The 131,372-nt window shown below is 48.7% G+C and overlaps 3 protein-coding genes, 1 long non-coding RNA gene, 1 other non-coding gene and 2 pseudogenes across 10 annotated transcripts; 5 read left to right on the forward strand and 2 right to left on the reverse strand.

The window, feature by feature from the left end:
* Window positions 1–7,741: 7,741 nt before the first annotated feature.
* Window positions 7,742–21,982, forward strand: EIF3D (eukaryotic translation initiation factor 3 subunit D). 2 transcript variants are annotated; one of them, XM_055574178.1, is made up of 15 exons: window positions 7,742–7,905; window positions 10,219–10,351; window positions 10,623–10,668; window positions 11,819–11,955; window positions 13,210–13,295; window positions 13,857–13,929; window positions 14,736–14,845; window positions 15,590–15,722; window positions 16,125–16,272; window positions 16,899–17,029; window positions 18,179–18,264; window positions 18,357–18,486; window positions 20,702–20,844; window positions 21,107–21,390; window positions 21,831–21,982. In XM_055574178.1, the coding sequence occupies exons 2-15, from the start codon at window positions 10,229–10,231 to the stop codon at window positions 21,842–21,844; spliced, it is 1,644 nt and encodes a 547-aa protein (XP_055430153.1). In that variant the 5' UTR covers window positions 7,742–7,905; window positions 10,219–10,228; the 3' UTR covers window positions 21,845–21,982. The 2 variants fall into 2 exon arrangements, with proteins under 2 accessions (XP_055430153.1, XP_055430145.1); XM_055574170.1 differs by having other exon boundaries at window positions 7,744–7,905; window positions 14,733–14,845.
* A 6,123-nt stretch (window positions 21,983–28,105) lies between these two features.
* On the forward strand, window positions 28,106–42,096 carry FOXRED2 (FAD dependent oxidoreductase domain containing 2). 3 transcript variants are annotated; one of them, XM_055574190.1, is made up of 9 exons: window positions 28,106–28,165; window positions 28,797–29,345; window positions 31,277–31,528; window positions 31,650–31,916; window positions 32,250–32,416; window positions 35,709–35,874; window positions 37,252–37,493; window positions 38,594–38,764; window positions 41,837–42,096. In XM_055574190.1, exons 2-9 carry the CDS (start codon window positions 28,798–28,800, stop codon window positions 42,094–42,096), a joined length of 2,073 nt encoding a protein of 690 aa, XP_055430165.1. In that variant the 5' UTR covers window positions 28,106–28,165; window position 28,797. The 3 variants fall into 3 exon arrangements, with proteins under 3 accessions (XP_055430165.1, XP_055430182.1, XP_055430174.1); XM_055574207.1 differs by lacking the exon at window positions 41,837–42,096 and adding an exon at window positions 39,783–39,915; XM_055574199.1 differs by lacking the exon at window positions 28,106–28,165 and adding an exon at window positions 28,199–28,301.
* On the reverse strand, window positions 31,946–52,768 carry LOC129647087 (uncharacterized). 3 transcript variants are annotated; one of them, XR_008712268.1, is made up of 6 exons: window positions 52,733–52,768; window positions 51,194–52,481; window positions 37,987–50,788; window positions 37,700–37,742; window positions 37,229–37,415; window positions 31,946–33,562 (listed from the first exon to the last, which is right to left on the reverse strand). It is a non-coding gene; the product is annotated as an uncharacterized LOC129647087 (long non-coding RNA). The 3 variants fall into 3 exon arrangements; XR_008712269.1 differs by lacking the exon at window positions 52,733–52,768 and having other exon boundaries at window positions 31,948–33,562; window positions 51,205–52,717; XR_008712266.1 differs by lacking the exon at window positions 52,733–52,768 and having other exon boundaries at window positions 31,948–33,562; window positions 51,194–52,717.
* Window positions 52,769–52,911: 143 nt separating this feature from the next.
* Window positions 52,912–63,348, forward strand: TXN2 (thioredoxin 2). Its single transcript, XM_055574217.1, has 4 exons — window positions 52,912–53,065; window positions 53,880–54,142; window positions 56,118–56,241; window positions 62,522–63,348. The coding sequence occupies exons 2-4, from the start codon at window positions 53,880–53,882 to the stop codon at window positions 62,633–62,635; spliced, it is 501 nt and encodes a 166-aa protein (XP_055430192.1). The 5' UTR covers window positions 52,912–53,065; the 3' UTR covers window positions 62,636–63,348.
* A 5,438-nt stretch (window positions 63,349–68,786) lies between these two features.
* LOC129642528 (U6 spliceosomal RNA) lies at window positions 68,787–68,890 on the forward strand. The gene has a single exon (XR_008709795.1). It is a non-coding gene; the product is annotated as a U6 spliceosomal RNA (small nuclear RNA).
* Window positions 68,891–76,502: 7,612 nt separating this feature from the next.
* LOC129642802 (serine palmitoyltransferase small subunit A-like) lies at window positions 76,503–76,724 on the forward strand (annotated as a pseudogene).
* Window positions 76,725–102,819: 26,095 nt separating this feature from the next.
* Window positions 102,820–103,362, reverse strand: LOC129642931 (60S ribosomal protein L17-like; annotated as a pseudogene).
* Window positions 103,363–131,372: the final 28,010 nt, after the last annotated feature.

The following is a 131,372-nucleotide window of genomic DNA, read 5'->3' on the forward strand; positions in this document are numbered from 1 at the left end:
GCACACCCCTACAGGATGATAAAAATGCTGCAATTTCACAGAATCTGCCTTGGGTACCACTTCCCCCATCCTCAGTCTTTCACATCTGTAAATTGGGGGTAGTGCTTTCTGTATCTCTGAGACAAAAAAGAATGGTACAAGTTCATAGTTCCTGACCTGAAACATCTGGTGCTCAATGTGCTTGCTAACAGAATTCTGTGGACTTCAGAAAGGTTTATATGGTGAGACTACCATATGTTACACAATATGCCCAGCAAGTTCTGGGGCAGAATCCCATAAACCCTTCATAAACTCATTATTCCTATACAGCAAAATGTATACATATTCATACTAAGTGGGATATGAATGACTATAAATAACTTCATGTCCAGGGACTTCCCTGGTGGTCCAGTGGTTAAAACCTCACCTTCCAATGCAGGGGATGTGGGTTTAATCCTTGGTCCAGGAGCTGAGATCCCATATGCCTGGAGGCCAAAAAACCAAAACATAAAAAACAGAAACAATATTGCAACAGATTCAATAAAAGACTTTTTAAATGGTCCACATCAAAAACAAAAACTCTTTAAAAAGTAAATAACAACATAGCCAATTCGTATCAGGTTTGCCATCAGATGCTGTCCTCAACTTCATGAGAAAGCTTGTGGTTTTCAGAGCTTATCTGGACCTTGGAACTGTATGAGATGCCAGCCTGGTTTCAGGCAATCCTGGGTGCATTCCAATTGCACCTTTACCAGCTGGCTGACCTTGGGCAAGACATTCCTCTTGACTATATTTCTGTTTTCCCATCTGTAAAATGGGATGGTAATTCCTGTGTTGGTTCCTAGAAGGCACACAAGGTTGCTGCACTGGAATGGGGCTGGCCACACTGGCAGGTCCCCAAAGGAGGCCTTGGTGAGCCCATCACAGTTCAGGGTAAGTGTGCTCACAAAGTAGGGCTGATGCATAAACAGATGATCTGTCTATTTAATAGAAAGCACAAGAAATACAGCCGCCGGCAGGACCCGGTGCTTTTGTTGGCCTGACCAGCACTTACTTTCCTGCAGTAAAAGCTCTGTGAGGATTTACGATCATGATGGGAGAGAGTCAGAACAAGAGACAGCGTTTTTCTGAAGAAGCATCTATCAGCAGAGGCAGCTTGACTGGGCATTCTGGCCCAGGAAATGGGGGTGACACTTTAGCCCCCTGGACAGCACCAGCTCTGGCTCCTAGACCCTCCCCCTTCTACATCTCCGTTCCCTGTGATCAGTTTCCCATGATAAACTATGGCCACATTCCAGGCCTCCCCTCAGCCAGATTTGCTCAGACACTGTCTGGAATTTGATGTGTCCCCAACTCATCAGCCACATGTTTGCAGACAACCAACTAGTGACTCTTAGAAAAGGTCAGCTGACATCTGTGGCAGATTTTCTGCTCCCATGATGATCACAATAGCATCTCCACATGCTCTTCTAGAATCTTGGGCCTTGACTCTGGACAGGCTTGGGACTCACTGGGAACCAAGGGAGGGATGGAACTGGTGCTACGTAACTTCTGAGGCTTCAGAAGTTACTTACGTAACTTAGGGGCTTCCCTAGTAGCTCAGAGGGTAAAGCATCTGCCTACAATGCAGAAGACCTGGGTTCAATCCCTGGGTCAGAAAGGATCATCTGGAGAAGGAAATGGTAACCCACTCCGGTATTCTTGCCTGGAGAATTTCTCCTCCTGAGGATCCGGAGGGCTACAGTCCATGGGGTTGCAGAACCGGACACGACTGAGCAACTAACACACACACACACATGCACACACAACTTCTGAGGCTGGATCGTAGAAGGCCACGCAGCTCCCAGCTTATCAGTCAGAATGCGTGCTCTCTCAGTCTTAAGCCCCCTGTGACTAGTCTGACTGGCCTGAAGCCACCATGTTCTGAGGAAACCCAAACTCTCCATGTGAACTCACCACACAGAGAGACCCTGAGACTAAATGAAGAGAAAGAAAAGGAGAATTGTCTAGCCAGCTCCCTGCACCTCTAACCACCTGTCTGAGACACCCAAGGCCAGAACCACCCAGCCAAGCCCTTCCTCAACTCCTGACCCACACAAGCCAACAGAGAATATAAAAGGATTGTTGCCATAAACCACCAAATTTTGGATAGATGTGTTCCACAGCAACAGGTAACCAGAACAGAGGCCAATTTTATTTTCCTTTCCCCTACGGTGACCCTACCTTCTAATTTGCAAGAAACAGTTCCAGTTTACGGCTTTTGTCTGGCATAAGTATTGATAACAACCCCTTTCTCTCCCCAAAGGGCCCTAAGTTAGATGGTAAATGATATGGTCACCCACATTTGGCCAAGTCCTCAGAGTATACTACAGAGGCTCCTTTCCCCCAATAAACATACAACCCCAATGAAAGCAGGGCATCTACTCCACAAACACAGCTTTAAGACAAGTCCAGGGTTTCCCCTCCTTTCCACCATATTGCTGTCTCTATTCCCTTCCCATGGAGAAATCCTGGAACTGCTGCTGATATCCAGGACAGGAAGTGTCTGAATCAATCAGAGAAACCAGAGGCAAGAGACATGGGAGGAAGGAGAAAAAGAAAACCCAAACCTCAGGGAAGGCTTTCTGCACCATCCTGTAAAGGATGGAAGGATTTTCTTTTAATCAATTTTTTAACTGAAGGAAATTGCTTTACAGAATTTTGTTGGTTTCTGCCAAACATCAACATGAATCAGCTGGAAATGTACATATGTCCACTCCCTCTTGAACCTCCCTCCCAGGATGGGCGTTCTTAAGGACACAAAATTGTTCTCAAATCTTGGGGCAGTCATTTGCTCACGGAGCCAAACACCCAGTTGCCCAGAGCCTGTTTCTCCCCACCTGCATGAATGTCTCAAAGAACACTTAGAAAGCATAAGAGATGATTGTTTTAAACACTAGCACATTGCCTGGCATATAATAAGTACTCAATAAATGCTAGTTCCTTTTTTAAAACATTGGAGGTTCCTATTAGACAAGGCATTTGTCTCATCTGAAAGGGACAGGACAGAACAGCACAAAAGGCCAAGGAGAAAAGAGTAATAATGGTGCCTCCTGCTTCTAGACATGACATCAGGGTATGAATATGGAGAGGCCAGCAGGCCTACTATGGATCTTCACTTTTTAGTTTAGAAAATACTTTTGCAGTCACTCACTCATCTAGAAGAGACGTTCTTTGAAGAATCTTACAATGGATCGTTATAAATACAGGGTCCTGCTGCAAAGTGGTGGCTCTTACAATGCAAGCTGAATAAATGATCTCATACTAATTTTGATCTTTTTATACACTGATTAGTCAACAAATGCTTACTGGTCACCTGCTGTATGTCAGACACTGTTCTAGCAACTGAGAACACAGGCCCTTCCCTCACCCCCTCGGGTGCTCCACACATGAGTTCATATTGACCCACAGCTGGCCTGGTCCCAGCATCCTTGTTTCTGCTCAAGAGTTATCTCCCCAGTGAGATCATCTCTGATCATCACTTCTAAAACAGCTGCATCTTCCTCTGTCCCTCCTCACCTCTTCCTCTGCTTCATTTCTTCAGAATTCTCATCATGTGCTGAAATATTTTTGCTTCCTTGTCTAAGCTCTGTCTCTGCTTCTAGAGTGTCAGCTCTGGGAAGCAGAGGCTTTGCTGTCCTACCTAGAACAGTGACTGGTGATCCATATTTGGGGAATTGTTGAATGAGTGGATAGGGGTTTTGTGAAAATTAAATGAGAAAATGAATTCAGCACATTACCCCGGGCACATAAATAAGGATTCAATTAATGTCAGTGTACTGAATATCAATAGTAAGTTGTAATATGTGCTACACTATAAGGGGAGATCTAACTTTTGCTGGATTGCTTGGATCATGTCTTTTGTTTTCCTCTTCTTCTTTATTTTTTTTCCTGTGGGCCCACAGGCCATCTGCTGCAATCTCGCTTTTGTGTCAGAGTTTAATCATCTTTTCCATTTTGGCCGTGATGTCCCTGCCCACCCCAGATGGAGAAGAATTTGGGAGTCTTGTCTTATTCTCAATACTGGGTCCCTGGGCTTAGGTGGGAGATCCTATCTAAATTCCTCCCCCAATGGACACCTTTGCTGCCTCTTTCTGCCTACCCAACTCTTGAGTCTCCACAGGCAGTAGGGATGACCCTCCTTTACATTAAATCAGGTCATGACCTCCCTCCTTCCCTCCCCATTTTAAAATCCCTCAGTAGCTTACTTTTATCCTGAGGATAAAATCCCATACTCTGTTCTGTGGCCTGCACATTTCTAAATGGAAACTTCCTTTTTCTGGGTCACACCCAGGCTTCTTCCTGCTTGAGACCTTGCTGCCTGCTGTTCTCTGGTGCCGGGAATACATCTCCCCTACATCTTCACTGCCTGTGTCCACAACCAACCACCCCTCTGAGTAGCCTTGCCCTGTCCTCATTCACTCTCTTGCTTGCCACGTGCCTGGTACTATTCCAAGCACTTAAATTAACTCATTTAATTCTTTCCACAGCCCCGTGGCATTAAAAAAAAAAAAGCATGATTGGGGCTCCCTGGTGGGCCAGTGGTTAAGACTCAGCACTTTCACTGCTGGGGCCCAGGTTTGATCCCTGGTCAAGGAACTATCCTGCAAGTAATGCAGCATGATTTAAAAAAAAAAAAAAAAAAAAAAAAACACAGCATGTGAGCTAGAGCAGCTACTGCTGCTGCTGCTGCTAAGTCACATCAGTCGTGTCCAACTCTGTGCAACCCCATAAACAGCAGCCCACCAGGCTCCCCCATCCCTGGGATTCTCCAAGCAAGAACACTGGAGTGGGTTGCCATTTCCTTCTCCAATGCATGGAAGTGAAAAGTGAAAGTGAAGTCGCTCAGTTGTGTCCGACTCTTAGTGACCCCATGGACTATAGCCTACCAGGCTCCTCCATCCAAGGGATTTTCCAGGCAAGAGTACTGGAGTGGGTCGCCAGTGCCTTCTCCAGAGCTAGAGAAGAGTGAATATAAAATGGCAGGATATAAAGATGATAGAAAGCTAGGACCAGATAGGTCATAGGAAGACTTTCATATTTTATTCCAAGTATACAATGGGAAGCTACTAGAAGGTTGTGAATAGATTGCTTTGATCACCACACAAAGAAAGAACCCTAGAGGAACACAAGTGGATGCTGGGGGCCCAAGCATGAGGCTGGAGATGGTGAGGGCAAGTGGTGGCATTTACCATGGTTCATTTTTTGTTTTGTTCCTGGCCATGCTGTGAGGTTGCAGGATCTTAGTTCTCTGACCAGGGATCAAACCCACGCCCCCTGCAATGGAAGTGCAGAGTCCTAACCACAGGGCTACCAGCAGATTCCCTCAAAATGTATTCTAAAAGAATAAAGAGGACTTGCTGAAGGAATGAATGTGGTGGGGAAAGGAACTACCAATGATGGCTACAAGGCTTTTCAATAAGCATCATCCACTGGGTACCGTGAACAAAAATTAGGGAAACTGGAAGATGAGTGGATTAGAAGAGAATTTATAGAAACAGATGCTGCTGTTAACATTTTCATTTTATACATGAATAAGGTTTCAAAGAGATCAATTAACAACCCTGAGTTTGTCCAACTGGTAAGTGGAATTCCTATTTTCACATACATATATTTTACCCTCACAGCACCTCCTTTTCTCATCTTCAATTTACAAATAAGGAAACTGAGGCCCAGAGATGTGAAGGCTACACTGCTAAAGTGGCAGAGCCAAGAATAAATATCAGCTCTAACAGCAAGTATATTTTCCAATAAAGGAGACAGGCCAGGAGACTGATAAGGAAGCCTAGGAGACCAGGTAGTAAAGAATCTTGAGGTTTGAACAAAAATTGCGTGCTCAGATTCTTTCAAATGTTTTGAAATTCCCCAATACATGAACCGTGAACTTCCAGATGTTCAAGCTGGTTTTAGAAAAGGCAGAGGAACCAGAGATCAAATTGCCAACATTCGCTGGATCATAGAAAAAGCAAGAGTTCCAGAAAAATATATATTTCTGCTTTATTGACTATGCCAAAGCCTTTGACTGTGTGGATCATAATAAACTATGGAAAATTCTGAAAGAGATGGGAATACCAGACCACCTGACCTGCCTCTTGAGAAACCTATATGCAGGTCAGAAGCAACAGTTAGGACTGGACATGGAACAACAGACTGGTTCCAAATAGGAAAAGGAGTACGTCAAGGCTGTATATTGTCACCCTGCTTATTTAACTTCTATGCAGAGTACATGATGAGAAACGCTGGGCTGGAAGAAGCACAAACTGGAATCAAGATTGCTGGGAGAAATATCAATAACCTCAGATATGCAGATGACACCACCCTTATGGCAGAAAGTGAAGAGGAACTCAAAAGCCTCTTGATGAAAGTGAAAGTGGAGAGTGAAAAAGTTGGCTTAAAGCTCAACATTCAGAAAACGAAGATCATGGCATGTGATCCCATCACTTCACGGGAAATAGATGGGGAAACTGTGGAAACAGTGTCAGACTTTATTTGGGGGGGGGGGGGCTCCAAAATCACTGCAGATGGTGACTGCGGCCATGAAATTAAAAGACGCTTACTCCTTGGAAGTACAGTTATGACCAACCTAGATGGCATATTCAAAAGCAGAAACATTACTTTGCCAACAAAGGTCCGTCTAGTCAAGGCTATGGTTTTTCCAGTGGTCATGTATGGATGGGAGAGTTGGACTCTGAAGAAAGCTGAGCGCCAAAGAATTGATGCTTGTGAACTGTGGTGTTGGAGAAGACTCTTGAGAGTCCCTCGGACTGCAAGGAGATCCAACCAGTCCATTCTAAAGGAGATCAGTCCCGGGTGTTCTTTGGAAGGAATGATGCTAAAGCTGAAACTCCAGTACTTTGGCCACCTCATGCGAAGAGTTGACTCATTGGAAAAGACTCTGATGCTGGGAGGGATTATGGGCAGGAGGAGAAGGGGACGACAGAGGATGAGATGGCTGGATGGCATCACCGACTAGATGGACATGAGTTTGAGTGAACTCTGGGAGTTGGTGATGGACAGGGAGGCCTGGCGTGCTGCAGGACAAACTCCGTAGGCTGAGTTTCCAAAAAGACAGCACCGTTGCCATCGTAGGAAGGTGGTTCCTGAGTAGCCAGTTCAGAATCACAACCAATTAAAATGCAGGTTTCTGGGCTCCAGCTAAGCCACGCTGGTATAACAGTCTATGGAAGCGGACCCGGAATCTTCATTTTTCAAATTAGCACTCCAGGAATCTTTGTCAAACAAGAAAGTCTGAGAACTGTGGAGCTATAGTTTGAACATTGGCAGCGACCCCCAAAACTAGTAGTCTGATCTACTCAGGTGACTTTGCACCTCCTGGTCTGTTTCCGAAACCGCTGAAGGCTCAGTGAGTAGCCACAAAAACCTGCCTGAAAGACTCGAACTCCCCCTAACGGTGAAACTCGAACCACACGATCTTTTAAAGAAGGCAGGAACCGCGGGTCATTGTGGGATACAGAGTGGCCAGAGCGGCCCGCAAGGCATTGTGGGACATCAGCCCGTCTCCGCTTCCAACTCCAACTACAAGGCCGCCACGTTTCAAGAAACTTGAAACTCTCGGAGTGTCGCCGGATGCCCCATGACGTAACTGTAAACATCCTCCGGTGTCTATCAGCCTCGAAGGCTAAATAAGAACACCGCGAAAAGAACAGTGACGAACTTCCGGATATGCCTTCGCTTTACGACTCCTGCGTTCCGCCGTCGAACCGGAAGGAAGCCAAGAAGCAGTTTACGACACCATCTGTCGTGTTTACGGTACCGGCCGCTGCGCGCGCATCTTTCTTCCTTTCCCGGTTCCCCGGAGTTCAGGAGGTGGCGCGGTATCCGGCCTAGACTATCTCTCACCATCGGGGCCGGTTACGGCCGTTACAGGTAAGCAGCGTATTCCGTACGCTTCCGCGGACCTCCAGAGCAGAGTTGGGCTGCGCCTGGCCTTCGGGGGGCCTACCGGAAGAGACTTCCGTACGCCCCCTCCTGCCTCCCTGTTCCTGCGCTGGGCGGGGCAGGAATCCGCCTGACCCAGTGCGGGGCAGAACCTGTGGTTGAGGTCTCTTTCCCTGGAGTCCGCTTAGCGGCCACCGACGGTCTGTTCTGATGTGAACGTGCCATTAACCCCGCTGAGTCTCAGGGTCTTTTAAAGTGCCTCACTGTTCCCTGAGCTTCTAGAGAGGGCTATTGGGTGTGCCAAACTGAGCGATGTTCGGCCCTGCTCTGAGGAGTTCAGTCTAAATGTTTCTTTTCCTTGCTTATGAAATGGAAGGCTAGGATGTAGTTGGTTGATCTTTGATTTGACACTAACCCCCCAGGAATTGGCAAACGATCTGCAGTGGCTGCGAGAACGTGCCCTGTACATGGCCTGCCAGCCACACGGCTCTCCCTATGACTGTCCTGTTGGCGCCGCCTCATCCTATATCTGTAGCCAGTACAGCTGTCACTCCGCTTCAACTGAAAGATTTAGTTTCCCCTATTGGTTACATTGTGCTCTGCCTACTTTTTATTTTACGCGTTGAAACCCTTCCACCCCTTTTAAAGTGTGTTTGGAGATATCTTATTGTGTTATTGATATGATCTGAAACCCAGGATCTTTTCAGGCTGCTGTCCAGCTGTAAAATAATGGGAAGAGTGTTACACTTAAGACAGAGGACCCTAGAAACCAAGTCTATCTTGAAATGATGAGATCAGCTGCTTGATTTGGCTGAACTGTAGTTTTATATCTGAAATGGGGGCCTAGGGGCTTAGTCAGATGTGTTGCATCTGACACGTTGTAGGACCCTGGTAATATATAAGGGTGTACTGTTTGGAGACCACCACACCCTCCCTCAGTCTGCTTCCTGTACTGTAATTGAAGTTCAGGTGGGAGGATGGGGCTTCCAGGTTCATGCCCTTTTGGATCACACAAGTGTCACCTCTAGGAACTCTCCCCATCATGGGAAAATGAAGAGAGTTTCATAAATTTAGTATCCTTTGCTCTTTGCTCCCCAGACTCTGGAAATATTTGTGTGGTGAATTTTACCCTGGGAACTCAGCTTCTGGGCATTTTCAGGGGATTAGAATGGATGATAAATGCATGAGTTTTGGATAGGAATTGTTTGGCAGATACCTGTCTGGAGCCTCTGGTTTTTACTCTTCCTGAGAGGAGTACTGGCGTTACACAAAGTGTGGACTCAAGCCTGTTTCCCAGGGTTCAGATTTTCATCCATTAGTGTTGTGACTTTGGGCGATTTCTTGATATCTCTGTGCCTCAGTTTTCTTACCTGGAAAGTGGGGCTAATACTGGCCCTAACTCAGGAGGAGATTGTTTAGAGGAGTTAACGAATTAATATGTGGAAAGCACTAACAACATGCCTGGTACTCATAATGTTTATGAACATTGGCTGTGTTCGGCCACTTTCATGACATAAGGCTTCTGGTGGCCTCCTCAACCTTCTGCCGGACTTTCTGCCTGACTCTTATGCCCTGCATAAGAATTTGCACTGACAACGGAAAATTGAAAGAACAACAAAGGGAGGTTGCATTTCAGGATATATTCATGGACCCTTGTTTTTTCTCGGAACTGTGTGTAAATATTTGTATTTACACAGACTGAGTAGTAAGTGTCTGGCGTTTTACAATGGAACTATTTCCACATATGTTAACTAACATATATGGTTTTCACAGTGATCCTCTGAGGGGAATAAAACAAGGATCTTATTTTTCAGGTAAAGAGACTGAGGTTTAGGGGAATTAAATATCGTATGTCTGGTGAAGGTGTGAATGAGAACTGGAACTTGGTTATTAAACTCAAAAAAAAGTTAATTACATTTCATCAAATTTGTAAGACATCACTGAATTCAAGAAGCACAGTTTCTTCATGTAACACTAAGAAAGAAAAGTTGCCAGATACGACATGACACCTCATCAATTAGAAGGTGCAGGTTCATTTCAGAAATAGTACAGTGGGAAAAAAAAACAGTGAGATATGATACATAAATCTGGTTAGCAGTCGTCTGAGTTTTAAGTATTCACAGTATTATTTACAGGAATATGTTAAGTGGAGAGCAGCTCAACAGTTGAGGCTTCTGTTTTGTGTTTTGCTTTTTTACCTTTATCATTCATGTATTAGCTTACCTCAAATGGAAGACTTTTTTTTTTTTTTTTTTTTGAGACTTTTCTTCATGGAGTTACTTTGTTATTTGTATTTTTAAGGTTTTAAAAGATGGCAAAGTTCATGACGCCTGTGATCCAGGACAACCCCTCAGGCTGGGGTCCCTGTGCAGTTCCGGAGCAGTTTCGGGATATGCCCTACCAGCCGTTCAGCAAAGGAGATCGGCTCGGAAAGGTGCTTGCCTGTCAGCGGGGTCTGAATCTCTTAAAGCTGCAGCTAATGCTCCAAGTTCATTTTAATTTTATTCTCTCAAAAGGATAATGGTTATAAGCTCTGGCTACTTCCAGTAGTCATAGGAGAGCTGGGCTCTTACAAAGCTATCCTGAGCCAGTCTTTCTAACACTTTGTGACACCGTGTCCTCACTTGGGAGGAGGGGGTTTCTGGGTCAACAGAAACTTGCCTGGTTGACGTGTGCTCTCTGCCTTGCCTTGTTGTGCTCACTAGGTTGCAGACTGGACGGGGGCCACATACCAAGACAAGAGATATACGAGTAAGTGTTCTCCTCCTGCCTGCCTGCCTGCCCAAGTCAGGCCCTCGGTGGATTGTTAGCGTTTCTAGTAACCTCCACCTGAAAGCATTCTAGGATGGGAACGAAATGGTGATAATTCATAATTTTTAGGGGCCTATTATGGACTGTGGAAACAATGCATTTTTTGTGAATAGCCTCAAAAGTTAGACTGTTCAGCGTATTATAGTAGGTTTTTCCCCCTACTTTGGGGAGCCATGGCCCCTTTTACAAATCTGGTGAACACATTCCCATTTTGTATTTCATTACTTGGGATTTACTGAGCCTGTAAGGCCAGTCAGTGGATCCCAGTTTTAAAACTCCTGGTTTTAGGATCCTAATAGAAGTTAGTTTTTTCCTCTGTACTAGTCAAGAGAGCTAGGAATGGCTCTCTGGAATACTGAGTTAAAGACGATCTGAAGTCTGAGGTCAGCCAGAAAGCCAGTCCCAGCCCATTAGCCACGTCTTCCTTGGGCGCCAGCTGGTGACAGTGATGACGTGTATAACCGCCTGCTTGCCTCTCCTGAGAGAGTAAACTGCAACTCCTGTTCTTACAGAAGAAGGCAGAGTGCAAAATGGGCTTGTCTTGAGTTCCTCAGACTCTGTCTTGACTTAGAAAGTTCTTTGGATCAGAGCTTTTAAAACTTGAATGTGCATATTAGTCTGCTGGCTGCTGCTACAGCTAAATCGCTTCAGTCGTGTCTGACTCCGTGCGACCCCACAGACAGCAGCCCACCAGGCTCTGCCATCCCTGGGATTCTCCAGGCAAGAACACTGGAGTGGGTTGCCATTTCCTTCTCCAATGCATGAAAGTGAAAAGTGAAAGTGAAGTCGTTCAGTTGTGTCCGACTCTTAGCGACCCCATGGACTGCAACCTTCCAGGCTCCTCCGTCCATGGAATTTTCCAGGCAAGAGTACTGGAGTGGGTTGCCATTGCCTTCTCCATAATCTGCTGGGAATCTTATTAAAATGATGGTTCTTAGTGGATCTAGAGTGGAGCTGTGAGTCTGTACATCTGAAATGCTGCCAGCCGATGGGGTGGCTCCTGAGACCACACTGTAAATATCAGGCTTTAGACTACTACGTACTTATAAAGTTTGTGGGTAGTGTTACATGCTGTCACCTTTGCCTGCAGATAAGTACTCCTCTCAGTTTGGAGGTGGAAGTCAGTATGCTTACTTCCATGAGGAGGATGAAACTAGTTTCCAGCTGGTGGACACAGCGCGCACACAGAAGACTGCCTACCAGCGGAATCGAATGCGATTTGCACAGGTAAGTCAAGAGCCAGCAGTATGACCATCTTGGGGCTGTCACCTGGTGCTAAAAATGGTACCATGTGAGTACTGATGAGGGGAAAGCATGTTACTGTGGGTATCCTAATGAATCCCATAATATATTAATGGGCTTCCCAGGTCTCCCAGTAGTAAAGAATTCACCTGCCAAGCAGGAGATGCAAGAAACACAGGTTCAATCCCTGGGTCAGGAAGATCCCCTGGAGTGGGAAATGGAAGCCGCTCTAGTATCATAGGAGCCTGGCAGGCGGCGGTCCATAGGTTCACAAGGAGGTAGATAGGACTCAGCACAGCAAGCAGCTGCAGTGAATCCAAGTAGCTCTTTAGTGACAAATTGTGCTAAAGTAAATGGATACCATGGCCAGGAATGCCTTTAAACAGTTCAGCTGTCTGTTGACCAGTAGCTAGGACATCTGTGCTAAGGATGGCTGTTTGTGCTGGATAACCATGTGCGTCAGTGTCTGTTGCCTCGAATAATTGCTGTGTCCAGGATTTACTGAGTAGATGATCCAGTTGGGCTGCATCTTCTCACATAAAGAGGCAAACTCAGCAACTCTAATAAGAGCCAGTGAACCTGCCTCAGTAAAAGCATGGATATGAGTCTAAGCTAATTCAAGGTACAAACATTTTTATTGTGCTTCAGTACAAAAAACCAGATAACTGCTTTTTTTTTTTTTTAACAAAGTGAAGGTTTGTGACAGCCCTGCATCGAGCAAGTCTTTCAGTTCTATTTTTTCAACAGCATTTGCTCACTTCATGTCTCTGTCATAACAATATTTCAGACTTTTTTATTATTATCATATTTGTTGTGGTGATCAGTGGTGTTACTAATCGCTGAAGGTGGTTAACATTTTTAGCAATAAAGTTTCTTTCTAATGAAGATATATACATTGTTTAAGACATAACAGTGTTGCACATTAGTAGACTACAGTATAGTGTATAGTATTTGTAGCATAAATTATAGGCACTGGGAAAGCAAAACATTTGTGTGACCTGCCTAATTACAATACTCACTCTATTGTGGTGGTCTGGGACCAGACCCAAAGTATCTGGGAGGTAGGCCTGTGCTTACTCAACCTAAAAACCCCAGGTGTTGATCCTGTAAAAGCACAGAGTGAAATGTGCAGCTGGGCTGCTGCATCCTAAACTCACTCTAACAGCATCCCATTAGGCACCACCAATTATCAGCTGAATGTCCCAAGATTTTAACATGATGTTTTTTCCTGATTCCTAGCGAAATCTCCGCAGAGACAAAGATCGACGGAACATGTTGCAATTCAACCTGCAGACCCTGCCTAAGAGCGCCAAGCAGAAGGAGAGGTGAGCTGCCCATCCTGTTGGAACAAGTTATTTTTCCAGGACTGACCACACTGCTGTCAGGAAGCCAGAGCAGAATAGTCATCTTCTTCCCCAGTATTACGAAAAACCAAAAAGCCTCCCCAAAGCCAGTTAAGCCACTATTTCAGCCCTGGTGTTGTCTTCCAAGAACTGGTCATGGCAGAGACCATGGACAGGAAACTGCTTGCACTGGACGTGAGCACTGACTGACACGGAAACAAAGGCAGACAGGAAGTGACCCCGGAGCTTCACCTAGACAGAAGTCTTCTGTGGTGCAGCTCCCGGGGCCCATTCACACCGGGTCCTGTGAGTCCCTGGAGCTGTGTAGGACAGTAGCCTGCCCGAGCTGAGGCTGCCAGAGGACAGCCTCTAGAGATGGAGTGGTATATACTGGTCATATACTGGTATACACTGGCATATTGGGGGCAATATGCCTCTCCTAGCATGTCTAGTGTGCACTGTTTTCGTCTTGGTTTTTGTTTTTTCTTAAGCCTCTACTTTCCTTAAAAATCTGTACTGAAAGCAGTTTTCCTGTCTTTCCAGAGAACGCATACGACTGCAGAAAAAATTCCAGAAACAATTTGGAGTGAGGCAGAAATGGGACCAAAAATCACAGGTAGTATATCTGTATCAGAATTCTGTCCAGGAATTTGATTTTTTTGGTTGGTTTTATAACAGCATTATTAAGGTTTTTACTTCTCATACTATACAATTCACCCATTTAAGATGAACTCAGTGGTTCATAGTTTATGCACGGAGTCCTGCAGCCATTACTGTGGTCTGTGTCAGAATGTTTTCATCACTACAAAAAGCCCTGTTCCAGTCAGCTGTTTTCCCTGTTTTCCCTGGCCCTAGACCGCCCCTTCTCTGTGTTCTGTCTCTGGATTAATCTCTCCTGGACACTTCATATAAATGGAACCAGAGCAGAATGATCTTTTGTGACTGGCTCCTTTCACCAAGCATCATGTTTGCAAGGTTCATCCATGTGGTAGCCTATGTCAGCACTGCATCCCTCTTTATTGCCATGTTCCATTACATGGATAGACCACGTTTTGTCTGTCTGTTCACCATTGATAGACATCAGGGTTGTTTTTACTTGAGGGTATCGTGCATGGTGCCACCATGGACATTCCTCTAAAAGTGTTTATGTGGACGTTGTGCAAGTAGAAGACGTGTGTAAGCCAGAGTAAAGGTGCAGTTGTGGGAGTTACATTTGCTGGACTCGGTGCTTGCTGTAGCAGCAAGAATAACCAGGTAATGACATGGAGAAATGCAGAGGAGCTGTTAGAAAACAGCCAGCCTGTCGTATGAATGTTCTGGATATATTTATCGAATACAAGCCCTTCATTCTGTTACCTGCCTTTTGCTTACGTTTCGCGCTGGCTGTCATTTTCCCCCTCCAACGGTTTTTCCTGACAGAAGCCCCGAGACTCTTCGGTGGAAGTCCGCAGTGACTGGGAGGTGAAGGAGGAGATGGACTTCCCTCAGCTGATGAAGATGCGGTACTTGGAAGTGTCAGAGCCCCAGGACATGTAGGTGGCATCTTTTCCTACCCTCCATCATGCTCTTAATGTGTGTGAATCAGCTGGTGATGACTGTTGGCCTGAGCCCTAACATTTCCAAAGACATTGCCTAAGATTAGCGGACGAGCTTAAAAAAAAAAAATTAATGCCTGTGGCAGGAAAAGCAGAAAGAAGTTTACTAAAGCTAAAACTTCAGTTCTCTTTCAACTTCCTGGCATTGTGAGCAAAAGAAAAATTAAATTATAGGATTCTTGTTGGGAGAAAGCAGAAAGAAATTTCCTATTATTAAAACTCTAGGGTTCTTTCAGCTTCCTGAAATCCTGAGCAAAAGAAAAGGTTGGGTTCTTTAGCTTTTTGGGCAGAAAGAGGAAGATTGCAGTTCTTCAAGAGAAGTGACGCTTTTCCTGATGTTTCAAAGAGCTCCTCATCTCAGAAGGCCAGTGGGTGGACATAACTTAGCGGGAGCTGGAGCATCAGCCAGGAGGCAGCCTCCTGCTGAGGGCTCTGTCACTGCTCCTCTCCCTGTCTCTAAAGTGGGGTGGGGAGTGGGGTCCTGAGCCAGATCAGTTGTGGTCACTGTTGGGTGGAGCCACTTGGGCAGGCCCTGCATGAGCTCTAAGAGTCCAGTCAGAGACTGTTTTCATCTCTCGTGTTAGACTTTTGGATAAGACTTTGGATTCCATGGTGTAACAGAGAAGAAGTAGGTAGTCTTGCTCCCCTTGACTTAGCGTGTGTTGCGTGCTGTCCCCTCAGCGAGTGCTGTGGGGCCCTGGAATACTACGACAAGGCCTTTGACCGCATCACCACGCGGAGCGAGAAGCCGCTTCGGAGCATCAAGCGTATCTTCCACACTGTCACCACCACGGACGACCCCGTCATCCGGAAGGTGGGCACCCCTGCCCCATGCCCACCTGTGGGGAGCACTGCAATACCACCGCTGAGGCCTCAGAGAGAGCAGAGATGTGGCGAGGGGGTGGGGGGGGTGTATGAACCGACCAGGCCTCAGATGCCCCTGTAGATAAGACTCATGTGAATCAATGTAGGATTAGGTGAAAATGAAGGCACTCTGCTGACCGGACCGTAAGTGTCGGGGTCTAACAGGTGGTCAGGAAACTGCAGTTCCTTGGACCCAGGATACAAGCTTGCTGGCTGGCTTGCTGCAGCCTGGCTCAGACAAGCAGAGGTGTAGATATGGGTGTGAGGGCTCTTTGCAGACAAGTCCTTCACCTCCAGTGAATGGGCAGGTGAGCCCCAAAGTAGCCCCATCTCTCTGCTGTCCTCCTTGCAGCTGGCGAAGACTCAGGGCAATGTGTTTGCCACCGACGCCATTCTGGCCACGCTGATGAGCTGCACCCGCTCTGTGTATTCCTGGGACATCGTCGTCCAGAGGGTCGGATCCAAGCTCTTCTTTGACAAGAGGGACAACTCTGACTTTGGTAAGAAGCCTGTCTAGGAACAACACAGAGGCTCTGAATGTCCTTGTTGGTCCAAAGCCATTCCCAGGTACAGAGAACGGGTAGAAGGTGTTCTGTCTCCCCACGAACACCAACAGCCATGTCAGAATCCCCCCTCGGCCTCCTCAGAGATAGAGGAAGGGGCTGTCACTGCAGTACCCCGTCAGGGCAGCAGCCTTCTGAGTCCTCGCGGCACCCCAACACCATGTTGCCACCCATTTGAGTAGCATCTTCCTGACCTCTGTCATCTGTCCATACCCCCTTTAGTATGTACTTGACCTTTTTCTTTGGACTGATGCCTTTTTTACTTCAGCATATTTATGAAGGAAAAAATGTACATGTACCATACACATGTGTATGTACACACACACGTTGAATGAAAACCAGGTCACTCAAAAATAGATGTGGTTGTGACAGAATGTAATGTTAGTATCTCAGGTTATCCAGAAACCCGCCCCACCCAGCCCCACTCAGGAGACCCAGGTTAGCAGATGGCGGTCCTTTGGAGGAAGGGCCTGTGTCGTTTGAATCACCACATCTCCCTAAGGGGCCCTACACCTCTTTGGTGACTGTTTCATGGGTGGGTGACCATGCTGCCAATTTTGCAGACCTTCTGACAGTGAGTGAGACAGCCAACGAACCCCCTCAAGATGAAGGTAACTCCTTCAACTCACCCCGCAACCTGGCCATGGAAGCAACCTACATCAACCACAACTTCTCCCAGCAGTGCTTGAGGATGGTAAGGTCCTGGGAGCACTCAGTTCATCGACCCCAGTTGCTGTCTACTGAGCATGTACTGGGTCATCAGCTCTGGGTTGTGGGATTAGACAGGACAGACGGGGGTCCCTGCTTGTCACGGAGGAAATCTCAGTTTGAGGTTAGAGGTCAGAAGGCCTGACTTTGAGCCCTAGATTCACCACTTTTAGCTTTGTGGTGCCAGTCATGTTTCTTCTCTGAAATTGTTTAGTTGCTAAGTTATGTCTGACTCTTTAAGACTACATGGACTATAGCCTACCAGGCTCATCTGTCCTTGGGATTTCCCAGGCAAGAATACTGGAGTGGGTTGCCATTTCCTTCTCCCAGGGATCTTCCCGACCCAGGGATGGAACCCACATCTCCTGCACTACAGACAGATTCTTTACCCCCTAGCCACCAGGGAATCCCCTCTGTAAAATTAGAACACTTGAATAATATTTGTCTCATATAGATACATTGTAAAGATTCCTTGAAATATATGACCAAGACACCCTTGTGCACAGATACAGCTGCATTTCTTAGGAGCTGGAGATACAGCAACCAGCCAGCCTAAGTGCCTGCCCTTAGAAAACTTCATTATAATGGAGGGGGAAAGATCTTCCCTGTAGCTCAGATGGTAGAGAATCTGCCTGCAATGCAGGAGACCTGGGTTGGATCCCTGGGTCGGAAGATCCTCTGGAGAAGGGAACAACAATCCACTCCAATATTCTTGCCTGAAGAGTCCCATGGATAGAAGAGCTTAACAGGCTGCAGTTCGTGAGGTCGCAAAGAGTCGGACACGACTGAGCGACTACCACACAATGGAGGAGGAAAGATGGTAAGCTCAGGATATGTACATGTTGTGACAAATGACTGTGTGTACCTTGGAGGAAGACATAACAGGAGGGGGCACTGTTGCTAGTTATATAAGAGACTAGAAGCTCGTGTTTCACAAACGTGAGCATAGGGTGAACTCGAGCTGTTACCTCTGTTGTGACCCACAGGGTGCTTGCTTGGGCTCGGAAGTGTGCCCAGAGCCCCCTCGAGCTCTAGGGACCCAGGCGGGGCTGTGACAAAGGAGAGGTGCCGGGTATGGCTGATTGCCTTGGCAATGGGTTGGCGCTGTCTCATGACACCTGTGTCATTTTTACAGGGGAAGGAAAGATACAACTTCCCCAACCCCAACCCATTTGTGGAGGACGACATGGATAAGAACGAGATCGCCTCTGTGGCGTACCGGTACGTCTCCTCCCTAGTGCCCCCGCCCTGTGTGGGTGGTGCATCTGGACCCAGGGCCTCAGGTGACCAGAGGCGCTCCTTCTTCCTTGCAGTTACCGCCGGTGGAAGCTCGGGGACGACATCGACCTCATCGTCCGCTGTGAGCACGATGGCGTCATGACTGGAGCCAACGGGGAGGTGTCCTTCATCAACATCAAGACCCTCAACGAGTGGGACTCCAGGGTGAGGCACGCAGGGCACCATGTCCCGGGCTGGCGCCTGCAGCCTGTGTCTCTCTTCCCCTTGCCTTGCTTACAGAGGTTTTCTGTCTTCTGAATTTTCCCCCTACTTAGTTCCGCTTTGAGGAAGAGATCGTGTGTGCGGGTGATTACCTTTCCTTGGTGTTTTCTGTCTCTGTCCATTCCGGCTTCCCGTTGGCTTCTGCCCTCTGCAAGTGTGATTTCAGTCTCTCCTTATGAGCTGGGCTGGCAGCTCTCCTTTTTGACCTGTTATTTCACTTACGGCAGCCCCTACCTGGTTTTTAACCTTTTGGCACCCTTTTTTCAACTTTGTCTCTTACTGAACTCAGATTATCCCAGGTTTGGCTTTTCAGGAGGGGCATCTTGAAAGAAATATGCATCCTTCGTTTTTCCTTCTCTTTCCGTTCTCCCAGGCTGGTATGCCAGGATGGGGCTGTCATTCTTTCTGAAAGTACCTGGCCTACTCACCTGAATTTAAAATGTGTGGCCATGCTCCTGGTCACTGGTGTGTAGAATAAAAGAGCCTTGGTAGAAGGACAGCAAGGCCAGGCCTGTGTTAACGAGGGTCCAGTGAAATGGAAGTCAGGGGCCATTGTGCTCTGCCTGCATTAGAGCCGAGGGATTAGCATTCCGGGCACCAGGTTTCACTCCTCAGGTGTTCTTTAGCTTCTGTCACCTGCTGAGAGCACCCTAGAAGGTTTGCTGCGAACTCAGCTCTGAACCAGTGGCCTTCTCTTAGCCTTTGACCACAGCCCCCCAGGAACATCGTCCTGTGTGACAGCGCCCTCTGCTGCTGCCATAATCTGGTCCTGCACGCTTCTCAGCTGCCTTCACATTTCCTTTGCTGTTTCCCTCCTTTTTAACCCCCCAGTGGCGCCTTCTCTTAGGGTCAGTCCCTTATGCAACTCTTTTGCCACAGTCACTTCTTTATACCGTGTGCAGTCCACTCAGATGGTCTCCCTATCTTAAGGGACCTTGATGCCATCTGCAGAATCTTTAGACACGAGGTAGCATGGAGAAGGCAATGGCACCCCACTCCAGTACTCTGGCCTGGAAAATCCCATGGACAGAGGAGCCTGGTGGACTGCAGTCCATGAGATCGCTAAGAGTCAGACACGACTGAGCGACTTCACTTTTACTTTTCACTTTCCTGCATTGGAGAAGGAAATGGCAACCCACTCCAGTGTTCTTGCCTGGAGAATCCCAGGGATGGGGGAGCCTGGTGGGCTGCCCTCTATGGGGTCGCACAGAGTCAGACACGACTGAAGCGACTTAGCAGCAGCAGCAGCAGCATGATCCTGGGTAGTTATGCTCAGGGTTCCCCCAGACTCTGGGATAGCAGATGCAGCAAGAGCAGGGTCATCAGGGACCATCTTAGATTTAAGCCTAACCCCAAGCCTCATCCTTGAACTCCAGAAATGATTCCTGAAATCTCTTCTGACTCCTGGTGCATCATTGTTGTTTTTGTTTTGGAATTTTTTGGTGGTTGGTTTTTTCTAAAATACTTTGTCATTCCAGTGTCTTCATTTGTCATTCCCTCTGGCTTGACTGTCCATCAGTGTCATTTCTCCTGCTCTCTTAGGCTCAGAGCCTCAAACATCTCCTCCTCCTCTGCACCCTTGAATTCTGCTGTCAGGCTCAGGCTGTCTACTTGCCCAGCCCTGGGTTTCACTGACATCACCCTAGTTCAGGACCCTACTCATAATGCCTGTTATTTTGCATTTGTCTCTTAACTGACCTCCCTAACTCCCTCTCCATCAGGTCAGACCTACCTGACCTCCCCTCCCTCTACGGGCTTCCACACTGAACCAGTCCGTCTCTTCCCTGTCCCTCTCAGATCCCCCTAACTCCAGCTTCTGCCACTATTCTCCACGGGTGAGCTATCACACTCCCTTGTGAAACTCTTCCTCTCCACACCACATGTGATAAACACTTGTATGGCACTTGTTTCTAACATGTGTGCGTATGTGTCCTGGTCTGGTTGAGACCTTGTAAAGAGAGGAGTTACGGTTTGTTAAGCACCAGCTGTGTGGCAGGCTGTGCAAGAGAGGGACGGATGATGTCTTCCTTCTGCTCTACCTGTGGGCTTTCCCCTCCCTGGTTAAGCCCACTAGGGACCTTCTTCTCTACCAGAGGGGCCAGTAGTCCACAGGCAGCATGGTGCCTTGGCACCTGTAACCGGGGCCCTCCTCCCACAGCACTGTAACGGCGTTGACTGGCGACAGAAGCTTGATTCTCAGCGAGGGGCTGTCATTGCCACCGAGCTGAAAAACAACAGCTACAAGTTGGCCCGCTGGACCTGCTGTGCTTTACTGGCCGGATCCGAGTACCTCAAGCTTGGGTGAGATTCCTGCCCAGGAGCCGGGAGCTCATCTTCGGAAAGGAGGGGTCTTCGGGTTAGGAGAACAAGGCTGCCCTTTTCTCCCTTTTCTTGGGACAAGCACGAGGCTGCCATTTAACTGATAACTCAACCCCAGGTACAGCTGTGCCTCTGTGCCAGCGGTCCCCACCCTAACACTGCCACCCGACACACCCCAGTTTCGTGTCCCATGCCACGTGGTCTGTGCCGGCGTGCCCCACCCTAACACTCCTCCCCCTGGTAGTTATGTGTCCCGGTACCACGTGAAAGACTCCTCGCGCCACGTCATCCTGGGTACCCAGCAGTTCAAACCCAACGAGTTCGCCAGTCAGATCAACCTGAGCGTGGAGAATGCCTGGGGCATCCTGCGCTGCGTCATCGACATCTGCATGAAGCTGGAGGAGGGCAAGTACCTCATCCTCAAGGACCCCAACAAGCAGGTCATCCGTGTCTACAGCCTGCCCGACGGCACCTTCAGCTCCGATGAGGACGACGAGGAGGAGGAGGAGGAGGAAGAGGAAGAAGAAGGTGTGTAGCAAGCCTCCCTCAGAAGTCTGGCATGAGCTGTGGGCTGGTTGGGGCTCAAGCGCTGCAGCCTCAGTCCTCTAACCTCAGTGGAAAACTCCAGGAATTCCCTGAGGCTTCACTTGGTATGGCATTCAGTCTAGTTCCAGGAGCCACTTCCAGAGCCTTTAGAGCACATGATGGGGTTGGCGAGGAGAGTTAGGGCAGGAAAGAAACATCTAGAGGAAGGTCTAGAAGTCCCTGATACTAGCCAGTGGTCCCAGGGAGGAATGATGCTCCAGATTCATGCTAGGCCTTAAATCGTTCTCTCACCTGCTTCACCGGTTGGTGACTGAAGGAAATACCTGGTAGTCCTCTGAGGATCTGAATCGTTTCACATCTGAGTGAAAGTGTTGAAAATCATAAGCAATTCACCAGTTTGATGTAACCTTTGTATCTTTCAGAGGAAGAAGCCTAAACCAGACGGTGATGTGGAACTGGCATCTGTGATTGCATCGAGCCTGGAGGACCCTGAATACCTAGTGGGATGTGTGTCTGATTCTTGCTCTCTGAAGCTAGGCCATTGAAATAAATTCTGTTTAGTCCCTTACCTTCATCTGTGCCTACGTTATGACTGACAGTCCTTCTTCCTTCTCCGAGTAGCCCTTCAGAAAGGGAGGGTGAGATGCAGCAGTCTCTCTCTAGAGTTCATAATCTGGGTTCCCTCCTTTGTTCTCAGCATTAGTGGTTTTACATTCCTGCTAGAAGGTGAATGCCCTTGGGTTTTTTGTTCTTGGAACCCCTTGAAATTATCCTTTCCCAGGGAGTGAGGTCCATTGTGAGGTCCCCATAGGAAGTCCATTTCACAAGCACAAGCTGGCTACATGCCAGACCCAGCTGCTGCCCTGAGACACACGTCACTGTAAAGATGAAGCAGGGCAGTCTTTGAAGCTTGAAGTGAGGTCGCTGCTGTGAAGGAGACCGCTTCAGAACGTCCTAATGGATGTTCCACAGGGTGTTGATTGTAATGGTTTGTATAAACTTCCCTGATAGCTCAGTTCGTAAAGTTCCTGCAATGCAGGAAACCCCAGTTCGATTCCTGGGTTGGGAAGATCCCCTGGAGAAGAGATAGGCTACCCACTCCAGTATTCTTGGGCTTCCCTTGTGCCTCATCTGGTAAAGAATCCACCTGCGGTGCGGGAGACATTGATTTGATCCCTGGGTTGGGAAGATCCTCGGGAGAAGGGAAAGGCTACCCACTCCAGTATTCTGGCCTAAAGAATTCCACAGACTGTATAGTCCGTGGGTTCGCAAAGAGTCAGACACAACTGAGCAACTTTCACTCTCACTTGGCGTGGGCTGGTGATGTGATCTCAAGCCGGCACCCTCAAAGCATGGTGTCATGAACAAATATCTCATCCTGACACAGAACTGTGATGCCTGTGGAAGTAATGTCATTGTACAGATGAGAAAACTGGCTCCACTTTTGGGTAGCCGTCCTAAATTTAACAATTTTGATCAAAATGATTTGAGTCTCAGAAAGCAAGCAAAAATGTATTGGACTTCACTGTCCAAGTTACTAGGAAAACCGTATTAACGTCTGTAGGTGGAGCCTTAGAAAATTCACATTATAGTGTGACAAGTGTGGGGTTTCAAGGTCAGGCTGGTACTCCCCAAGCTGCTTCCTGCAGACCCAGGATGCAACCCAGCAGAATTATCTGGAACAAGTGGCCCAAAAACATCTTAACAGCAACCTCCACCTGCTTCATGTCTTTCATCTGTCCTCTACTTCCACCAACTTGATGGCTGTAAATAGCCCTGCCTCAAAACGGTAGCATTCTACAGTCCAGGCTCAGCCTAGTCTGAAGGCCCTGACATAGCTTATCAGGCCTAATTTCCCAGTACAAGATAAGACCAGCAGTTTTAAGTACTTACTTGTCCACACCCATTCTCATGATAATCGTTAACTACTAAGAAGTTGAGCTCCCTAGCTTCATTTTTGGTTAGGTACTTTTGTCTGCTTTCAGTGTTTATTCAACAAATTACTAAGGGCCTCCTCTATGTCAGATACTGATGGAAGCCCTGAGGTCGCTATGATTAAGATTCATCTCGGCTCTAACAGGAGCTTTTCTCTGATGCTAATAACAGCCTAGAAAAAAAATAGATAAATGGCATTCCTAAGGGTGTACTTAGGTCTGAGAGCTCGAGAAAGACTTTCTAGAGAAGTTTCAGTGATGAAAAGCTGGAAAACCAGTGTTTTTCCAAACTCACCATGGCTGCCTTCCCACTGGAACCCTCAGCCCCATCTCACAGGACTGCTTAACAGCTCAAGTTTCTTACTTTATTCATAGATGCACTGTGTTCTGTGCAGGTAAATCTCATTCAGGATTCACATTTCACCTCGGGAAAGCCAGCCCCGGTCATCCAGTTCACTTGAATGGGGTGCAGGGTCACCTAGTCATCCTCTATATTGCCTCCACTTCAGCCACAGTTGCTGAGCACGAGCAGTGGATTTGGGCTTAAGTGTCTACACTGCTCTGTCGTAGGCCCCTTTGTTTACAATATTACCAATGATAAGATAAAAATTTCCATTTTAAGGCAAGACAAGGAAGGTTAAAACTCCTCCCTCCCCTTTAGTGTGCATTGTGTTTCCATGTTATGCATTAACCACAAGTCCTCAATGGCAGAAATAACTTGTTCAACCATAAAGTTCAATTTTTCTTCTGGTGCCAGTCATGGAACTCCTTAGGAGATAACATTCATTTCTCAGTCCTGTAAGGGGTCACAATGACCCACCACTTGCTTTGTTCATGCAGACATCTTTGTTGAACTTTATGTACAATGCCAATATGCCATTTCCCTTAAAGACAGTAATGGGGGCAGAAAGGACTGGTCAGATGACCTGGGGAGTTACTGGGCTGCACCTAATGAAAGCTCTCAGCTTAAATACTTCCTTAGGAAAGAATGTTGCTGGCTATATTTCGGAGAAGGCAATGGCACCCCACTCCAGTACTCTTGCCTGGGAACTCCCATGGACGGAGGAGCCTGGTAGGCTGCAGTCCATGGGGTCGCTAAGAGTCGGACACGACTGAGCGACTCCATTTTCACTTTTCACTTTCATGCATTGGAGAAGGCAATGGCGACCCACTCCAGTGTTCTTGCCTGGAGAATCCCAGGGATGGGGGAGCCTGGTGGGCTGCTGTCTATGGGGTTGCACAGAGTCAGACACGACTGAAGCGACTTAGCAGCAGCAGCTATATTTCACATGTTCTGCCTATTTTACAAGACTTTTTTTTTTTTGAGTTGCTGGTGGTCTTAGTTGTGGCACGCAAGCTGTTTGTTGCAGCCTGTGGGCTTCTCCCGAGTTGTGGTGCTTGGGCTCCTGAGCACACAGGCTCACTAGTTGTGGCTCGCAGGCTTGGTTGCCCCAAGGTATATGGGATCTTAGTTCCCCGACCAGAGATGGAACCCATGTCCCCTGCATTGGAAGGCAGATTCTTAACCAGTGGACTACCAAAGAAGTCTTTAAGACTATTGTTTCTTGCACAACCAGATGTGTGACAGAACCTCCAATAAAAATAATGACTAAGTGACCACAACAAATACACAGTTCTACAAGGTTAATGATAGTAACAGTCTGACTTTATAGATAATGGGAAGAAACTAGAGGGAATCATTACCTGAACCATAACAGGCCAGTAAGACAGGAGTTCCAGAGGCTTTTGGCTACTACTAACAGCCCAGTCCAGTAATAACACACTGAATGGCCTATCAGTGATTCCTTGCCTGGTCTGGGAATGAACATTCCTATCACCATGGGCTATATCAGTCACAGAATACCTCTCAAACCTTGGTCAAAATTAAGACTGAAAGGGAAGGGACTGTAAAATAAGGAATATAGCCTCCCACCCAGTTCTACAAGAATCAAGTCATTAGCCACTTGATGACCTACATATACCATGAGAGGAATTCTGGATGAGAATTTGGACAAAGCACTTTTGTGCTCTAGGAAAACTGGTAGGACTGGCCTTCAGACAGATATTTACAAGAGAAAAAATCCTGAACCCAGTTTCTTGCATCTCCCCATACTTAAGAACTAAAACCATTAAGCTGTTGCTGCTAAGTCGATTAATCCCTCCTAAAGAGCAACAACCTTCTACCAAGCCTCGGGCTTGATTGCATATGTCCCTTCATCAGAATCACAGATCAACTGGCCTCCCTCCCCCACCCCTTCATTACAGTCCCCAGAGCTGTCTGAAAGACTGTCTCCTAGATTACAGTCCTTTGTTGCTGTTCAGTCACCCAGTCTTGTCCGACTCTCTGCAATCCCATGGAGTGCAGCACACCAGGTTTCCCTGTCCTTCATGGTCTCCCTGAGTTTCCTCAAACTCATGTCCATTGAGTCGATGATGCCACCTAACCATCTGATCCTCTATCTCCCCCTTCTCCTCCTGCTCGCAATCCTTCCCAGCACCAGGGTCTTTTCCAATGAGTCAGCTCTTCCCATCAGGTGGCCAAAGTAGTGTAGTTTCAGCTTCAGTCCTTGCAATGAGTATTCAGGGTTGATTTCCATTAGGATGGACTGGTTCGATCTCCTTGCTGTTCAGGGGACTCTTCAAGAGTCTTCTCCAGCACCACAATTCAAAAGGCACTCAGCCTTCTTTATGGTCTAACTCTCATCCATACATGAAAAACCATAGTTTGACTGTATGGACCTTTGTCAGCAAAGTGATGTCTCTGTTTTTTAACATGCTGTCTACATTTATCATAGCTTTTCTTCCAAGGAGCAAGCGTCTTTTAATTTCATGGCTGCAGTCACCGTCTGTGGTAACTTTGGAGCCCAAGAAAATAAAGTCTGTCACTGTTTCCATTGTTTCCCCATCTATTTACATTGAAGTGATGGGACCGGATGCCATGATCTTAGTTTTTTGAATGTTAAGTTTTAAGTCAGCTTTCAGTTCAGTTCAGTTCAGTCGCTCAGTCATGTCCAACTCTTTGTGACCCCATGAATCGCAGCATGCCAGGCCTCCCTGTCCATCGTTAACTCCCGGAGTTCACTCAAACTCATGTTCATCGAGTCAGTGATGCCATCCAGCCATCTCATCCTCTGTCGTCCCCTTCTCCTCCTGCCCCCAATCCCTCCCAGCATCAGAGTCTTTTCCAATGAGTCAACTCTTCACATGAGGTGGCCAAAGTACTGAAGTTTCAGCTTTAGCATCATTCCTTCCAAAGAACACCCAGGGCTGATCTCCTTTAGAATGGACTGGTTAGATCTCCTTGCAGTCCAAGGGACTCTCAAGAGTCTTCTCCAACACCACAGTTCAAAAGCATCAATTCTTTGGCACTCAGCCTTCTTCACAGTCCAATTCTCACATCCATACACGACCACTGGAAAAACCATAGCCTTGACTAGACGGACCTTTGTTGGCAAAGTAATGTCTCTGCTTTTCAATATGCTATCTAGGTTGGTCATAATTTTTCTTCCAAAGAGTAAGCGTCTTTTAATTTCATGGCTGCAGTCACTATCTGCAGTGATTTGAAGCCCAAAAAGATAAAGTCTAACACTGTTTCCATTGTTTCCCCATCTATTTCCCATGAAGTGATGGGACCAGATGCCATGATCTTCGTTTTCTGAATGTTGAGCTTTAAGCCAACTTTTTCATTCTCCTCTTTCACTTTCATCAAGAGGCTTTTTAGTTCCTCTTCACTTTCTGCCATAAGGGTGGTGTCATCTGCATATCTGAGGTTATTGATATTTCTCCCAGCTTTAGGTTGGCTCAATTAAAATTCTCCATTTCTTCCTTAGTTAGGCAATTAATTGTTAATTGATATCAAGCACATAAAACGGGCTTCATAAATTAATAAAAAGTTTGGAAAGAGCTCATGATTTGGAGTATAAATGGGGGGGGAAGGGGTGTGTGTGTGTTAATTCCACACTCCAGTTCTCAACTCTATGATCTTAATTAAGCAAGCCCCCTCTGAGTGCCATTTGGCTAGTCAGCTACATTATATTGGAAACAGCCCCTGCTGCTGCTGCTGCTGCTGCTAAGTCGCTTCAGTCGTGTCCAACTCTGCACGACCCCATAAAGGGCAGCCCACCAGGCTCCGCGGTCCCTGGGATTCTCCAGGCAAGAACACTGGAGTGGGTTGCCATTTCCTTCTCCAATGCATGAAAGTGAAAAGTGAAAGTGAAGACGCTTAGTCGTGTCCGACTCTTAGTGACCCCATGGACTGCAGCCTACCAGGCTCCTCCGTCCATGGGATTTTCCAGGCAAGAGTACTAGAGTTGGAGCCCCCCTCTTCTGATGGAAGATCAAGTCAGTCCTGTTTGTTACTTAGTGAAGGATAGACTGAATCATTGTAGCGAAAACTCCTTAGTTGCCTTACTGGTCCTGGTTTCACCAACTTGGTTTCCAGTTTCAAAGTACTGGGTAGCCAACTACTCCTTTCCCACATTAATGAAGTGTCACGGGGGCTTATCTCCCAAAGTCATCTGCTGCCGTGCCTGCCTTACAAGGATAAATATACAGTTTTAAAGAGCTCCGCGCCCTTGCCAGATTCGATCTTCAACCCTGCCACCACCCTCCCTGCGGGTGCGGGCCGGCGGCACAGCACGTGCGCTTCGCTCGCGGGCATCCTGGCGCCCAGCCCTGGCCAGCCCCGCCCGCCGTGTCGCGCCTCGCCACGTGACCCTGCCCCCTGCCATTGGCCAGGCGGGAGAGGCGGGGCCGCCGCGGAGGCGCGGGCCGGCCGATTGCGGCCTGACTCGGCTGCGGGCTGTCTCCGGAGCGGCTGGGAGGTTCGAGCTCTGTGCGCGCGGTGGGCCGGTGGGCGGGGAGGCGGGAGCTGCGGGCGTGGGCACAGCGCACGCGTGGGGAGCGGCTCCCGGATGCCGCGCGTCTGCAGGAGAGTGGCCTCGCGCGGCTCCGCTGCAGGTGTGCCGGGGCATCCCTGTCACGTGACCGAAGAGGCCAGGGCGCCGGGCGCAGGAGGGGGACAGGACCGTGCAGCCCAGTCCTCCTCCAGGCTGGAGCCGGGAGCGCGGGGGCGAGGCCAAAAGACGTGACTCTCAAGGGTCTGGCCTCGGGAGGCCCTAGGAGGGTGTTGGGCACCCCAGAAATTAGGGGAAATTGGGGAAGATACCCACCCTTTTATTACCATGGCAGTAAGGAGTCCGGCGCCCCTGGGAAGTAAGGTCCTGAGGAAGATGGAGGGGTTCGGGACTCCTGGAGGGAGCCCAGATCCGAGCTAGAAACGATGCAGTCGGGGCAGTTGAGGTCAGAGGTCTTTGGGTTCTGGCTGCGCCCTAAATCGCAGTGAGCGCTCGGGGAAGCCCTTGCCTCTCTCTAGGCCCCCAGTTCCTGGCTCCTGTCCCCCAGCCTCGAGAGGCCTAGCTTGGTCCGAGGCCTCACCCCTTTGGTCTGCCGTAGGATGGGCCTCTCCACCGCCGCCCCGCTGTGGGGCGCCCCGGGGCTGCTCCTGACCATCGCCCTGCACCTGGCTCTCTACCTGCGCCCTGCCCAGGCCTGGGCGCCCGTGCATCGGGACTACTGCGTCCTGGGCGCCGGGCCCGCGGGCCTGCAGATGGCCTACTTCCTGCAAAGGGCAGGCAGAGACTACATGGTATTCGAACGCGCCCCGGTGCCGGGCAGCTTCTTCACGCGCTACCCCCGGCACCGCAAGCTCATCAGCATCAACAAGCGGTACACCGGCAAGACCAATGCCGAGTTCAACCTGCGTCACGACTGGAACTCTCTGCTCAGCCACGACCCCCGGCTGCTCTTCAGACACTACTCGGACGCTTACTATCCCGACGCCAACGACATGGTGCGCTACCTGAGCGACTTTGCAGAGCGGCTGGGGCTGCACGTGCTGTATAATACAACCATTGCCCACGTCACTGTGAACAAGGATCGCGGGGCCTGGAATGGCCATTACTTCATCCTGACCGATCACCGGGGCCAGGCATACCAGTGTAGGTAAGGAACCTGGCTGCAGAGCTCACCTGCTGAAGCTGGGGCCTTTCTGGGAGGAAGAAAACCCATTGGTTGGCCCATAGGCGTGGGAGAAATGGGAGGAAAAGGGCATTTCAGCCCATCTTTGGTGGTGATTTAGTCGCTAAGTCATGTCCAACTCTTGGGAACCCATGGACTGTAGCCCACCAGGCTCCTCTGTCCATGGGATTCTCCAGGCAAGAATACTGGAGCGGGTTGCCATTTCCTTCTCCAGGGGATATTCCCAACCCAGGGATCAAACCTGGGTCTTCTGCATTGCAGGCACATTCTTTATGGACTGAGCCAACTGGAAAGCCCCCTCCCCATCTTTGTTCCCACTGAAATCCAGTACACAGAGGCTCAGTTCATCCATCATTTCCCAGGTGTTTCCTAGAAATGTGTGTGCCCAAAGATATTTGAAAATTCTGACCATTTCTTTCCTCCAGGATTTTTCAGTCTTAAATATTTTCACATTCACTGAAGGGCTCCAACATTGGGTAAAATATTCAGCATTATCTGAGCTTATGCACCTACAAAACCCTTTTTGTAGCACATCTCCTAGAACTTGCGTTCCCCAAAATTCATTCTGAGAAATGCTGGCAAGTGTCCAGTAAGTGTTAGCTGGGCTCGGTAGGATTTCAGAACTGAATGAGAGCCAGGCACAACAGGCAGTGCTGCCAGCATTCAGCTTTAGCTTGCTTTGGCTTGGGAGAAAGCTTAATATTGTGTAGACAACTCCAACTCAGAGTTACACATTCTACCGTGCTTGTTTAATCCTCACAAGGACCCTATGAAGGAGGTTCACTGATCCCCATTTTATGAATGACAAACTGAGGCTCAGAGAAGCTAAGTAACTGGTATTCTGTCACACGGCTAATAAGTAGCAGCCGCCACTTGACTGCACTTGTCTTTCTGACTCTGAAGCCTGTGTTCTTAACGCCCCACCAAACTGACTCTCCCTTCCTGCTTGTCAGCCTAGCGCCTGGCCCCAGGCAGGTGCTCCATCACAGTTCATCTTCTCAAGCCTTTTGTCTGAGGCCCAGCCTTATTCCTTGCTTGTTACAGCCTAGGGAGCAGGGTCAGTTTGGACCCTCGCATCTTAGGACTTAGAAGTGCTACAGTATAGGGGAGTCAGATGTAAGCCAGTGGACAGCTCAGAAAACAAGGGGGGATGGGGGCTGCCCAGGCCTTTTCTCCAGACCACCTGTTCCTGTCTTTGAAACTATCTTGTTATCCACTCTTTCCTCTGCAGGCCGCAGGGTCCAGCTCCAGGCTTGCCCACCACAAGATTGTAATCCCCATCAGCAGAAAGAGCAGGACTCTGTCTAGCTCTGCTATCTGAGGAGCTATGGAGTCCATGGGCTCACTTGGAGCCAGCAGTCTTCACCTGTAACACAGGCCAAATAACACCGACGCAGACCTGCTCTGAGCAGTGAGATGAGTCAGAAAGTACTTAGTACAGGGACTCGTACAGAATCTCTGCTCAGCAGATTCTGCATCTATCAGGGAAGTAAGAAAGGGGGAAAGCAGAGTGTCTGGTTTCATTTTCATGATGAAGGTGGTACTTGGTATGGCTATGGCTGCTGTGTTCAAAATTCAGTGAATTATTCAGTTTCTCATGGTGTCACCCTCTCTAGAGTCAGAAATTAAAACTGATTCTCACATTTGGTATAATCCCAGAAAGGTGAAAACAAACTATACCCAATGGATCATTCAGTGAGGGGGCTGAGGTAAAGTGTCAGATACACTGGGCCAGGTCAGGAAGTAGGTAAAGGAATGAATGACCTGCTTTCTTTTAGGACCTAGCAGTCGGTGGGGCCGGCAAGCCAGGCGGCAGGTCCAAAGAGGGATTTTTTTTACTTAGTGGTCTCATAGATGAGAGGATAAGCCATCCTCCCTCTGTCCCCCACCTGCAGCGTCCTTCTTGTGGCCACTGGCTTGTCGGTCCCCAACCAGGTGGACTTCCCTGGCTCCGAATATGTGGATGGTTATGAGTCCGTGTCTGTGGATCCCAAGGACTTCGAGGGTCAGAATGTGCTGATCCTAGGCCGGGGGAACTCGGCCTTTGAGACAGCAGAGAACATCTTCAGTGTCACCAACTTTATCCATATGCTGAGCCGCTCCCGGGTCCGGCTCTCCTGGGCCACCCACTACGTTGGAGACCTCAGGTATGCTGGGAGGTGTGTGTGCTGCCCTGCCCCCCGCCTGACTAAGCACCCCTGCCCCTGAGTCTCCTTCACCTAGCACAGACACTTCTCTCTCTCTCCTGACATTCACTTGGGCCCCCAGGGCCATTAACAATGGCCTGCTGGACACCTACCAGCTGAAGTCCCTGGACGGGTTGCTCGAGTCCGACCTGACAGACTTGGCCATCGTGAAAGACCACAAGGGCAAGTTCCACATCACTCTGAAGCTCTTCATGGAGGAGTTCTTCAACCAGAGTTCCGACGCCATCCCCCTCCCCCAGGACAACAATGACAACTTTGCCATGCGCGTGGCCTATGACCGGGTCATCCGCTGCCTGGGCTGGAAGTTTGACTTCTCCATTTTCAGCAAGTGAGTCCAGATGGAGGGGAGGAACTAGATCTCTCAGCAAAGCCCTCTGGTTCAGGCCCCGGGTGGACAAGGAGACACCGGAGGGCCTGAACAGATCTTCCTGTCAGGTCACACGGGGACCCAGAGCCCAGGCTCCAGTCAGGCTTGAGTCCTGGCTGTGTCCCTGCCCCACCACATCTTGACCCTGAACGTCAGTTATTCTGTCTGTTCAATGGACATGATCATACCTGCCTTCTAGGGTTGGGGTGTAGTTTAAATTAGCTCAGTGCCAGGCCTGTAAAAAGTGTTTCATACACAGCAGTGATTTTAATTCACAGCCCTCTCCACTCACAGGTCACTCCGACTCTCTTCAGGAAGTGAACTCAGCGAGAAATACCCCCTGGTCAGAGCCAGCTATGAATCCAAAGGCAGCCGGGGCCTCTTCATCCTGGGGACTGCCAGCCACTCAGTGGATTACCGGAAATCTGCTGGGGGTTTCATCCATGGATTCCGATACACAGGTGAGCCTGACAGAGAGGGCCGCTGTCCCCAGAAAGAACCATCCCTAGGGTCTGCAAACATGCCTTATTCCCTTAGAGCACTCTTAAAGGGATTACTTATCAGCAGTTGATTGTCATAAATTCCCATCTGGGCAGACAGCAGTGGGTTTTCATGGTCTGAGGATATGTCTAGAGCAGGGGTTCCCAACCCCTGCGCTCTGGACCAGTACCAGTCTGTGGCCTATTAGGAACCAGGCCGCACAGCAGGAGGTGAGCGACTGGTGAGCGAGCAAAACTTCATGTATATTTATAGGAGCTCTCCATCGTTCACAGTGCTGCCTGAGCTCCTTCTTCTGTGGGATCAGTGGTGGCATTAGATTCTCATAGGAGTGCAAACCCTACTGTAAACTGTGAGTGCGAGGAATCTAGGTTGTGTGCTCCTTATAAGAATCATCCCCAAACCATCCCCTTCCCCCCTCCAGTCTGTAGAAAAGTTGTCTTCCATGAAACCAGTCCCTGGTGCCAAAAAGGTTGGGGCCCGCTGGTCTAGAGAAGTTCCAGATAAGGTGTGACCTGGGGGTGCATGCTCCACGCGTCAGCCCTGTGTGGGTGACGTACCTCCATTGGCAGTAATGCTGAGCCTGAGGACAGCTCACCTCGGGGAACGGCTGGGTGGTCTCAGACGTGAGGCTCCCTAAGCTCCCTAAGCCTGTTGGCCCTCCCCTGACATCAGAGAGGTAAATGAGGTGAACTCTCTTCCCTGTGGGGCCATGGTAAGGACTAAATAAGGTAATTCCTGGAGGCAGTGCACCTGAAAAGCGTTATGTACACATAAACTCTTTGGGTACCAACAAATTTCATTAAAAATGGCACTTAGATTACCTCAGCTCTTTTTTTAAAACTCTCAGTACCAACGGTGCCAGTTTTCTGCACTCTGGGTAGCCCATTGGATGGGTGCTTTATTGCATGACGAGTGTTAGACAGGCCAGTTAATTTGACCATAAAAACACCATAAGGGTCCTTCTTCCTGATGTTTCTGCATCTAATTTGATGCCTCACTTGCTTTGATGCTAGTTTCTGCATTTCACTCTCCTTCCAGTTTGGCATGGAAAGATAATCATGTTTTGCTGTTGATTTCCAGATGATATATTTTATACCCCATGCATGCTGTCAGGGAAGAAAACCAAGGAGAGAGTGTTCACTGTTTACCAAAATATTTGCAGACTGCACACACACAGACACACTCACATGGAATAGGAAGAGTCTCTCTCTCCAGCTGTGTCCCCAGCAGGAAACCCTCCTAACACTCCTGTGCACGCCACCCTCCCTGTACCCGCTGTCTTGGCAGGTCCTGCCCCTTCTCTCTTGCCTCCCCCGTCCCTTGATCTTTCTCCAGATCACTTTCTTTTTTTTTTTTTTGACCGTGCTGGGTCTTCATTGCTGCGTGGGCTTTTCTCTAGTTGCAGCAAGCAGGGCCTACTCCTCTAGTTGCCGTGTGTGTCTTCTCATTGTGGTGGCTTGTCTTGTTGCAGAGCACGGACTCTAGGGTGCCTGGGCTTTAGTAGTTGTGGCTCCTGGGCTCTAGAGCACAGGCTCAATAGTTATGGCACATGTGATTAGTTGTCCCGAGGCATGTGGGATCTTCCCAGACCAGGGATCAAACCCGCGCCTCCTGCATTGGCAGGTGGATGTTTTACCACTGACCCATCTGGGAAACCCCACCTATCTCACATTCTCAATCCTTCCAACAGCCCCATAAGACAGATCTTGCTATTTCAGTTCCCTTTTTCATAGAAGGAAATGGGGGCACAGAGAACGTAAGTCACTTATCCAAAGTTGCCCAGCCAACGGAAAGCAGCGGTGGCATCTGAATCCATACCTGTCTGACTCAAAGGCTCCCAGCTCACCACTGAGTTTCAGGCAAATGCAAAACAGTTCTGGGTGGACAGGCCACTGAGACCTGTGGTCACTATTCCTGGCTGAGGACCCGCCTAGGGGGAGGGGCAGTGCAGCTATACACAGTATATCCTGCCCAACCTTGCTCATCATTCAGCTGAGAAACAGGTCCCAAAGGAGGCAAGTAGAAAACAGCAAGGCAGAGGAAAGCCACAGAAGACGAGAGATGGTAGCTGCGGAAGGTAGGGCCTGCTGGGAGCCCTGCCCCTCCCTTCCCCCGTCACTCCATCCCAGCCTCGCTTGCCTGACTCAGGGCCTCTTTGTCCCTCCTGACTGGTCTTCCTGCCACTGGTCTCTCTGGCTTCCCATCCAGCCACTCTGATACCCACCAAAACACTGTTGTTTGAACATGTTTGAACTAAAAACAGGGGCTCCCCAGCCAGTTCCTTGGTATGGTGTCCAGAGCTTCATACAGGCCAGCACCAGCTCGGCTGCCCAGCCTGCCCTTGCCTCCTTTTCAGAATGTGCCCATTTCTCTCAAGGTTTTATGTCTTTGCACCTGTGCTCCTTTTGTCTGACCCCCTGCCCCACTCCCCTAGCCGTGTAATTCCTCAGCCTTTCACAAAACTCAGCCTAACCTTGTTTCCTCCAGAGAACCAGGTTTCTGTCTGTCTGTCTCATGAGCCTGAACATCCTTTCCTGGGACCGTTGGCAGACCGAGTCTCTTGTCACGTGAATTGTCTGTGTCTTTGCCATTATTAGACTTGGGTGTTGTGTTGATTCATTTCGAGGAGGCAGGCAGCTGTGTGGGGTGGCTCAGTGTCACAGCTGTGTAAGGGCAGCCCCAGGTCCACAGAAAATGTTCCCTGTTGTTGGAGATAACTGTTTCTTCTCTATCCTTCCAGAAATATACAAAGTATCTCAAAGTAGAACTGAGATTGGGTTTTGGCTGTGAAGGAGAGGGAGCCATCAGAGGTTCTCCATCTGGGAGTCTCTGACAGACATGGGGGCTATGGGGAGACGAGAGGTTGCAGAGAAAGGCTCTGGGTCTGGTGTGGACGTGTCTCATGTGCGGTGGCAGGACTTTTACATGCAGGTGGCCTAAAGCAGAAACAGGCAGTCTCAGGCCTGGGGACCAAATCTAGCCACACCCATTCATTTCGCAGTCCTCTCTGGTTACTGTCCCACCAGAGGAGAACTGAGTCACCTGACAGACACCACTAAGCCAGAAACACTTCCCCTCCAGCCCTTCTCAGAAAACCTGTACAACCCTCCTCTAAAGCTCTGAACACACATCTTCTCAGAGCCATGCACACGAGTGTGTCCCGAGTCAGAGCTGATGGGGACTCAGCGTCCTCCCAGAGGTGAAAGATAACATCTTAAAGGCAGCTTGCCATTCTCCCTCTGGCCGTTTCAGTGCGTGCAGTCCACCGGCTGCTGGAGCAGCGCCACCACGGCGTGGCCTGGCCCTCCACCGAGCACCCCATCACACACCTGGCCAGTGCCATCATCCGGCGCATCAACGAGGCCTCTGGGCTCTACCAGATGTTCAGTGTTCTGGCCGACGTGGTCCTGCTGAAGGAGTGAGTCATCCTCCCCATCTCCTGCCCCCATCCCCACCAGCTTACCCCGCTACTCTGTCTTGCTCTTCTTTTCCTGTTGCATGTATGAACAGCCCAGTGGTTCCTTCCTAAGATGGAGAAGGCTGGGTACTGGGGTGGCAGAGAGGGAGGGGACTGGGCTCTTCTGGGGAAAATCAACATCACGAGCTCTACTGACAGATGGATTGACAGACATGGGTATGACGACAGCTTTGCCACTTTCTACCAGTGTGATCTGGGGAAGGTTAGTTATCCTCTCTGAGCCTTTCTTTCATCTGCAAAATAGAGCTAATAACATTGACCTTGCAGGGCTGTAGGAAGGAGTAAAGATAACTGGCGGAAAGCATCTGGCACTAAACACATAAGCAGTGGCCTGCAGCGATGACAGATGACCACCTGTGGGGATTTAAGAGCTCCCTGGGCCAGCCAGCTCCTTATCAAAGAAGTGATAAGCAGCAGATCACAGAGGTCACTCCCTTAGAAGGAAACCTTCGGGAGCAGGGAAGGGAGCAGAGCTGGGGGTGGGGGCGGGGGAGTGTGTGGTCTGAAAGGACAGGTGGCAGGTGAGAAGCCACAGAAGGAAGAGCCTGGTCCAGAGCCAGTGGGTGCAGCAGCACACCAGGTTGAGGGACATGCAGGAAACTCAGAGGTGCTTGGAGCAGAACCTCCCTCATCACGCTTGACTCCTGTCTCTCTCACACCCATTCACCACTCACACTGTTCTTAGATCCTGTCCACTCTACCTTCAAACTGTGTTTAGAACCTGCCTGCCTCTCAGTAGCCCCACCACTGCCACCTTGGTCTGGACACCGAGAGCATCCCCCTCCTGCACTGATACAGCAGCCTCTCGCCTTGGCCCCCATGGTCTGCTCTCAACACGGTGGCCAGAATGATTCTTTTAAAACTTGAGTCACTTGGAATTCACCCTTTTCAATACCCTCTGAAGGCCCTCAACCCCCCTTCCTGGGCCAGGAGACTCTCCCATCGTGGCACACGTGGCCCTCCTTGACCTGCCCCCGCTGACCTCTCCTGCCCCTCACTGTCGGCTCCACTGGGGCCCCACGGGCCTCCTTCCTGTCTCTGGAGCACGCGAAGGCCTTCACTCCCTCATAGGGCTTCTCTGTCACTGGTCTCAGCCTGTCTCACCCTTTCCCTTGACACCCATTCAGGTTCCTCCAGGCTGACACCTGTAAGTCTAGGCTCTAGTAGTATTCAGGTGAGATGCTCGGATCTGATCAGTCTGTATGCTGTTTGATGGCCGCTTCTAGGAAGGAGAGGTGGCGCGTGCACAGCACACACGCTCCTGTCACCTCTGCCGAAGCACCCAGGGTCTCACCCGTGGTGTGCCCCTGTCCCCAGGAACGCCACCACCTTTGAGTATCTGGAGGAGTTCCCCATGCAGATGCTGGCACAGCTGGAGACGATCACGGGAAAGAGGGCGAGGCACGGCCTCTTCGTCATCAACATGGAGTACGGCCGGAACTACTCTGGGCCCGACAAGGACGTCTTCTTTTCTGACCGCTCTGTGGGGCACATGGAAGACGCCTGGCTGTCCAACTTCCTCCATCCTGTCATCTACTACTACAGGCACCTCCCCACCGGTGAGCCGGGGCCCTCCTCAGACCCCAGCACCATTGCATGCAGTACCCTCAGCTGATGAAAGGGGGAACACCGGGAGCCCTGCCCAGAGTCTCAGTGGAGCAAGTGGTCCCCAGATTCTGACCCACAGCAGGCCACATGTGGAGTGCCGTGATCGCCTCCAGTAATAAGAGGGACAGTGCTGTCGCTGTGTCCAGAGAAGGCTGACCTTGGAGTGAGACGGGGGACGGAAGGTGGTCCGGAGACTGACTCTAGGAGGAACAGCAAAGGGACAGGAGCAGATTAGCACAGGAAGGGAGCAGGAGAGCTGGGCAGTGTTCCAGGGTCGTCCTTCCCTCGCTATGTGACCTTGCACCATTACTTAAACCCTCTGAGCCTCAGCTTGCTCGTGTGTGAAATGGGGTGGCAGTGGTACCCTCAGTGTAAGAGGAGAATGGATAACACAGAATGCCAGCACGGTGCCCTGTACAGAGTCGTTACGGACAGATGGCCTACCTGGGGAACACAAATCCTGCCTCCGAACTTGAAGGGATATCACCTGGGAGAGGATGATCTAAAATTAGGGGTCGTTCCAGAGGGCAGAGGAAGTGTCAGCGGGTAGAAATGACAGGAACCCAGGTTCACACTCATAAGCAGCAGCTCATCCTGAAAGCTGCCAAGGCTGGGACAGGCCCCTCACAGTTTCCTGGTACAGGAATGGTCATGGCTTGGTGCCCTGTCATGGGGACACACAGAAGGGCACCCCACCAGATAGGAAACTGGACTAGAGGGGCCCTAAGACCCCTTGGAGGCAGGACTCAGAGTCTACTCACAGAAAGACCAGTTTCAAAGCAGCCACAACAGGCCTCAGTCTGTGGAAGTCTTAGAAGCAAACCAAGTTCAAGTGACTGGTCTTAGTTCCTCTCCCTGACACCACAGGAGTGAGTCTGGCCTAGTCCCTCTCCTTCACATCAGCCTTTCAGACATTTGGAAGGACAGCTGAACTGGCTGACCAGAGGGGTGTCAGGAAGGTCAAGCAGAAGAGGGTGGGGGTGCAGCACCCGGGCTGCAGCTCTGGGAAGCCATGTACCCGCTCTGAAGTGGTGCCCTCTCCTCCCCACAGAGCAGGAGGTGAGGTTCCGCCCGGCAGGCTGGCCGCTACCGCGGCCCTCAGCCCTCCACCATGTCGTGGAAGATTTCCTGACGGACTGGACGGCCCCTGTGGGGCACATCCTGCCCCTGAGGCGCTTCCTGGAGAACTGTTTGGATACCGACCTGCGAAGCTTCTATGCAGGTAAGTTAGGTTCCCAGGAGGACAGAGGGGCTGAGCTGGAGGGTGAAGACGACCAGGTAGATCGGCGCCATGTGGAACTTTAGGACGCACGTCTGGAAATCCACACCTGAAAACCCACACCTGGGACGTCTGTCTCCTATGACCCCTCCCAGTACAGCACACCTGCAGACACTAGCGCTTCCCAGGTAGCACTAGTGGTAAAGAGCCCACCTGCCTACGCAGGAGACCTAAGAGACGTGGGTTCGGTCCCTGGGTCTGGAAGAGCTCCTGGAGGAGGAAATGGCAACCCACTCCCATATTCTTGCCTGGACAACTCCATGGACAGAGGAGCCTGACGGGTTGTAATCCATGGGGTCGCAAAGAGTTGGACACAGCTGAAGCGACTTAGCATGCGTGCATGCAGACACTGAGTAAAACGTCTTTAAAGAACTTACAGGAAAATAAGGGAACCCCCCAGAAGCCAGACACTAAGAAAAACACACACACACACACCGGAGAAGGTGATATCTGCTGGTCATCAGGGGTCTAGAGCCTGCATAACTGACCAGCACTTGGGGATGGCAAGGCGAGGCTGGAGCAGGGTAGGAGGTCTGTATGTACGTACTTAGTTGCTTACTTGTGTCTGATTCTTCTGTCACCCCATGAACTATAGCCCGCCAGGCTCCTCTGTCCATGGGATTTTCCAGGCAGGAATACTGGAGTGAGCTGCCATTTCCTTCTCCAGGGGATCTTCCCAACCTAGGTATCAAACCCGTGTCTCCTGCATTGGCAGGCAGGTTCTTTACCACTATTACCACCTGGGAAGCCCTAAGAGGTCAGTACAGAAAACCTCAAATAAAGCCAGGGTCTCAGTGGGTAAGCTAAGAGCCAGAAAGCACTCCCAGGAGAGACAGAGGAGATGCAGGATTTTTCGCTCTGTGTAGAGTGCAGGGGGAAAAACCTCCTTTGAGAATTTCCATCCACTAGGCCTCATTCATATGAGTTTGGGGCCAAAGTTCACACTGTCATCTTGGTGCAGAAATCACAGGCATCAGTGCCAGTCTTCTGTGAGGAAATAGACTTTAAAGCCAGACCTCAAAGAATTCCCACAGATAAAGTTCTCTGGAAGATGAACTCCCAAGCAGAAATCACTAACACGTAAGAACTCAAATGACTGTGCGGGAGTGTCAACAGAAACAACACTGTTGGATCAAACCTACAGGGACTGTATGACTTGGAGTGGTCGGAGAGAAGATGTAAAGTACGTATAGATTCTGTGAATAAATAAAAAAGGGGTTACTAAAAACAGAATGGAAGGATATTGAATGGGCAATTTTGAGAAAGGTCCAAGTAGAACTTCTGGAAATAAAAGTATCAACTTGTAACTAGAAACTCAGTGTCAGGGGTAGTAGCACATTAGACATAGATGAAGGGAAAGTTGGTGAATTGGAAGACAGCTCTGATAGTCAAACACAAAGAGGGACTTGGGAAGAGAAGTCTCATGATTTAGAGGCAGAACTGACCGAAACAAGCCAGAATTTTTTAACTTTAAAAAGTTAATTTTTTACTTTTTTTTTTTTTTAACTCTCCGAATTACTAGGATAGCCACTTCTTTTTTCTGTTCAGCAAATATCTGTTGAAACAGTGGTTGCATATCAGGCACTATTCCTATCAGACCAGGTTAGAGATGGTCAGTCCTTAGCCTACAGGTCAGAGAGCAAGAGTCCTTCAGCTCACCTTGAAATAAAAAATGTATGTACCAAGGGAGATGGCTTAAAACAGCACTTGAAGTCAACAGTCTAGATGTATGTAGACGCTCCAGCAGGGGTACTTCAGAGAGCAGAGCTAAAGCAGCTTTGAAGTACCAGCATCCTGCAGACATCAGCTCTGACTGTATGCTTCCGTAGGAAATTGTGCATTGAAGGTCTAGAGACCTCAGCTGCAAAATGCCTATTTCCTGAGGTTTCAGGAGTACAGAGATGCTGGTACCTTTTAGGGGGTGTATTCCAGCCCTGAGTCATGGCTCCCACCAGTCCATCACCACAGGCCCTTTGAGCCTCCTGGCTCCTACCTCCTAGATATACTCAACAGTACAAGCCACCAAGTGTCACTGCCTTGAATGTGCAAGACTTCTCCCCCAAAGGGCTAGCTGGCAGAGGTGGGCTTCCCCTCCATCCCTTTAGCAGATGTGCAGCTGCTAGTTCTGGCCCCAGATCTGCTGGGCTTCTCTGCCCCCTGGCCCTGCAGAAGGGATGACGTATGTCATTGTAGGGGGTGCTTGCCAAAAGGCTGCCTTGCCTCACTGCCCCCCCTCCATCCTCTCCCATTATTTGCTGTCTTCCCTGCTCAGAGAGGGTGGTTGTGGCCCATTCTGCCAAGGGCCCTCTGTACTAGAAGTCAGAGAGAAAGTGGAAAATATTTTCCTGTAGCACTCCCAGCCTGATCACTCGTGTGAGTCTTATAGCACCCTTTATAATGTGCCTGTTTACTGAGACAGGAGGTCAGGATGGTTCTCTGACACGCCATCTTCCCATCCTGTCTCTAAAGCCCTCAGAAGCCTGAGCCCACATCTGCTTAATCCTTTGCTTTTCAAATTTTTTAAAAAAAATTTTATTTATTTTTGGCTGCACTGGGTCTTCTTTGCTGTGTGTGGGCTTCTCATTGTGGGAGCTTCGCTTGTCACGGAGCACAGGCTCTAGGCACTCGGGTTTCAGTAGATCCCAGCACCCCAGGGTGGGTCCCGGAAGAGAAGGCCGAGGGGCTGCTCCTGAGGGGGTGAGCTCCCCCCGCCCCTGCCAGTGGCGCCACCCACAGCAGCATGCAGGCCCCCATCTCTGGGAGCTGGGCCATCTCTTTGGTTTGCTTTCCTTTGGAACTTTTTTTTTTCCCATAATGTCAAGGCGGCTCCTAGTCTTAGAACTTCAGGGAGGGATGGGGTCCACGGCTACTCAGGTCAGACATGAGATTCCCAGAACAGTCAGCCCCCGGGCTCAGGGGCTGGAGGGAAGCAGTGAGGCCACGGGGGCGTCAGCAGCCCCTCCCCTTGCACCTGTCCCCACAGCTCTCAGCCCATCTCCTTTTACTTCTGTGCAGAGTCCTGTTTCCTGTTCGCCCTAACACACCAGAAGCTCCCGCCCTTTTGCCAGCAGGGCTACCTGAGAATGCAGGGGCTCGTGGGAACTGAGAGCCTCCGTCAGCACGGCGTGGAGAGCGGGCTCCTGTGGGACTCTGCCACCATGGGCCAGCACCATGGGGCAAGCGACCAGCAGCCTGGCGACCACGGGCCAGGAGGGCACCCTCTGGCTCCAGGGCCTCCGGTCTCACCTTTCAACAGCAACAAGGAGGAGCTCTGACGGGCGGCTGCTCCCACTAGGCTCACAGTCAGCCTTCCTCTTCCCCGCAGTTTCGTGCTCCCACGTGATTGCCAAAGACCCCCCTCAGATCATCGCGGTGACCGCACCAAAGCCACACAGAGGACACAGATGGGCTGAGGGCGGCCACACAGTGGTCTCCCCTCCTGTTTGGTTCAGGGATTTCTGGGAAGAGGGGTCCAGGGACAGCATCTTCTGCCAGATGGAAGGGAGCCGCCTTCCACGCCAGACTTGTCTGCAAGCCAGCCATCACGAGCACCAGGCTGGCCTCAGCTCTGTCCCCGTCAAGTGCCCAGTGTTCCTCTTCTGAGGCCCCTGGATTCCGCCCACCCGTGGAGCGTTTCACAAGTGCAAACCACCCTCATCTTCATACGGGTTGTAGCAGGCACTTTAAGACAAAGGCTCTAAGGTCCTCCACCAAGTAGGGCAGGTGGGGCCATTACCCCCTGATGAAAACACCAGCTGAGAAAGGTCAGGTGATCTCCGGGGTCCCAGCCAGGAGTCTGGGAAGCCCTAAGGCTGGCCCTGCTTCACCATACTGCCTCTCCGCCCCCATCTCTACTTTCAAAATCCCAATGGGGGCAGAGAGAGGACAGCTCCCTGCAGGCTGTATTATTTAGGCAGGTCTCTGCCAAGCTGCTCTCTCCCCAGGACTGCCCTCCCTGACTTGCCTTCCCCCTCTGTTCTCTCTCTCATCCCACTCCCCTGCCCTTTGGCATTCCGAACAGCACCTCCTCGCCTCTGTCCTGCCAGATCAGGTGTTGTGAAATGGTCGCCATGCTGGCTATCAGTGGGGATTCTCTCGGAGGTGATTCACCCCACTGTTCCGTACAGAACCCAGCTCAGCATGGGCAAGAAATCATTTATAAATGAGTTTGTAAGATAACGATGATGAATGTAGTTTCTGGTTCCCTGAGCTGTTCTGGCTTTTTTATTGTCCCCTCACCAGGAATCTGTCCCTTCTTACTCTCTCATCAGGTATTTGAGTCCCATTGATGAGTAAGCCATGGGAAAGCATTTGTTCAGAAAATAATCGTGGTGGTTTCCTCAAAAGCCTGGGATCACAGGTGATAGCTTTCTCACTGGTTCTTACCAGTAAGTCCTTCATGTGTCCACTTAGAATGGTAGGGACACAAGCTTTCCGGATCCGCTGCCCTTTACTTGGAACAGCTTCTTCATGACGGCCAGGTCCAAAATCCCTTAGCCCCGGCACTGCTGTCTGTGCTCCAGGTATTTGCAGTCACAACAGTGAGACTCCAAAAGCCTGAGCCTGTCAGGGAGGAGGTGTTTACCCCATGGCCAGACTTGGCATAGTTTGCAGAGAGCTGAAACTTCTCAGTGAAGGGTCTCTCCCTAATCCCAGGCTGTGGAATTTGCTGTATTTCACACTGTTTACAGGTAAACCAAAATTGGGTCCCATTAGTCCACCCTTCCTTTTCCTAAACTTTTTTTTAAAAATAAATCTTTTAGGATTTCCCTAGTGGTCCAGTGGTTAAGACTAGTATGAAAATAAATTATTTAATTAGGACCGTACCCATATTATCAAATCCTGTTACACACATCTCACCTACCCAGTTACTAAAGGCTGGCTGAGCCCCTGGTTCGAGGTGCTGTAATGAATAGTTGACTGACACCTAAATACGTGACATCTGCTGCTCTTCCCATCATGTGCCAAGTTCTTAATTCCATCAAAATATCACCAGCCTTATTTGTGTTTAATAAGGTATGGTTCAGCTCTTACTCAGCCAATGAGACACACATTCCCTGGTATTTTTCCTGTAAATTAATAGTTGGCTTCAGAGAACTACTTTTTCCTGTGAAGATCGTTGCTGCATTGGCTGGAGTCCTGTCTACATCTTGCTTGCTTCTAGCAACACACCCTCCCCAGCCCCTGGGGCCTTTTTTGTAAATCCTGGCCCCTGAGCGCCTTTTGCCTTAGGCATGGCATCTTTGCTGTCTGCTATCTTCCTATTGTGTTGTATGGACTCGTGTCCTCCATTGCCTCAGTTTCTTTCCTTGTCAAGTTTAGTCAGCCTTCTAGCAGATCTTGTTGTTTCCAGCCAGATCAAGCCTCTCTCCTAGCTAAGGCCTGACTTCATCCATTCATTATTTTTGAAAATATAAAGTTACACACGCAAAACAGACAAATCAATGAAACAATAGGCCAGAAGTAGAGCCTGTTCTAAGATGGAGGTGTTTTTTAAAGGGAATCACAAATCAGTGGAAAAAACTGTACAGGATTGTGCAATAAATGATGTTGGACTGGAACTTTCCTGGTGGTCCTGTGGTTAAGACTAAGTTCTCAATGCAGGGGGTACAGGTTCAATCCCTGCTCAGGGAACTAAGATCCCACATGCCCTGGGCATGGCCAAAATTAAATAAGTAAATAAAAATTATGTTGGACCAATGGGTTACTAACTTGGGGAAGAAAATCAATCTCATTTAGACCCCTATTTCATATACTTCAACATTAATTTCAGATTAATTTTTCAAAGCCATATAGAAACTAGAGGTGAAGAGGAGATACTATAACAAAAGAAAGGACTTTCCAAGTTTAGAAGCAACAGAGTAATTCCCCAGGGGAAAAGGTTTAACATTTCTAGGTACAACCATCCTGCCTGACTAACATGCCTATTTTGAAGAAAATGATAAATATTAAAGGCAAAAAGCATGGGCAAAAATAATTATGGCAGAAAACAACATACATAAAAATAAATAATAAGCAAATTATCTTTTATATTAAGAACAATGAAATGAGAAAAATGGAGAATAGTTAACGTAAACTATGGTACATTCAGCCCATGAATATTAAACAGCCTTCAAAAACTCTAAAAAGTGGTAAAAGACTACATAATATTGATACAAGTACATGTGTGACAAAGTTAAGTGAAAAGAATCAGGATATGAAAGTGTAGTTCCAACTGCTTGTAACTATAAAAATAGAAAACCATATACAAGGGAAACAAGAGGTTTTAGGTTTGCAGAGTTTTTTTTTCCTTTTTCCTCTTTTGCCCAAATTTGGGTTTATACTCCATGGTGAAATAAATTCATTTATTTTAAAAAATCATCTCTGTTTTTGGACTGTAAAGTTGCTGGGGGCAGGAGGGGCTGGGAGCCCTTGGCAGGGCGTGGGCTCTGCCCCTGGGTCCAGGTGGTGCCACTGGTGCCATCTGCTGGCCCCAGTTGAGAAGACACGGCATCAGGTGTCGGGGGAGAAAATGTGCTCGGTCTAGAGACGGGAACTTTAAGTGATGTGTGCTCCTCTCCTAGACTCTTTGGACTGATAGACCCAGCTGGACACCACCAGTCTCTGGAAGAATCTTCCCTCCCAAGTGACAAGAAAATGAATGTAATCTCAAGGTTAACATGAGCCCCAAATTCCTTTTGCATGATAAAAGTGGGGTGTCCCTAAAGCCTTCCTGGAAATCAACTCACCAAGAAATAATTTGTCTGCTAAGCTCATCGTAACACCTAATCATTCACTGAGTATTTATTATATGCCCAGAACTGGTGTGGTGATTTTAAAGGTATGTACACAAATTATTGGATACTTCTCCCCCAAAGAGGTGGAGCTTAACCCCCTCCTGTTGGGTGTGGGTGGACTTAGTGATTCATTTCTAGCAAATAAAATACAGCAGAAGTGACAAGATGTCATTTTCAAGATTAGGGTATAAAAAAGACTGGCCTTCATCTACCAAGAAACTGTGCTTTCTGTCTCTCTCTAGGAGTCCCTCGCTCTGAGAGAGGCCACCTGTCATGTTGAATTTGAAAGGACATCCAATGTGGAGCAGCCCATGTGGCAAGGAACCAAGCTCTGCCCACAGCCATATGAGTGAGCCTGGAAGCACACTGTATCTCAGTCCTACCTTCAGATGACTGCAGCTCTGGCCAGCAACTCACACACAGCCTCGTGAGAGACCCTGAGCCAGAACCACCCAGCCAGAATCAGGAAGCTGCTTCCTGTTTGCTGATCCACAGAAACTTCAAGATAATGTTTGTTTTGAGATGCTGAATTTGGGGGGTTATTTGTTATACAACAAAAGACAAGTAACACATGCATGAAATAGCTTGCTATATTATCACCACAACCCTAAGAGGTACTAGATATCACCCTTCCCATTTTACAGATGAGGAACCTGAGGCAGAAACCCATTACACAGCAAGTCAGTGATGCAGTGTTTCAAAAATCTACCTCCTCTGAGCCATCCTGTAAATATTAGACCATTAAAGCAACCATCTCCTTATCACTGTCCCTATGAGATTCCTTCATATGGACACTGGGTTACAAGAAGTCAAGAGACCAAACAGTTACCAAACCTAGGAAAGTGTGCCCATAGGAAGGAAGAGAGGTATCGAAATGCTGATTCTACAAAAGTATCCTCAAGAAGAGTATGAATCCACTCCACCAAACCAGACATCCTGCGATGCAGGTAGGGTGGGACGACTCAAGAGAAGAGGACGGCTCTGGAGTCCAGAGTATCAGCCCTGATGAGGCTTCAGCCTCAGGATCCTCGGTTCTCTGATCAGTTACAATATCAGCCCCAAAAGCCATGTTAGATTCTTCCCTAGAAAAGCAACCAAAGTCTGCATCATTTCCCTACAGATGCTTATATTTTTTAAATATGGTTAAAATGCTGACTGGGGAAAGCTTTTTGTCAGGCTGTGGACTTTAAAAAAAGCATTGACTTCAGTCTGGCATCCCAGATGGAACGTAAATCTGCTACAAAGTAAGTCGATGGGCAGATATATGAGATGCTTTAGCCCAAGTATTTAATCCAAGGACATCACACGACTGATCCATCAACCCCAAAATAAAAAATAGCATGCAACAGATGTATTTAAGCAGGGAAGAAAGGACCAACAGACTGTCTTACTCCTCCATCTACATGAATAAGACTGATTTGCCTGCTCTTCTGGAGAAAGTCCCAAGCTTAGTGCCAACTGCAAAATCCTTCAAAAGTCTGTCACCTGTTTTTTCAATCTCTTTGAAATATTCCATCTCAGACCAGTCTCTCAAATCATTCCAAATCATATAAATTAATTAAATGCAGAAGAGTGCCACCAACAGAAAAAAATGGCAACGTAGTATCAAAATGTTCACAGTGTGTTATAAACCATCATTGTAGGTTAGAATGAAGAAGGCAATGGCACCCCACTCCAGTACTCTTGCCTGGAAAATCCCAGGGACGGGGGAGCCTGGTGGGCTTCCGTCTATGGGGTCCCACAGAGTCGGACACGACTGTAGTGACTTAGCAGTAGGTTAGAAATAGAGCAACTACAAAAATGTATGAGATGAGCCCCTTAACCCTAGCCATGTTTAAGTTTAAAATAACTCAGTCTACCAGGAGAAGAGGCACCCTGAAGCCTCTGCTGTGAGACGCTGTGGAAGAATAAAGATGGCCCAAAATTCTACAACAGGACTTCCCTAGCAGTCCAGTGGTTAAGGTTCCAAGTTTCCACTGTGGGGGTGGGGGTTCAGTTCCTGGTTGGGAACTAAGTTCCCACATGCCATGTGGTACAGCAAAAAATAAAATTTATAAACTCCTATCAAGATGTGAGGTCTGGGGGTCTTCCCTGGCAATCCAGTAGGACTCAGTGCTTTTATTGCCAGGGGCCTCGGTTTGATCCCTGGTGGGGGAACTAATTTCCCACAAGCTACACAGTGCTACAAAAAAAAAAGACTAAATATTTACAATAAAGGCTACCTCTTCAAAGAGTATTTACACACTATGTTTTATTTAAAGATAATATGAAAGACATAGTAGAACTAGAGGGCTACGCACACACCTCCTGGGGCCAGTCTGCCTGGGTGAGTCCCAGCCCTACCCTTTGCTTGATTCATGACCTAGGGTAAGTTATTTATCCTTTCAGGACCTCAGTTTCTCTCCTATAAAATACAAAATGCAACTGTAACAGTATTTTGCTGTAAAAGGAGACTAATAACAGTATTCTGCTTACTGTGAGGATAAAATGAGTTGAAATATGAAAAGTGCTAGAACATTTGGAAGTCATGTGTTAAGGACCACAGATGTGCTGGCCATTATTTCCTTATTATGAAAGTTCTTAACCTTTCTGTGGAGTAAGCATTGTTAGAACTTCATACAGATAAGGAACGATGCCAGAAGGGTTGACCCAAGTGCTCAAGGTCAGGCAGTGGGTCATGGGCAGAGCTGGTGAAGAAGGATGTGGTTCAAATTGGGGCCTAGGGCTTATTTTTCTACCCTATGGCTGCTCCTGTTTGAAGACCAGGAAGAGGAATGCGCCACAGGGTGAAGGAAGCATTTGGCCAAGAAAGGTCCTTATTTGCGACCCTTCCACAGCATCTCACAGCTGCAGGTTTTGCCCTGCCGGACAGAATCTGAGCCACCAGACGTGACCAGACAGGAACATGTGAGGAGCCTCACCTCAACAGCGAGTGGAATCTAGAATGAGCCCTGGTGCCCAGCCTGTATGTGTCTCCTGAGGACACGGGGGTGGGCAAGGGAGGTAATAACATAAACCACCCCCCACCACCACGTCACAGCCATGACACTCCAGACCTACCGTCCCAGGAGGGCGCTACTGCCAGTCTAGGAGTTAAGGGTACTGTCACTGTTCCAGGCTCGTCTTCATATTCAGAAAGGGGTGAGGGGACATTGTGTAATTGTTGGAAACGTGACAGAACATGAATCACATGAAACCACCTTCCTGCATTGCAAAACATAAGTCACAATTCTAACTGCTCTGCAACAGTGCTTTAAAAAACACACAAAAGGCAAAAAGCAAAGATACTCCAGGAGCAACACCTCCTGAAGAGAAACTATCAGCTTAGACTGTGACCCACCATCTCTGTCTCTGTGTTTTATTTTAAGGTGCCTCCCTCCAGCCATGAAATCCCCAAACACATGGTCTCTGAGAGGCACCTGTACCACACACAGCCTTGTCCCCTGAAGACTTGAGGTAGCTGTGATCCCGCGATGGTGGCCAGCCCTAAGGGAGGCTGCGAGACCATACTGCCACCGTGTGGGCTCCTCTCCTTAGAGCCACGGCTGAAAACTGCTGCCGCCCACCTGCCTCACCACCAGCTGCAAGGGTTTGAGCCTGACACTGCCCTCTGATGCCCTAGATTGGCCGGCTGGTCCTAGGGGTGGGTGGCGAAGAGGTTAAATTAAATGTCTCAGGTTAAATTAAATCCCTGCTAGGGGAAGTACATCACCTTTAAGCTTCCACCTCCTACTATATGGATGACTCTAGACAAGATACCTAACCTTTATGTGACTCATTTTCTCTATCTGTAAGACAAGGGCTGTAACAGTAACAACCTTACAGGGTTGTAGGGTAAATGAATTAATACATGAAGGGTGTTCAGAACAGTGTCAGATGTTTGGTAACTCTTCAATAGATCGGTAGCTTTCAAACCCTTTGACCATGATCCACAGTAAGAAATACATTCTTTATCACAACCTAGGACACAAAGATATGTCGACATAACACCAAGAAATATTTCACAAAATAATACTTAAAATATGCAATGTACTCTGAAAAAGTCTGATCTTCTTTTATTATTTTTTGGCTGCGCCACATAGCATATGAGATCTTAGTTCCCAGACCAGGGGCTGAACCTGCACCCCCTGCAGTGGAAGTGAGGAGTCTTAACCACTGGACCTCCAGGGAAGTCCCATGATTGTTTTTTTAAAAGCTGATCACAACCCACTTCCCTGGTGGCTCAGATGGTAAAGAATCCATCTGCAATATGGGAGACTGGGTTCTTTCTATCCCTGGGTTGGGAAGATCCCCTGGAGAAGGGAACAGCTACCCACTCCAGTATTCTGGCCTGGAGAATTCCGTGGACTGTATAGTCCATGGGGTCGCAAAGAGTCGGACACGACTGAGCGACTTTCACAACCCACTAAATTGAATTCTCAAACAGGTGGCTCACATACCACAGATTGAAAAACCCTGCAGTACATAAGTAAGAGGGCAGAAGCTGTACTCTAGCTCAGACTACCAGTCCTAGCTTCCTTCTCCTACCCTCACATCTGAGCCCTGAGCCTGCCTCGTAACTGAACCAGAGCCAGGACGGGTCAGCTCTGGTTGAGCAGGTGGACCCCCACAGGGCTGAGAAGCCCCTCTGCAGCCCACTGTGAGTGCCACCCTCTCCCAGGTTCTCACCCTGCGGGTGGAAGAAGACACCTTCACCATCAGGCACTAACAACGTGCCAGGCCCTATGCTCCATCCTTCTTGCAACCTCACAGCCCTCTAGGAGGAAGGCCTCCTTCTTCCCATTTCTCAGCGGAGAAGCCTGAGGTCAACAGAGGTGCGGTGACTATGGACTGAGGATAAACAGGACTGATCCTCCTTTGGCATTCAGGATGTGAATTAATCAGGGAAATTGACCTTCTAGAAAATGCTGTGGAAATGCTAAACAGGGTTAATTAGAAGGAGAGGGAAGCCTGGTGAGCTGCAATCCACGGCGTCGCAAAGAGTTGGACGTGACTTAGCGACTGAACAAAGAGGCCCTGGAAGATAAAGCACTGAAGATACAGAAAAACAGAAATGAAAACAGTCAGGATGGGAGCACCCCGGCCAGATGGCATCTGGCATTAACAGCAACAGCTGCACCAACGGACGCTGACCTCAGGCAAGGCAGGGGGCCTGGGGTCCCGCTAAGGATCATCACTGTTGGCTCCAGTCCTAGGTGGAGGCAGAGGCAAAAACAAGAGGTCAGACAAGGTGGAGGAGACCATGCCTGCCCATGCCCGTCCCTGGTCTTCTGCCCACAACAGACAAGAGACTCTATTTAGTGGAAGGCTGACCAGGGAATGTAGACCTGTTCCAAGGAGGTCATCACACTATCCCCGAGGAAGGTCCCTGAACAGCTGTGGCTGTGGCCCTGCCTGCCTGGGGAGTGAGCCAGTGAACCTGCCAGTTGGACAGAGAACAAATAACAGCATGATGTGGCCAAAATGAGCTGGAGGAAAACATGGCAATGACTTTGGAAAGGCACAACTAGCCCATGCAATGTGGTAGGGAAAATAGGATCTGGAGTCAAAGGTATGATTTGGGTCCCTGTTCTTTGTTCTTGGAACACATACTCACTGAACACCTACTATGATGATCCAAGCCCCAAAGTCAGCATGTTGGTGGTATAGCGGTGAGCACAGTTGCCTTCCAGGGATTCCCAAGTGGCTCAGTGGTAAAGAATCCACCTGCCAAGGCAGGAAAGGCAGGTTCAATCCCTGGGTCAGGAAGATCCCCTAGAGGATATAATGGCAACCCACTCCAGTATTCTTGCTGGGAAAATTCCATAGATGGAGATGACTGGCGGGTTCTAGTCCATGGGGTCGCAAAAGTCGGACACGACTGTGCACACGTGCACAACAATACACAGCTGTATTCCAAAGTAAGCAACGGAGAGACAGAGACCACCAGGTGTTGACAGCATAGTGAGGGATAAACAGTAACAATCTCGAGCACTGAGTGCGTGACTGATTGATAGATGCACAGGGGCTGTGGAAGCTCAGTGGAGGCAATTTAACCCCACTTGAAGAGGATCAGGTATGTGTCCCCAGAGATGATGCCTAATCTGGTAGCTGGCAGCATTTCCTCAGATGGACGGTAGAGAGAAAAGCCTTCCAGTCATTGGGAGTAGCAACTACAGAGCACAAGCATACAAGAGAGATTTAAGCAAACTATGGAATAATGATTCCCACTGGCTGGAGTGTAGATTGAAATGGAGGTGTGAGAGATGGGGCTCTGCCAATTTACCTGCTTCACGACCTTGGGCAAGTCATATAACCACTCAGACTGTGAACCATTCTCTGGGATATCAAAAGATATGCATTTTAATAAGCATCTATGGCACATTCTCTGTCAGTCAGGCACTATATCAGGTTGGTGCTGGGCCTATGGAAATGTGTAAAAGCTACAAATCCCTACTCTCAGGAAGCACATGATCTCGTGGAAGACAGACACTGTGCAACGTGTTAAAGTTCTGGACAAAGCACCAGAGAGAGGAGGCAAGAAATGTTGCTCAAAGAAGAGGTGATGAGTAGGTATTCTACCAAATGGACAGAGGAAAAAAAAATTCAAATTAAGCAAAGGCAAGGAGGAAGGAAAAGGCACTGATGTATTCACAGAACAGGTCATAAGGTAAGGTACAGGGTGCAGGAGAGACAAGCGGTGGCTGTGACACCAGCCTGGGACACACGTGCCTAAACCCCTGTCAGTGACAACAGATGTGCAAGCAAGACCCAGGCCCAAGCAGGTTCACAGGTCATCACACTTTACGTGGGGCCTCAAAGGCAAGCCCTCCAAGTAACATCGCCATCTGGTATCTAGTCTGGGCCCAGTTCCCCAGCACTCCAGAGAGACGAGCTTGAGGGTCCTGGGGGGAGAATAAGTATAGCCTTTCATGTCACATATTGGGAAACTGAAGCCCCCAGGGGCAGGGTGACTTGCCCCAAACCCTGAGGTTATACAGTCGCTTGTGACAGACAAGGGCCAAAAAGCGCCCTCTTTGGCTCCAAAGAAGCACCGAGACAATGAGACAAAGGGGTGGTCGATGTTGTACGGCCGATAAGGCAAGAGTTTGCAAACTCCGGAACCACACCTCCCTCCCTTCTCTCCAGCCAGTACCTTGCGGACGCCCTCTCGTCCTTCCCTTCCTCTTCCGGCTCCTCCCCTTCGGCCTGCCTGCCTCTTCCGGTTCCTCCTCTGAAGACACGCCCCTTCCGGTCTCTCCCCTAAATAACGGCCCCCTTCCGGTTTCTTCCTCCAGGAGTCCTTCTCTTCCGGTTTTCAACTGAGGCTCCGCCCCCGTCTTCCCTCGCGTTGAGGAAAGACTTGCTCTAGGTTGCCTGTCCCCGGAAGTGACGGTAAAGGCTCGCCCCCTCAGGAAGTGACAACAGAAGTGCCCTTGACCGGTGCGGAGGGACCCGCTGTGCATCCCTCCGCTCTCGCTGAAGGGAGGTAGGAGGCCCTTGGGGTGGCTCGAGGTGGTGTTGCGGCTGAGGCACACTGCGGGGGTTTTCCTGTGTGGGCCGGCGGGCGGAGACCCTGGAGGGGGGAACCTGCCTTCCGAGGAGCCGGGGTCCCTCCTGGCGTCCAGTTCCCCAGTTCCTTCTACACACACGTTCCTCCTTTTTAGTTCCCCCACACTCCTGCCCCTATGCCTCTTCGTTGCTCCCTAAATTGTTGTGGTTCCTCTTTCCTGATCCTTTGACAACCCTCTCTTTGTCTTTAATTTTCCATTAAAACACTTTTAAGAAGAGTAATCGATAGAGTAGGAATTTCTCAGACCGCCTTGGGTTCCATTGTTGACTCTTATTTAATAATGTATTTTGTGCATGTCACAATTTACCCGAGCCTCGGAATCCTTTTGAGTGATAGCGTTATTGAAACCTTTGCAAGGTTGATCTAGAAAGACTAATGTATGTAAGATACCTGACTGTTAGCGGATGCTCTGTAAATATTGGTTCCTCCTCTTCTATTGTAATTCAATAATATCCTGATTCGTTGGTTGTCGACCCAGTTTTCTTGTACTGTTTGTTTTTTTTTTTTAAACCTATGATGGTTATTGATTCCTTCCCTTTGATTCTCATTCTTTACTCACCTCTATTCCAGAAATCTTATGTATTATTTTCCGGCGTTTTACTTCTGGTCCTGCATCTTGAACCCCACCCCGCCCCCCCCACACCACCACCGTACTCCCACATATCTTTTTATTATTATTATTTCTTGATGTGTTGACTGCCCCCACTGTCCCTGCCTCTTGCCCTCACAGATGGCTCAGCGGCTTCTTCTGAGGAGGTTCCTGACCTCCATAATCTCCGGGAAGCCCTCTCAGAGTCGGTGGGCACCAGTCGCCTCCAAGGCCCTGCAGACCCCACAGTACAGTCCTGGTTACCTGACAGTAACACCCAGCCAAGCCCGGTCTATATACACCACCAGAGTCTGTTCAACAACCTTTAACATCCAGGATGGACCTGACTTTCAAGACCGAGTTGTCAATAGTGAGACACCAGTGGTTGTGGATTTCCATGCACAGTGAGTCCTGGGGGTTCGCGGAAGACTGGGGTATCACTTATTCAGGTATTTGTTTATTGAGAGGCTTCTGTGTCTCAGTACTCCATTTGATACTTCTCATACACTGACTCGAGGTCACAAAAAGTCGGATACAACTAAATGAATGAACAACAACAATATATGTAGACTCATTGCAAAGGTTGAGGAGACTCAATCCCTTCTCTCAAAGATTACGTGTAGTTTGATAGGAGACAGACTAGTAAACAGTCTTCTAAACTCTGTATATCTATGGCTGATTCATGTTGATGTATGACACAAATCAATGCAATATTGTTAAACAATTATCTTTCAATTAAAAATAACTTAAAAAAAACAACTCAGTATGATTAGTGCTTGGAAGCACTTATATTCTGTATCTCACTGCCCAAGAGGCTCAGGTCATTTTCAGCTTGAACCAAATCAGGAAAAACATGCCTCTAGCATCATCTGACCTTTGGTGTATACCAAATGTATACAGATCCCTGCAGAGGGTTAGTTTTATTTTAACTAACTCTTGCCATCCAGACTGGAAAGGCCTGGCAAAAAGTTTTCAGTGCCATTGCAGTGGTGCCCACACTTGCAGGCCATGGGCAGAGAGTTTCTTTCCAATGCTGTATGAGTTTGTTTTAGGGATATTTAAGTGCCTATGGTCTTCTGGTTGTTGGCCTGGCCTTCTTCATTTCTGGACCTTTGAGACCTGGCTCGATGCCTGACTCCAAAACTACTGGACAAACCCCTCAGAGTAGGGCAGCCCAAAAGGAACCAGTGTAGCCTGAGTTAAAAGTTGGAAGGCCTTCTGGGCAAACCACTGACAGATTCTTTTGGTTTCGTTCCTATTCTTTCTCTGACTCACCATGTTACCTTGGGCAGGCCATGTGGTGGCTTTGTTGCTTCTTGTCTTCATTTGTGGTAGGAGATAAAGTCTTGCAGACTGGGTTTTTAGGTGTTGTGAGTTCATTTGTTGGAATCTCTGAATGCAAAGGGTTTTAAAGAAGGCTAAGAATAAAATGGGAGTCACCAAACAAGGATTCATGGAAGGCAGAGCTATCCTGCCATCGTGGCCTGGTGAGCACACCAGAGAGGGCTTCCAAGATGCATGAAGAGTTGGCTGATGCCTCATCTTCTTCCCCACCAAGAAAGCAAGGGGTGAGTTTGTTCACTGAGTGCCAGCCACTGTCCTTAGTGCCACATACTTAGGGATAACAGCCTAGGCTTACCACTTGAAGGGCAACATCTGTGTCCAGTGCAATCATGGCGGTTGACCCAGGGTCTCAGGGATCACAGAGTAACCCGGGCCTCAAAGAAGACCCTTGGAACACAGTCTTGGATGCTGTCCCAGACCTTGCACAGTTCTGGGAACTTGTATGGGCCTCAGTTTCTTAGGAAGATCTTTTTTTTCTTTGCTGGGTTGAGGGTTTTGAGTAGTAAAAACTGAGGAGGTCCTGGTGCCATGACTGGCATGTCATGAAACTCCCTAGCCACTGGTTTCTGCTCCCTTAGTTCTGAGGCTGTGAGGTGTTTGAAGTAACTCCGCAGCTTACAAAACACATTTATCCACATCATCTTAGTTAATTTATCATCAGAGCTTTGACAGCCACAGTCTCTTTCACATGAGGAAACTGAGGCTTCAGAATAATCAGCTGATTGGTGAGGAAGCCTGTCTTTGAACCTAAACGTTTTAACTTCAAATCCCATTTCTAAGAAATACCCTTTCTAAGAGTCTTAGGATGAGGCCCGTGTTATTAGAAATCCAGGACCTGTGAAAATTCCCTAGCTGCAGAGTCTCCTGTAATTAACCGGCCTGTCAGCATCGCAGGTTAATATTCACACACTGTAGGGAGAGGTGACAAGGGGAGAGGGTCCAGCAGAAAGACGCAGGATGAGGGAAGGTCCTAGAGGACTATAGATCGTTGGGCGAGCACTTCTGTGATGGGATGCTTCTTTCTCCCCTTCCAAGATGGTGTGGTCCCTGCAAGATCCTGGGGCCCCGGTTAGAGAAGGTGGTGGCCAAGCAGCATGGAAAGGTGGTGATGGCCAAAGTGGATATCGATGACCACACAGACCTCGCCCTAGAGTATGAGGTATGGATCGGCAGGGGATTGCTACAGGGCAACTGGTGGGAGTGCTTGGGGTCACGGGGTAGCTGGAAATGTCTTAGGGACCAGCAGGGAGTCAGTAAGGGGGTGTCCTGATTCTTTCTAGAGCTCTCAGGGGTTTAGAGCACTTTGCAGCTGTGACTCCATTAATCCTCTGAGCCTCCTGTCTCTCTTCAATACCTTTCGGAACTGGGATGTATGACCCCAAACACCGGGTTTTTCTCTGAGTCTCAGGAAGTTGATGGCCCTTCCTCATTCATGGATTCATCCAAACGTCCCTGCAGTGTGCCAGGTGTACATGATTCTGGCACAAACAAGATGAGCTCCTTGTCCCAAGGGGAACAGGGAGGGGGGTAGAGGGGACAAGGAATGTGTCACATTAGAGGGACCCTCTGAGAGGAGCCGTGAAGAATGCACAGAGAAGAAGGCAGGGCCAAGAGCACACAGACACGAAGACATGAGCTGCTCTCCCGTGTTTGATTGACTTGTCCATTTCTTCAGCAGACATGTATCCAGAGTGCCTTCAATGCCAGGGCTGTGACCTGGGGCTGAGGATGCGGCAGTGAACAGAACTGACAGAGTCCCTGCCTTCGTGGAGCCTGAGTGCTAGTGTTTTAGATTGGGCATCCACAAACTTGTTCTCTAAAGGACAAGATGGTACCTGTTTGAGGCTTTGTAGGACACTGGTCTCTGTTGCAAACGCTCACCTGTCTGGTAGCTCGAGGGTAACCATAGAATCTAAATGAATGGGCACGGCCATGTGCCAGCAAAACTTCATTTACAAAATTCCAGGCAGCGGGTTAGACTTGTGGGCCACAGGTCACTGTTCCCTGTTTCAGATAATAAGTGTCCTGGGAGAAAAGAAATCAAGAAGAGCAGGTGGGAGTGCTGGGCCTAGGGCAGGGAGGGTTTCCTTTTTTTAAAGGGTTGGGTAGGGAAGGCCTCGCTGAAAAGCACCATCTGAGCAGAGACCTGGAAGGAGTAAAGAATGAGCGATGCAGCTCTTTGGAAGTGGCTTCTGGCAGAGCAGATATCTTTTACAAAGACCCTGAGGTCAGGGTCTCACACATTTGCTCAGAGAACATCAGGGCCTGCATGCCTGGTGCAGAGTGGGCCAGAGGAAGAGGAGCAGGAAATATGTGGATGTGAGGCATCCTCTGGGCCATGGAGACCTGTCTTTGGAGAACAGGGAGTGGTCCATTGTGGCTGGTTGGCCAGGGTGAAGGGCTGAGCAAGGAGTGAGCAAACAGGCTGGGAAGGCTGACTGCGGCCACATTGGGAGGAGCTTGAATAGCCATGCTGAAGACAGTCATTACAGAGCCAAGGTCACACACCTGGTGGCCTGTGGGTCACATCTGGCTCAGTGACTTGATTGGGCTGGCTGGTCTGGCCCTCGAAGTGGTGTTTTTTTGTTTTGTTTTGTTGTTTTTTTTTAGTAATGGGCTGGATGCTAATATTTAAAACTAAGAAGATTTCATGTGAAAATCCATATTTCTGGTTCTCTTGAAATATCTGGATCTGGCCATAGTGAACCTTCACTCTTTCTTGGTAGTAGTGATGAAAGAGGTGGCCTCTCCCTTTCTCAGACTTCGGAAGTCCATGTTTGATTCCCTTGAGACCAGATCAAGTAGAGATGCCTGTCCTCCACAGTCCCTGTGGCAGGAATGGGTAGGGGCAGGGTGAAAATAGGCTGGCTGCCCCCAGACCTGGACCTGGGGCTGGGAGTTGTCCCTCAAGGAAAGCTGGGCTGCCCTGACCAGAGGCAAGGGCAAGAGATGCTGGGTAGGCAAAGCCACGGGTGATGACCGCAGGTGGTTGGAGGGATGATACCCCAGTGAGACTGCCCACAGCACTGGGTGACCAGAGCGGCTTACAGGGCTCAACTGTCCCACTGATCGCTCAGTCAGGGAGGCACTGGTCTGGCCATTTAGGTGCCCCCAGCTTTCGTTGCTTGTATCCTTCCCCAGAGACCCACGGGAGCTGTGGGAGTGGGTGTGGCCTTCCAGTGTGAGTTCAGGGCTGGAGCTTCTGGCCACCCCAGGAGGACAGACAGACTCCACATGTCTTAGGCTCCCTCCCTCCTGATACCACAGCTTTGGTCTCAGCCAGTAGAACTTAGGCTGACACATCCCAAGCACCGACCGTGCCCCAGCAGCTGTGGTAACTATAAGGTTACAAGGGATAACCCAGTTCCTCCAGCTGTGGTCACACAGGTGATGAGAATTCCCAGGACCACCTTGCCGGCATTGCCGGGAGTCTGCATTCCTGGTAACATAGGGCCTGGCCCTGAAGTCCTGTGGTTAAGCCTGGAAAGTGTGTGGCAGGGGAGGGGTCCTCTTGTAGGGTCTTCTCTGTCCACCGTCCAGAGAGTACATGGGTCATACAGAGGGACCTCAAGGCTGCTGGGCCCATGTCACCTGGACACAGCGTTTTGGTCTTGCCATGTCCTGAGCTGACCAGTTGCCAGGTCATTGTTGGCTTAGGAAGCTCCCTCCGTGATTCTTCCTGACCCCTCCCCTACCCCCTTCCTTCCTTCCTTCACACCTGGTGTTTTCGGAAGAGAGTCTGAGGACGTCTCAGCTAAGGGAGCCATAGTTCCTCCTGGGACAGCTTCCTCCAAGGCCTGAAGGCCTTTTCCAAATGGTGAATGAACTTGGAGAAGCTGCTTTAAATCATATTCAGGGGATTAGGGGCTTCTCCCCAAACTCTTCTGCCACTCCCGAGCCCAGCACACACTCCCAGGGTGTGTCCTCTTCCTTGCACAAATTCCTCTCCCCTGCCACCACCACTATCCACCCTAGAACTTCACCATCTCCCAAAGGAGAGGAGGGAAAGTCGCCCAGGGCCTTGGGGTGTGCCTCCTCCCGCTACACACACACCCTGCCCTGAGTGGCCAAGTGAAGGGCCCTCTTCTTCCCCAGCTCCTCAGGTTCTCTGGCTGGGCATTCCCCGATTGTTCAGACTCTGCAGAGAAAGAGTGGCTCGGGGTGTGGACCTTGACCCTTAATGCTGTTCTCTGGGGCTCCTGATGTTCACCTCACACATGGAGTTTCATTATTTATCTCATCTTACAGAGAATGCCCTTTAAACAGCATTTTCAGAACAACCAAATAGCAGTAGTCTTACCATCCAAACAAATCACTGCCAACATTTGGGGTACCTTGTTTGGGTTTTTTGTATGAAATTTTTTTAATGGTCCATATAACCTCACAGTGGAGAAGGAAATGGCAGCCCACTCCAGTATTCTTGCCTGGAGAATCCCATGGGCAGAGGAGCCTGGCAGGCTACAGTCCACGGGGTCACAAGAGTTGGACACAACTGAGCAACTAAACCACCACTGCCACCATAACCTCACAGACAGTTCACTGAATCATTGTATTTCAGCATTACTGAAATAATACATAGTACTTCAGTCATTGGGCTTCCCTGGTGGCTCAGTGGTAAAGAATTCACCTGCCAATGCAGGAGACCTGGGTTTGATCCCTGGGTCAGGTAGATGCCCCTGGAGAAGGAAATGGCAACCCACTCCGGTATTCTTGCTTGAGAAATCCCGTAGACAGAGGAGTCTAGTGGGCTACAGTCAATGGGATCACAAAGAGTCGGACACAACTTAGCGACTTAACAATAGCAAGTGCTGCAGCTGTCCGCAGGAGGTCCTTGCTGCTGCTAAGTCGCTTCAGTTGTGCCCGACTCTGTGCGACCCCATGGACTGCAGCCTATCAGGCTCCTCCGCCCATGGGATTTTCCAGGAAAGAGTACTGGAGTGGGGTGCCATTGCCTTCTCCGCCAGGAGGTCCTTAGCAGTTCACAAATGGAGGAAACTGGGCTGAGACAGGAGAGGACAAGGCAGGGCGCCAAGCACAGTGGCGGTGTGGCGGGGTGGAGACACACAGGCGTTACCTCTCCTGGGTTCCTGGGGCCTTTAGCCAAGCCTGGGCCACCTCCATGTGGCTTCCTGGGCAGGAGGAAGGCAGCACATTTTAGTGCATCCTTTCATTCCTTCTCTGGCCCCTCGCCTGCCTCAGTGGTGCCAGAATGGAGAGGGAAGTTGAATTCTTGCTCTACCACAATCCCCTGAAACTCACATCACCATTCCAGAAGAATGTGCCAAGGCCCTGTGCACTTCCATTTAAGGCAGTCTTTACAAGCACCAGCCCCTCCAGATTTGTGAGCTGAACTCAGGGTCAGCAAAGCCACCTCCTCCTCTGCGGGGATGAGGAGAATCCAGTCATAGCTCAGGTATCCCTGCAGTGTCCTGGGAGATCCTGCTCTGGCAGGAGCTTGGCTCTGTGTGTGTCTGTCTGTTTGTGTGTCTAGGCTCAGACCTCAAAGAACTCCCTTGATAAGTAATGACTAGACCTTGGTTGTCATGAAAATGCAGCCGCAGCATGTCTGCTGTACACCCAGCTACAGTACTCTCTGCATGTGTAACCATGTACATGAGTTTACACTAATGCGATTATTATACAGGGGATCATCTAGAATTCTGGAGGAAAACAGTCTACTCCAAGCCACCTCAGTGAGCATAGGGTCCTGCTTAGAGGGAGGACCTGTAAAAACAATCAGACCTCTCCTCGAACATTGAGATAGTTTCATCTTAGTTAAAGAAGCACAGGACAGGTGAGGTCCAGCAAGTAAAGTGCAGCAGTTAGTGCCTGAGCCTCTGGGGCTCAGTGGAGCGTTGCCAGGTGTGAGGCCACTGCCTCCACAGACCACTAGAGGGCGCGAGAGACCACGTGCAGGCCCTGGGGCACCTCCAGGGACTGCATCCTGAGGGCGCCTTCTGGACCCAGAAGCCAGCAGCCACGTGGTGGATCCTTGTGCTTCCTGCTGTCACCCACGCCAGGGGCAGGAGAGACAAGGACAGGAGCCTGTGGTGGGACCATGACAGGGACACACGTGGCCAGCCCAGCACCGCCAGTGGGTCTGTCTGCACACTGCCTCTGGGAAGTGTGTCAGTTGCGGCCCACAGCAGCCCCAGGACAGTCCTTGAAGGGGCCTGAAGGCTAGGTCATGCAAAGCCTCTTAGGAGAGGGATGCACAGTCAGTGCTGGGGCACCCGAGATGTGACTGGTCGGGCCTGCACTCCTGTTGTGTAACTGCGTGTGCACAGTTAGAACATTCTGAATCTTAAGTCTGGCCTCCCAAGTGACTCACCAGCAGGACCGCACTTGGAATATGTGAAAACCTGGTATGTTTTAGAAATCACTGTTGTTACTTTGTAGTTAACTTGTATGTAGGAAAAGTCTGTGTTTATCTTGTTCTGTTTGTATGGTCTTTTTCATCAAATGCCCACAGATACCAGGCGGGGCGCCCAGGCAGCAGAAAATGCGCCATGCCAGAGCAGGTCTTCGGCCTCATTTATGTACCATGTAATCTATACAAGTCCCCTGGGGGAGCTTCAGAAAACGCTTCACAGGCCAGGAATGTCCAGCCCTCTAATAAATAAACATCAGCTCTCAAGGCTGAGCCCCACCTCCCACACTCCCAGTGTGAGTCAGTGAATTTCTGGACCCCGTTAACCATCATTACAGGGAGCCAGAGGAGCTTGCTCGGGACCCTAGGTTCGACTTTTGTGACGTGCCCACTGTAGCCTTCATTTGTGGGGTGCTCAGGGCAGGGCACTGTGCTGAGATTTTGCCTAGATTACCCCATTCAGCCCTCGTACCCGCTAATCGAAGTCCCGGTAGTATCTCCATTTCCTGGTGAAAGCACGAGACTCAGAGTGATGGAGTGGCTCGCCCCAAATGGGTCAAGATTCGATCAACCAGCCCCAGAGCCTGAGCTCCTGACCACTCAGCCTTATATACAAACCTCTAATTTCTGTCCTAAAGCTTCACCAATGAGACTCATCCTCATTTCACAGGAGAGGGCACCAAGGTTCCAAAGGCAGTGTGACCTGGCCAAGGCCCCCAGCTAAAGAGTGCCAGGCTGCCCCTCAGCTCCTCCCCGCCCCCACCCTGGGCCTGCAGCTGCATGGGTTATTTTAATCTCTCCTGTCATTCCAGCCAAACCACTGGGACAGTGAGTCAGTCATGCGGTTGGTGGAGGAAGGGTATAGCTGGGAGTCTACAGTGGAAAAGCTGCTCCAGCGGGTGGACCTCCAGGCCCTGAAGTCCCCCTGCGCAAAGGGAGAGGGCCCCGCCTGTGGCTCTGGGCAGTCACTTCAAGGCCTGAGCCAGCAGCCCGCTCCCCAGAGCTTGGAGCTAATGTGGAGAAGAGCTCACTTCTGAGTGACTTGACCTCCTTTGTCCTCTCCACCCAGGTGTCAGCTGTGCCCACCGTACTGGCTATGAAGAATGGGGATGTGGTGGACAAGTTTGTGGGGATCAAGGATGAAGACCAGCTAGAGGCCTTCCTGAAGAAACTAATTGGCTGACAAGCAGGGAAGCATCCTGACTGCCCCTGCCTGCCGGGGCCCCGAGGTCCCGGGGGGACCCCAGTAGAACTCACCACCCTTCTGTGCTGGCCCCTTCCGCCTCCTTCCTCTATCTGGCCCCTGTGGGCCTGTGCTTTGGAGACCAGGCCTCCAAACATAGGAGCCCCAAGTGCTCCTGACCTGCTGCCCTCCAGGGTGGCCACCGAGGAACGGGGCTGCTGAAAAACTGGGGCCTGAGGCTCTGCTCCCGGGATGCTGGGACAGAGCCCAGGGCCAACCTGAAGTAGCAGCTTCGTCCTGCCTCCCTGCTCCCTTCTGATCTGAATCCCGGGGCCTGGCTCACCTGCCTCCTGCATTTTTCTTTCCTGCTGCTGTTTTGTGAAAAGACAAGGAAAAAAGAAACCCAGACAAGTGAGAGTAATACATGTAATTCTCTCATTTTTTGTAGGTCTGTAATAAAGAACTTTATGTGATCCCTTCCACCTCCCGTGGTGAAGAACAGGCCCTGGGCCCACACCCATCCCCCCAGAGACACCCCTCCCTCTTTGCTCCCAGGCGCCAGGGCAGCGGACATGTGTTGGGCTATGGGCATCCTGTAGACCCTTGACTCGAAAGCTCAAGACACTACTCCCTCACCATTAGCTGGCCCTTTGGTTCTCTGAGGCTTCACTGTGAAAAAAAACTGGACCAATAAAGCTAGGGTTTGCACTGTCGCCAGCTTCCACTCTGTCTGGGCTCTGGGAGCACTTGTGACCCCTTCCCAGGCTGCTGCTGTTTTCCCCCTCTGACCCCCACCACCCTCTTGCCCTTCACCAGCCACTCCTGTGAGTGCTGTTGTCAGTGGTGGCCACTCTTTCGGGGATGGCTTTACACACAAGTCAGGCAGAAGGGAGTTTGTGGTCCCCATTATGTGGGTGAGGACATGGAGGCTCTCAGGGTACAGAGCCCACACTTCTGCCCAGAGCTGGTTGCCTCTGAAGCCTGGGCTCTTGTCACTGATCCCCAGGGGCCACCTCTGCTAACCGGGTGCTCACTCCTGTGTACACACTCTGGGAAACCTGGCCGGCCCCATGCCCATCCCAGCCCATCAGGAGGCGGGCTGTCCTTCCTGTGTGTGGACAGGAACTCAAGAGGCTTTGAGACCAGGCTCTCCGCCCATTCTTGTTCCCAGGCTTCCCTTGGCCCATGGAGGAGGGTACCAGGCAAACCAGGTTTCCAGCCAGCAAAGCCCATCACTTTTTCTCCTGTGGCCAAGCCACCCTTTGGCTCACTTGCCAGCTGAGAGACCCACCCTATGGATACTAGACAGCAGGGTGTCCTTCCCCTTGGCCCTAGGGTGCTGTGTGCACTCTTGGTGTTCTTTGTGTCCCTGTTGGAACTACCTGACTTACTGCAGCGTCTTTGAGGGGTCAGCCCCAGGGCTGCCTTGAGAAGTCTGTGATGGGCGCCAGAGGGCAGGGCTAGCTCAGCAGCAAGGCCTGTGGCCTTGGGAAGGCCGCCGGCCTGGAATCTGTCACAGGCATGTAAAAGGGAAGTAAACCAGCAACTGGCATTTGTGGAGAAAGGCCAAGAGCTGTGTGTAAGATGAATGAGAACAGGCAGTGTTGAGGGATGCTTCCTGGATGCCAGGCACTGTTCTCAGTACCTCCCCCACAGCAGCCCCACAAGTCGGGCGTTCTCATCACTGCTCCCATTCACATACCAGATCCATGGAAGGAGCTTGGGAACTTGTCCAGGACGCATAGCCCCCAGACACCTGGGCTGGCTCTGCTTCTGCACTGCCCCCCTCACCTTATAAAATGGAGTACGTGATCCTAACCCCACAAGAGGCTGACAAAGCTGGTAGCGTCAGCACAAGAGGCACTGATGCAGAGTTGAGTAACTCAAAAATGCCCAGCAAGTAAGGGCTGGGGCTTGAGTTCAGAGCTGAGCACCCTGATGCCTGAGCCTGAGCCCTTCCCTTGCCATTGGCCTCCACTGCCACTCCTTAAAAGGTGCCCTTCGCCAAGCACTTTCTCTGTGCATGACCTCATTTAATTCCTCTCTTGTGAGGCAAGTGTTTCCATATTACAAGTGAAGGAACCGGTTTGGAGAAATTGACTTGCCCAAGGTCATATCTAAAAAGTGACAACGGCAGATTTGAACCCAGGTAGGGGGCTGGCCCCTCTGCCCAACCCAAGTAGGTGTGGAGCTGGGCTGGCAAAGGCCTCAGGGCGGAGGCAGGGCCCCTGCGCTGCCCGGAGCTCCCTGTCCTTAAAAGGTGTGCTGCGGGGTGAGGTGAGCTGGAGCAGCTGCCTCCCAGGTTGGCATCTCTGCCTGTGAGGCTGTTGGTGGTGTGAGTCACTGGCTGTGCACACAAGATCTCAGGGTGATCCCGTCTGACTAATTTCATGGTTCTGATCTCACCCGGACGCTGCTGGCTCTGCATCCCCAACCCCACTGTTGTTGCCTCCTGGGTGCCTAGTGCTCCTGGGCCCATGAAAGAGGGGTTATGAGAATGCAGCTGCGGGGCCTGGCAGCCACAGGGACACCCCCGACCCCTCTGCAGCAGACACCTGCAAAACCCTCTCAGCCCTGAGATGTCCTGGGATGTGGCTTCTGCACCTCTACTCCTAATACCAAGTTTACCCAGTTGATCTGGAGGCGGAGATGGAAGTTTGAGTTTGTAGAGTTTATGTTCTCTGCTGTGACCCCACCACTCCCCTGCCAGCCACTTCTTCCCATTACACAGATGAGGAGACGGAGTGCCAAGTGACATCAGTGGAAAGGCCAAGACCCTGTTTCCAACAGGATTGCTAAGCACCAAAGAGCCTTAGCAGGTCTTAGAAGCACCTGGATGAATGAAGGGTGGTCACTATTGTGGGTGCCTTCTAAACATGGGAGGGAAAGTGAGCACAGCCTCAAGAAGCTTACACTTTAAGTTTGTTGTTGTTTTTGTTTGTTTGTTTGTTTTTTAATATTTATTTATTTGACTTTAGTTGTGCACATGGGATCTTTACTTGTGGCATCTAGTTCCCTGACCAGGGATCAAACCCGAGGCCCCCTTCACTGGGCACACAGAGTTTTAGCCACTGGACTACCAGGGAAGTCCCAGTTTGTTGTTAAGTCACTAAATCGTATCCAACACCTTGCAACCCGTGGACTGTAACCCACCAGGCTCCTCTGTCCATGGGATTCTCTATGTGAGAATACTGGAGTGGGTTGCCATTTCCTCCTCCAAGGCATCTTCCTGACCCAAGAATCAAACCCACTTCTTCTGCATTGGCAAGCAGATTGTTTATTTTTGTCATAAGCAAAATCTTTATTTTTACCCAAAGCAGTACAAAATGAAGCAGTTCCTCAAAGGGTGACTTGGAGCTAGAAAATCCACCCTAAGCGTAAAAGTGTTAGTATGAGTTGGTAAGTCATATCCAACTCTTTGTGACCCCATGGACTGTACCCTGCCAGGCTCCTCTGTCTATAGGATTTCCCAGACAAGAATACTGGAGTAGGTTGCCATTTCTTTCTCCAGGCAGGTGGATCCTTTACCACTGGCCCACCTGGCAAGCCCTTATGCTTTAAGACAACAGAGCAAGGGGCAGTGGATCACCCTAAACAAATGTCAGAGTATGAGGAGTCCTAGAGTATTATCCAGACCCTCAGAATGGCACAGCGAGGGGGAAGGCTTGCCCAGGTTACAGAGTGTTTGTGATGGTTCGGGTCTGAAGCCAAGTGCCTTGACTTTAGCCAACCCTAAAATGGAAATGAATCACGGCCTTTTCTTCACTGGGCTCCAGGAGCAGGGAGCAAGCAGGTCGGCAGTGTCTCTGAGAAAGGAGTCTGCAGGGTCAGAACCTGCTGGTCAAGGTGATGTTGTTGGGGCTTTCCCTGTGCCTGCCCCAGCACGCTCCGCCTGGGGGGAGGGCCAAGGGCAGCTCAGCCCCTACCCCAGCCGCGGGGAGGGCTTCTCTGGTAAGTGAAGGTAATTTGGCCAGGCTACCGGAAACCCTAATGTTCAAGCCATGGGTTGGAAGGGTCTAGAGAACAATATCAGCAGAGGGCAGGATGCTGTGAATGAGCCGGGCTTCCAGGCACGCTGTCGCAGTTCCTCTCTGCTGCCTGGAACACCGGGTGCAGGCGTGACCCCAAACCCCGGTCCCCAGCCTGGCTTACATGGCTCAGCCGGAAATCTGGGAGCCTTCCCTCCCCAGCTTTTTGGAAGCCGCCACCAGCCACTGCACGATGGTGTAAGGCGGGAAGAAAGAATCAGATCTGGGTTCAGGTCCTGAATTCGCATCCACTAGTGGGGCGCACACGGCCTCACCAGCCTCAGGCTCAGCTGTCACAGCAGCAAAACAGGGACAATGGTGGCTAGCCCTCCCTGAAGGCTCGATGTCACGTGCGTCATCTCACTGAGCCCTCACAGTGAGGTACGGACTATCATTGCCATTTCACAGATGAGCAAACAGGCTCAGGGACCTTTAGTAACTCTGCATGAACAAGTGTTGGAGCTCAGGTCTGAACTCAGATATGCTTGATTCCAAAGTCTCTGGGTTCTCACCCATTAGTTATACCGCTTTCACTTTGGGGGGAAGTTTTCCACCATTCTAAGCCTCGATTGCACCATCTTCAAACTGGGCCTAAAAATAATCACCACGAAATGAGGATTAAACATGCTGGACCCGCTTGCAGATGCTCAAAAAGTGTCCTTTGCTTTGCTTCTTCCCCTCCCCCAGCTTCCCCCAACTCTAAGCTACATGTTAAACAGGAAACACCAGGCTTCCCGAGATAGAAATAAGGACCCCAGCACCTCACCATGGGAGGGGCCTGTTACTGTGCCAGGCAATGGGCCTTACCTTTGGCTCTGACCCCAGCTACCACCCCCTTTCTGGTGGTGACCTCACCCTTGGAGAATGCCCACTGGAATTCACCCTGAGTCTGGTCCCCTGGTCTCCATGCCTCCGAGCCACTTCTGACCCAGCCTCCCGCTCAGCCTCTAAGCCAGCCATCCACACAGCCACCAATGGGTGTGAGCCAGGACGCCGTTGCTACACAGCTGCTAGTCGGGTCCCCACCTTTGGCCGGCTTCCTGGCTGACCACAGGCGTGTAGCTGTCTGTCTCTGGCCAGCTGCCTGCCTCAACCACCAGCCGGCAGGCAATTTGGCATGGATACCTTTGTGTCCCATGTTGCCAGGTGCACCACCCACATCTAACCCTCCCAACACCCACCTGAGGTAGCAACCATTGTTCCCGTATCACATACAAGGAAACTGAGGCCCAAAGGGATGTGTGATGTGCCCAGGAACGAGAGAATGAAATGAGAGTGTGGGGGGCCGGACCCCAACCCCTCAGCCTGCCCCTTGGCCACTCTCCGATCCCCAGGGGAGTCACAACATCCCTGTTCTCATGACAAGAGTGGGGATTTGGGGCCTCTCTCCTTCATCTGCCTTTACCACTCTGGCCCCAGGCAGGAGGCAGAGGAGTCCTTTGCTTAGGAACTACTCCTGAAGCTGCAGTATTCTCTCTAGTCCCAACACAGTGGCTTCACCCCCTAACCTCAGCCAGCTGGTGTATCTGGATGCCTCTCTGGGCTGCCTGATGCTAGGAATTAGGAGTCAAAGCAGAGGAGGACAGAACCTTGGCCCTCAAGAATCCTACAGCAAGCACATGGATACAATGTAAAGTATAAATGCCAGAGTAGCAACAAGTAACAAATACCATCATAATGATAAAGCACAGAAAGAGTAGAAGCCCTGATAAGGAGCAAGTCTGCAGGGCTGGGTAATACATAGAGGGGTTTTGTTTGGGAGAATTGGATAAGAGTCAGAGGGAGGTACTGGGAAGAGTATTTCAGGCAGAAGGAACAGCATGTGCAAAATATGGAAAAATAACATGACTTATCTGTCCCAGGAGGAAGGCAGGGATGCCAGAGGCTGAGTGGGGCACCACCAAGAGGGATGGAGCTAGGCTTTGAATAGGCCCTCGGAGTCAGAAAGACCTGGTTCCAGTGAAAGCCATCCCCCTCACTAGTCAATCCTCATTTTTCCTCATCTCTGAAATAGGAGGATAGTATATAACTTCCTTATGGTTGAGAGATTGACATGAGATAATATATGTAATGTTGGAGCATAGCGCCGTTATGTGATGAGCATCATGTTAAAAGTGTGTAGGGTGCTCACTTCAGCAGCACATATACTAAAATTGGAATGATACAGGGATCAGCATAGCCCCTGTGCAAGCAAGACATGCAAATTTGTAAAGTGTTCCACATTTTGGAAAGAAAAAAGTTTCTAGGACTTCCCTGGTGGTACAGTAATTAAGAATATTCCTGCCTGAGGAGAGGGGAGGAGAGGGTGAGATGTATGAAAAGAATAACATGGAAACGTACATAACCATATGTAAAATAATTTGCTGTATGGCTCAGGAAACCCAAACGGGGGCTCTGTGTCAACCTGGAGGGGTGGAATGGGGAGGGAGATGGGAGGGAAGTTCAAAAGGGAGGTGATATATGTATACCTATGGCTGATTCATGTTGCAGCCTGACAAAAAACCACAAAATTCTGTAAAGCAATTATCCTTCGATTAAAAAGTGAATTAATTAAAAAAAAAAAATTCCTGCCAATGCAGGGGACACAGGTTTGATCCCTGGTCCAGGAAGAACCCACATGCCTGGGAGTAGCCATGCCCATGCACCACAACTACTGAAGCCGCGTGCCCATTTCTTGCTCCACGAGAGAAGCCGCCGCAATGAGAAGCCACAAGGAAGAGAAGCCCCCACGTGCCACAGCTAGAGCAAGACCACGCCTAGCGAAAAAGACCTAGTGCAGCCAAATTAAAAAATATTTGTGCTGTTGAAGTAAGCTCAGTCCCTCAAACCAGGGATTGAAACCACAGCCCTTGCATTGCACTGGACCACCAGGGAAGTCTCCCAAATTTTATATTCATACGAGGTTACCAGTCATATTGGGTCATTTAAATGATCATTCTTAAATGATTAAATTGGATCATTGAAATGATCATCAAAAATGATCGAATAAAGTTCATTTTAACATAATTACCTCTGTTATCTCTTTTTCGGAGAAGGCAATGGCAACCCACTCCAGTACTCTTGCCTGGAAAATCCCATGGATGGAGGAGCTTGGTAGGCTGCAGTCTATGGGGTCGCAAAGAGTCAGACATAACTGAGTGACTTCAGTTTCACACATTGGAGACGGAAATGGCAACCCACTCCAGTGTTCTTGCCTGGAGAATCCTAGGGATGGCAGAGCCTGGTGGGCTGCCGTCTATGGGGTCGCACAGAGTCAGACACGACTGAAGCGACTTAGCAGCAGCAGCAGCATCTCTTTTTGCCTTTTGGCCACCTGGAGTGAAGAGCAGACTCATTGGAAAAGACCCTGATGCTAGGAAAGATTGAGGGCAGGAGGAGAAGGGGACGACAGAGAATGAGATGGTTGTGTTAGGTAGTTAGAATAGGAAACAGGAGTCCAGAGTGACGGTGGCTAAAAGATAAGGAAGGGAAAAGCCACCAAAAATAGAACAAAGAAAGGTCCAAGGACCGGAGTGAGGACCTCAGGTAGAACAAACAACACTGCTGGATAGCCCAATTTACATAGGGCAGGACCGGGGGAAGGAAAAGACATATAAAAAGAGGAGCCAAAGGGCCGGGGTCTCTCTCTCTTTCTCTCACCGCCCACAACCCCCCCCCCCTCAATGCATGAGCTCTTTTTCTCTCCTTGCCCTGATCCCCGCGTGCTGGGACGCTCCCCGACTCTCTTTTCTTCGCGTCTTTGGGTCAGCACACCCTCATGCCTCGAGGATGGATTTTCCTGCTATATTCTAAATAAAATAGAGCTGTAACACAGAGCTGTAACACTGATTTGTCTAAGAGCTATAACATGGTCTGTTCGAGACCTGAGAGCTATAACACGGTCTGTCCAAGACCTGAGAGCTGTGATGTGCTGAGGGCTTTAATGTCCATCACTCCAAATCTTTGTTGTGATGAGACAGAACCGAGGAGCATACACTCGCCTGACAGTTGGATGGCATCACTGACTCGATGGACATGAGTTTGAGCAAGCTCCGGGAGTTGGTGATGGACAGGGAAGCCTGGTGTGCTGCAGTCCATGGGGTCACAAAGAATTAAACACAACTGAGCGAATGAACAACAACGTCTGTAAAGGCCACATCTCCAAATACAGTGACATTCTTTTCTTCTCTATGCTACACTTTTACCACATTCTGGGGTGCTGGGGGATTAGGACCATAACAGCCTGTTACGGAGTGTAACAATAGTGGCTAACACAGGGGTTCCAGGCACTGCTTGTTTAGATACTCTGTGTATTAACTCCTTCAATACACACATAACCCTAGCAGGTAGGTCCTATTGTGACGTCTAGTTTATGGATGAGAAAACCGAAGCTCAGAGCACTTTAGTGACAGCCTCAAGTCACACAGCTGGGAAGGGGCAGAGACAGGATATGAACCAGACAGTCTGACCCCCCAGGGTCCTGGTCTCCCCGCTTCTAGCCTTCCCAGCACCCCACAGCAGTGGCTCTCTGCATCCCCATGACCACCCTTCAGGACGTCCTGGACTGGGGGTCGGCTCAGCTAGGACCATACCCTTAACTTTTCCCTCACTGTCCAACATTTAGGTACTTTTTACTTAACTTTTTTTATCCATTATTACAAGGCTGGAATGAACAAGTTCAGACACAGAGCTTATTTCTTCTTTAGGATTTTATAGACGTGTGACTCCCAGGTCAAAGGGAGTATTTTATGATGATTGAGCACCTCAGAGAAGAGTTCCTGGGCCTGAAACTTGAGCTGAAGCCAAGCACCTGCACCACCCATCTACTTTGGGGGAGGGGAGACTGAGATGCAGGAATGCCATCAGACCTGCCCCACCTCAGCCACCATTTAGTCCCTGCCACTTTTGTCTTAGAAAGCTCCAGGCCCCCCAAATTCTGGCATTTCTGACACTTCCCAAGTCCAACGTAACAAAGTTGTTGGTTCTTTTTTTTTTTTTTTTTGGCTGAGCTGTGCTGCATATGAGATCTTAGGGATCAAACGCTTGCTCCCTGCTTTGGGATCACAGAGTCTTAACCATTTTTTATTTTTTTTTTATTTTTTTAACCATTTTTATAAAGATCTACTGATGGTCATGGGTCTGGGATGGGACCTGGGATGTGCATTTTTAAAGCTCTCGTAATTCAGATGCAGAGGATCCTGGTCTAGATTTTGAGAAAACAGTTCTGAGGATCAAAGCCCTCTTTAAGCCACTCCTAGCTCCCAGCTAGGCTCCTAGCTGCTCCTAGCTCAGCTCTTCCTGAACTGACTTCCATGGGGCCAAGAACAGACGAGGACTCTGCCAAGATGAATGAGCAAAGGAATGACTGGAGCATGTAACCTACCAGGGGGTTGTTCCACGCCTCGCCTCATGCCTGGTCTTGTCCTCATCCTTATCCCACCTCCCAGACCTCATTACACCTTATGGCTCAGCTGGTAAAGAATCTGCCTGTAATGAGGGAGACCTGGGTTTGATCCCTGGATTGGGAAAATCTCTTGGAGAAGGGAAAGGCTACCCACTCCAGTATTCGGGCCTGGAGAATTCCATGGACTGTATAGTCCATTGGGTCGCAAAGAGTCAGACGTGACTGAGCAACTTTCACTTTCAGGGGTAAAGAACCCACCTGCCAATGCAAGATACGTGAAATATGCTGGTTCGATCCCTGGGTCAGGAAAATCTCCTGGAGAAGGGCATGGCAACCCACTCCAGTATTCTTGCTTGGAGAATTCCATGGACAGAAGAGCCTGGTGGGCTATAGTCCATAAGGTTGCATGAATCAGACATGACTGAAGTGACTTAGCATGCATGCATGCTCTCTCCTCACATAGGGGGCTTGGCTGAACCCCAACACCTCTGCCACTTCCCCTATGACTTTGGGCACCTCTCTGTGTCCCTGGGCCTTTCGAGTACTCCCCCTTTTGAGATGGATGTATTAAGTACTCTCATGTTATTTCCTGCATTAATCATTTCCATCTCACAGGGAACCTAAAACCTATTGGTGTCATTTCGGGGGTAGGTGGACAAAGAGCTCCTTTATGTCAGCATGGAGGAGAATTCAGAGAGAACAAAGTGGTAGAAAAGCATGCTAAGTCACTTCAGTCATGTCTGACTCGGCATCCCTGTGGGCTGTAGCCCGCCAGGCTTCTCTGTCCATGGAATTCTCTAGGCAAGAATACTGGAATAGGTTGCCATTTCCTCCTCCAGGGAATCTTCTCTACTCAGGGATCAAACCCACGTCTCTTATGTCTCCCACACTGGCAGGCAGGTTCTTTAAAAGTGGTAAATAAGAAGTGATTTTATTAGAACAGGATGCTTGTGAGATTTACAAGTGGGCAGGTGAGAAATGCCACACCCAGAGAACTTAGTGGGCTACAGTTATATAATCAAAGAAAAAGTGGGGCGGAAGAGAAAATCTTCTTTGTCTTTTTTGAGTAGACATCACGTTTCCATCATCAGTTCCTCCTCCAGATTGAGCAGGGGAGTTTTTGGTCCCTGCGTGATCAAGCTAGATCCATAAATTGTTGTTTTTTATGCATGTAGAGAGCATCTCCTAGGAATCATTAACTTCCCGAGCTCACTAGGCAGGGTGTGGGTCTCATGCCGCCATTGTTTTATTGTTCTGGGGCATGTCCTGTGCTTCTGTTGCATGCTTTTGTTGTTAAGCAAGCCTGCTTGATTTTGTGGTTAAGCAAACCTGCTTTCTTGAGTAATCATTAACTTACAGGAGTCTGTCATATTTTTCTGTTTATAATTCCCTAGTGGGATTAACTATTTAATCACCCCCTTTGTTCTTTCATTCTGTCCCTATCAAACCTGTGATGCTGAAATAAAGGAAGGAAGCTACCAAGGCTGGGCCAGGAGAGGGAGATAGAAACCAGAGAGGGTATGGACCTTGCCTGGGGTGAACCAGCAAGAGAAGAGAGTCCTGAGCTGGCTCTGGGTTCTCACTGTCAGTTTTTTTTTAAAAGTTTTATTTATTTATCTGACTATGCTGGGTTCTTAGTTGCAGCATGTGGGATCTTAGTTCTCCGAGCAGGGATCCAACCCAAGCCCCTGCATTGGAAGTGCAGAGTCTTAACCACTGTGCCACCAGGGAAATCCCCCGACCAACCCACACTGCCTGTTTTGAGGCTGCTCTTGACTGACGTTGATAGGGAGGTTGATGGGGAGAGAGTATTTCTATAAGAGGGGAGGGGAGCAGGAACTAGTGCCCTGGGGGGTACCTTCTCCATGTCCAGTCTCCCCCTCCAAAAGGCTTTGCCTTCCATGCACACATTTGCTTGAATTGCTGAGTACTACATGGCTGGGGGAAGGAGGGGGGCTTCATGGTGGCTGCAAGTGAGGGACTGGCTGCCTAGCAGACCTGGTTGGTGTTCGTTCAGCCCTTAGCTCTGACCACCCAGCCACAGCCAGGCCAACGTCAGGGCTGCAGCTCTCAGGCCCACAAGTGTGGGTGTCTCCTCAGCAAGGGGGAGGCACACAGGCTGTGTGGGGCCAGCCCAGGCCCTCCCTGTCCTGGCGCTGGCCCCACAGCCTCTGGGGAACCAGCAGAGAACAGCTCTCCAGGACAGTGGCCCCAGAGGATGAGACCAGCAGGGGCTGGGGCAGCCTGGGAAGATGAGCCTGTCTGCACGTGAGGCCGGGGCCATGCCCTCACTGTGTTCGGGAGGGCTTGGCCTCTGATGCCTCTTCTCTGGAGGCTGCATTTCCCAGAACCTCACTGGCCCTGAGTCATTGACCTTGGTTGGGGCAGGAAGGCCCTCAGAGAGACTAGCTCTCACTCCCTGGTTAATGGAGGAAACCAGGCCCAGTGAGGGGGAGGGGGAGGGGAGGAAGACGGGGTGGGAGCCGAAGGGCAGCTGGGGAGGGGCCAGGTCAGGAGGTGGCTCTTCAGAAACCCTTTCCCAGCTGGCCAGCTACCAGACCGATGCCACGTGTCCATGTGTCCATCTACCCCAGCAGCCTGAGAGAGCAGAGGGTGGGGCTGGCCGCCTTTTCCAGTCCTCAGAGTGGCCATGAGTCTGTCAAAGTAAGTTGAAGGCACATACAAGTCTGTACATGCCCCAGCATTGTGCTCTGAGTCTGATTTTGGGGTAAGAAAGAGTAAGAGGCCTACCCAGGTGGCTCAGTGGTAAAGATGCCACCTGCCAACACAGGAGACACAGATTCGATCCCTGATCCAGATGGATCCCACATGCCACAGAGCAACTAAGCCCGTGCGCCACAACTATCGAGACTGCACTTTAGAGCCTGAGAGCGGCAACTGCTGAAGCCTGTGGTCCCTACAGCCCATGCTCCACAACGAGAAAAACCACCATGATGAGAAGCCCACACACTAGAGAGTAGCCCCCTCTCAAAACTGGAGAAAAGCCCATGCATGAATGAAGACCCAGCACAGCCAAAAATAAATAAAATTATTTAAAAGAAAGGAAGAGTAAGAGGGATAATGATTTTTTTTTTTTTTAACCTGCCCAGACCCTCTGGGCAGGAGGGCATTGTCTCCTGTTCAGGAAACTCACTAAAAAACTTAGGAACAATGACATGGGCCCAGGGGAGGGCAGTGGTGGGGGTCCTCAGAGACTAGGGTTTGGAACTTGATCTGGGGTGACCAACCATTCTAGTTTGCCTGAGACTTAAGGGTGTCCCTGGGACACAGGATTTTGAGTGGTGAAAGGGAAGCCGTCTTAACTCTGCCACTCACTGTGTCATTTCACTTCCGCATGCCTCAGAGGTTCACCTGGACCATGGGATCAATAGCTATCCTATGTCCTTCCTGGGGTGCCCTGAATCTTAGGGTAGGGGTTGTGGAGGGAAAGTTAGAAGATACTATCTTCCAGCAACTACATGCATGCAGTCACTTCAGATGTGTCGGACTCTTTGCAACCCTATCGACTCTGGCCTGTCAGGCTCCTCTGTCCATGGGATTCTCCAGGCAAGAATACTGGAGTGTGTTGCATGCCCTCCTTCAGGGGATCTTCCTGACCCAGGGATTGAACCTGCATCTCTTATGTCTCCCGCATTGCAGGCTTTACCACTAGCACCACCTGGGAAGCCCTCTCCCAGCATAAGTGAAGTCTATTTTCTCATTGTGAGTGGTGGCCATTCTGGTGAGGGATCACCTGCTCCCCTCGCTCCACTACCTGAAATTCACTCACTCACCACCAAGTACAAAAAATCAGCAGCTACTCTGTGCCAGGCAGAGGGTACCCTTGGGCAGAGAAGGAAAAGCCCAGCCCTCAGGGAACTCAGGGTGCATGTATGGATATTTAGAACACAGTCAGGTGAATCTGGTTCATCACACTGTCTTGAGCGTGGTACGGACATTAACTCACACACGATAACATAGTGAGGTGGGCATTATTTTATCTGCATTTTGCAGATGAAGAAATTGCAGCTCAGAAAGATTAAGTAATCAGCAGAGAAGTCACAGGAAGGACACTAAGAGGTAACTTTTTTCAGGATGAGCATATGTCTGAATGTGTGCGAGGGAAAGACTTTCTAGGAAGAAACCGTGGGACATCGTTGATGCTTCTAAGGAACAGCCCTGTGTGCTAAGCTTGAGAGGGTTGACACTGTAGGGATGAAATATTTTTCATTTCTTTCTTCCTAGTTTGTTTGACTAGTATATTGACAAAAGATAGCTTAACAGGAGAAAAACAAACAAATGTTTAGTAATATATATCTTCTGTGTACATGGGAGATTCCCACGAAACTGAGTAATTCTCAGAAATAGCCAAAAAGCATCACCTTAAATATCATCTTCAGCTCAGGCAAAAGAAGATATTGCGGGAGAGGCTGGCCGGACAGACTGACATCTGTCTGCAATGACAGACGCACAGGCCTGGAAGCAAATGTCCTGGTTCTACTACCAGTAGCTGCTGGTCACAGCTCTCTACATGCTGGAGCCCTGGGAGCGGACTGTGTTCAATTCCATGCTGGTTCCCGTTGTGGGGATGGCACTGCATACAGGATATGTAGTCATGCTTCAGCAAATCACAGCGATGTTGCACTGCTTAAAAACTGTTCAGTGTACCAGGATGTAACTGAAACCAAGAGGTTCCTTAGGGAAGAGTCACCATCTGAAGTTGGAATGAGACTTCATCAGATGTCATAAGAAACTCTACTAGACACCAACATAGCTAATTCTATGAATATAAAGACCAAAATTCATGAGTAGAACAAGAAAACAATTCTTACTCATGTGTTGTGTCTTTTATTTTTAAAGCAAGCTTTTGTAGCTTTTGTCTATTTTAATATTGTAGTCATTTGTACTTTGATATCAGTATTTTCTTAACCTTTGTGACTGTTTCAGTATTACTCAGTGAAAGCTTTTCTTAATGTAACCTCGAGTACATTTTAATTACCTTCTATTTCTAATACCAAAGTCATTAGTTGGGCTTCATCATTCTTGCTGTGATGTGGCATATACATCTGCCTGGAGATATTTCTACTCTTGACCAAATTTTTGTAAGAAAAAATTCAAGATTTTGGGTAGGGGGCTGAGGAGGGAGAATATTTAATTGAGAACTATTTACAAAACAATTTTTTGTAAGTTTGAACTCAGGAGTACATTTTAGCTATCTGCACTCTACTTGTATCACCATTTGCTTTAAAACTATTAAAGTGTTTCTTAACAATGGAAAAAGAAAGATCTTGCTAAAGTTAAAATAAGGAACATTTCACCTTTTAAATATTTAATTCTGTGTGGACTCACTTCCAAAAAACTTTGGTGATGGTTCTTACAACAAATGGCGGTTAATAAGCATTATTATAAAGTGCTTATATACTGTAGTTTTTAATAGAAGGTAAATCAGTTTCATCTCAGGGCCATTAGTAACAATGTACTTCCTTAAATTTAGATTCATGATTGTAATGGGTGCTACAAATGACCTGGTCTTAATGACACAGATCATCACAATGGTGTGATCACTTACCTAGAGCCAGACATCCTGGAATGTGAAGTCAAGTGGGCTGTAGGAAGCATTACTATGAACAAAACTTGTGGAGGTGATGGAATTCCAGATGAGCTATTTCAAATCCTAAAACATGATGCTGTGAAAGTGCTGCACTCAATATGTCAGCAAATTGGAAAACTCAGCAATGGCCACGGGACTGGAAAGGGTCTGTTTTCATTCCAATCCCAAAGAAAGGCAATGCCAAAGAATGTTAGCAAAGTTATGCTCAAAATTCTTCAAGTTAGGCTTCAGGAGTATGTGAACCAAGAAATTCCAGATGTACAAGCTGGATTTAGAAAAGGCAGAGGAACCAGAGATCAAATTGCCCACATTCTTTGGATCATAGCAAAAGCAAGGAAATGCCAGGAAAAAAAAAATTATTCTTGTTTCATCGACCATGCTAAAGCTTTTGACTGTGTGGATCACAGCAAACTGTGGAAAATTCTTAAAGAAATGGAAATACCAAACCACCTTATCTTTCTCCTCAGAAACATGTTCACAGGTCAAGAAGCAACAGTTAGAGTTGGACATGGAACAATGGACTAGTTCAAAATTGGGAAAAGAGTACCTCAAGGCTGTATATTGTCACCCTGCTTATTTAACTTTTATGCAGAGTACATCATGAGAAATGCCAGGCTGGATAAATCACAAGCTAGAATCAAGATTGCCAGGAGAAATATGAACAACCTCAGATATGCAGATGATATCACTCTAATGGCAGTAAGTGAAGAGGAACTAAAAGCTTCCTGATGAGGGTGAAAGAGGAGAGTTAAAAAGCTGGTTTGAAAGTCAACATTCAAAAAACTAAGATCATGGCATCTGGTCCCATCACTTCATGGCAAATAGAAGAGGAAAAAGTGGAAGCAGTGACAGATTTTATTTTCTTGGGCTCCAAAATCACTGCAGACAGTGACTGCAACCATGAAATGAAAGGATCCTTACTCCTTGGAAGGAAAGCTATGACAAAGACCTAGACAGCATATTAAAAAAACAGAGATATCACTTTGCTGACAAAGGTGCCTATAGTTAAGTTATGGTTTTTCCAGTAATCATGTATGGATGTGAGAGTTGGATCATAGAGAAAGCTGAGCACCAAGACTTGATGCTTTTGAATTGTGGTGCTAGAGAAGACTCTCAAGAGTTCCTTGGACTACAAGGAGATCAAACCGGTCAATCCTAAAGGATATCAACCCTGGATACTCATTGGAAGGACTGATGCTTAAGCTGAAGCTCCAGTGCTTTGGCCACCTGACAGAAGCTCAGACTCATTGCGAAAGACTCTGATGCCGGCAAAGATTGAAGGTAAAAGAAGAACGGGGCAGCAAAGGATGAGATGATTAGATAGCATCACTGACTCAAAGGACAAGAACTTGAGCAAACTCAGGGAGATAGTGAAGGACAGGGAAGCCTGGTGTGCTTCAGTTCATGGGATTTCAAAGGGTCAGACATGACTGAGTGACTGAACAACAACTTCCTTAAATTTAGTTCTGTGGTGGTAATGGGTGCTGCAAATGCGATTGTATATTGCGATATGATGAGGTGAATCGTTACAGACCATAACAAAAAGAAATGTAAACTTGGTTAAAATGCTCTCACCCTTTGTACTGTTTATTTTTTCAGATTTTTATTCCTTACATGTAAAATAGCTATCTATTTCTTTGGTGTAAACTCATTAAATTAAATAAAAAGGATGTTGGGACTGAAGAGTCACTTATGAAAGTTTACCAGGAAAAGCACAGTAAAAGTGGGTGAGGCTGTTATGCCTATTTAAGTCCTTACCTTCTCCTTGGATAAGTATTTCTAGAAATTTAGAGCCAGCCATCCTGGCTGCGCAGTGGTAAAGAATCCGCCTGCCAATGCAGGAAATGCAAGAGATGCAGGTTTGATCCCTGGGTCGGGAAGATCCTCTAGAGTAGGAAATGGCAACCTCCTCCAGTATTCTTACCTAGAAAATTTCACGGTCAGAGGAGCCTGGTGGGCTTCAGCACATGCAGTGGCAAAGAGTGGGACACAGTTGAAAGACTGAGCACAGGCTGTCCCTGGTACAAATAGGGAGACACCCTTACAGAAAAAGATTTCCCTTATAAATGTAACTGTTTCTTACCAAAAGGTAACTTATACTCAGTTTTTAGAGCTTCTCTCATGTCTGCTGTTCTTATTTTTTTTTTTTAATAATCATCTTAAAATAATCAATAGATCAAAGAGGTGTATTTTGGGGTGGTATATTTTGCTGCCCTTTAAGGCAGCCTGTGGGCACCTGGGCGGCTGTGAAGGACAGTAAGAAATGGAGGTCACAGAGACGCAATTCAACAGATTAGGGTAGAAAAAGGATCTGGACTGTGAGGAGAGCCTGGAGGGAGAAAAGAGGAAGCCAGGTGACCAGCGGACTGACTCCTGCAGGACACTTCCTCTCAGGTTTGGAGTCTCCTCCCACCAAGAAGTGCTCAGTCAACCAAACACTTCTGACGGATCAATGGCTACTGTTTAGCCAGACCCTGGGCTGAGGTTACAGACTTCCTAAGTTAGGAAAGGCACTACTTGGTACAGTCCTGGCCAGCAAGGTGCACCAGTTGACTGTAAGGCCAGGTGAATGAGTGCTCCAAGATGCGGTCACTAAAGGTACCCCCGTGGCCCCCACCATGTACCCTAGTAAGGGCCTGCCACCGTGGTGACGTGAAGAAGCCCGCCCACAGTCACAAAGGGAGTCGGTCAAGTTTAGCCCGGGTAAGACGTGGCCGAAGCGGGTCTCAGCCCGGAGACGGACGCGGGGGTGTTCCCAAAGAGACTCTGGGCACCTGGGGGGGGGGGGGGAGGGTGGCATCACTGCAGAGGCCTGCCTGCCCTTGCAGAAAATTTGCCCGCGGACGTTCTGTGTGGCTTAGGGGCGGGGCCTCAGGGTAGGACGCCCGCCCCGCCTGCGCCGGCCCCGCCCTGCCTGCGCCGAGCCTGCCCTTATAAGGTGAGCGCTGCCAGCGCGCCGCATCTGAACGGCTGTCGTCACCTGCGTTCGTCTGCCGGCCTCCTGATGCAGCCCGCCCGCCGGGGGCAACATTCCAAGGCCGCGCCTCCCAATGCCTTCCTGCCGGGAAGCGCGCGCCTCGCCTTGCCTCCCGGGGAGGCGACCCGTGGGCTTCCGCTCCCGTTGGGGCGCGCACGACCCCCCGACCACGCCCGGCCAGGTCCCGGGTCCGAGCACTTTCCCCGGCTCCATCCCGCTCATAGAAGCCTTAGACCCGCGGAGCAAGCGAGCAGGAGTGGTTGAGCCGGCGAAGGGAGTAGTGCTGGACTCCCCGAAAGTTTGGAGTCTGGTGGGAAAAATATCAGCCTCCTTTCAAGGACGGCCCAGCCCACTCGGCGCCTGCTAAGTGCCTGGCATCAAACTCGACTTTTAAAAAGTCAATTGCCCCTTCCAACTTGCGTGGTATGGCTTAGTAAGAGCCAGCACTCTAGAACCACACGACCTGGGTGCAAATGTAACTTACTGGCTTCTCGTCCCCAAAGGTCGCAGGTAACCCGAACCCCGGCTGTCTGTGATTCTGAGTTCAGCCTTAGCCCTTGGACTTGTTTGCCAGTGTTAGGGGGCATGGGTGCAATTTTTAAAAACAACACTGTACTTCTTTTCCACGTTGCAGTAAATCCTGGTTAACGACAGGAAGAATGTCTTGCCGGATTTCCCTGACATCTTAGCAATCTCTTTTTAGCAAAGCAAAGACTGGATCTCAGCCTGGAACCCTTGGGCAAGAGATAGAAGCTAGGTAAATTCAAACACATGACTGTGTGTGTGTGTGTGCGCGCGCGCGCGCGCGTGCTTGCACGCGCGAGATAGAAATAATTTAAGAGTTTCCATCCAGGGTTTAAAATTGCTATTTATGGCACTTGTGTTTTTAGTTTGAAAATGTTCACACATACCAGAGTATAGAGAATAATAGTACAACGATTCTTCATACATTAATCTAATGTTCACTTTAAAAATACACACGTGTTAAAACATGAGGTGACTTTTCAGAAGAGAAAAATAAGGCAAAAGTATAAAGAGTGCAGCGGCAAAACTGAGCTTGCTAACTGTCTGAGGCTTGGCGCGGACCTCCTGGGGATGCGCTGAGCCCAGCCAGTGAAGGGGGCCCTCTCCTGCTCGCCTGCCAGGAGAGGAGGGGAGATGAGAGCTGCTGTCTCCCATTGAGAGCCCAGATTGGCCTTGGCCTTGGCCTAGCACACCTGTAAATTCCTCCATGCCAGAGTACCCCACTCGGCTGCCTCTAGATTCAAGTCTTCTTGCCTGGATTACTTCTCCAATCGCTTTGTTGTCTGCCCACCTGTTGGCTGGGGCCACCTGGGCCCCAGGTGCCCATCCTGCACACTGGGACCAGAGGAATTTTCTAAACCATAAATATTACTACCTGTCTTCCTTATAAACCCCTCCATGAGTCCCGGCTGCTGCTACTGCTAAGTCACTTCAGTCGTGTCCGACTCTGTGCGACCCCATAGACGGCAGCCCACCAGGCTCCCCTGTCCCTGGGATTCTCCAGGCAAGAACACTGGAGTGGGTTGCCATTTCCTTCTCCAATGCATGAAAGTGAAAAGTGAAAGTGAAGTCGTTCAGTCATGTCCGACTTTTTTGCGTCCCCAGGGACTGCTGCCTACCAGGCTCCTCCGTCCATGGGATTTTCCAGGCAAGAGTACTGGAGTGAGGTGCCATCGCCTTCTCTGCCATGGGTCCCTAGTGCCTGCCAAAAAAAGACCCAACTTCCCTGGTGGCTCAGGTAAAGAATCTGCCTGCAGTGTAGGAGTCAAGGGTTCAATCCCTGGGTCAGGAAGATCCCCTGGAGAAGGGAATGGCAACCCATTCCAGTATTCTTGCCTGGAAAATTCCATGGACAGAGGAGCCTAGTGGGCTACAGTCCTTGGTGTCACAAAGAGTCAGACATGACTGAACAACTTTCACTTTCACTTAGCAGGGCAGCCTGCCAGTGGTCTGGGGTTCACAGACTCCTCAGTCCTTTTTTCCTACCACATTCTCTTTACACTTGACTCTCAGGCCTGAAGCATTTGATCATTCAGGAAATATTTAACTTGATAGGATGCAGCACCAGAAATGGCGCTCAGCAGTGGTGAGCAGCACAGCAAGGCACGGGCCGTGCCCCCTCTCCTAGAGTTTACTGTCTAATTTGTTTGCTGTTGTTCAGCCGCTCAGTCATGTCTGACTCTTTGTGACCTCATAAACTGTATCACACCAGGCTTCCCTGTCTTTTACCATCTCCAGGAGTTTGCTCAGACTCATATCCATTGAGTCGGTGATGCCATCCAACCATCTCATCCTCTGTCTAATGGGAGAGTTAAATACATAAGTGTAAGAAAATTATTTTAATGGGTCATGTGCTATAAAGGACCTACAAAGTAGCAAGAGCGTTTTTGCCCTTTGCCTAGAAGACTGCCACCCCACTCTTACCTGCTCTGTCCTTTGCCCAGTGGCTCTTGCCATCCTCTTAGATGCTGGTACAGCGTCATCAGCTCCTTGGGGTCTCTTTGCATGTCTTTATCAGGGTTTTGATCACACCGAGGTAGTGATTCACATGCCTGTCTCTCACACTGGACCATAAATTCCTCAAGGATATCCCTTACTCTGGTTGGTCTAGTGCTCTCAGTGCTTAGTAGGTGCACTGAAATTGTTGGATGACTATTAAAGCAGCAAGCCTTCGAACCAGGACCCCCAGTCCCAGAGTAATTCAACTTTAAGTCAATATTTATTCAGTTATGTTTAAAGGAACCATTTCTTTCGTTTAGTAAATCAGTGTGCTAAGCTCCCCCCCAGCCTCCTTATGGACCAGTGGATTTACAGAGGCTGAGTGGTGTGCTGTGACAAATCATGGGGCTGCCAGCAATTAAGCAGTCACCTTGCCCAGTGGAGTATCAAGTGAACAGGACCTTCTTGGGTGAAGGCAAGATTGAGTGTCAGGCTGAGAAAATAGGGGGATTTGAAGGAGGCAAAGTGGAGTGAACATATGCAGCCGCTGGGGTGTGGGCCCAGTGGGGTGTGGCCCCCAATGGGGTGTGTCTGGAACATGAGGTCTCCTGAGTGAGCCAGGAGCTGAGGCAGGCATGTTAGGGCCCGATGGGAAGGGCCTTTCATGACAGCTCACTTTCTCCTGTTGGTGAACAAAGGGTTAGACATGGAATCTAGGTCAGTGACTGTTCAAGGTATTAGGTATAAAATAAACTACAAGGATACACTGTACAACAAGTGGAATGTAGCCAATATTTTGTAATAACTGTATGTATATGGAGTATAACTTTATACAATTATGAATCACTATAGTGTATACCTATGACATAATATCACACATCAAGTATTCTTCAATTAAAAAAAATTCCTCTTCCATCTGGGATCTCTGAGGCCACCAGAGAGATGGGAGAAAGCCAGAGTGGGGTGGCCCCAACCCATCTCCCTTGGCTCTCAGAACACTGGAGCCAGAGGGGACCTTGCCAATGGAGGCCAACTCCCTGGTTTGATGGATGTGGAAATGGAGGCCCAGAGAGGGGCTGAGATTGTATGGAGGTTAGTCTCATAGTGAGTCTGGAGACTCAGGCCCCTGGCTCCTAATCCAGTGCTCCCTTCCTTCCTTTGTTTTATCTTGGGGGTCTGCAGAAAGATGGAGGGGCTGCAAGAAATGTCCAGTCTGGAAGAAGCTGGGTTGTGTGCTAGCCCAGACCCCAACCTGGGAGACCCGTGTCCTGGCTGCATTCGGCCACCCTCTTCCAATGAACACTCCAGCTGGAGACACTGCCCTATGGGAGCTGCAGACCGAGATGGGTGGGACCAGGTGAGCCTGTAGCCCATGGCTCTGAGCCTGAGTTCTCTGCCCTTTCCTCTTGTGTATGTGGAGGATTGGGGTGGGGGAACCCTCCCCCACCCAAAGATAAGAGGAGACCCTTCTTCCTTCTCTCTCACCCCACCCCTAGCCTGAGCCTGGAGGAGTGGCCAGGGAGGATAAAGCCTCTGGGAACCTGTTTTACCTAGGAACTTGCTGCTTCCCTCCGGGCCTCAGGATTAGGGTAGTGGCTTCTAGTTCTTTCTTTCTGGAGACACTGGATATGGTCTGAAATCCAGGTGGGGGCCCTCCCCGAGTCTTCCTGGCAACTTTGACCCTCATCACAGACTTTGCCTTCTCAGTTCACCTACCTTTGCCATGTGGGTGTCATGTCTCCAAGGGGACCCACAGCTTCTTGAGGGCTTTGAGACCCTTCTCTGGGTTTGAGACCCAGTGTCTGCAATCAGGGGGTCTTACAGCAGGGAGGGATTGGGGCCTCTTCCCAGGGAAGGCAGTGCAAATCCTGGGTAAGATCTGGGACTTTTTTTTTCCTGTGAAGTCATTCAGTCATGTCTGACTCTTTGTGACCCTGTGGACTGTAGCCTGCCAGGCTCCTCTGTCCACAGGATTCTCCAGGCAAGAATACTGGAGTGGGTTGCCATTTCCTTCTACAGGGGATATTCCCAACCCAGGGATCGAACCTGGCTCTCCGGCACTGCAGGCAGACTTTACTGTCTGAGCCACCATGGGTTCCATTTTCCCTAATATTTATATATTTATTGGCTGCACAGGTTCTTAGTTATAGCATGCAAGATCTTTAGTTGCAGCATGCAAACTCTTAGTTGTGGTATGTGGGATCTAGTTCCCTGACCAGGGATCAAACCTAGGTGTCCTGCATTGAGAGCCTGGAGTCCTAGCCACTGGACCACCAGGGAAGTCCCCATGTTGACATTCTTGGGAATGAAATGGCCAAGGCTGGGGGAGATTTCAGGCTCCTGGGATTCAGGAAGGGTCAGATCCATGGACCTCCCCAAGATGTTTCTTTTCCTGGTGACTTCTGTGCCTTTGGCTGTTGGTCCTGAATGAGATGACTTTTGGGGTTAGGAGTGTCTGAGATCCATCTCAGGAGTCCCACCAGTGGACTCCACCATGGCTGAGTTTGGGGACCACCTCTCCAGGCCCTCTCCCGGAGTGCCCTCTCATCAAAGTTTGGATTCTGGGAACAAAAGTCGGGGTGAGTCACAGGCCTGCCCCAGGATAGAAGGGGCAGCACCTTGTTCTGGTGTCCCACCAGAACCAAATGAGACGGGAGAAGGTGGATGGTGGATCTCCAAAGGAAGAGATTGGTGTGATCAGAGCAAGGAGGTAAGAGAAGCAGGGGCGGCAAATCAGAAGCTTTTTAGCCAGGAATTTACCTATTGCTCCTAGACCTGGACTCCCTGAAAATAAATTTCCTTCCCTACTTCCTCTCTCCTTTCTGACCTCTTTCCCTCCTTCCCTCAAATATCTATTAAGTGCTTGCTCCGTTTCAGGAACACCTAGGCCCTGGGAATAAAAAGATGAATCAAACTCAGGGCCATCCCTGGGGAGCTCTTCTAATCCAGATCAGCATATGCTGCTGTTCATCCATGGCAAGGCAGGCATTGCCAGTCAACCACAAAGCAATTTACCTGGGAGCCTGGGCTTGACCTCAAGATCCCGCTCAGCACGGAGCTCCAGGCTGCCAGTGCTCATCAACTGGAGTTGGTCCAAAATATGGAAATTCTTTGCTGTGCCCAGCCCAAAACATTCCTTTCTCCTATAACATTTCTGACCTTAAAAACAACAGAATTCCCCTACACACTCCACCAGGGTCATTTCTCCTCCTTAAGGACAATGGCATTAGGGTCTCCAACTCCTGACCCTGATCGGCTGTTGAGTTAACGTCATGGTTAGGAGCCTGAGCACAGTTCCTACTGACAGAAGGACTGCATTTGAGTCCCATCCCTACCACTGCATCCTTCTGAGCATCCCTGGGTTTGGGATGAGTGTTCTATGACTCTTGCAACAAATGACCAAACACTTTAGTGGCTTAAAATAAGGCAAATGTATCATCTTACAATTAATACCAGAGGTCAGAGGTCCAAAATGACTCTTATGGGGCTAATATCAAAGTGTCAGCAGGGTTGTGTTCTTTCTGGAAACTCTAGGTGAGAACCTGTTTGTTTCCTTGCCTTTTCTGGCTTCCAGAAGCTGTACACACTCCTTGGCTGATAGCCCTGCCCTCCATCTTCAAATCACAGTGCTCCAACCTCTGCTTCCTTTCTGACTCGGACTGCCATGCTCTTCTTCAGCAGTGGTCTCTTGTCTTTTAATAATAATAAACGCTGTGGCTTTGGGGCTCATGTGAGGTTTAGGTGGGATCAGGTCCATGGAGCATCTTGCAAGTTGTAAAGAGTAGTCCAGATATTAGAGCTCGTCCTCATGATTCTCCCAGGAGCCATCTGCAGAGGGACAACTGGTGCATCTCAGGGACAAGTCACTGAGAAGACGTGCTAACAAGTGCTCCATGGACAGTCACGGTTCTATAGACCCAGCGGTGCTCCAGGTGCACAGGGCTCACGTTATCTGAGGCTGCAGGTGGGGCTCAGCATCTGCATCAGGACCAGGACTTCTGACCCCTGGCCCGGTACATGCCCTAGGCCACTGCAGGGGTAACCTGAGTAAGCCACCCTCCATTTGCCCCTAGGCCTGATTCCTCTTGTCATCAAACCTTACTGCCAGGAGGGCTTTAGAGATCAGCTGATCCTGTGGTTTTTCTTTTTCTTTTTTCTGCATTTTCTTAATGTATGGTTCAGATGGTAATCTGCCTGCCATGCAGGAGACCTGGGTTTGATCCCTGGTCGGGAAGATCCCTTGGAGAAGAGGGTGGCTATCAACTCCAGTATTCTTGCCTGGAGAATTCCATGGAGGAGACTGGCGGGCTATAGTCCATGGGGTCGCAGAGAATCAGATACAACTGAGCGACTAACACTTTCACTCACATCAGTAGCAAACTGTTTTTCCAAAGGACACCCTACCTGGAAACCCGATAGACAGGACATGCAAATGTGGAAACTGCGAGGCCCCTACCGACCTCTCCAACCTCCTGTCTCCTGGTTTCCCACCCCAGACTCACCACCAGAGGCCTCACAGCCTTGGGAGGTAGAGCTTGTTTACCTGACTCCTAGTCCAGACCTTTCCTTCTCCTCTCTCCCCAGAGGCAGTGTGCCTAGAGCCTAAAAGCAGGCACTCTGAAGTCCCAGGACTGGCCTCTGTGCTTTTCTTCTGTGACCTTTGTGAAATGAAATATTTCCTGCCTTATCGGTAAACAAGAACATCACAGCCATCAGTGATTTCAGGCCTCCAAATGTGAATGAGGGCTCCCAAAAGGAAAACAATGCCTGCGATCCAGCAGATGCCACCAGTCCCCCGCCCCACCAGGGTGGGCACTGGCAGCCAAGGAACTGGGGAACCTGGGAAGGATGTCAGGGTTCAGACTTAATTTTGCATCTCTGGGTCTGCCCCTGGTTGAGCAAGAATGGCCCCTGGCCTCTTGACTCAGGAATGCAGAGCATTTCTTTCCACCGCTAAGAAGGAAGGGGCCAGGCCTCCAAGGACTAGAAGGATTCAATTGTTTGCTAAAACCACAGCTTAGGAGAGGTCTGAAGGAAAAGGGAGGTCTGGGGTGTGGAGGGCAGAGCTCTGGGCTCTGATTACCCTGTGGGGGAGGAGAAGCCTGTCCCAAAACAGGAAAGTGATCCATGGGTGGATGGACTGAGGGCAGATCTGAAGAGAACTGTCCTTCCTTCAGCCTCAGTGCTGGCTTACAGTTCCCAGCTCTGACTCTGACTCCTGGGGGTGTGGGAGGGCTGGTCCTTCCCACCTTGGGCACCTCACCTTCCAGTCCAGGCCTCTTCTCAACCCAGCTCCCTGTTCCATCCTTTTCTCTCTTCTAGACCTTCTTTGTCAAGTGCCTCATCTGTTGAGCTAGGTGCTGTTATGACCCTCATTTGATAAGTGAGCAAACTGAGGCACAGAGAGGGAAAGCATCTTACCCAAGGTCACACAGCAGGGTCTCAGTAATTTGTCCAGTAACTATGTATTGTGTGCCAGGAACTGCACTTACAGGGCAACGCAGGGAGGGGGAAAGCATGACCCATGAGAGCAGCAGCTGTACCTTATCTTCTGCTGTGTCCCCAGAGCCCAGCCTGGCCATACATCTGGTCAGATGAGCAGGAGTTGGTCCAGTTTTCCACCTCCTCTCAGAGACATCGCCCAGCATCCCCAGGCTTCAGGACTTACCGCTTCCCACTGCCCATTCCCCAGCTCTGCTGTCTCCATCCCCAACTCCTGGGTTTGCTCAGCTGCCGATGGAGTCGGTATTCCACCTCCACTTCGCCCACAGCCAAGGTCAGTGGACCAGCTTCCATGTGGACCTGCGCCCACATAGACCCCAGGTGAAGGGCAACTTATCTTCTAGCCTATCCCTAGGCTGGCTCTCCTCTGCCCTCCAGGACCCCATCCTAAGTGGTCTCCCAGTCTACAGACCTCCTAGAGGTCAACTTCCCTTGGCCCCTGTATCATTCATGGTTCAACCAAAGAAACAGAACCAGTAGGCTACATATATGCTGTGGACAAAAAAAGAAAAAAGCCACCTGGGGGAAATCCCTGGTGGTCCAGTGGTTAGAACTCTGCATTCTCACTACCCAGGGCTGGGGTTCAATCCCTGGTTAGGGAACTAAGATCTCACAAGCCATGAGATGCAGCCAATTTTTTTTTTTAATTAATTAGCTAATTTTAAAAAGTCACCTGCCATTACAGTAAACAATGAAGAATGCTATCAAATGATCAGCCACTGCAGCTGACCTTGAAGGTACACACTGAGGGGTTTCAGGATGGAGAAAAATAGGCCACTGCTCCTAGAGAGTGAAGATGTACATCAAAGGAATAATTCCAATGAGCCCAGACTCTTGAATCTTCCCATACACAGAAAGACACTAAAATCATTAACTTGAGATGTCTGGGGTTTTTGTAATTAGCAGTAATCTTTTGATTTTTGACTACAATTAGTTTTTTTTTTTTTTTTTTTTCAGCAGAAGCTCCTATACATCCTGTCTCCTCCTTTACCTCTTTGGAACAGTCCCTCAGAGCTCCCCAGAGGCTGTCTCACAGCCTATAGTCTCAGTCGTTCAGTTGCTAAGTCATGTCTGACTCTGCGACCCCATGGACTGCACATGCAAGGCTTCCCTGTCCTTCACTGTCTCCTGGAGTTTGCTCAAACTCATGTCCCTTGAGTCGGTGATGCCATCCAACCATCCCACCCTCTGTTGCCCACTTCTTCTCTCAGTAAGGTCACCAAATGAATATAACAATTCTTAACTTTTAGGTTGTGCTTTTTCTTCAGTGGACAATACTGAGTGGTGGATTGTTGGTGAGGAATTGGCTTCTGCAGCTGCGGGAGGGCCAGACAGGTCTGAAATCATCCAGGCAGGTGGTCAGGAAGGGCCAGCAGAACTTTCAGGTCCAGGCTGAATCTGTGGTCCGCAGTGGAATTCCTGCTTATCACTGAATCTTTAACTTAAACATGCCCTTACGCTTCCTTTTGCCTTATAAGGCAACGTGTTCACAGGTTTCTTGGATTAGGGTGTGGACTTCTCTGGAGGCTGACCACAGCCCTCGAGTGGCCACTAACTTTCCCATTCATTTATTCATTCATTCTCTTACACTTTCTCATGGTCCACCTAAGGCTTAGGCCTGTGCTGAGGGCCGGGAGCCCAGAGGGAGGCAGCCTGTGGCTCCGCCCTTGGGAGAGGCCACGTGGAGGCTGAGGCAGTCAGAGAAACAAATGGCTGTGGTACAGAGTGGAGGTCGGGTTCAGAGGATTTGGTGACACGGTGAGGGGTACGATCCGGGAGGAGGGGACGGGAAGGCTGCCTTGTAAGGAGGGGGGAGCATGTCTGTGGGGACAGGGACTGTGCCAGGGCCTGAGGGAAGCCATGGCTAGAAAGGAAAGGGATCCTCTCTGCCATCAGATGTACTCCTTGGTGGCAGGAGGGGAGGGAATCAGGTTCTAGAAAAACAGACTGATATACCAGAGGGTGGAAAGCAAAATTCCCAAGATTTATGAAGAAAACAATGGAGATCTGAAGTGATTGTTGAGGGGCATCTGGTTAACCCTTGACCCCCTCCCTGCTCCCACCTACTCCTTTTATGATCAAGTGTGTGTGGGTTTGAGAAGCAGAGACAGGTGGAGAGTTTGGACTCGTTTGCTCAGCCCTTCATCCCACAGAGAGTGGCTGGAGAGGGGCCCAGCCAGGCTCTCCTGCCAAGGGGCCCACTTGAGGCTGGGGTGTTGCCAAGGGCCACTGGGCTGAGCCTTGCTATTCAGATGAGGCCTATATAAGCATCTCCTTTCACCGGCCTTCTTTGCAAGGTCCCCAGCCTTGCTTCCTCCAATTGCTAAGTGCTCGTGCTGCCAGGGAGAACCAGGGAAGCCTGAAAAGCAGATTCAGGCTCCCACCATTGAAGCTGAGTGAATGGGGTGGGGGTCGGGGTGGGGGTCAGGGGGTTGGGAGGGCTGTGGGGATGAGAAGTCTCCTCTCCTCTTCTGTCACATTAGGGCGCTTCCTCACTCACATCCCTGGCCCAAGGCCATCAGCTAGGGAGAAATCCTGGCCACGGTTACAAAAGTCCTGGTTACTTCACCTCCTGCTGTGATTAATCATATCCGCAGCCCATTTGAGAAAAATCTCCAGGAAAGCAGAGTGTTCACACATTGTCCCCAGTGTCTTTCTTAAGGTCTGGCATGAACTGAGACACAGTAAATACCTCTTTTCTTTCCTTCAAATATTGCACATTAATTAGCCTACAGTGTGATGGTTAGGCACTAGGCTGACCTTAGGCCTTAGACTTTTCTTCACTTTACAGCTGAGGAAAGGGAGACTCAGAGAGGTTAAGAAACTTGCTCAAGGTCACACAGCAGGTAACAGAGTTGATATTTGGACCTAGTTCTTCTACCTGACTTTTTCCGCTTTACCTAGAGTGTCACAGTGTAGAAATGCAGAGGCAAGGAGAGGGGGTGGCCTGTTCGGGTGGTGGCCAGAACAAGCTGGGGCATATGGGCTGGGGCAGGGTCATGCTGAGCATTAAAGGTCAAGGGAGCGACCAGTGAGGGTTTGGCTTTCATCCTGTGGGCCACAGGGACTGCAAGTTTATTCCTGCTTTGGATCCTTACACAACTAAAGTAGTCTCAGGGGGGGGCCTTGTCGCAAGCATTCAGTTTTCTCATCTGAAAAATGGTACAAATATATTGATTTGCTATGCTCAGTCGCTCAGTCATGTCTGACTCTTTGCAACCCCATGGACTGCAGCTCACCAGGCTCCTCTGTCCATGGGATTTCCCAGGCAAGAATACTGGAGTGGGTTGCTGTTTCCTCCCCCAAGGATTTTCCCAACCCAGGGATTGAATCTGCAAAGGTCTCCTGCATTGGCAGGCATACTCTTTACCACTGAAACACCTGGGAAGCTCAAATATATTGATGAGTATTAATAATCCCAGTGGAAAGTTGGAGTCAAACATACCTGGTTAAAATCCCAGTGCTGCCCCTTCATGGCTGGGGGATGTTGGCAAATAATGAGATTATTTACCTTTTCTGTGCTCAGTGTCCAGCTGGGGAAAATGGGACTGAAGACATTCTTCTTGCAGGACCCTTGTGAGGCTCAAAAGGGACAAGTTCCATAAAGCACCAACAGTAGAAGTATCTGACAGGGTAGCTATTATTGTTATTATAGTTGTTGTTGTTATAACCACTAGTTGGGTCTTCTGAGGAGTCATACCTAGCACCAAACACGCTAGCCAGGGAGCTCCCGGGGATTTTGTGAACCTTCCTCCCCCTGCAGGGGCTTCCCTGATAGCTCAACTGGTAAAGAATGATTCCTGGTTGGAAAGATCCCCTGGAGAAGGGAATGGTACTCACTCCAGTGTTCTAGCCTGGAGAATTCGCAGAGTTGGACACGGCTGAGTGACTTTCACTTTCACCTTTCTCCCCCTGCAAAACTTGGGGCCCTGTGCTTCAGGATTCCTGAGTGCTCCTGTGCACAAAAGCTCAGGCTTGGAGTAGTTGTTCTCGATCCCCATGATTATCCTACTGAGAATCATGAGAAGAAAACTGACTGGGAGATAGGAGACCCATGGCCTAACCCCTGTTCTGCCCTGACTTGCTGTGTGATCTTGGGTGAGTCATTTCCCTCTCTGGGCCGCAAATAGAGAGGTAGTCTGGACAACTCTAAGAACCTTTCATTTCTCATCCTGGGAACTGAGGCCTGGAGATAGAAATCTTTCATTGCATCCAAACCCTTGTGCATGCACGGTCCAGTTCAGAATCAGGCCTCGGAATGGATGCCCACAGGGTTCAGCGGCTCAATCCACGAAGCCCACAAAGACTTAATAATAAAGAGTTCCCATAATCCAGCAAAGGAGGCTATATTCAGCAATGAAAATAGCCCTTTATGGGTTCATATGAAACGCTTGCAAAGACATGTTAAGGGAAAAAGCAAAGTGAAGGACAGTGTTGGGTATCCTTATATGAAAAAGGGAGAAGGAGAGCAAGGATGTTTGTAGAAGCACCTGGAAGGAAACACGGCTGCTTCTGGGGCAGAGGTACAGGCGGCAGGAACAGGAGCATGGGAGACTTTTCACGGTGCCCCCTTGGTACCCTTTGAATCTTGTTGCTGTTTAGTTGCTCAGTCGTGTCTGACTCTTTTGCTCCCCTATGGACTATAGGCTCCTCTGTCCATGGGATTTTTCAGGCAAGAATACTGGAGTGGCCTGCAATTTTTTCCTTTAGGGGATCTTCCCGACCCAGGGATCAAACCTGTGTCTCCCGGACTGACAGGCAGATTCTTTTCCACTGGGCCACCTGGGAAGCCCTTTGAGTCTTGTATCACGGGAATATGTTATCTAGGCAAACAAATTAAATAAGTAACTTAATCAGGCAGTTTTGTCATGACCCAGCTCCCTGCACGCTTAACCTCCTGCATTCTAGAAATACTCCAGGGCTTGTGTTGTCTTTATCAAAATTCCTTTAGGCCTCTGACTCCTGTCTCAGCCTGACTGCAGCATCCGCCAGTCTGTGGGAGTGGGGTGAGTCACAGACACCCCGGCCAGCTGTTTGCCATGTGCAGACCTTTTTGGGAAGAGCCCTTTCCCAGCTGTGGCCCCCATAGCTGCAAAGACTTTCTTTGTCTTTCTTTTCTTTTAAATCTTCCTCAAGGTTATACCCTTTTTTTTTTTTTTTTTTTTTTTTTAAGATTTATTTATTTATTTGGCTGCACTGGGTCTTAGTTATGGCATGGGGTATCTTTAGTTGTGACACGCAAAAAAATAAACTCTTAGTTGTAGCAAGTGGGATGTAGTTCCCAGACCAGGGATAAAATCCAGGCCCCCTGCACTGAGAGCTCAGAGTCTCAGCCACTGAACCGCAGGGAAGTCCTTCATATGTAGTAGTGTTAGTCGCTCAGTTGTGTCCAACTCTTTGCGATCCCATGGACTATAGCCCACCAGGCTCCTCTGTCCTTGGGATTTCCTAGGCAAGAATACTGGAGTGGGTAGCCATTTCCTTCTACAGAGGATCTTCCCAACCCAGGGATGGAACCCAGATCTCCTGTATTGCAGGCAGATTATTGTAGGGGTGGGACGGACAGTCATTCTATATGTGTGTCTGCAGGGAGGTGCCGTCAGGGAAGGCTTCTTGGAGGAGGTGGTACCTCAAAAAAAAGTACTTTTCTGAAACAAAGACAGAATCTTTGGGAATTAATCAGTAGGTCCTGAGTGAGCAAAGTGATGTACAGAGCTCAGAGCTAAGTGCAAGGGTGAAGGCAGATCAAAGAGACACAAACATAGGGGCTTTCCCTCAAAGCACTTACACAGGGAAGAAAATAGTACATCTCACAGAGGCTGCGTGGGAGGCTCTGCTCATGACCATGCCTGGGGCACAGGCAGGGCAGCTAAGGAATGGTTACACAGCCTACGTGGGAAGGGTCTTTATGCATCCTTACATCTCACTCTCATTTTTCAGGTGAGGTTTCAGGCCCAGAGAAAGATAGGGAATTGTCCAGGTCACACAGAGAGTTGCCAGCAAAGCCACAGCCAGGCTTCGGGCCCCTGCCTCCCAGCCCAGGGCTCTCCTCACAGTCGCCACTGCCTCCCACAGGGCTGCAGCTCAGGCCGGCACTGGGGAAGGCTTCCAGAAACAGGAGTTGCAGGCACTCAGACCCCAGGCAGTCCTTTGGCAGGTAGTGCAGACGGGTGGCACTAAGCGCTGTCCCAGGAAGGGTCCCTACTTTATAACCTGGGGTGACCCTGCCCTGGTTGGGCTCCACTCACAGCAGCCTGCCAGGGCAACCTGGGGAAGGTAGGGCCACCTGATAAATGCCATCTCATGGGCCCTCCCAAGGGAACAGGAGGTAGGAATCCTGCCTGTTTACAAGCAAGCAAATGAAGGTTTAAGGAAATGTCCAAGGCCCCTAGGCAGTGATGAGCCAGCAACAACGGCCTGTGCTGTTTCCAGGACACCACTCGGCCTGTGCTCAGGGATCCATGGCCCTCCCACCAAAACATACACATGTTTCTAACAAGAAACCTGGAAGCCCCCCACCCCCCCATGAGCTTTCTTTCTTCCTGGTTACCAGGAGCATCCCCTAAAATGCAGGAGGTACCTCTGAAGGCATTATCAGCCATTTCTACTCGAATATAAATTGGTTATCAGACCCTGAGAATGCAGGGCCCTGTGCCAAATAACAGGTGAAGAAGGAGAGGTCCCTGGGCAGGGCCATGCCTAGCAGCTGTGTGGAGCTTCCCCCAGGAGTACCTGAGCCCTGGGCCCTGGGCCCTGTGTCCAGGTGGCACTGGGAAGGGAGGTGTCCAGGGTGGAGGTGCAGGGTGATGTGGAAAGAGTATTGACTTTTCTCAGATTCCAACCTGAACTCTGTCATCTACCTGTGTGACCTTAGGTGAACCAGTTGCCTCCCTGAGCCTCACAACCTCACCTGGGCCACAGGGAAACTATTACTGGATCTACCTTGAGGTGGAGGTCCTTGAGAAGACGCTCCATCCCAGAGTTCTCAAACTTGCCCAAACATTAGAAGCCCCTTGAAGGCTCCTTAAAACCTGAAGGTGCTCACCTAGAGTTTCTGCCTTAGTTAGTCTGGGGAGGGACCTAACTAAGTAACTAAGTGCCCTGACAAGTTTCCAGGCGGTCCTGATGCTGCTTGTGGTGCTCCCATATAAAAGATCCCTCTGAGAACAGATTTGTGGTGCCCAGAGGGTGGGGGAAGTGGAATGAAGGTGGGATGGATTGAGCGTTTGGGATTAGCAGACACAAGTTTGTATGTAGAGAATGGATAAACATCAAGGCCCTACTGTATGGCGCAGGGAACTATCGTCAGTATCCTGTGATGAACCATCATGGAAAAGAATGTAGAAAAGAATATATACGTGTGTGTGTGTGTATGTATGAATAAAACAATCACTTTGCTATACAGCAGAAATTAACACAAATTGTAAATCAACTATACTTCAATAAAATACTTTTTAAAAAAAGGTCTCTATGAAACAAGGAGATCAGGAAAGGGGGCAGATGCAGAACAGAGCCTAGAAAAGATGCCAGATACAAGCAATATTTTGCAGGGACTTCACAGCCTTGTCACCACCATTGGACAGAGGGTACCCGGGAGGCAAAGAAGAAGTGGTTACAGGGTCAAGGTTTAAGGGTCAAGGCCCTGAGCTCTCTCCAATAACCTCTCCTTTAATCCCCTATCTACTCTGTAACACTGTGGTGAAAAAAAGTGAAAGTGAAGTTGCTCAGTCATGTCCGACTCTTTGCGACCCCATGGACTGTAGCCTGTCAGGCTCCTCTGTCCATGGGATATTCCAGGCAAGAGTGCTGGAGTGGATTGCTATTTCCTTCTCCAGGGGATCTTCCCGACCCAGGAATCGAACCCTGGTCTCCCGCATTGCAGGCAGACGCTTTACCGTCTGAGCCACCTTTGTGACCCTATAACACTGTTGTGAGCAGGTCTTTTGCACCAACTTCATATGTGAAGTAAGCATGCTGGGAGAGGTTATGGGGCATGTCCAAGGTCATACATGCAGCAAGCTGGGAATAAAATTGGAAGCCAGACCTCTGACCCCTGGATGCTTTCTAACACAGCACACTACCTCTCCTAACGGTCATCCAATGGATCTAAAAATATACTAAGAGCTGTGCAAATCTGTGGGAGTGGTTCTTTTCCCCTCCAGCTGGCCTGGAAGCCCCCACCTCTACAGAGATTTCTCTTTCCCCTCAGGCTTTGATCGATTCTTGCCACCCTGCCCCCTAGCCCCTTGTGCTTATGTGTCCTCTCTCTTCTTGGAAAGAGACTGTGACCTTTAATGCTCTCCCGCCCTCAGGACCTGGTGCAGTGCCAGCACCCAGGAGGTGCTCAGTGAGCTTGGAGCTCTCCTCCCCAGATCCCCCAGCCCCAGCCTAGCCCCCTGCTCTCCACTTTCCTGGTAAAGGTTGTCTTCTGAGCCCCTCAGAAGTGAGATCATCCATTCTGAGCCCTGGGAGCCTGCTCAGGGTGCCTGAGTGGAGCGGGTGGGAGGGACACTACAGCCCCCAAGGCCAGCTGACAGGGTCAGAGGGGAAACTATGCTTCCTGCTGGGCCCCTGGGGAGCCTCGTTTCTCAGAGAGGCTGCCTCGGTCTCCGTGCTGGAGCTCCAGTGGGGGCGGGGATGCAGAGGGGGAGGAAGGAGCAGGAGGAGACAAGGAGGGAGAGAGGACAAGGGGCAGTGAGGAGAGGAGAATGGGACAGAGGGAAGGGAGGTGGAGGGACTCAGGAGAGAGAAAGAGAAAAGGAGGCGGAGGAGAGGACCAGAGACAGAAGGTGACAGATGGTGGGAGAGCATGAGATGCAGAGAGGAGGATGCGAGAGAAAAGAGAGAAACAGAAGAGGGAAAGCAAGTGAGACACAAAGCGGTCAGAGGTGTGAGAAAAAGGGAGACTTAGACAAAGGGAAACAGACAGAAACCGCCAGAGAAACAGACCCGGCAGGCGAAGCCCAGAGAAAATACCTGAATCCCTCCAACCTTGCATATTTTCTTTTGGGTTTTCTCTGTGTCTTTGCTGTGAGGCTTCAGGCCTCACAGCACCACATCAAGCTGACCAATAAACATCACCATCATGGCCACTGATGGCCTGCTCAGTACCAGTCCAGTCATAGAGCCTGAAAGAAGATAGCTGGGCCCTGGAGGAAGTGGTCAGTTCTCACAAGCCATGGGGAAGAGTCCCCCTGGGGCCCTGACTTGTAACAGACCATTGGGAAAGCCCCTGCCCACCCCTCCCCCAAGCACATCCAGAAATTCTTTTCTTTCCCATTATAGTTTATTAAAAGATATTGAATATAGTTCCCTGTGCTATACAGTAAGACTTTGTTGTTTCTCTCTTTTATGTATAGTAGTGTGTATCTGCTAATCCCAAACTCTTAATTTATCCCTCCATGCCCCTTCCCCTTTGGTGATAACCATAAGTTACACACACATACACACACACACACAATGGAATACTACTCAGTTATTAAAAAAATGAAATCATGACATTTGCAGCAACGTGGATGGACTTAGAGATTATCATAGTAAGTGAAGTCAGAGAAAGGCAAATATATGATATTACTTATTTGTGGAATCTAAAATTTGACACAAATGAATTTATTTACAAGATGGAAACCAACTCACAGACACAGAGAACATACTCATGGTTGTCAGGAGGGAGGGGCTGTAGGGGAGGGATGAACTGGGAGTCTGCGATTAGCAGGTGTAAAAACTAGTATACAGAGAATGGATAAACAACAAAGCCCTACGGTGTAGCACAGGAAAGTGTAGTCAATACCCTGTGATAAGCCAGGATAGAAAATAATTTTTAAAAGAAAGTATATATAAACCAACCATTCAGGCTTTATTGTGGAAAGAGTCTGGGCTTTGAGGGCAAGCCTCTGTGCGTAGTCGCTCAGTCGTGTCTGACTCTTTGTGACCCCATGGACTGTAGCCAGGTTCAAATCCAGAATCTAATTAATGTACTTGCTGGGTGACCTCAGGCAAATGACTACCCCTCTCTGAACTTTGCTCTCCTGAATGGGGCTGAGCCCCAAGGAGCTATTGCTCTCATCTGTGTGCTCACCTGCAAGGAGCTTTCAGGGGTTTCATGTCTCCTTCCACAGGCAGAAACAGCTCTGCAAGATTTTAGTGAGCAACGAGACTTTACTGAAGGTTGTGTGTGGCCGTGAAGAAGAGTCACGGTGCACAGAGGCAGGAAATTGAATCAAAATGCCCATTAATCCTCTTTTTTTAAAGAATTCTTTAAAAAGTTTTTGGCTGTGCTAGGTCTTCACTGTGGCCCTCAGGACTTTCTCTAGTGCCCCGCGGCATGTGGGACCTTAGTTCCCTGACCAGGGATTGAATCTATGCCCTTTGTGCAGAGTCCCAACCACTGGACCTCCAGGGAAGCCCCTGGTCTCTGGTTTCTGAAACCTTTTTACGTATCTGTCCTGTGACCCTGCTGTGTGGATGCTGTTGGAGAGACAGAGGCTTAGAAGATGAAGACACTAGTGAGAGGCTGCTCCGCAAGTCAACAGCTGGACTCCCTCCCAGCTGCAGTCCTGGACTGCATGCATTGGGACCCAACCTCAGGGCACCACCTAAGGCTCCTGCATCTGGCTTAAAGTTTTTGGGGTGCTCTGTAATGGCCCCGAGTAGAGTTGGGTGTCCTCCTTGGAGAAGGTGCTTGAAGCCATGGGAGCTGGGGAAGGGCTTGAAGTGGGTGTCCTCGGCCTCTACCACAGGCCTGATAAGAAAGTGACCACAGTCCTTTTTGGGTCACTTTCTTGGTCAAAAGAGGAACATGGTCCTGAGTGAAAAGGGAAGATATGACGAGAACTGCCCCAAAGTGACTTGGTCAGCTCAGAGGATGGTACAGCAAGTTATCATCACAGGGCCCTGCCTTCTGCCACCATGGTTCCAGGGGTTCCTGTTTATTCCCTCCCTTTTCAACTCTCCCACAAGATCCAGGTGCAGGCCCACCCCTCCATGGAGGTCCCCACAGGACACTGCTCTCCCTCACACTCAGGTCTTCTTGCTTTGCCCCTGGGGGATACTGACTTGATTGGAAGCAGATGGAGACACTAAGATGAGGATCTGAATACCCATCAGTTGTTTGGATTGTGTTCCAGGCAACTTGGGTGAAAGTGAGACAGAGAAGACAAAGTGAAGTCGTTCAGTCATGTCTGACTCTTTGCAACCTCAAGGACTATAGCCTACCAGGCTCCTCCGTCCAGGAGATTTTCCAAGCAAGAATACTGGAGTGGGTTGCCATTTCCTTCTCCAGGGGATCTTCCCCACCCAGGGATTGAACCCAGGTCTCCCACATTGCAGGCGGATTCTTTACCAGCTGAGCCACAAAGGAAGCCCAGAGAAGACAAGACAAACTATAGAGTACCTGCTATCGAGCCAGGCGACTGGGGATCACCAGGTGCCAGTGTAGAATGAGGACCTCCCAGCCAGCCTTCCAAAAGCTCAGGGGGCTGGACTGTTTAACTACCAATTCCCATCAGAGAGCATTCGTTTGTTGGCACTTCCAGCCTTCCCCTGAGCTCAGGGGAGCCTTGCAGTAGAATTTACAGGTAGTAAGTAAATCCCACTGGGGTTCGCAATATTGGGGTGCCCAGGGTGCCTGCCACAGTGTCAGATCTTGAACAAAGAGTTTCCTGTGAAACAGAAAACTTTGTAAGTAAGATGTAAGCCAAACCCCCATTTCACAGATGGGCTGATAGAGTCCTAGAGATGGTAAGGGATTGGCCTAAGGCACAAGAAGGAAAGAACCAGGACGAGAACCCAGAAACCAGGTCTCTGGTCTGGAAGTCCCTTACTCTTTTTTTTTTTTAACACTGATTTTTGAAATAATTAGAGACTCACCCAGCCTCCCCCTACATTAACATCTTGCTTAACTAGAGTATATTATCAAAACCAGGAAGCTGATTTTACTACAATCCACAGAGCTTATTCAGATTTGACATGCATTCATGTATGTGAAAGTGAAAGTGTTAGTCGCTCAATCGTGTCCGACTCTTTGTGACCCCGGGGACTGTAGTCTTCCAGGCACCTCCATTCATGGGATTTTCCAGGCAAGAATACTGGAAGGGATTGCCATTTCCTTCTTCAGGGGACCTTCCTGATCCAGGGATCGAACCCTGGTCTCCTTCATTGCAGACTCTTTACTGTCTGAGCCAACAGGGAGGCCCACTGTGATAACTGTCTGCAATTTTTTGCAGGTGTAGTTTCATGCAGCCACCACCACAATCAAGATACTTAATTGTTGACTTCCCTGGTGGTCCACAGAGAAGGCAATGGCAACCCACTCCAGTACTCTTGCCTGGAAAATCCCATGGATGGAGGAGCTTGGTAGGCTGCAGTCCATGGGGTTGAGAAGAGTCGGACATGACTGAGCGACTTCACTTTCACTTTTCTCTTTCATGCATTGAAGAAGGAAATGGCAACCCACTTCAGTGTCCTTGCCTGGAGAACCCCAGGGACGGGGGAGCCTGGTGGGCTGCAGTCTAAGAGTCGGACACGACTGAAGCGACTTAGCAGCAGCAGCAGCAGCTGGTGGTCCAGTGGTTAGGAATCCGCCTGCCAATGCAAGGGACATGGGTTTGATCCCTGGTCCAGAAAGATCCCACATGACTTGGGGCAACTAAGTCTGAATGCTGCAACTACTGAAGCCCACAAGCCCTAGAGCCCATGCTCTGCAACAAGAGAAGCCCGTGCACCACAACTGGAGAGGAGTTTCTGTGTGATGCAACTATAGAGACCCAGCACAGTCAAAAAATAAGCATATATTTTAAAAATATATACTTAACTGTACCATCACCACATGACTCTCCTTTACAGCCACCACTGCTGCTCATTTCTACCCCCGGCAACCTTCATGCTCCATCGCTAGAGTGATTTTCATTCACAGGTATCATATAATTGGAACCAAGCATCACACATCCTCTTGAAATGTTTGTTTTTTTTTTTCACTCAGAATCATTTTCTTCACATTTAACCAAGTTGTGTGTATCAATAGGCCATCTCTTTTTATTGTTGTGTAGTATTAAACACACATGGATGGAATGGATGGGCCACAGAAGTTTAGCCATTCATCCATGGAGGGACATTTGGCCATTTTTGGACTATTGTGAATAAAACTGCTGCTGGAGGTGGAATAATGTTTCCCAAAGATGCCCACGTCCTTATCTCTGGAACTTGTGAATATGTGACCTTACATGGCAAGAGGACCTTGACAGATGTGATTAAGTTAAGGACCTAAGTAATCAAAGTCTTAGCTGGACACATGTTGCTGCTGCTGCTGCTAAGTCGCTTCAGTCGTGTCCAACTCTGTGTAACCCCATAGACAGCAGCCCACCAGGCTCCGCCGTCCCTGGATACTCCAGGCAAGAAAACTGGAGTGGGTTGCCATTTCCTTCTCCAATGCTTGAAAGTGAAAAGTGAAAGTGAAGTCGCTCAGTCGTGTCCGACTCTTAGCGACCCCATGGACTGCAGCCTACCAGGCTCCTCCATCCATGGGATTTTCCAGGCAAGAGTACTGGAGTGGGGTGCCATTGCCTTCTCCGCTGGACACATAGCTATGCCCATTTCCCAGAGTCCCTTGCAGTTACACCTGACTGTGTAGCTAGGTTAAGGGTGTGATGTGAGTGAAAATGATGAGTGCTACTTCTGGGAACTTATGCTAGTTAGCTAGTTGTTGTTGTTCAGTCACACAGTTGTGTCCAACTCTGTGACCCCATGGACTGTAGCACACCAGGATTCCCTGTCCTTCACCAGCTCTCAAAGTTGGCTCAAACTCATGCCCATTGAGTTGGCGATGTCATCCAACCAGCTCATCCTCTCTTGCCCCTTCTCCTCCTGCCTTCAATCTTTCCCAGCATCAGGTTCTTTTCTAATAAGTCAACTCTTCGCATCAGGTGGCCAAAGTATTGGAGCTTCAGTTTCAGCATTTGTCCTCCCAATTAATATTCAGGACTGATTTCCTTTAGAATTGACTGGTTTGATCTCCTTGTAGTCCAAGAGACTCTCAAGAGTCTTCTCCAACACTGCAGTTCAAAGCATTGGTTGTTCGACGTTCAGCCTTCTTTTTGGTCCAACTCTCACATCCATATGTAACAACTGGAAAAACCATAACTTTGACTAAACGGACCTTTGTTGGCAAAGTAATGTCTCTGCCTTTTTTTTTTAACTTTTATTCGCATTTGTTTTTTGTGGCATTTATTCCTGGGCCATAAGTTTTTGTTGCTTCAATTTCTTCTGGGGTATATTTTTCTTCTGTGCCACCTCTTCTTCTGGTTTAGGAACAATCTAAAGTAAGGATCATCTCAATGTGGCAGGGAGAACTCATGTAGGGTTGATCCGACCATGAGCTCTGTAAGTCCTGGACCGTATTTTGGGGGTTTGTTCACCAGGATGTGCTCAATGACCAGAGAATCTACATCTAAACCCTCAAGTTCAACATTACTCTCTGCAGTTTTGAGCACGTGCAGTAAAAATTCAGCACTCTTTGGGCCAGCGACCCTGCATCCAGCCCCACTCTTTGGCCTGTGCACACCTACCAATTCCACTGTTGTAACGACGGAGTGGCACAGAGTGCTTCTTTAAAGTGATATCCTTCAGATATTTGGTGGCTTTTCGGATATGCATACCCCTTATGGCCTGAGCAGTCTCACGAGTGTTGTTAAAGTGAACATGAAGATTTAAACCTCTTGATTTGCATGATTTTGTGGGGTTTTCTGGGACGAGTGAATAGCACACCAATTTTAGAGGTCACCTCAGGCCGCTTAATGGAAAAGCTTGTCTCTGCTTTTTAATATGCTATCTAGGTTGGTCATAGCTTTTCTTCCAAGGAGCAAGCGTCTATTAATTTCATGACTGAAGTCACCATCCGCAGTGATTATGGAACCGAAGAAAATAAAGTCTGTCGCTGTTTCCGTTGTTTCTCCATCTATTTGCCTTGAAGTAAAGAGACTGGATTCCATGATCTTAGTTTTTTGAAAGTTGAGTTTTAAGCTAGCCTTTTCACTTTCCTCTTTCACCTTCGTCAAGAGGCTCTTTAGTTCCTCTTCACTTTCTGCCCTAAGGGTGGTGTCATCTGCATATTTAAGGTTATTGATATTTCTCCCGGCAATCTTGATTCAGCTTGTGCTTCATCCAACCCAGCATTTCACATGCTGTACTCTGCATATAAGTTCAGGGAAGCCCTAGTTAGCTTGTACTGAGTAACAAATTTCTCCTACTCTTAGCAGCTTAAAACAGTAGACATTTATTATCCCATACAGTTCCTGTGAGTCAGTTTTTTAATAGCTTAGCTGCATGGTTCTGGCTCACAGCCTCTTATGAAGTTGCTGTCAAGGTGTTGGCTGGGTCTGCAATGGGCTTCTCTGGGGTTGGAGGATCTACTTACAAGATGCTTCCCTCATGCTGGCTGTTGGTAGAAGGCCTCAGTTCCTCACCTGGTGAGCCTCTCCAAAGGACACAGCAGCTGGCCTCCCCCAGAGCGAGTGATCTGAGAGAGAGCAAGGCGGAAGCTGCAATGCCATTTATAACCTTGCCTGAGAAGTCATATTCCATGTTTCCATGATATCCTATTAGTTATAGAGGTCATTCCTGTTCGATGTGTACTCAGGAGCACAAACAACAGAAGCAGAAATCATGGTGACAATCTTGGAGTCTGGCTCCACATGCCCTTAATAGGAAAGGAATGTGACAGCCGCTCCCCTCTGCCTCTCTTCCCTTAACCTGGAATGACAAGGGGATTACCATTTTGAAGTCAAGGGTGCATGAATAATGGCAAGCCCTGGGGGATGGCTGAGCAACAAAGTAGAAGGAGCCTGGGTGCCCCACTGTGCCAGTCCTGGACCATCTGCCAGGACCGTTATGTGAGAAAGAAATACATCACTGTCATGTCAAAGCAACACTGTTTTCCTCGTTCTTACAGCAGCCAGTCTGTCCTCTCACTAACACTGTCCCTTTGCTGACCCAGTGAGCTTTATGTCCCCTCCCCGCTCAGCTCCCTGACCTCTGGGGTGAGAGAGGAAGATAGTAATGGGATTCCACCAGCTTCTGCTCCTGACCCTCCCATCACTCAGACAGTTTCTGTCAGTTTAGAAAACAAAAGGAGCAACCAAGGGCTCTCCTGGTGGAAAGCAGTAAAGAATCCGTCTGCCAATGCAGGAGATACTGGTTCGATCCCTGAGTTGGCAAGATCCCCTGGAGAAGGAAATGGCAACCTACTCCAGTATTCTTGCCTAGGAAATCCCATGGACAGAGGAGCTAGGCGGGCTACAGTCCATGGGGTTGCAAAGAGTCAGACACGACTTAGTGACTAGATAACCAATAGCAGCAAGGATGAGCAACCAAACTGGAGCCTCCTCCTCCACTCCCCACTGCCCCCACCCAGGGATCAGCTAAGAGCATCATTCCTTTCCTTGAAAGCTTCTTTCAGCCGATAGATTTTAAAGTGCCCAGGAGAAAAAGCACACAAATCTTGAGCATCACTCTGTAAGTAGATCTCTGCTTTCCTAATACAGTCCGGGTCATCTGTTTAGAAGCATTTAGCAGTCTGGAAGTTTCTTTCCCACCGGTCCATTATCTTATTTGAACCTGAAAACAACTCTGTGAGTCCCATTTTGTCAGTGAGAAAAGTGACGCTTCAACAGAACTAAAAGCGACAGAGTAGATGCTTGTGTGGTCCTTCATTGCACTGTCATCCTTCTGCGCTGTGTCTGCAGGCCCCTCCAGGGTGGGGTGGGTCTGGTTGTCACTGTGGCCTCAGTGCTCCTAGGGGAGTTTGCCGACTGAGTGAGCGAGTTATGTAGATACAAAAGTCACAAGAGGGAGCCAGAAAAGTGAGGCCATAGGGAGGCCAGGCGGCCGCCTTTTGCCATGCTCCCCTGGCCCTCATTAATGCCAAACCTGAGCTTTAGAGATGGAGAAACAGTGGAAACTGGCTGACTTTATTTTTCTGGGCTCCAAAATCACTGCGGATGGTGATTGCAGCCATGAAATTAAAAGATGCTTGCTCCTTGGAAGGAAAGTTATGGCCAACCTAGACAGTATATTAAAAAGCAGAGACATTACTTTGCCAACAAAGGTCTGCCTAGTCAAGGCTATGGTTTTTCCAGTGGTCATGTGTGCATGTGAGAGTTGGACTATAAAGAAAGCTGAGCACCAAAGAATTGATGTTTTTGAACTGTGGTGTTGGAGAAGACTCTTGAGAGTCCCTTGGACTGCAAGGAGATCCAACCAGTCCATCTTAAAGGAGATCAGTCCTGTGTGTTCATTGGAGGGACTGATGTTGAAGCTGAAACTCCAATATTTTGGCCACGTGATGCAGAGAGCTGACTCATTTGGAAAGACCCTGATGCTGGGAAAGATTGAGGGCAGGAGGAGAAGGGGACGACAGAGGATGAGATGGTTGGATGGCATCACCGACAAATGGACATGGGTTTGGGTGGACTCCAGGAGTTGGTGGTGGACAGGGAGGCCTGGCATGCTGCGGTTCATGGGGTCACAAAGAGTTGGACATGACTGAGCGACTGAACTGAACTGAACTGAGCCTTAGCGAAGTCTCCCAAAACCAGGCTTACTATGGGCTGGGCAATAAGGTGGGCTCCATTATTGAACCCACTTTACAGATGAGGAAACTGAGGCTTCCAGCAGGAAAGCATCTCCTAGACCCGGGACAGGATAAGTGGTGGTCTGTGCAGGCCCCACAGGGAGACTTTTGGTCCAAACAGTTCAGAGGCATGTGACTTCCATTTCATTTCAAATTTTAAAAATAATAATAATAACAACAACACATGAGAAAGGTCCCATTTGGTCCAACCACCCAGCAGCAAATGTCCTGTTTTCCTCTGACTTTCAATTCTGTCTGTGGGGACTCTGCCCTGGCAGCTCCTGCCAGAGTCTTCTGGGATCTCGGCAGAGCCTGTGTTTTCTCGATGAGCAGAGACACTTCTCTCCACAACCCCTGGCTTTTCTTTGGCTTTGTGGGAATGTTTGCTCTTTTGCATTCCTCCAGCTGTGTATGGGAGTCTCAAGGGAATTTCCTTTTGGCCAGTGACTTCTGAGACTTCAGTAAACAGCTCTTCCTATTTGGCTCACTCAACCCTCTCCCCTCCCCAAGAGTCAAGCTTGAGCTCAGGAGGGCTGTATGTGGTAGTAATCCATTCATCTGTTCAAAGGTAGAAATTGAAGTGCCTCATACATGGCAGGCACTGGTCAGGATGCTAAGGCCACAGATATACCCTCTGTGTGGGCCTGCCTCCCTCATGGACTTACAGTTCAGCAGAGAAGACAGATTCTAAGTTAACAATGATTAAAACAGTGAGATATAGGGATTTCCCTGGCAGTCCAGTGGTTTGGACTCCGAGCTTCTAAAGCAGGGAGCATGGGGTCTATCCTTGGTTGAGGAGCTAGGATCCCACATCCTGCACAGCTTGGCCAGAAAACAAAAATATTTTAAAATAGTGAGATACCACTTTTGCACACACCACAGATCAGAAAGGTCAATATTCTCAACTGTTGGTGACAATGTGAGGAATTGGGAGACCCCAAGTACCACTGTGGACATGTGAATTCACACAGCCATTCTGGAAGTACCAGGCAATATTTGGCAAAATTAAATCCAGGCACACCTTGTCACTCAGACATCTTATTTCTGGGTAATCATCTCAGAGAAACTCTCCTAAAAATCCCTAAGAGAAGTTGGGTAGGGATGTTCATTGCAGCCTTAACTGGTAGCAAAATGCAGCAGATCCAGGCTGGGGATGTTGGCACAGCAGCAAGAAACAGCATATAGTGTACATACAACCATGCTGAGAGGTAGACCATGAAGTAGTAAAGAGAGCAAAATATCATTTCTGAAAATTAAAACACATGCAAGAAATCCTTACAAGGAGATTTACAAGACTGATACATATCTGGGGAAGGTGAATGGAAGGGGAAATCAGGGGAAAAAGAAAACATAAAATGAATGAGAAAGGAGTCTTAAATAAACTACCAGAGATGAATTGCTACACCCTGAACGTATGTCAGCACCATGTAGCTGGTGGTTCATTGCAGCTAAATAAAAACAAATAACTAAGTCTAGTAGAGATCATCTGAGGGTCACACCCCAGGCTACTCTGTGTTCCTAATTCTCCCTTCTGACTTTGGCCTAATGCCCTCAAACCAGCCTTCCATGTTTGGACTCTTTTTCTTTCCTAAAGATTTTTAAAAAACATATGAAGCATTTTTAAAGTCTTTATTGAATTTAATGCAATACTGCTTCTGTTTCATGTTTTTGGTTTTTTGGCCCGAGGCCTGTGGGATCTTAGTTCCCTGACCAGGGATCGAACCTGCATCCCCTGCACTGGAAGGCAAAGTCTTAACCACTGGGTATCCAGGGAAGCCCTTGGACTCTCTTTTACCTTCTAGTGAGTTCTTTCCCAGAACTCCTCTGGGCCCCATGCAGGTGGGACCATGTTGGATGTCCCAGAACCTCCAGTCTTACCTGAATCACAGGTGAAGTCAGCTATGTCTTGAGTGGAGACTCCAGCTGTACCTGGACCATGGACCGGTCCACTCCCCACCCCATTCTGTAGTCATTGACCAGGTGTCTGCTTGCTGCCAGGCACAGGGAGCATAAAGACGACTGCCGATGATGAGGAGGGCTTCTCTTTTGCATGCAGCACGGCAGACACTATCCTAGTGCTTCACTTACATCAATCCATTCAAATTCAATTAAACTTGCAGAGAATTGTGGCCTTGCCTAGTTGATCACCGCATCCCTAGAAATAATGGATGGGTGGTCTACTAAATGTTACTTGATCTATATAAGTGGCAGAATTCCAGCTCAAGTGAACAGAGCCTAACGTGAGTCACCAAAACCATTGTCACCCTCGACCAACTCCCGGACTTGAACCAGTTTACAGACCCAGACAGCTGGAATGAAGAGGGTACCAGTTTACCTTGAGGAGGGACCCCACTACACTATCGAAGAGTTACCGTCTTTGTCTTTCTCCCAGCCTTCCCCCAAAGGGACTTCCAGACATTGACCAGGGTGACAGTGTGTTGCTGCTGCTGCTGCTGCTAAGTCGCTTCAGTCGTGTCCGACTCTGTGCGACCCTATAGATGGCAGCCCACCAGGCTCCTCTGTCCCTGGGATTCTCCAGGCAAGAATACTGGAGTGGGTTGCCATTTCCTTCTCCAATGCATGAAAGTGAAAAGTGAAAGTGAAGTCGCTCAGTCGTGTCTGACTCTTAGCAACCTCATGGACTGCAGCTTACCAGGCTCCTCTGTCCATGGGATTTTCCAGGTAAGAGTACTGGAGTGGGGTGTCGTTGCCCTCTCCGGACAGTGTGTTAAGGAGAGGGAAATGATCAGACTTTTTTGGCTCTGAATTGACCCTAATTCCAGGAGACCCAAAATGTCACAATGGTCCACCGCTAGGGTGAGGGCTTATGGAAGTCCGGTGATCAATGGAGGTTTGTTCAGGCTGGTCCCATGCTTGGCTAAATGGGTCCCAGAAACCCATCCTGTTGTTATTTCTCCAGTTTTGGAATGCAAAACTGGAACGGACATACTCAGCAATCCGCAGAATCTCCATAAGGCGGGCACTGTCATTATCATCTCTAACTTAGAGAGGGAAATACTGAGGCATAGGAGATTGAGTCAAATATCCAGTCACAGGGCTGGAAAGCTAGAATTCAAGCCATGGCAATTTGGGTTCAAATCCATGTCCCTGACCATTATACTATTCCTACCCTTAAGTGCTTGCAGCTTAGAAAAGCAAGTACACAAAAATTGCAACACATCATAGAATAGCTGTGACAGAGATGAATGCTGGGGTTACAGAGTCTGGGTGGTGGTGGTGGTGGTGGGGTCAATCATGGTTTGCCAGCAGAGATGGTGTCTAAACACAGCGGATAAGTTGGAGTTAGTGGGACTGAGGTGGGTAGGGTGGGCAGAGGGGGCCCTATAGAGGAGAGGGGCTGAAGCGGGAACAGCAGCGAGGGGGCACCATGAATGTCCATGCAGGTTGCCAGGCTGTGTGGTCTAGAGTGTGAGAAATCCCGAGCTCCCAGACGTCAAGGTGCCAGGGTGCCCTGGAGGGCTGCTGCGGGCAGGGCCTGGTCCTGCCTCCTGGGCCCAGCCCAGCTGCACTGCAGCCTGGGACATTGCTCAGCATCCTGGCTTGTGGTTTTTGTACACAAGTCTTTGCGGCTTGTGTTTAGCAACGTACTCTTATCCCAGAATAAACACTTTGGGGGTTTTATTTTTGCTTTTTCTTTATTTATCACCCTGGGCATCTCCCTGGCCCATATTTGAAGGCCTAAAAAGAGGAAGAAGGCTTTTTAGCAGACCTTGGAGGGTGGGTGGCCTTTTGTTGATGATGCTGGTCCTGGTCATGTGAACTGAAGTACCAGTCATTGGAGAAAACATTTCTCTGGTTCTTTACAAACCAGCAGCAGCCTGGGAAGTGAGGCAACACAGAGCTGCACCCCCCACCCCTCACCCCTGCTATGGACCCAGGAAGAAGGAGGGATGGACACGTGTGGAGTGGTCCATTCTTTCTCTTAATCCTTACTTCACTTGTAAGATAGGCAGTAGTTTACCCATTTCATAGAAGAGAAAAATCTGACACAGAGAGGTCAATGAGCTGGCCCAAAGTTGCGCAGCAGCACATGGAGGGGCTGGGCTGAAATCTTCTGCTGACTGATGATGACATTTATTTTTTCCGTTAGTTCACCCTGTGGCTCAGAGCACAGTCCAGTGTCTTTTTTTTTTTTCAATTGGTCACTGCTTGAGGCTTGTGGGATTTTAGTTCCCTGACCAGGGATGGAACTCAGGCTTTTGGTAGTGAAAGCACAAAGTCCTAAACACTGGACCACCAGTGATTTCCCAATCTAGTGTCTTTAGCCGGTTGGAAACTGGGGAAAGAGACAGGGATTGTAAAGAAGAAAGAATCATCTTTCTTCTCTCATTTAGTCTCAGTCCTAAGTATCTGTATGAAAATAATAATAGCTAACCTTATCGAGTGCTTACAGAATTCCAGGCACAGCTCTGAGGATTTTATTGGTATGAACCACTTTAAACCTCACTGTGATTCTGTTGAGCTAGCTATTATGATCCTCATTTGATAGGTGGGGAAACTGAGCCACAGAGAGGGAAAGCAACTTACCCAAGGTCACACAGCACATGAGTGGCAGAACTGGGATTTGAGAGTGGGCTGTCTTTGGAGACTACTCTTTTTTCCCCTTAATTAATTAATTATTAATTGTGGTAAAAAGCATATAATATAAAATTTGCCATTTAAACCATCTGGTGGGGTCGCAAAGAGTCGGACACGACTGAGTGACTGACACACACACAAGTGTGTAGATCTGGGCTTCCCTGGTGGTCCAGTTGTTAAGAGTCTTCCTTGCAATGCAGGGGACACCGGTTCAATCCCTGGTCTGGGAAGATCCCACATGCCGCCCAGCAACTAAGCCCACGGACCACAATTAACGAACCAGTGCTCTGGAGTCCGGGAGCTGCAACTACCGAGCCCACACACTGCAGCTACTGAAGCCTGTGTACCCTAGAGCCCATGCTCCGCAATAACAGAAGCCACAACAATGAGAAGCCCACTCTCTGCAGCAGAAAGAAGCCCCCACTCACCACAACTAGAGAAAGCCCACATGCAGCAGTGAAGACCCAGCCCAGTCGAAAATAAATAAATAAATATGTTTTTTAAAAGTGTATAGTTCTCAAAAAAAGAAAAAAATATATTAAAAAAAGAAAAAAAAGTGTATAGTTCTGTGGCATTAAGTACATTTACATTGTGTCACCATCCATCTCCAGAACTTTCTTCCACAAAACTGAAACCCAGCCCTCATTGAGCAATAACTCCCCATTTGCCTGTCCCCTCAATCTTTGGTGAGCAGCATTTTAGTTTTTGCCTCTATGAATCTGATGGCTCCAGGTAGCTCACATAGGTATAATCATACAGTTTTTATCTTTTAGTGTCTGGCTTATTTCACAAAGTAGAATGTCTTCATCCATTCTGCAGCAATGTTTTCATCCATGTTGTCTCAGAATTTCCTATATATGGCTTCCCAGGTGGTGGTAGTGGTAAAGAACCCACCTGCCAATGCAGGAGACATAAGAGATGTGGGTTCGATCCCTGGATCGGGAAGATCGCCTGGAGTAGGGAGTGGCAGTCCACTCCAGTATTCTTGCCTGGAGAATCCCATGGACAGAGGAGCCTGGTGGTCTACAGTGCATGAGGTGGCAAACCACCAGACACGACAGAAGTGACTTAGCACACACACAAACGCACATATATCAGATTTTGTTTATCCACTCATCTGTTAATGGACACTGGGTTGCATCTACATTTTGGCTACAGTGAATACTGCTGCTATAGATGTCCATGTTTACAAATGTCTCTTTGAGACTTTGCTTTCAATTATTTTGTGTATATAGGAGTCTGGAGATGACTCTTTACCCCCTGCCTCTTAGCAGAATCGCCATGGACCTTGCTCGAGGCCTCCCAGAAGTGACTCTGGCCGGAGCCATTTCAGGAACATCAATGTGATCAGAGAAGATGCTCTCATCCATCTTCCCTCGCCCCCCACCCCCACCCCCAGGTTGTTTCTAATCAGCCACTCTCATCAAGGCGAGAAGAGGCTAGGGAGCCATCTGCTTAGATGTGGTGTAGCAAGGACAGTGAACTTCCAGCCACAGAGGGCTCAGGAGCCAGACTCCCTGGGCCACAATCAGACCTTGATGCTGCCCAGCCCTGTGACCTTGGCTAAATTCCCAAGCCCCCTTATTTGTTCAACTGTGCAATGTCATCATCACCATCATCACCTTCACCATATTCACCAGCATCGTGTTGTCCAGACCGAATAAGCAAAACATGGAAAGTACTCACAACAGTGTCTTGCACAATAGAAATCATCACTCAGATGATTCTGGCAAGTAATTCCAGGCCGAGTGAAGCCCGGTGGAGCACCAAGTGCTTGGGCTAAATGTAGAAACACCTGGGCTAAGCCTCAGCTCTGCCACTTCCAATGTGACCTTGGGCAAGTGACTTCATCTCTCTGAGCCTCAGTTTCCTCATCATTCCGAGATGATTATGCTTCCCTTGCTTAACTCCTGGGGAGGAGATCACACGAGACCCTGGATGTCTGTGATGCCAGTCTAGGCATCTCACTGTCTTGGACACCCTAATTGCCTTGTGTGTTGGTCCTGTGTCTTGGTTTGTGAGGGGCACGGTCAGTACCTCACACTGGAAGCTCCCCAAAGTCCCTCAGTAGATGCTTGTTAACTGGATGCGGTGCTTCTGGCCCCCAGGGCTCTGTCCCCAGTCATTTATTTGGATCTACAAGGGCAGAACCTCAGCCTCCAGGAACTGAAATGGAATTTACTGGCTCAGGGAAAAGTCCAGGCAGAGCTGGATGCAGGCATCTGAGGATGCTATCAGGTCCCTTCTCCTTCCCTTATCTCTGCTTTTCTCTGTTCAGGGCTTATTTCCGGGCGCTGTCCCTTCATGACAGCAAAGACAGCCAGCTGCTCCAGGCTCACAGCAGACCAGGGAACAACCTCAGTGGAAAGAGAGTTTCTTTCCCTAAATAGTTCCAGCAAACATCCTGAGGCTGTCTCCCAGTTTCTGAACTTAATCTCACACTGTCTCAGAACATATCCTGGGATTCTGATTGGTTAATTCTGTGTCATGTACCCATTCCAAGCTTGGGTGGGTCAGCCCCACTTGAACCCTGGGAACTTGAACTGTGAACCCTGTCTCCACAAAAGAGAATTAAAATGCTGTTATCAGAAACTAGGGCAGAGACCACAGGTGACAAATACAGGTGCTAAAAGCAACGGCCAGGAAGCCTAGATTCTGATTTAAGATTGATCATTTACTTCCTGTGTGGCCTGGAGAAAGTCACTGTCCTTCCCAGCCTCAGTTTCCTCATCTATAAAAGGGGGGTTAACTCCATCAATAGGTCTCCAGCCTGATTTCTGCTCGATTCTCCCAGTGAGCTTTAAAAAATGTAGATTCTGGTCTTACCTGGTGGTATAGTGGTTAAGAATCTGCTTGCCAATGCAGGGGAAGCGGGTGGGATCTCTGATCTGGGAAGATTCCATGTGCTTCTGGGCAACTAAGCTCGCATGTCACAACTCCTGAGCCCGTGTTCTGCAACAAGAGAAGCCACTGCAGTGAGAACCCGGTGCACTGCAACTAGAAAGTAGTCCCTGCTCTTCACAACTAGAGAAAAGCCCGTGCGTAGCAACGAACACCTAGCACAGCCAAAAATAAATAAATTTAAAAGAAAAACTGTGTGGGTTCCCAGGCTCCAGACCATTCTGATTCAGCAGGTCTGGAGTAGGACCAAGGACTCTGCATTTTGGACAACAACCTCAAAGGATTCTGATTCGCTTCTGGATGAAAGGAGTCCCAAGGTCTCTCCCATTCTAATGTCCTCTGAGTCTAGAGTCAGTTAATATTGGCCAGAAGACTGAGAATGAAGAATGTAGCAGACACAGCAAAGCTCCCTGAATACTCCAGTCACTCCCCATGTGAAAGGGTGGGACCTGTGACTAGTCCTGGCCAATGAGATGTGTGAAAGTGACATGTAAATTCAGGATGAGGCAGTTAAAGCCCAGGCCCTAAACGTCAGTCTTTCTCCTGCCTGCCTCGATCATCTGTGAAGCTGAACCTTAACTGCCAGGTCACTGCCACAGAGAGCAAAGACGTGATGGTAGACACAAGGGAAAACGTGGGTTTGGCTTGCGATGTTCTATCTACCCTTCATTCTCAGCTGCATGGGAGCAGTCGTGATCAGTTCAGACTGGGGCCCCAGGGGAGAAAGGGGCAGGGAGGCTGTCCAAGGCCAGCGGCATCCTAGGACATTGGAGAAGTCTGGCTGTGGATTGGGTGGATGGCCCAAAGCTAGCGGATATCCATGTAAGGTCTTAGGGTCGGGGGAGAGCTATTGTTCCCAAATGAGCTGTTCAACCTTATTGGGGTTGGAGGGCAAGCCCAGCAGGGAGTAGTGAGTCACCCAAAGTCCCGAATACCTCTGATGCAGAGGGAAATCCATCCTGAGGGTTTCCAAATCGAGGTCATTTCCTTCCATAGAACATGACTTCAAGCGGCTTGGAGAATGTTTACACCAATGTATGGTCAGTCCCTTCAGAGGTGACCCCTTGTTGGATTTGGCAATTTTCCCTGTGATCTTAGAAAAAAACATGACTCTGCCTTTCCATGGTACATTCTGGCCTGTGTGGGTACCGGGTTATACTTTGCATTTGGGTATCTTCTTACACCAGACAAGGCCTCTACCCATGAGATTAAAATGTAGTTTTAAATTTTAATTTATTATGTTTTGTTATTGTACATTATAGACATAATGTATTGTATTTCCATTTTAAATTTAAATTTTATTTATTAAAAAAAATGATACATTCCCATAATACAAGTCAAAAGATACAGAATAATGTACTGTGAGAAACAAGTTCTGTTTTCACACTATTGCTCTCAGTTCCAGAAACAGAATTAGGGAAATTTAAAGAGAAACTTGCTAGTAATAATAGGAACTGTTTATTAAAATTTGTTGTGTGCAAGTTTTATAGTAGGCACTTTCCATAGTCTATCTTATCAATGTCCAAGATGGCCCATATAGATGGTCTATTGCAGGCAAGGAAACTGATCCTTCAACAGGGGAAGTCACTTGTCCAAGGACACACAGAGAATGAAAGGTAGAGCCAGGGTCAGGGTCAGGCTTTTTTCCAACGTGCTGACTGCCTTGCATTAGCACTAATTAATATTGGTGTGATGTTTTTCTATTTATAACTGTGTCACAAGATATTTAAGCTTCAGAACAATCCTTTGAGGCATACGGGGAACATGATGGCTGTTCCCAGAAGACAGATGATGAAACAGAGGATCCAGGAGGTGCCTTGGTTCTAGCCACCACAAGTGGTTTAGCCCTGTGCCAAGTGCCTTATAAACCTTAACTCGTTTAATCTTATCAACAGCCCATGAAAATTTTAACTTTAAAACTGAATAAACTGAGAGTCAGAGAGATAAAAGTGACTTTCCTAAGGCAGGTATCATAAGCAACTGGGACAACCAGAATTTAAATCCTGATCTGTCTAACCCCAAAGTGATACTTTTTCAATTATAAAGGACTATGACTTGCAGAGATGGAAACACCTTGCACTGTCCATTTGACTAGCCCATCAATCCTCACATCAAGGAAGGTAGTGTTATTAGTAGCCAGGAGGGTAGTGTTATTACTCCCAATTTCCAGGCGTGGAAACTGAGGCTCAGAGAGTTGAGGCGGAGTGCCACAGTCACACAGCAAAGATGCAACAGCAGTACTTGAGACCACTTCTGATTCTCCACGGGGCTTTTCCCCGTATCTTTATTTTTGGGGCTCCAAAATCACTGCAGATGGTGATTGCAGACATGAAATTAAAAGACGCTTGCTCCTTGGAAGAAAAGCTATGCCCAACCTAGACAGCATAAAAAGCAAACACATTACTTTGCAAACAAAGGTCCATCTAGTCAAGGTTATGGTTTTTCCAGTAGTCATGTATGGATGTGGGAGTTGGACTATAAAGAAAGCTGAACACCAAAGAACTGATGCTTTTGAACTGTGGTGTTGGAGAAGACTCATGAAAGTCCCTTGGACTGCAAGGAGATCCAACCAGTCAATCCTGAAAGAAATCAGTCCTGAATATTTATTGGAAGGACTGATGCTGAAGCTGAAGCTCCAATACTTTGGTCACCTGATGCGAAGAGCTGACTCATTGAAAAAGACCCTGATGCTGGGAAAGATTGAAGTCAGGAGGAGAAGGGGATGACAGAGGATGAGATGGTTGAATGGCATCACTGATACGATGGACATGAGTTTGAGCAAGCTCTGGGAGTTGGTGATGGACAGGGAAGCCTGGCGTGCAGCAGTCCATGGGGTCGCAGTCAGACACGACTGAGCAACTGAACTGAACTGAACTGAATAGCCAGATCTGGGACGTGCTCTTTCTCGTCAGCTGGGTCATATCTGCAGGTAGTGACTTCACCAGCACCTGTGAGCACCTGACAGGAATCACGCGGAGTGAGGCAGAATGTCAGTCCAGAAGTCAGACAAAATGACCTCCAGCAACCCTTCAGGCCTCAGTTTCTGTGATTCAGTGCCATCGGTCTTACTGCGGCATTCCATTTATGCCCCAGTCCTCCTGTCTCCAGTTCCCGAAGTTTCCAAATTGTTTTTGCCCTTGGCAGAAATTTTACAGAACTCTCTGAGCTCGGTCAGAACAGGAACCTGGCGGACCTGTTGCACCTCCGCAACCGTTGGTTCCCTTGAGGGGGGCGGAGGGCAGGGAAAGGATCTCAATTTGCATAAACGTGATCGATTGGCTCATGTGACAGAAGTGGGCGGACTCAATCCATCCACCTGGCAGAGGGTGGAGCGCGCAGGATTTCCGGTCAGGAGCTAGTGGAAGGACCACCCGGCAGAGGTGAGGAGGACACGCCCTGTTTGTGGGTAAGAGGTGAGAACGCCTGTACCCGATTTACAGCCGCTGTGCAAGTGTGGCCTTGCAGTAAATGTGAATCTGCTGGGGCAAGACACAAAATACAGTAACATTACTGCTACTGCTACTGCTAAGTCACTTCAGTCGTGTCCGACTCTGTGCGACCCCATACACGGCAGCCCACCAAGTCCCCCGTCCCTGGGATTCTCCAGGCAAGAACACCGGAGTGGGTTGCCATTTCCTTCTCCAGTGCGTGAAAAGTGAAAGTGAAATCGCTCAGTCGTGTCTGACTCTTCGCGACCCCATGGACTGCTGCCTACCAGGCTCCTCTGCCCATGGGATTTTCCAGGCAAGAGTACTGGAGTGGGGTGCCATCGCCTTCTCCGACAGTAACATTAGGGGAGGACAGAAGCGGAAGGGCGAGTTTCATCGCAAAACCTTTTATGCCCAAACTGTGAATCTTGGGAGCCTATTAAAACACATATACATATATTTAATACAAATTAAATATAAAATTAAAAATTATGCATACACATATACGTGTGCAAGTATGCATATGTGTGATTTTTTTTGTATGTGTAGCAGCAGCAGCATATATATAATTTTAATTTTATATTTAATTTTTATTTTACGCGTATATTTTAATAGGCTCCCATAGCATGTGTAAGGGGAAAAGGCAATGGCACCCCCACTTCAGTACTCTTGCCTGGAAAATCCCATGGACGAGGAGCCTGGTGGGCTGCAGTCCATGGGGTCGTTAAGAGTCGGACACGACTGAGCGACTTCACTTTCACTTTTCACTTTTATGCATCGGAGAAGGAAATGGCAACCCACTCCAGTGTTCTTGCCTGGAGAATCCCAGGGACAGGGGAGCCTGGTGGGCTGCCGTCTATGGGGTTGCACAGAGCTGGACACGACTGAAGCAACTTAGCAGCAGCATGTGTAAATATGTGTTCCACATATGTGTTCCACATATGTGTGCACAGATAGATAGGAATCAGATATATTTAGATGAATATAGATAAAGATAATAGATGGATGGATCACCTTAAGACACTGTCAGAGACTTGCAAACCCCAAACTCCTTAGCCTGGCATTCAACTCCCTCAGCAACCCACCCTAGCCATCTTCCCACCTGCCTATCAATCCTGAACCCAAACCTACAGGCCCTGTGGATTGTTCTATGTGCCAACCAACCTTTCTGCCCCTGCATCTTCCCTCTTGCCTTTTCCTTCACGTGGGATGCCATCTCCATCTTTGCAGTTCCACCCAGCTTCAGGGATCATGTAGAGACCTCCTCCTCCCTGATCCACAATCAGAATTGATCCCTGCCTCCTTTGTGCTTCCAGGGCGTTCCCTTTGTACTTGTCTGAGTCCATTTGTTAGAATGTCCACCAAAAAGGCTCGCTATGGTCTGCATTGGTTTATAAGCCCAGCTCTGTAGTCTGAGTCCAAAGTCATTGACTGATTCGACTAACATTTATTGAGTACCTCCTCTGTGCCAGTTACTGTTCTAAGCACTAGGGACAGAGCAGAGATCCAACTCTAATAGTTCCTACTCTCCTGGAGTTTATGTTTTAGCAAAGACAAGAGTTAATGGATAAACCAAGATAGCGTATAACTTGTCAGGCCAAAACACACACATGAAAGAAACTAAAGCAGAAGAAAGGGGCGGTCCTGGAGAGGGGGTGTTTGTTCTCATTCAGATTAGGGGTTTAGGGATAATAGTATGGAGATGACATATTAGGGGTGACTTGAATGAGGTAGGGAGGGCAGTATCGGTAGTGTTCAGGCTAAGAGAGGGAATGGCCATGTGACCAATCAGTTCAGTTCAGTCGCTCAATCGTGTTCGACTCTTTGCAACCCTATGAATCGCAGCATGCCAGGCCTCCCCGTCCATCACCAACTCCTGGAGTTTACCCAACTCGTGTCCATCGAGTTGGTGATGCCATCCAGCCATTTTATCTTCTGTCATCCCCTTCTCCTCCTGCCCTCAATCTTTCCCAGCATCAGGGTCTTTTCAAATGAGTCAGCTCTTCACATCAGGTGGCCAAAGTATTGGATTTCAGCTTCAACATCAGACCTTCCAATGAACACCCAGGGCTGATCTCCTTTAGGATGGACTGGTTGGATCTCCTTGCAGTCCAAGGGACTCTGAAGAGTCTTCTCCAACACCACAGTTCAAAAGCATCAATTCTTCAGCGTTCAGCTTTCTTCACAGTCCAACTCTCACATCCATACATGACCACAGGAAAAACCATAGCCTTGACTAGACGGACCTTTGTTGGCAAAGTAATGTCTCTGCTTTTTAATGTGCTGTCTAGGTTGGTCATAACTTTCCTTCCAAGGAGTAAGCATCTTTTAATTTCATGTCTGCAGTCACCATCTGCAGTGATTTTGGAGCCCAGAAAAATCAAGTCAGCCACTGTTTCCACTGTTTCGCCATCTATTTCCCATGAAGTGATGGGACCAGATGCCATGATCTTAGTTTTCTGAATGTTGAGCTTTAAGCCAACTTTTTCACTCTCCACTTTCACTTTCATCAAGAGGCTTTTTAGTTCCTCTTCACTTTCTGCCATAAGGGTGGTGTCATCTGCATATCTGAGGTTATGGATATTTCTCCTGGCAATCTTGATTCCAGCTTGTGCTTCTTCCAGCCCAGTGTTTCTCATGATGTACTCTGCATATAAGTTAAATAAGCAGGGTGACAATATACAGCCTTGACGTAGTCCTTTTCCTATTTGGAACCAGTCTGTTGTTCTATGTCCAGTTCTAACTGTGCTTCCTGACCTGCATATAGGTTTCTCAAGAGGCAGATCAGGTGGTCTGGTATTCCTGTCTCTTTCAGCATTTTCCACAGTTTCTTGTGATCCACACAGTCAAAGGCTTTGGCATAGTCAATAAAGCAGAAATAGATGTTTTTCTGGAACTCTCTTGCTTTTTTGATGATCCAACGCATGTTGGCAATTTGATCTCTGGTTCCTCTGCCTTTTCTAAAACCAGCTTGAACATCTGGAAGTTCACGGTTCACGTACTGCTGAAGCCTGGCTTGGAGAATTTTGAGCATTACTTTACTAGTGTGTGAGATGAGTGCAACTGTGCGGTAGTTTGAGCATTCTTTGGCATTGCCTTTCTTTGGGATTGGGATAAAAACTGACCTTTTCCAGTCCTGTGGCCACTGCTGAGTTTTCCAAATGTACTGGCATATTGAGTGCAGCATTTTCACAGCATCATCTTTTAGGATTTGAAATAGCTCAACTGAAATTCCATCACCGCCACTAGCTTTGTTCGTAGTGATGCTTTCTAAGGCCCAGTTGACTTCACATTCCAGGATGTCTGGCTCTAGGTGAGTGATCACACCATCGTGATTATCTTGGTCGTGAAGATCTTTTTTGTACAGTTCTTCTGTGTATTCTTGCCACCTCTTCTTAATATCTTCTGCTTCTGTTAGGTCCATACCATTTCTTTATCGAGCCCATCTTTGTATGAAATGTTCTCTTGGTAACTCTAATTTTCTTGAGGAGATCTCTAGTCTTTTCTGTTCTGTTGTTTCCCTCTATTTCTTTGTATTGATCGCTGAGGAAGGCTTTCTTATCTCTCCTTGCTATTCTTTGGAACTCTGCATTCACATGCTTATATCTTTCCTTTTCTCCTTTGCTTTTTGCTTCCCTTCTTTTCACAGCTATTTGTAAGGCCTCATCAGACAGCCATTTTACTTTTTTGCATTTCTTTTTCTTGGGGATGGTCTTGATTCCTGTCTCCTGTACAATGTCACAAACCTCCATCCATAGTTCATCAGGCACTCTGTCTATCACATCTAGTACCTTAAATCTATTTCTTACTTCCACTGTATAGTCATATGGGATTTGATTTAGGTCATACCTGAATGGTCTAGTGGTTTTCTCCACTTTCTTCAAATTTGGTGTGAATTTGGCAATAAGGAGTTCATGATCTGGTCTTGTTTTTTTCTGACTGTATAGAGCTTCTCCATCTTTGGCTGCAAAGAATATAATCAATCTGATTTTGGTGTTGACCATCTGGTGATGTCCATGTGTAGAGTCTTCTCTTGTTTTGTTGGAAGAGGGTGTTTGCTATGACCAATGGGTTCTCTTGGCAGAACTCTATTAGCCAGTTAGTGCCCAGCAAATGGATATTAAACTAGACAATGGAGCAGGGGAAGAAAAGACAGTCACGAGCTCAGGAGAGAGTAGGAACAGCTTCTTACATTCTCCAGGAGAGGTGAACTCGGCCGCTACCCAGGTGACTGAGCTGTAACCAGTAGTACAACCTTTGGAAGCCACACCCAGCAAGTTAAGCTTCTCTCGGAAGGCAGCTTAGAACTGCAGAAAAAAGAGCCTGATTCTGAGTTCAATCCTGATTTTGGCCCTTGTCTGTGAGACCTTAGGAACCATTTTATCTCCTTAAGCCTCATTTTCTATCCTATCAGTAAAGTGATAACATCCATCTTGCTGATGTATTATAGGGACCATTTCTTCCTTCCTAACCCATAAACTAGGTCCTGTGTTAAACTGTTCACATACCTTATCTCATTTACTACTCACAACAACATTTTGAGGTGTGCCAGGTGGCTTACAGAGGTTCAGTAATTTGCCAGAATCTGCAGCATAAATAGAATTCCACAAATGTGTCATGAAGTCAATGTCATGACTAGTATTTTCAAAAATGAAAAAGATTGGAAGATATTAGAGTATTGGGGGGACACTTGTTTCATTTATCTGAGGCTGTTTGTATTATAAAATATGTTTCTTATAGCGGGCTGGGGGTAAAAAATAAAAACTCAACCTTGTGCAAATCACCAGCATCTGAACTGTAGGATTTGCTCCATGCAGGGTTGCTATGGGAATGTAATGAGTTAAGCAGCACACCTGAAACTGCTCAGTGACCCTGGGTCCTAGGAACTCCATGGTGGACAGATGCTGACAGCAGCGCTGCAGGAGTCACAGGATTCACAGTTCTTTATACACACGTGTGTGTGTGTGTGTGTGTATTTATATGTTTTTTTTTTCTATGTATTGGTTGCACTGGGTCTTCATTATTGTGCATGGGCTTTTTCTAGTTGCAGTAAGTGGGGACTAGTCTTTGTTGTGGAGTGCGGGCTTCTCTTATTTTAGTGGCTTCTCTCATTGCAGAGCACAGGCTCTAGGCGCATGGGCTTCAGTAGTTGTGGCCCCCGGGCTGTAGTTGCTCTGTGGCCTGTGGAAGCTTCCTGGACCAGGGATCAAACCCATGTCCCCTGCCTTGACAGGCAGATTCTTATCCACCAGAGAAGTCCTGGATTCCTAGTTCTTATTACAGCTTCATGATGGTGATGATGATGAAGGTCCTAGAAGGCCATACCCAGTCTGGTCCCTCTGTTGGGGACTCTCAGGCCAGCCTCTAACCACTGTCCCCATCTCCAGACTAAAAAGCAATATAAGTGAAAATTATTTTTACAGAAAAACCTGCTCATAGATGTGTACTGCAGCTTTATTCATAATTTCTAAATCTTGGAAGCAATCATGATGTCCTTCAACAGGTGAACAGATAAATAAACTGCTACCTCCAGACCATGGAATATTATTCAGTGCCAGAATGAAATGAGCTCTCAAGCCATGGGAAGACATGGAGGAACCTTAAATGCATTATTACTAAGTAAAAGAAGCCAATCTGAAAAGGCTAAATTTTATATGATTCCAGCTATATAACATTCTGGAAAAGGCAAAACTATGGAGACAGTAAAAAGATCAGTGGTTGCTGAGACCTGGGTTAAATAGAGGGAGAGAGGGATGAATTGGTGGAGCACAAGGGAGTTTTGGGGCAGTGACAAAACTGCATGATACTATAATGAAGGATACATGTCATTACACATTTGTACAAACCCACAGAATGTACAACAGCAAGAGCGAACCCTGAGTGTTCAGGTATGAAGTATGGATTTTGGGTGATTAGAAGGTATCAGTGTGGGTTCATCAGTTATAACCAATGTACCATTAATAGGGTTCAAGTCACCAATTTCTCTGTTTGTGTATGTGTGTTTCCCCACATCAATAAGCACTGCCTTGGATACCAGCTGGGTACCCTACAATTCAACCCAATTCTGGCACTATCTACCTGGAGATAGCGTCAGATCCCACAGGTTAAGGGTTCAGGCTTACACAACTATCCCCTTCCCTCACTCTGGATGCCAATCACAACTCCAGGTTGCTGCCTGTGCTTCTGACCAACTAGCTATAGACTGGAGGTTCCAATGACCCCCTCCTTAGGTTCAATTGATTTCAAACTCAGGAAACCCATTTACTCACTAGATCACTGATTTGTTATAAAAGGATGTAAGTCAGGAACAGCCATATGGAAGAGATGCATAGGGCTGGATGTGGGGAAGGGAGTGTCATTCCTATGCTTTCTCTGAGCACATCACCCTCCACGTGTTTCCCAACCTGGAAGCTCTCTGAACCCTGTTCTTTAGGGGTTTTATGGAGGCTTCCTTGCAGAAGCCTGCTTGATTAACTCACTGGCCTGGTTCCGCCTCTAGTCCCTCTCCCTCTCCTCTAATTGCAAGGTTCACTCCACTCACAACTGGTCCCATCCTTTAACAATCTTTGATCTTTAGTTGTGGCACATGGGCTCTACCTCCCTGACCAGCAGTCAAACCCAGGCCCTTTGCATTGGGAGCGTGGAGTCTTAGCCACTGGAACACCAGGGAAGTTCCAACCAGTCCCATCCTTAAGTGGAATCCAAAAGTTATGACAAAACTTTTCTGCTCTGTTAGGAAATTCCAAAGGTTTTAAGAGCTGTGAGCCAGGAGCTGTGGATGAAGGCCAAATCTATACATGAAAAGTATATTTTGATTATCTGAATGATCAAATTCATGTTTCTTATAAACTAAAGTATCTCAATAAGTCTCATAAGGGATGTCGATAATGGGGAGGCTCTGCATATATGGGGGCAAAGGGTATATGGGAAATCTCTGTAGCTTCCCCTTGGCTTTTCTATGAACTTGCTGCTGCTGCTGCTGCTAAGTCGCTTCAGTCGTGTCCGACTCTGTGCTACCCCAGAGACGGCAGCCTACCAGGCTCCCTCATCCCTGGGATTCTCCAGGCAAGAACACTGGAGTGGGTTGTCATTTCCTTCTCCAATGCATGAAACTGAAAAGTGAAAGTGAAGACGCTTAGTCGTGTCCGACTCTTAGTGACCCCATGGACTGCAGCCTACCAGGCTCCACCGTCCATGGGATTTTCCAGGCAAAAGTACTGGAGTGGGGTGCCATTGCCTTCTCCGTCTATGAACTTAGTGATGCTCTAAAAAATAAAATCAATTTTTAAAATAGGGGCAGGTGAAGGGTTACTAAGAACTAGGACCCTAGAGTCAGATGTCCTGGGCTGGAAGCCTGACTCCATCACTTGTTAGCTCTGTGATACTGAACAAGTCATTCAGTCTCTCTGTTCTTCAGTGGCCTCATTTGTAATGTGGGGAATCTAAAGAGACCCACCTCAGAGAGCTCTTGAGAGCATCATGTGAGGGAATATACAAAATGTTCTCAGAAAATGTCTGGGACGTATAAACATCAGTGGTTATTGTCCTCCTAAAGGCCATGGGACGCTTATGGACTATAAACAGAGGAGGAATTTCCAGCCCCCTGGAGGCCACCTTAAATCCAGACACTGCCATCTGCCCCCTGCACGGGTGCTTCTAGTAGCTCAAACCTTTGCCCTCTGTTTACGGGGAGACACCAGCTGTGACCCTCCACTGCATGGTCCTTTGCTGGCACCTCCCTATCTTACCCAAGCACTTTGTGGTTTTTTTCCTCCATTTCCTTTGGTTAAATGTCTTTGAGGTGCAGGGGCTTCTCTTGGGCAAGAGCAGTGCTTCCTCAATCACTCTTCTCTGCTTGCCAGGGTCTTTAGACCCCGATGCCCCTCCACTCCGGAGAAGGCAATGGCACCCCACTCCAGTACTCTCGCCTGGAAAATCCCATGGACGGAGGAGCCTGGTAGGCTGCAGTCCATGGGGTCGCTAAGAGACTGAGTGACTTCACTTTCACTTTTCACTTTCATGCATTGGAGAGGGAAATGGCAACCCACTCCAGTGTTCTTGCCTGGAGAATCCCAGGGACGGGGGAGCCTGGTGGACTGCCGTCTATGGGGTCGCACAGAGTCGGACACGACTGAAGCGACTTAGCAGCAGCAGCCCCTGCACTACTTCAAACCCTCTCTTATCTCTAGAATCTTGCAAGTCACTGTCTCTCCACTTTGGCCAAGAGAACCATGTCTACACTTAGGCCTTTTGCATTTGTAAAGCGCTTTCTCACACATTTTTATCAGATGAGCCACATAAAGTCTTGTTAGATAAATGGGAGATGGAAACCCCAAGCCCCCAGCATAGTCAAGGGACTAGTTTAAGATCGCACAGTGAGGCAGTGGCAGACCAGTTCAGCCCTCTTTCTAAGTAACAGTAAAAACACCAAAATTCACGTGTGTGGCACTTGTGGTGTGCCGGGCGCTGTGGCAAGTTTTTACCTGCATAATCGCATTTAATTCTCCCCAGTGCTTCTCAGATTTTACCATGTATCTGAATCCCGTAGGTGGGATGCAGATTCTGATCCAGCAGGTCGGGCTGGGACCTGAACTTCTGCGTGTCTAATAAATTCCCAGGGGATACTGAAGCTGCTGCTTTCAGTAGACTTACACTTTGAGTAGCTAGAGTCCTCTCAGCATCCTTGGAGCTAGGGATCATCCCCCTCATCCTTTTAGGTGAGTGAATGTTGGCTCCAGGTGGTTAAGAGACAGCTGTAGACCACCCAGCTAGCAGGTGATGGAGCTGAGATTCAAACCTAGGCATTCAGGTGCCAGATCCAGGATGCCGGCCTTTATATCCCAGCTGCTTCACCCTGTAGGTCAAATCATTGGCTCCAAATCGCTGACATCCTATGATGTCACCTGACTCCATCACTACCTGGCTGGGCTGGACAGCTGCCATGGCTTTTTCATCTTGGACTTTACAGTACGTGGCCTGACCTCCCAGCAAGGGATCTGTTATGACTGTAAAGTCCTTTGCCACACAGAGAAGGCCCAATGTTAAGAGTGTACCTTTGAAGGGAAGAAAGGCTCAGAGACACCTTCACACTAAGTCAAACAGGCCATGCTTGGCAGTGGGTACTATCCTGGGCCAGGGAGCAGAGGCCATGCTCTGCACAGCATGGGTGTGGAACCAGGGCACCTTCAAATACCTGTTTCCGTGAAACTTGGAAAAGGCAGAGACCATTTTTTTTCCTCTTTTTATAACAACTTTATAGATATATAGTTCACATACCATAAAATTCACCCTTTTAAAGTGTACAATTCAGTGGTTTTTAGTGTAGTCACAGCATTGGGCAACCACCACCAATTCCAGAACATTTTCGTCATCCCCAAAGAAACCCTGTACCCATGAGCAGTCACGCCCCTTTCCCTCCTCCCCTCAGCCCCCGGCAACCACTAATCTACTTTCCCACTCCATAGATTTGCCTATTCTGGACATTTCATAGAAATGGAATCATACAATATGTAACCTTGTGTGTCTGGCTTCTTTCACATAGCATTAGGTTTCCAGGGTTCCTCCGTGTGGTACCATGTATCAGAACTTCATTTGTTTTTATTGTCAAATAACAGGCCATTATACAGAATGCCATATTTTGCTTATCTGTTGATCAGTTCATGGGCATTTGAATTGCTTCCTTTTCTTGGCTATTATGTATCATGCTGCTATGAACATGCATGCACGTTTCCTGTACACATTTTTGTGTATAGTTGTTTCATTTCTCTTAGGTGGATGCTTAGGGGTGGAATTTCTAGGTCAGCTGGTAACTCCATGATTAGTACTTTGAGGCACTTGCCACCTTGTTTTCCAAAGTGGCTGCACCATTTTACAGCCCCACCAGGGAGGCATTAGGGTACCAATTTCTCCAATATTTACATTTACTTATTTCCTTGTAAAGCTTCTCAGTGGAAACTGAGACTCACTTGGGCAAGGCAGTGTGGAATAAACACCCAGCAGTTGTGCTGTGCTGACGCAAGTTTGCCCTTGGAAACAAGCAGGCTTGGCCTTGAAGGCTGGTCTTCCTACCGAGCTGTATGGTTTTGGAAGTCTCTTAACCTCTCTGAGCTGTTTTTCTCTCTTGAGACCAGAAGTGAGATGTAATAGTAGAGATTACAGGCAAGAGTTTGGGAAACTATGGGCAACCTTGTGCTTTATTTACTTATTTATTTTTTAATGTGATGTATATTTTATTTTTTAATTGAGGTATAGTTGATTCATGTTGAAATTTGTCTTTTTTTATTTTTATTTTTATATTATCCACTTCCAAAGTCCTGATTCTAAATTCACACTTGCTGCAAGAGGGGTCCACTGGGGGTAAAAGCAGTATATTGCAAGACAAATAGGTGTAGATTTAAATCTCTGCTTTGTCTCTTATTGTCTATGAGGCCTTGGGCTTGTAAACTTTACCTTTCTGAGTCCCCACTTCCTCTGTGAAAAGGAGATAAGACACCATATCCGAGGGTTTTTGTCAGGATAAATGTCTTATGGTCAGCATGCAATAGATGATAGATACTATTTATTTTTAAATTAAGTAATTCATTTATTATTAGCTATGCCACATGACTTGAAGAATCTTAGTTCCCTGACCAGGGACTGAAACTGGGCCCTCAGCAGTGAAAGTGCTGAGTCCTAACCACTGAACTGCCCAGAATTCCCAATAGGTACCATTATTAAAACAGGGAAGACCGGGACTTCCCTGGTGGCGCAGTGGATAAGAATCCACCTGCTGAGGCAGGGGACACAGGTTCAATCCCTGGCCCGAGAAGAACCCCCATGCTGTAGAGCAACCAAGCCCATGTGCCACAATTACTGGGCCCACACTCTAGAACCCTCAAGTCACAACTATGGAATCTGCGTGCTGCAACTACTGAAGCTCAAATGCCCTGCTCCACAACAAGAGAAGCCACAGCAATGAGAAGCCCGAAGACGGGAATGAAAAGTAGCCCCCTCTCACTGCAACTAGAGAAATCCTTTGTGCAGCAAAGAAGACCCAGAGCAGCCAAAAAAGAAAAAAAAAAAGGAAGACCCATTCAATCCACCAACATTGACCCAGATCCTAATAAGCGTCAGCTGCTGTGACACAAGGTGATTTTCAGATCTGTGCTCCCAGTTTTGGAGGAGCAGACAAATAAAGAATTGTGTGACAATGTGACTAGTGTTATCAAGAGGTGTGTTAATGTTCTCTGTGGTTAGAGAGGAAGGGGTACTGCAGGCAGAAGGAAGTGGCCACAGGAAGATCTGGGTGGCACTGGAGCAGGTGGGGGAGGCCTCTTTCTGCAGAGTGGATGGTGGGGTCATGTCCTCCTGAAACTCCGTCTCCTCTGGGCTACCCCGCCCCCACACCCAGGACCCAGAAGCAGCCCATCTACACAGAGGCTGGAAGGACGGCAAACCTTTGGCTTATAAATCCAGATCAGATACAGACTTAATGCCCTCTCTGAGCACACATCCAAACCTCTGTGTATCCAAGGCACAGTAGCCTGGGGCATTGTGGACACCATGAGGAGCAGAGTCATTAATATAGAGGGAAAAGGGCATTGTGACAGAAAATGGACTGAGGAGGGAGGCAGAACAGCACGGAGAAAAGGGCTTCAGATTATAACTGTGCCTTTTAATAGCCTGTGATATCTGGCAAGTCATACCTGCTCATTCTAGCCTCAGTTTGCCTCAGCTTGCATGCTCAGTCGTATCCGACTCTTTGCAACCCCATGGAATATAGCCCACCAGGCTCCTCTGTCCATGGAAATTTCCAAGCAAGAATACTGGAGTGGGTTGCCACTTCCTACCCCAGGGGATCTTCCCAATTCAGTGATTGAACTCGAGTCTCTTGTGTTTCCTGCATTGGCAGGTGGACTCTTTACCACTGAACCACCTGGGATAAACACAACCTTCCTCAAACAGTAAATGTCAAGATGAAGTGAGGTGGGATGAGAATGCAGTTGCAAAAGCTAAATGTTATAAACCTACGGGAAAGTTGATTATTGTCATCTGATGAGTGGATACACAGAATATGGTATATCCATACAAGGGGATGCCGTGCTGTGCTTAGTCAGCTATTGTGTCCAACTCTTTGCAACCCCATGGACTATAGCCCACCAGACTCCTCTGTCCATGGGGATTCTCCAGAGTACTGGAGTGGGTTGCCATGCCCTCCTCCAGGGGGTTCTTCCCAACCCAGGGATCGAACCCAGGTCTCCCGCCTTGCAGGTGGATTCTTTACCATCTGAGCCACCAGGGAAGCCTATACAAGGGAAGATCACTCAGCAATAGAAGGAATGAAGTACTAATACAAGCACCACATAAATGGACCTGGAATACTCATGCTTGGTGAAAGAAATCAGATGCAGAGGACTGCATATTATATATTCTGTTTACATGTTGCTGCTGCTGCTAAGTCGCTTCAGTCGTGTCCGACTCTGTGCAACCCCATAGACGGCAGCCCACCAGGCTCCCCCGTCCCTGGGATTCTCCAGGCAAGAACACTGGAGTGGGTTGCCCTTTCCTTCTCCAATGCAGGAAACTGAAAAGTGAAAGGGAAGTCGTTCAGTCATGTCTGACCCTTAGTGACCCCATGGACTGCAGCCTACCAGGCTCCTCCATCCATGGGATTTTCCAGGCAAGAGTACTGGAGTGGGGTGCCATTGCCTTCTCTGTCTGTTTACATGAAATGTCCATAAAAGGCACATCTCTAGAGACAGGCAGTAGACTGGCGGTTGCCTCAGGCAGGAGGAGGAAGTTGGGGGGAAATGGGGAGTGGCTGCTAACAGATATGGGGTTTCTTTGGAGTGATAAAAATGTTCTCCAATTAAACAGTGTTGATGGTTGCATAACTCTGTGACTAGATTCAAAACCACTGAATTGTACACTTTACAGGGGTGAAAGGTATGCAAATTATATCTCAGGAAAGCTCTTAAGAAAAACAGAAAGCATAGTTATTTATTCTCTAGCACCCATCTGTGGAAAAACACCCTGGGACAAACACAAATAAATAATTGTATTATCCAGCACTGGGTTGGTGTTGTGCTCTCACATCTATTCCTTTTTTTTTTTTTTATTGAAATATAGTTGATTACAATGTTATGTTAGTTTCAGGTATACAGAAAAGTGATTCAGTTATACATATACATATAGATATATATGTTCTTTTTCAGATTCTTTTCCATTATAGGTTATTACAAGATACTGAATAAAGTACTCTGTGCTATACAGTAGGTCCTTGTTGGCTATTTACACCTATATAGTAGTGTGTCTATTTTAATTTTTATTAGATTATTTGTTTGTACATTCACTCTACAAACATTTAACCATACCAGGTCCTGGGGATACAGGCACAAACAGAGCACTGATCTGTGCATGGGAAGCTCCTGGCTCCATGACTGGAGGCAGGCAGGCTGACAGCACAGGGATGCTATGACAGAAACAAGCTCAGGATGCTCTGGGAGCACAAGGGAGGATCTCCATACCAGAGTAGGAGGATCTGAAGGAGTCAGCCCACTCAAAGTCTCAAGAGGAAGGTGGGGGAAAGTGTAGATCTTTGATGACAGGGAGACCTGGGTGGCCCTAGACAGAAAATGTAAATTGGGCAAGGGAGCCCAGGCCTAGGTTACTGGCATGATGTGTGTTGTGCTCAGTCGCGTCCGACTCTTTGAGACCCCATGAACTGTAGCCTGCCAGGCTCCTCTGTCCATGAGACTTTCCAGGCAAGAATACTGAAATGGGTTGCCATTTCCTTCTTCAGGGGATGATGTTTGTTGAGTACATACTAAAAGAGAGGCCCTGTGTGCCATTCCAGGGAAAGAGAAGGCATGGTCCTGTGCCCAGTGGTCATTTGTTGAATGAATAATACATTTATAAAATAAGGGTGCTCAGGACCCACTGCCTGAGATACTGAGTTAAGGAAAATCTCCCCAGAAATTCCAACGTGCAATGGTGTGAAATCTCCTTAGTAGGACCACAGGACACCAGATTAAGGCCAGGGTTTGCCCCACTTAAAGACAATGCAAACTATCTGGGGGCCTTAACAAGCAGATTTGGATTCTGTGGGTCTGGGCTGGATCCTAAGACCCAGCATTTATAACCAGCTCCCAGGTGAGGCTGGTGCTGCCATGCTGTTGGTCTGAGGGCCCCAGTTTCTGCGGCAGATCCTTGCCCTTTCCTACCCCTCCTGCCTCCTTGATACT

The sequence above is a fragment of the Bubalus kerabau genome, chromosome 1 (genome assembly GCF_029407905.1).
Source record: "Bubalus kerabau isolate K-KA32 ecotype Philippines breed swamp buffalo chromosome 1, PCC_UOA_SB_1v2, whole genome shotgun sequence".
In the NCBI taxonomy this organism is placed as follows: domain Eukaryota; kingdom Metazoa; phylum Chordata; class Mammalia; order Artiodactyla; family Bovidae; genus Bubalus; species Bubalus kerabau.

Coding starts and splice junctions, on each gene's coding strand:
- EIF3D (XM_055574170.1), top strand. CDS start 10,229: ATGGCAAAGTTCATGACGCCTGTGATCCAGGACAACCCCTCAGGCTGG. Junction 10,352..10,622: donor AAGGAGATCGGCTCGGAAAG/GTGCTTGCCTGT, acceptor TGTGCTCACTAG/GTTGCAGACTGGACGGGGGC. Junction 20,845..21,106: donor TCCGAGTACCTCAAGCTTGG/GTGAGATTCCTG, acceptor TCCCCCTGGTAG/TTATGTGTCCCGGTACCACG.
- FOXRED2 (XM_055574190.1), top strand. CDS start 28,798: ATGGGCCTCTCCACCGCCGCCCCGCTGTGGGGCGCCCCGGGGCTGCTC. Junction 31,917..32,249: donor GACTTCTCCATTTTCAGCAA/GTGAGTCCAGAT, acceptor CTCCACTCACAG/GTCACTCCGACTCTCTTCAG. Junction 32,417..35,708: donor CCATGGATTCCGATACACAG/GTGAGCCTGACA, acceptor TGGCCGTTTCAG/TGCGTGCAGTCCACCGGCTG.
- TXN2 (XM_055574217.1), top strand. CDS start 53,880: ATGGCTCAGCGGCTTCTTCTGAGGAGGTTCCTGACCTCCATAATCTCC. Junction 54,143..56,117: donor GTTGTGGATTTCCATGCACA/GTGAGTCCTGGG, acceptor TCCCCTTCCAAG/ATGGTGTGGTCCCTGCAAGA. Junction 56,242..62,521: donor ACCTCGCCCTAGAGTATGAG/GTATGGATCGGC, acceptor CTCTCCACCCAG/GTGTCAGCTGTGCCCACCGT.